General features: G+C 35.2%; 1 protein-coding gene across 1 annotated transcript; it reads left to right on the top strand.

Moving 5' to 3' along the window:
* Positions 1–24,996: 24,996 nt before the first annotated feature.
* LOC125096148 (parathymosin-like) lies at positions 24,997–126,939 on the top strand. The gene is made up of 2 exons (XM_047722884.1): positions 24,997–25,147; positions 126,263–126,939. Exons 1-2 carry the CDS (start codon positions 24,997–24,999, stop codon positions 126,574–126,576), a joined length of 465 nt encoding a protein of 154 aa, XP_047578840.1. The 3' UTR covers positions 126,577–126,939.
* The last annotated feature ends 17,240 nt before the right edge of the window (positions 126,940–144,179 follow it).

Genomic DNA, 144,179 nt, shown 5'->3' with positions numbered 1-144,179 from the left:
TTTATTTGAAAGACAGAGATCACAAGTAGGCAGAGAGAGAGGAGGAAGCAGGCTCACTGCTGAGCAGAGAGCCCGATATGGGGCTCGATCCCAGGACCCTGGGATCATGACCTGAGCCGAAGGCAGAGGCTTTAACCCACTGAGCCACCCAGGTGCCCTAGCATAGAATTTTTTGATAGTTTAAGTTTAACATAATCAAATGGATAAAGACTGTATTATGTATATGTATATGTACAAATTCAGGATTATATATTAAAAAAAATCAACTGCCCCAATTAGTTTGGTAAAGGAAATATAGTCTTAAGTTATAAAAATCTAGGCAACCAAACTAATTGTGGTATATAACTTTTAGTAGAAAATACAAAACTGAAGATGGCAGAGAAGTAGCAGGCTGAGATTACATCAGGAAGCAGGAGATCAGCTAGATAGCTTATCAGACCATTGCAAACACCTACAAGTCCAGCGGGAGATCGAAGAGAGGAAGAACAGAAATTCTAGAAACAGAAAATTGACCACTTTCTGAAAGGTAGGACCGGTGGAGAAGTGAATCCAAAGCACTGGGAAGATAGACCGCGGCGGGGAGGGGCTGGCTCCCGGCAAATGGCGGAGCAATGGAGCACAAAATCAGGACTTTTAAAAGTCTGCTCCAATGAGGGACATAGCTCCAGAGGCTAAACTGGGGTGAAACCCACGCGGGGCCAGCGTGGCTCTAGGTCCCGCAGGGTCACAGAAGGATCGGGGGTGTCTGAGTGTCACAGAGCTCACAGGTATTAGACTGGGGAAGCCAGCTACAGAGACAGAGCTGGAGAGTGAGCTCTCAGCTCGAGGTTACCTTGAACCAATTGCAGGCTGGGTGAGCTCAAAGCATGGCCAGAGGCCAGGAAAATGGGAGTAATTGGCCTCTATTCTCTGAGGGCGCACTGAGGAGTGGGGCCCCAAGCTATCGGCTCCTCTGGGCCGGAGAATGTGAGGCCACCATTTTCATTCCAGTCCTCCGGAACTCTACGGAAAGCATTCAGGGAACAAAAGCTCCCAAAGGCGAACCTGAGCAGATTACTTAGCCTGGCCCCTACTACGTAGACCGGCCCCTGGTAAGGGCAGTGCAATTCTGCCTCAGGCAAAGACACTTGAGAATAACTACAACAGGCCCCTCCCCCAGAAGATCAACAAGAAATCCAGCCAAGACAAAGTTCACCTACCAAGGAGAGCAGCATATTTCCAGTGGAGGAGAAAGCAAAGCATGGAACTCATGGCTTTCTCCCCATGATTCTTTAGTCTTGCGGTTAATTTAATTTTTTTTTAATTTTATTTATTTTTTTCTTCTACTAATTTTTTTTGAACTTTTACCCTTACTCTTTTAACGTTTTTTAACTAGCTTATCTAATATATATATATTTTTTTTCTTTTTTATATTTTTTCTTTATTTGTTTTCTTTTTAAAATTTTTTTTTTCTTAACTTATTTTATCCCCTTTCTCCTCCCACAATTTGGGGTCTCTTTTGATTCGATAAAAGCGCATTTTCCTGGGGTCTTTGCCACCCTTTCAGTATTTTATTTGCTCCTTCATATACTCTTATCTGGACAAAATAACAAAGCAGAAAAACTCACCACAAAAAAAAGAACAAGAGGCAGTACTGAAGGCTAGGGACCTAATTAATACAGACATTGGTAATATGTCAGATACAGAGTTCAGAATGCCGATTCTCAAAGTTCTAGCCGGGCTCAAAAAAGGTATGGAAGTTATTAGAGAAACCCTCTCTGGAGAGATAAAAGCCCTTTCTGGAGAAATAAAAGAACTAAGATCTAATGAAGTTGAAATCAAAAAAGCTATTAATGAGGTGCAATCAAAAATGGAGGCTCTTATTGCTAGGATAAATGAGGCAAAAGAAAGAATTAGCGATAGAGAAGACCAAATGACAGAGAATAAAGAAGTTGAGCAAAAGAGGGACAAACAGCTACTGGAACACAAGGGGAGAATTTGAGAGATAAGTGACACCATAAGATGAAACAACATTAGAATAATTGGAATTTCAGAAAAAGAAGAAAGAGAGAGTGGAGAAGAAGGAATATTGGAGAGAATTATTGTAGAGAACTTCCCTAATATGGCAAAGGGAACAAGGATCAAAATCCAGGAAGTGCAGAGAACCCCCCTCAAAATCAACAAGAATAGATGCACACCCTGTCACCTAATAGTGAAATATACAAGTCTTAATGACAAAGAGAAAATCCTGAAAGCAGCCCGGGAAAAGAAGTCTGTAACATACAATGGTAAAAATATTAGATTGGCAACAAACTTATCCACAGAGACCTGGCAAGCCAGAAAGAACTATCATGAAATATTCAGAGCACTAAATGAGAGAAACATGCAGCCAAGGATACTATATCCAGCTAGGCTATCATTGAAAATAGAAGGAGAGATAAAAAGCTTTCAGGACAAACAAAAACTGAAAGAATTTGCAAACAGCAACCAGCTCTACAGGAAATATTGAAAGGGGTCCTCTAAGCAAACAGAGAGCCTAAAAGTAGTAGATCAGAAAGGAACAGAGACAATATACAGTAACAGTCACCTTACAGGCAATACAATGGCACTAAATTCATATCTCTTAATAGTTACCCTGAATGTTAATGGGCTAAATGCCCCAATAAAAAGACACAGGGTATTAGAATGGATAAAAAAACAAAACCCATCAATATGCTGCCTACAAGAAACTCATTTTAGACCCGAAGACACCTCCAGATTTAAAGTGAGGGGGGTGGAAAACAATTTACCATGCTAATGGACATCAGAAGAAAGGTGGGGTTGCAATCCTTATATCAGATCAATTAGATTTTAAGCCAAAGACTATAATAAGAGATGAGGAAGGACACTATATCATACTCAAAGGATCTGTCCAACAAGAAGATCTAACAATTTTAAATATCGATGCCCCTAACATGGGAGCAACCAACTATATAAACCAATTAATAACAAAATCAAAGAAACACATCAACAATAATAAAATAATAGTAAGGGACTTTAACACTCCCCTCACTGAAAAGGACAGATCATCCAAGCAAAAGAGCAACAAGGAAACAAAGGCCTTAAATGACACACTGGACCAGATGGACATCACAGATACATTCAGAACATCTCATCCCAAAGCAACAGAATACACATTCTTCTCTAGTGCACATGGAAATATTCTCCAGAACAGATCACATCCTCGGTCCTAAATCAGGTCTCAACTGGTATCAAAAGATGGGGATCATTCCCTGCATATTTTCAGACCACAATGCTCTGAAGCTAGAACTCAATACAAGAGGAAATTTGGAAAGAACCCAAATACATGGAGACTAAACAGCATCCTTCTAAAGAATGAATGGGTCAACCAGGAAATTAAAGAAGAATTGAAAAAATTCATGGAAACAAATGATAATGAAAACACAATGGTTCAAAATCTGTGGGACACAGCAAAGGCAGTCCTAAGAGGAAAATATATAGCAGTACAAGCCTTTCTCAAGAAACAAGAAAGGTCTCAAATACGCAACCTAACCCTACACCTAAAGGATCTGGAGAAAGGACAAGAAAGAAAGCCTAAAACCAGCAGGAGAAGAGAAATCATAAAGATCGGAGCAGAAATCAATGAAATAGAAACCAAAATAACAATAGAACAAATCAACGAAACTAGGAGTTGGTTCTTTGAAAGAATTAATAAGATTGATAAACCCCTGGCCAGACTTATCAAAAAGAAAAGAGAAAGGACCCAAATAAATAAAATCATGAATGAAAAAGGAGAGATCACAACCAACACCAAAGAAATACAAACAATTATAAAAAATACTATGAGCAACTCTACGCCAACAAATTTGATAATTTGGAAGAAATGGATGCATTCCTAGAGACATATAAACTACCACAACCAGTTGGTTGAGAGTGTGGGTTTCCTCTGAGTCACTGGGGGCAGGGAGGTGTGTGTGGTGTCCTGACCTCGCCCTGGAGAAAGGACCAACATACTCGTGCCCCTGGGAGTAGGTCAAAGGGGGCTGTGAACAGCAGAGATTGGACCAGAACCCTGTGACAGAGCGCCACCTCCCTGTCACCCTTCACATGGCACGAGAGCCATACACAGGCAGTGTGGAAGGGTGTCTCTGAGATCAACGCCTTGAAACAATGCCCTGAGGCTGAGATCCCACATACGGCACTGCCAAGAGCAACAACAGGCCAGGGTACCCAAGTGTTTAGATCACGAGGATGTCAGGTACGTCTTCAGCTGGTGACCCCTGGAGGCCTCAGAGTGGGACAAGACCAGAAATGGAGGTCCTTTGAATTTCTCTCGTGTTCTTGGCTTTGTGTTTGGTCAGCTGCACACTAATCCATCATAGCCAGAAGCAAAAATAGAAAACCTGAACAGACCCATAACCAGTAAGGAGATTGAAACAGTCATCAAAAATCTCCAAACAAAAGCCCAGGGCCAGATGGCTTCCCAGGGGAATTCTACCAAACATTGAAAGAAGAATTAATTCCTATTCTCCTGAAACTGTTCCAAAAAATAGAAATGGAAGGAAAATTTCCAAACTCATTTTATGAGGCCAGCATCACCTTGATCCCAAAACCAGACAAGGATCTCATCAAAAAAGAGAACTACAGACCAATAGTCTTAATGAACACAGGTGCGAAAATTCTCACCAAAATACTAGCCAATAGGATTCAACAGTACATTAAAAGGATTATTCACCACGACCAAGTGGGATTTATTCTAGGGCTGCAAGGTTGGTTCAACATCTGCAAATCAATCAATGTGATACAACACATTAATTAAAGAAAGAACAAGAACCATATGATCCTCTCAATAGATGCTGAAAAAGCATTTGACAAAGTACAGCATCCCTTCCTGATTAAAACTCTTCAAGGTGTAGGGATAGAGAGCACATACCTCAATATTATCAAAGCCATCTATGAAAAACCCACCGCAAATATCATTCTCAATGGAGAAAAACTGAAAGCTTTTCCTCTAAGGTCAGGAACATGGCAGGGATGTCCATTATCACCACTGCTATTCAACATAGTACTAGAAGTCCTAGCCTCAGCAATCAGACAACAAAAGGAAATTAAAGGCATCCAAATCCACACACACAAAAAAAGTCAAACTTTCACTCTTCGCAGATGATATGATACTATATGTGGAAAACCCAAAAGACTCCACTCCAAATCTGCTAGAACTTGTACAGGAAGTTAGTAAAGTGTCAGGATATAAAGTCAATACACAGAAATCTGTTGCATTTCTCTACACCAACAAGACAGGAGAAAGAGAAATTAAGGAGTCAATCCCATTTACAATTGTACCCAGAACTATAAGATACCTAGGAAAAAACCTAACCAAAGAGGCTAAGTATCTATACTCAGAAAACTATAAAGTACTCATGAAAGAAATTGAGGAAGACACAAAGAAATGGAAAAATGTTCCATGCTCCTGGATTGGAAGAACAAATATTGCAAAAATGTCTATGCTACCTAAAGCAATCTACACATTTAATGCAATTCCTATCAAAATCCCACCCATTTTTTTCAAAGAAATGAAAAAAATAATTCTAAAATTTATATGGAACCAGAAAAGACCTCGAATAGCCAGAGGAATATTGAAAAAGAAAACCAAAGTTGGTGGCATCACAATTCCAGACTTCAAGCTCTATTACAAAGCTGTTATCATCAAGACAGCATGGTACTGACACAAAAACAGACACATGATCAATGGAACAGAGTAGAGAGCCCAGAAATAGACCCTCAAATCTATGGTCAACTAATCTTCGACAAAGCAGGAAAGAATGTCCAATGGAAAAAAGACAGCCTCTTCAATAAATGGTGTTGGGAAAATTGGACGGCCACATGCAGGAAAATGAAATTGGACCATTTCCTTACACCACACACAAAAATAGACTCAAAATGGATGGAGGACCTCAATGTGAGAAAGGAATCCATCAAAATCCTTGAGGAGAACACAGGCAGCAACCTCTTCAACCTCAGCTGCAGCAACGTCTTCCTAGGAACATCGCCAAAGACAAGGGAAGCAAGGGCAAAAATGAACTATGGGGACTTCATCAAGATCAAAAGCTTTTGCACAGCAAAGGAAACAGTTAACAAAACCAAAAGACAACTGACAGAATGGGAGAAGATATTTGCAAACGACATATCAGATCAAGGGCTAGTGTCCAAAATCTATAAAGAACTTAGCAAACTTAACACCCAAAGAACAAATAATCCAATCAAGAAATGGGCAGAGGACATGAACAGACATTTCTGCAAAGAAGACATCCAGATGGCCAACAGACACATGAAAAAGTGCTCCACATCACTCAGCATCAGGGAAATACAAATCAAAACCACAATGAGAGACCACCTCACACCAGTCAGAATGGCTAAAATTAACAAGTCAGGAAATGACAAATGCTGGTGAGGATGGGGAGAAAGGGGAACCCTCCTACACTGTTGGTAGGAATGCAAGGTGGTGCAACCACTCTGGAAAACAGCATGGAGGCCCTCAATATTTGAAAATAGAGCTACCCTAAGACCCAGCAATTGCACTGCTGGGTATTTACCCTAAAAATACAAACGTAGTGATCCGAAGGGGCATGTGCACCTGAATGTTTATAGCAGCAATGTCCACAATAGCCAAACTATGGAAAGAACCTAGATGTCCATCAACAGACGAATGGATAAAGAAGAGGTGGTATATATACACAATGGAATACTATGCAGCCATCAAAAGAAATGAAATCTTGCCATTTGTGATGACGTGTATGGAACTAGAGGGTATCATGCTTAGTGAAATAAGTCAATCAGAGAAAGACAACTATCATATGATCTCCCTGGTATGAGGAAGTGGAGATGCAATGTGGGGGGTTAGAGGGGTAGGAGAAGAATAAATGAAACAAGATGGGATGGCGAGGGAAACAAACCATAAGTGATTCAATCTCACAAAACAAACTGAGGGTTGCTGGGGGGAGGGGGGTCGGGAGAGGGGCATGGGATTATGGACATTGTGGAGGGTACGTGCTATGGTGAGTGCTATGAAGTGTGTAAACCTGGTGATTCACAGACCTGTACCCCTGCGGATAAAAATATATTATATGTTTATAAGAAAATAAAAAATAAAAAAATACAGATGAAAAAAAAAAAAGTCTTACCCCCCCCCCCCAAAAAAAGTTAAAAGTAGAACTATCCTACCATGCAGCAATTGAACTACTAGGTATTTACCCAAGGAATACAAAAACACCAATTCAAAGAAATGTATGCACCCCTATGTTTACAGCAACAGTATTTACAATAGTCAAGATATGAATGCAGCCCAAGTATCCACTGATAGATGAATAAGAAGTGATATATAATGGAATATTATTCAGCCACAAAAAGGAATGAAATCTTGCTGTTTGCAACAACATGGATGGAGTCAGAGAGTATTATGCTAAGTAAGTCAGAGAAAGACAATTATCATGATTTCACTCCCATGTAGAATTTAAGAAACAAAAGGAGCAAAAGAGAAAAAGAGCAACAGAGACACGAACCAAAAAACAGACTCTTAATTATAAAGAAAAAATGATGGTTATCAGAGGGGAGGGGGTGGGGGATGGGTTAAATAGGTGATGGGAATTAAAGAGTACACTTGTGATGAGCCCTAGGTGATATATGGAATTATTGAATCATTATACTGTACACCTGAAACTAGTATAGCACTGTAAAGAAAATAAAGTTACACTTACACCAAAGGAAAAAAAAAAATGGTGCGTCAATTCCTTAATATTCAACATGTAATCTAGTTCTTTAGAAAAAAATTACCAAAAATGTCTTTGTTTTGCAAATCTCAGCAAAACCAGAATTGTAACTCTGAAAACAAATCTAAGCCTACGTATCTTCACTAATCTCAAAAACTCCCATTTTCTTCTTAAAATGCTTACAGATATTACAAAAAGATCAGGATATTAGAACAAAATTATCTTGTACTTAAGGGGGATATTTTTAATAGCAATTATATCAAATCTCTTAAAAAATAACTTGCATTTTTTTCTATTACATACAGCTTATACATTCTCTTTCATGTTTTTGAAATATAAACAGTCTACAATCATCCATGACTGAAGGAAAAAAGGGGACAAAGGAAGAGACCTCTTTAAAATACAAACTGCTAGACATGTTCTTATTCTCAGGCTCTAGCACCTCTGATTAGAAGGCATTATGTCCCAAAATGTTCCCCTGGGATAAAAAGCTCATAAATGGTCCTTATGCCTTTATAATGCAAATTTTCTACCTCTACCTTCTCTGGAAACTAAGAGCCATTCTTTGAAATATGGACTTTTTTTTTAAGATTTTATTTATTTATTTGACAGACAGCGATCACAAATAAGCAGAGAGAAAGGGAGAAGCAGACTCCTCACTGAGCAGGAAGTCCGACTCGAGGCTCCATCCCAGGACCCTGGGATCATAACCTGAGCCAAAGGCAGCTGCCCAATAACTGAGCCACCCAGGTGCCCCTGGACTTTTTTTTTTAATCAGAAAAAAGAGCAGGAGGTATTTGGAAACCAGATCTATAATTCCCTCTCCACAAATAGTAAAAACAATGGGCATAAGATTTTGGTTTGTGTTTGGTCTGTGTGTTCAAATGTATGCCCATACATATGTTATAAATGTAATATTTTCTCTACCTGTGGATGGTATTAAAATTTATACAAGTGTTGTTTATAGTTGACTTAAAGGCAAGCACTAATAAGTATCAGCATTCTAAAACTCTCAGAAAGAAACTAACCCAAATGTTTTTCAAGTTCATGTGCTCTGAAAAATTATTCAATATTCAAAATAATTTAATGTTGTTTAATTAAAATGGACATGTCTTCAAAGTTAAAAAAATACAAAACTGGATAAATTTGATGTAGAATTAAAAGCGAATAAATAAGTAAAACCCAGGAAATTATAATACTTCAAAAAAAAAGAGTAACTTTGAACCATGCAAAGCAGTTAAATATAAAAATATTATATTTTAGCACTTCAGAGAAATTGCTTTTATTGTCCTCTTCCCCAAAGGGCAATATTTCCAACATATTTATTTACCAAAAAATAGCACATGTATTTTTTCCCATCCTTGATCAATCAATAACCCAAAATCATATGATCAGAAATCATATTACATGATAAAATTCCAGTTTTAAGTAATGAGACTTGATATGTTCTTAGAAGACTTTAAAATATGAAAAGTAACTCAAGATTCTTATTAGTACAATGTCAATTTCTGAAAGATCAAGCTTTGCAGATAAGCAGACTATTTAAACCAAAGCTCTCAAGTTATCAAAAAAAAAAAAAAAAAAAGACTCCAAAATTTTAAATAAACTTTGAAGGTCGTGTCGTGAAATTGTTATACTATTGTATCAGAGCTTAAACTTTCAAACCTTTAGTAGATTGATCATTTGATCATTCCATTATACAACAGTACTCTTTCTTCTAATGCCTGAGAATTTGAGGGTTTAAGAAGGCATATTTACACATATTCATGACAAACTCAGGAGGCTTTTCTCTCATAAAAGGCATTTATCATTTGAATGGTGAGAACATTAATTTAAATAGAGTAACATATGAACTTGAATGCTAACTCTATTCAAATACAATGAAATATTTCTGTACTTGATCTCCCCCAGTACCTCTTTGTTGAACATACATTGTTTCATCCCATACACTTGAATTTTAATATGTCTTTCTCTTCTATTTAAAATAAGTATCCTAATGTGTGGCTTGCTGATAATTATTTCAAAATATATAAGAATTAAACAAATTTAAAAAAAATAAATTACATTGAATATTTAATAAGGAGAATAGTCCAGCTTTTAATTATTATTTTAAGAAATATTATTATGCTTAATTTAATGAAAAATATGTATGTTGTGATGGGGAGGATTTTTTTTTTGCATAGTAGTTTTTACATCAGATTATGGGTAGCTACCAAGCCCTCTTCTAAATCCTTTTATTGTGTCGTCTTCATTGAGAGTGAAACTGGCGGTTTTGTAGATACTGGCATAACTTGCAAAAACAAATTCTATCACAAGGAATTTCCCCTTTGACCTTCAACTTCTTCTCTCACCCCTGCTGTGATATGCAGGTTTGCTTTAAAAAGTTCAAAATTGCATTTTAGCATCAATTTGAGAAATAGATTCATCAGATGTATAATAGTTGATAAAGCAGCCATCTGGTTGAAAAGACAAGTTTATTTCCTAATGCAGATGATTAAAGAAAAGTCATTTTTCTCATGTCCAAAGTGTCATGCTACTTACAAATCTTTGGCTAAATTTCTTCTTAATATTATAATGTTTATTTTCTTTTGTTCTATTTTATTTATATTATATTCTCCTTCCTCCCTCTTCTTTTGCTTCTCTTTGGTTGGCTGGAGTTTTTTTTCTCATAAGCTCTAAATATTAATCATCACGGTAACAAAATTTTGTAAGTTTCTTGCTCTTTTTATTTTTAACAATTAGAAACAAAGAAAAAGTGAAAGATAACTAAGTAGGTTTTAAAAGTATGAACAAAAAGAAAATCTTGGTCATCTATACTAAATATATTTTAATATCCTTCTGGCTAAACATGCCTATTTACCTTTTCAGGTCATACATACACAAATCTGATCTTAGAATTGAAACTTCACCATGTCAACTACATGAAAACTTCATGAAATTCAGAAGAAATCAAGGGATAAATTTAGGTGATGGCACCACTAAATGAGTTTGCTAGAATTGTTCTGGAAAGGTAAATGGTTTATTTTCAAGGTATGAAAAAAAAAATTCCATCAAAAGTAATACCAAGGGGCGCCTGGGTGGCTCAGTGGGTTGGGCCGCTGCCTTCGGCTCAGGTCATGATCCCAGGTCCTGGGTTCGAGCCCCACATCGGGCTTTCTGCTCAGCGGGGAGCCTGCTTCCTCCTCTTTCTCTGCCTGCCTCTCTGCCTACTTGTGATTTCTCTGTCAAATAAATAAATAAATAAATAAAATCTTAAAAAAAAAAAAAAAAAGTAATACCAAAATGAAATCACTGGTCAAAATATGGTGATTTCTGCAGATAAGAAACATTAATAGGGACTGCACAGATAATGAATATACAAAGGATATTTTTTATTAAAAAGCATCTTGAATAAATATACACATTATATATTAGATATCAGGAGAGTTGAGGTAAATTTATCCATAGATTCAACCTTTTAAAATTTAGTTTTAGCTTTATTTATTTCATCTTTACTATGCATTTTAATATTTAATACATTTATGTCTGTGTATGGTAGGGATGGAAGAGAGATTGCTGATTCAACTTCTTAATTCTAACTGGAATCTAAAAGAAAAATAATAAAAAAAGGATTGTTTTCCTACATTATCTAAAACTCTTTCAGCAATTATTTTACAACAAAAAACCTGAAAGTGCTTAGGGACTTTGCCCTACACTGTCAATTTTCCAGTAGATAGAATTGAACATAATAAATGTGTACACTGAATAATGAAATGTCTGAAATTTTGATTGATGATGGAAGCCATAGCAAATCAGAATGCAAATGAAAATATATATACATGTATGTTTATATACATGTTTAAATATGTTTATGATTGTTTTATATATATGCCTATATAAATAGATGTATATAAATATATTTCTGTTTACTTATAAAACATCTGCACTAAAGTTGGATTTTAGAAGCACAATTCATTGTCCTCAAACAGAAATATTTAGTATTATAGGCAACTTATCTTTTCTCCCTGGCAAAATCCTATGACTCTTTAAGGCTACCTAAATGTCATTATTCAGTGATAACATTCTGATGATTTTCTCCTATCTTTACTCTCATAAATTGTCTTTCCTTTACCTGCACCTTTTTCTATTAAAATATAAAGGCACATTTTAATTATTTATTTGTGAGTCCATACCCTCCAAGACACTATGGATTGGCATTCCAGAAAATATAAGTAAGTATGCTTTTCATGTAGAGTGGAAAAAGAAATATTAGCTAATTAATAATTAAGAAAATAAAAAGATGATTATATTACAAATGAATGTGCTGGTGAGGAGGTTGTGCTCAGCCTCCACAATCCCTAATTCCCACTTCAGTGAGCTTTTCCTCTGCATTCAGATGATTGAAATGACTGGGTAATAAAGATTCACTGGTATGAAGAAAAATTTGGACCATGAAAAATTATCTGGCTTTTAAAAAATCACTATTTCACACTTATGAAATTTTGTAAATAAAAAATTTCAACTATATTTATATAGTGAGAGAGAACTTAATTTCCACACTTTTTGTTGATATTTTAATTTATATTAAAATATCTATTACATATTTTAATATGTCCTAGTTTCTCACTTTTAATCTTATCAATTTTTCATTATCCTGACATTCTCATTTCTGTAATTAGCACTTTCAAATTCATTTTACATATCATGAACTTTTAAAAAATAGAAATATTTAGGTGGGCAAAATAATATATAGTATGTATATGATAAATGACAGAACAAGTGTAACGTTACAATTTTATCCATAAATTGACTTCTGGAATACAACATTACATTTCCAATAAATGCCTAGAAAGCTTTCTCAGATTACATTTCTCTCATGCACTCACAAAATAATCATGAGTCTAGGTTCTGAGGGAAAATTTTTGCCTAAGATTTACACTTATATGTAAGCAAATTTGCTTTAGCAGAGTCTTAAATTCTATAGATTTAAAACATACATGTCTAAGTAACTTTAACCAAATTTATTTATAATTTGTTTCAATCATCACCCTGCTTTCTGATTTCTCTTCTAATTCCCCTTTATAAACTTTCATACTTACTGACAGACCCTTTGAAATTAAATGTATCTGGATATTATTTTTTATTAGTTCACTGAGACATTTTACTAAAAAATTGTAACTTGATGTCAATTAACAGTATTTTTCTCTCCCTTCGATCAATCATGATCTCACATTACTGTTCACTTAATTTCCTAAGCAATCCCATATACTATTATATATTTTTCTCATATTATCATCAAAATCATGTATTCATTTCTGTGAAAGTTTTACTACTAGAACTTTTTCTGAGATTATCTCTATTTTCTATATTTCTCCATATTTCCATAACATATAAACATAAAAGAAATTGATTTAACAGAATGAAAAATCCAGATGTTAACAAAGAATTTCACATGTGTAAAATATGGATTATATATCACATATGTTCATCTCATATATCCTACTAGGAAAGTCACTGCCTAGGGAATTCACAAGTATAGAAAAAAAAATGTTGTGAGGATTCAGAAACTTTTGAAACCTCTAAAATTTTACCAGAGAGCTGTGACAAATCTTATCAGCACCTAGGGATACCCCAACTGTGAGCAAATAGAAAATTTAGGATTTGAGTTTCAATAACAGTCCCCTTAACATCACAAGTACAAAATACACAACATCTCCAAAGAAAACCACCCCATATGGTCTTCATTTAATTTGTGCATCAGAACATCCAAGGTCAACATATTAACATCAGCAGTCATTGAATTTCATTAAAAGGTGTACTTTCAGAAGCAATAGAAATTTTTAAAAAGGAATGTTTTGGCTCTACCCAATAAGAGATAAAGCAAAACTTGATTTAATGTTCCCATTTAATTAAACACCCTCCATTTGATTTCCTAGGATCAAATGAGAAGAATAATTTGGCTTAAACTAGAAGATAACTGAAATTAATTGGAGTATAAGTACTTTCACCTTATATTTAGGGGATAAAATCAAAGCTCAAATCCAATGCCTTATTCTGGCTTTCAATGTTCTTAGTAATATAGCTTAATATAATGACTTCATCTTTTCTTTCCAACCTTCTCTACCATTGTTGTCCAGTATTAAACTCCCAATCCCGTCAGGCAGAATTCCACAGTCATTCTAAATTTGGGATTGGCACACTATGGTCTATTGGCTAAATCTGACTATTCATAAACAGATGACTATTTATAAACACTGACTATTATAAACTATTATAAACACTGACTATAAACTATTATAAACACTATTATAAACACTATTTATAAAGAGTTCCACAGCAAAAAAATGCGACTTCTTTCCCTTTCTTTCTTTCTTTCTTTCTCTTTCTTCTCCTTCTTTCCTTTTCCCTTCCTTCCTTCCTTCATTTTTCCTTCCTTCCTTCCTTCCTTTTTTATATTTTTGTGTGATTAAGGGTGAGAAGGAAAATATATGACAGAGGCTATATGTGGCAGCCTACAAACTTAAAATTTCTGGAACCTTACCTAACATGTATATTTCTTTACCTTCTTTATTATTCTTCCTAGGAAAATCATGGTTCTCTCCCACAACTGCCAAGCTGTAATCACAGTCATCCTTTAAGACCAATCTCCATTCTTTTCTTTAATGATGAATAAAGGGAAAACTGTATACATTTGACTCCTATTGCACTAGTTGCTAGTATTACAAAATAGCCCTTTAGTATATGTCCATCCTTTCACATATATTAGCCTTGATTCTCCAAATAAATCGTATAGTCCTCATGAGTTAAGACTGTGCCTGCCCCCAAGCAAACAGCAATAATTTCTTGAATACTTACTGATGGGTACTCACTGACTTTTAAAACCATGACTTTGCAATCATCATATAAGCTGATTTCATATATGTCTAACCCCTATCTTGTCTACTTAAGAGCTAAAAACATCCTCTCTAGCACAGGGGCCCAAAACAGGTCACCCCAAAATGAGCTACAATAGCATACTGATAACTCTGAATTGAAGCTACTTGGGAAACAGCTGGAACAGGGATATTCAGATTCTCCTCTGTCCCTCTGAAAGCAAGAAATACATCTCCCATATGGAAAGGACTCTCTCTGTCCTAAGAAGTACAGATATCCTGGGGCACCTGGGTGGCTCAGTTGGTTAAAACCTCTGCCTTTGGCTCAGGTCTTGATTCCAGGGTCCCGGGATTGAGACCCGCAGGCTCTCTGCTCAACAGGGAGCCTGGACCCTTCCTCTCTCTCTCTGCCTACTTTTGTTCTCTGTCAAATACATAAAATCTTAAAAAAAAAAATACAGATATCCTTATTACCAGAGATAAGAACTTTAAAGCTGCGAAAGCTGTAGAAACAAACCTTACTTTTTACTAATCTACTACCTCAGCCCAAATTCTGCTTAGAATTCCTTACTAATTAAAGCTTGCAAAGATCTGTTTTCTTTATCGTATCAATTCCTCACAAATTTATTATCTCTTTGTTTGAAATGTATAAAAACTGCCTACTTTCAGAGGTGGTGGGGGAATGGATTTAAATAGGTGATGAAGATTAAGGAGAGCATTTGTTGTGATGAGCACAGGGGGATGTATCCAAGTGTTAAATTACTATATCGTACACCTGAAATTAATATAACACTGTATGTTAACAAACTGGAATTAAATTAAAAACTTACAAAAAAGGACAAAACCCAACATATCTTTGTGAGAAAAAAAAATTTTTATTCTAGTGCTACGTAGTTCTTTTGTAATTATGAAACTATGCTTAAATATCTTACGTTTAAATAAAGCTATTATGTAAATGAAAAAAATGCCTTTCTTGATCATTTCTTGGTCTCGATTTCATTATTAGGTATGTGTGCACTGGTAATACTACTGGTTTGTTATCTTGTTAACCTGTCTCAGGTCAATTTAATTCCTAAACTAGATGGAAGAACCTTGTAGGGGAAAAGGAATTTTTCCCTTCTCCTGCACTAGGCTAAAGACATCCGAAAACGCTAAATATATCTCAAGAAAATGTTGAATCTATTAGGTAGAAACTACACATGAGCACTGGAAGAAATGCCTGCAGGCAGAGTCCCAAGTTCTTGAAGGGGAATGATAGAGACATGAGCTAGAAGCAAGGAAAGTGATTTTAAAAAGTTACATATGATAAGCCCAGGTGTTCAACATCTTGACCTTATAGCTTCCAAGACTTGGGATTGACAGATCAAGAGACACAGGTGCAGAACATATGCTGTCCTCCATCACCTTTGCCCCAGGGTAACCCCTAGACTAATTATAACACATTTGCATTTTAATACAGCTGGGCTAATGGAGAAAGGCTGCCTTGACCTTCTGGTACAAAACATTGTAGGGCAAAAATTCCTTCTCCCAACCTGTGGGAGGAATTTCCCAAATGATTAGAAACAGCCACCATTAGAGACCACCCCAATGTACTTCACAGCCCCTCCCAGCCCAGAGAGACCCAATAACATTCAATTTCAAAACTACCCAAGGGGTCATTCCATCTTGACTAACCTGCCCTCTCTCCCACATTGGAAGTATACTTTTGCTTCAATAAACTAATTTGTGCTTGCTGGTTTCCTTCTGGCTATCTTTATTCGAGCTCAGATCTCCACCTAAATCTTGTGGGGAATCTAAAAGACCTCCATTCACCCAATGTAAACTCACACCTATAACAAATCCATCAATTCTCCTCTCCTCAAGAAAGGTATTAAGTATAATGTAATAGTTACACAGAAAATAACAGTTCATAGTTTCAACTGAGTGTATAGTTGTTTCCTGTGTGTATTAATAGAAACAAGAGATGGCATTGATGATAGAAACAAATAATCCCTATTCAATCCCCAATAGTTTTTACTGCATTGGTATTATTATTATTATTATTTTAACTTCAAGTCATATTTTCTTAGGATCTTGTATGGATCCTTAACAAGGATTCGAGTAAAAGAAATCAGGAGTTATCAACTAGCAGAATTTCTTGTACACAGGTAGGTTGAGGGGGTTGATATTTGAGAGATTAAAGAGGGCTTTACTCTAAAAATGAAGCAGTTTAAGATATTTTTCTCCTTGGGGGCACATGGGTGGTTCAGTAGGTCGAGCATCTGACTCTCAATGCTCAGGGCTCATCAGCTCAGGTCTTGATCTCAGGATCATAAGTTCAAGACCCACATTGGGCTCCATGCTGGGCATGGAACCTACTTAAACAAACAAAACAAAGTGTTTTCCTACTTGGAAGGACTGTTAGTTTTTCCCTATACCCTTTGAGAACTGCTTCCCATTTTTGCTCTGCTTCGCATTTATGACCCAGCAGGATAAGTACTTACTTTCCATAGTGAATTGCAATTAGCCTAAAGAACATAAATCATTGCTGATGTTGAATCTCCTTCAAGACAGAAAGGGAGACTATTGACTAATTTTAAGACTTTCTAGGTTTCACCTAGGAATTGCTACAATTAACAACAATTCTTAGCCTGTACCTTCACATGTTTCTTCAACTCAAATCTGATAAAATCTTCTTTCTATAGTTCAAGAGTTCTTCAGATTTTATTTTAGCTGGCTTTCGTATCCTCAGGCCTTTTGTGTTTTCATATGTTTGCCTTTGAGTGGATAGAGAAGTAGTTTAAATTTGTGGTTGGCCATTTTGAACTGAAAATACGGATCTGAAATTTAGACCATACTGATAGAAAGTGTATAAATATGATAGAAAAGGGCTAATACCAGAAGCTAATAAATCAAAAGACTATTGTATCAATCTAATTAAGAGACAATAAGAACCTGAGGTAAGGCAAAAGTACTATGGATAAATAAAAGAACAGCTACACTTGGGAGACATCTGGGAGAAAATCACAGGGGATAAATGATTATTTTCCAAGTTACTTGCAACAGTTGCCTATAGGTGAAATACTCTAGATATAGAATATAGGCTTCGAATAGAACATGAATGAGATAATTTGTTAGTGGAGAAATGTATGAGTTAATTTCTGGAATTTCTTAGGCTATGAGTGATTTTAGATATACAGATATTGCCATCCAACAGTTGAATATGTGATAAACTCTAGTACGGTAATGGGAAAGATGAGTTTTAGCAAAAAGAAACACACAAGGTTGCTATCTAAACTAAAGAATTTGTATGGATTCTCTAACCCTTTTAAGCTCATCAATATAAGTATTAGCTATTATTAGCTAGTAGGATTATTAGGATTTTGTCTGTTTGAACTTTATGTAAACGACAACTACATTTTGTAATCTATTATGGCTTGTTTCTTTTGCTCAAAATATACTTGTAAAATTCATCTATGTGGTTGTAGGTAATTGTAATATATTCATTTCAGTATTATACAGTATATGAATACAACAATCCATTCTTTTGTTTGTACACTTTTGGGCAATTTTCAGTTTTCAAATATCATGAACAGTACCGTTGCAAAATTCTTTTATATGTTGTGGGGTAAACATCAGCACACATTTCTTTCTAGGTGTTTATATGTGGAATTTTTAATCATAGGGCAAGCACATGTTCAGCTCTAGTTGATACTTCCTATGACTTTTCCACTGTGGCTGTAATTTACTAACACCGGCAATGTATGAAATATCCAGTTGCTTCACATCATTATCAGACCAGAGCAAACACTTCCTTAAGGGTGATTATTCCCAATTACAAAGGCAAGACACTTTTGAATAATCTACTCAATGTCTTGTGAGTTATAAAGTTGTATTAGTAAACAGGCACTATCTCTGGGCTCTTGAAACTTTTCAAACACTGGTCCTACTAATCTTTTTTGGGGTTAGTTTTCCTTACTTTAGAACGTTCCCTCAGATATGTGTATGGTATGCTGTTGAATACTCCAATAGGGTCCTCTGCACATCTCCAGATTTCTCTGTGTATGCAGTTCTCTCTTCTCTGGCACTCTGTTTTGTGAAGTCTTGCCATCAAGGAGTCTTGCTATCCTTGGACAGTCAGCTCTTTTACTTCTATTTAAGGAGTTGGCCAAGCTCAGCCTAGATTCGTCCTTTTTCCTCAGAGCGTGAAAACCTCTTCAAGGCAGTGAGCTGGGGGAGTCTTAGAACATATCAGATTTGCTTTCTGTCTCTCAGAGATCATTCTGCTTCCTTGCCTGAATTGTTGTGTGGTCTCAGCTTATTGACAGCTCTGCTATTGGCTAGGAGTGCCAGAAAGCACTCACCTGGACCAGGTTCCTAGGTTCCCAGTTTGGGACCAATATTGTGGTTGGATTGACCCTTATGGTTCTTATTATAATTGTAATTCTCCTTAGTTATAACTATCAGGAAACTGAAAGAAACAAGATTTATAACTCACAAGTTCTGTAGCATACATGGCATGCATAGGACCCCAAAATGAGGCTGCTGGTTGTTGGGGAAGAGAGAGCAAGTGAGCTAGCCTGGGATTCTGCTTTTACTGGGGTTGGGATTGGAAGGCCTAGAGTTTATGGGTTCAACTCTTTATTGGTGAAATTAAAACTTAAGAGTGGAAAATGAAACATGGGAAGAAAAGGGGAGAAAAAAAGTACCTAAATGGTCAGTTATCTAAATCAACCAAAAATTGTTAAACAAAGGAGTATCAAGGGGGCACTCTGCCTGACTCTTTATATGTTATGTGGATGGCAGTGTGTTTATTTGAGATAACTGTCTTTAAAGTTGATACCTTGGCAATCGAAGCCCAAGTAAGACACTTGAAATACAAGAAAGAAAAATCAGGGCTTACACTACACCTGACGTTCAGCATCTTCAAAACTATTAAAAAAGAAAAAAAAAAAAAGAAACAGATTCTCAACAACAGAGAATAAACTGATGGTTACCAGAGGGGAAATGGGTGTGGAGATAGGTGAAATAGGTGAAGGATATTAAGAGTACACTTACCATGATGAGCACCGAGTAAAGTACAAAACTGTTAAATCACTATATTGTATATCTGAAGCTAATATAACACTGTATGTTAACTATACTAGAATTAAAACAAAAAACTTAAAAAAAAAAAACAACACAAAAACTATTGTTTCACATAGGTTGCCCAGTATCTTAGCTGTTTCCCGCAGGAGGGTAAATACAGACCCTGTTTCTCCATTTGGCCAGAAGCAAAAATTGGATATATTATATAGTTATTATCAAACATTCCAACATATGTTATAATCTCTGCTATGAGTTTTTTAAATCTATGATTACTTCAAAATAATTGCTTTCAATGTGGCATTTTCTAGTATTTTTAAATGTTATTTGTTATTTCCATTTTTTGTTTATGTGTTGTTCAGAATGTTTATATGTTTATAATTTTTAAATTTAACTCTTTTGATCAACTTTTGAGAGAGGGATATTAATGTCTCCAAAATAGTTGTCAATTAGCCTATTTTTCTTTTTAAGTTTTGCTTTATATAAATATATATATGTTTATTTATCTATTTTTTTTTTTGCTTTATATATTTTTGAAGCTATATTTTTGGGATGAATACTGACCTAGAATCCTACTGATGGATTAAGTTCACTATCATTGTAAAATAGCCCTTATATTAGTCAGGATTCTCTAATATATTACAAACATAAACATATATGTGTGTGTGTGTGTGTGTGTGTGTGTGTGTGTGTGTGTGTATTTCAGGAATTAACTTACATGACTATGGTGGCCAAGAAGTCCTATGATCTGCTGTCTACAAGCCTGGGATCCAAGAAAGCCAGTGGTATCATTCAGTCTGAGTCTAAAAGCTTGAGAACCAGGGGAGCTGATGTAAATTCTAGTTGGAGGACCTGAGACAATGAGATGAGATGTCTCAATTCAAACATGCAGGCAGGAAACAAAAACTTCCCCCATCAATTTGTTCTATGCAGGCCCCTAATAGATTTGATGGTACCTATTTATGTTGGGGAGAACAAACTGCTTTATTGAATCCACCAATTCAGATGCTAATTCTATCTAGAAATACCCTCACAGACACATCCAGAAATAATGTTTAGTTTGATATCTGGACACCCTATGATGCAGTCAAGTTGACACTTGAAATTAATGATGACATCCCTTTTTTTTCAGTAGTAATGTTCCTTGCCTTATATTTCACTTTGCCCAATGTCCTACTGGATTAATTTTCTACTTTATCTAGCTTTACTATAGCTACTATGGTTGATTCATCAAGTTACCATTTTTTTCATCTCCTTTCTTGGTCTTTCTTTTTTGAAGGATGTATTTTGCTGGTTATATAATTCTAGACTAGTGCTTTTCCTAGATAATTTTTTCTCAGTTTATTCAGATTTTCTAGTGTTTCCAGATGGAAGTCTGCCCCAAGCTACCTTACCTTACTTGTAACTGGAAAATGGACTGCATGATTTTATTTTCAATTTATATGTACAATGAAGAGAAAAGGAAGTCTCTTCTTTTTGTTTTGTTTTGTTTTAAATATTTTTATTTATTTATTTGGCAGAGATCACAAGTAGGCAGAGAGAGGAGGAAGCAGACTCCCTGCTGAGCAGAGAGCCCGATGCAGGGCTCAATCCCAGGGCCCTGAGATCATGACCTGAGCCGAAGGCAGAGGGTTTAACCCACTGAGCCACTCAGGCGCCCAATGATAGTGATTTTATAGTTTTTATTTTGTATTTGGCCAGCTTTCTAAAACACTATTAATTTTGTGAATTTCTCTTTTTATTCCTCTTAATTTTGCAATTATATATATATATATATATATATTAGTCTGTGAAATAATTATATCTTTATAATTATGACTCATCTTATATCTTTATGTTTATTCAAATGTTCTTTAGATCAAACGATATTCTTGCTAAAATTATTTTTAAGTATGTCACAATTTTTTCCCAAGGCTCTTATGGAATATTTTAATAAGTTTTCTATGTTGGTATTATTGAAAAATAAAAAGCTGCTTAAATTTGGGGTACTTATAAATTCATCCATTTCATTCATATTTTTGCTGATTGTTTTTCATTTTATAGGTATATAATTATGTCATTAGTAAATATAATTTATATTTATTTTGATATAATATGATTAAATACACAATTATTCATATATTTTATATAGTTGCCAGTGATACAAAATTTCATTTCAGAGATTCAAATATACAAAAATGAGAATTTTTTTTCTTTTAAGTTTTTGGAAACTCAATTTGTTTTATGAGTCACCATTCCTCTCAGATATCAAAACTTAATCCAAATCAATATTGGGCTCCATGAATATCGATCTTTTCCACTGTTTTCCAAGAGGACTAATAGAATGTCAAATCTTTATTAGGATGGTGAGTGAGGAACACTGGACTTTTCCTTTTTGCTAGGCAGTTTTCTACATTGCCATTACTTAGAAGGTCACTGTCATTATATCATAACAGCATACAAGCATATTGCAGCTGAGTTACCTTGGTTCATAACAGCAGTTTCTATAAATTCAAAAAGTATGCTGGTTCTTCAGTGCCATGCTTGGGCATACTGAAATCACTGGTTTTAATTCAATTGGTTTTAACTGGGGGTCAGAAAATTCTGTGGATTTAAGGGTCCTTTACATTGGAAAACTATTTCTTCCACAAAATGTTGATAAAACAACCAATCCACCCAGGAAGTGATAGAGATGCTCCTTACTCTTAGATTCCAGAAAACTGTGACAGTTCTGCCACCATTCTCACTAACATGTTCTATTTCTCAGGGACCTCAAGATTTTCTACTCCCCAGAGTGAGTAACCTCTATATATTCTTGAGACAGAGAAGTGCTGATTCATTAGAATTCTTTACAATTCAATGTCTATGCTCTAGAAAACTTCCTGTTCCATTGGGGCTTTAGGGTTTTAATGGGCAGATTGAATCACTGGCTTTTCTATCTACCTCTGTTTTCCACCATACAATTCTTTCTCTAAAGCATCAATTAATATTTAAAAAAATGCCCCTTCAGGCACCTGGGTGGCCCAGTGGGTTGGGCCACTGCCTTCAGCTCAGGTCATGATCTCAGGGTCCTGGGATCGAGCCCCACATCGGGCTCTCTGCTCAACCGGGAGCCTCCTTTACTCTCTCTCTCTCTGCCTGCCTCTCTGCCTACTTGTGATCTCCCTCTCTGTCACATAAAAAAATAAAAAAAAAATTAAAAAATGCCCCTTCACTCATTACACATCTATGCCTGCCTTATTTTTATTTTCTTTTCCATATCTATGTGCATGTGTATATATATAGTAGGTGTGCTTTTAAAAATGTTATAGGGAAATTATAATGATCAACATTGTCATCATTATTATATTTACTGAGCACTAACTTTGCTCTAGAATTTTGAGTACTATACAATTGAAGAATCTGAAAATTATTAATAATGATAAAATTTCACATATATTCATGTATGTTAACAATTAATATTCCTAATACCTTTATGTTTACCACTTCTATATTCAAACATTTTTGCTTTTGTTTTATTTTCTATTTTTTATACATTATCATTGGTTTGTTTTCTCTACTATTTGACAGGCCTGAGAGGTAAACCATGTGCTTTTAATCCATTTTTTCTGTATTAAAAAACCCTGTCTTTACCTATATTTTTTAATTAGAGTATTCTAATCCCTTTCTACATAGGAAGGAATTTAAAAGAATTTGACTTCAGTTATTTTAAACACTGGACCATTGGAATAGTTTGGTTAATATAAGACCTTGGCTAACCATTACATAGGGTGTTTTACTATATGTTCATTTTTTGGTAATTAAATTAAACCTTATGCCTCAATGTAAAATAATTCTTTAGATTATTGTTTATTCATGTCACTTCCTTGTTTAGTAAAGGTATCATTTTTTTCGCCATACTATTTCATTCCTGGATTTGTAATATAGTATAAGAGTTAGGTCAAATTCTACTTCAAAAAATATCTTGTTTTCTAAAAACAAGTTTTCATAATGTTTTCCATAATTATTTTAAAATTTTGAGTTGTAAAATTTGAAAATATTGTTGACAATGCCCTATTGTGTGTGAGTATTTACCAGTACAGGTAGGATATCTTTTGTATTTATTACCTCTTTCATAATTTTGATTACTTCATTTTTTTCCTCTCCAATATGAGCAACATGTTTATTCTTACATTCTATGTTAATTAGGATTTTCTTATCTTTAGCATGGACATATTACTCATGAAATTTGAGTTTTCTTATAGTCCTTTCTTATTTCCCTGACTTTTCTTTATATCTTCTTTATAATCCCTGAAGGGAATTATCTCTTAATTATTATTTCTTTGAGAGTCAGGTAGACTTCTAATTCCAGTATTTCTCCTTATACTGTCAGCTCTAATTTTCAAGGAAATCATCCTGTCTTTTTGTTCATTTATATTATCTATAAGGGCATCCAGCTAACTTGCCAAGACTTGAATCAGTTCACTGCTGTCACAGAGACCATCTCCCTGCTGGTGGGGTTCTCCCTTAGGGAACCAAGAAGGACACCAACAAGCTATTTAAAGAGGAATGGCTGATGGACAAGACCAAGAACACACCTGAAAGGGTTACCTGAGTCCTAGAGCCTGTCCCTAATAACCTGGCAGTGGCTACTGGGACCTGTACAACGACAGAGACCTATGCACCTGAGCCAGGTCCAGTATACAGCCTGCTGACTTGGGGCCCAGGCCTCCACGTCTACAGGGCCAAGAACAAGGGCTCTGTAACTGACCAAGGAGGCGCTGGGTGAGGGACACTGAACAAGTTCACCTGCAGCCTGCACCTAGCCTGTGTCGGCCAGAACTGCTGCCAGAGCTCCTTCCACTCTCACTTCCCGCTCCTGTGTGCACTCATAAAGAGCTACTTTGGAGGCTCGGTTTGCGTGTTCTGAAGCCTTGCGAGCTGCTATATGATAACAAGTGGCAAAGATGACCTTGTCACCACGGGACCCTCGGAGAAGGGCCCGTGGTGATCTGCACCATGGCCACTGGTCCTGAGTCAAAGCTGTGGCCTCGGTCCTTTCCTCCTTCAGGACCTAGTGGGTAGTGACGGCCACAGGTGATGAGAAGGGAGTGGACAGGAGGAGGAAGGGCCTGGAGCTATCGACCAAGGCTCAGGGGCTCTCTACTCGGCCCAAATCGACTCTTCTACTTACCCTGCCAGCTCCAGCCGGCCAGGACGGACTGGCAGGTGAGAGCTCGCTGAGGATGCGCTTTCTGCTGAGGCGCAGCCGCATGCGCAGTCCTGGGGGGCGACGCTGCCGGCACACTGCGCGTGCTCGCGGGTGCCTTCTGCCCTGGCTCCCTGCATGCTCTCTGTTCTGTTCACGAAGACCTTGAATGCAGCGGGCTGCTGAGGAGGATACTCTTTGCAGTTTTTCTGGGCAATACCAGCCTGAGCAGTGGTGGAGGCATGCACCAGGTGGACATGCCAGGAGTCCTGGTGCTCCGCAGCCCGCTGACCCCAGCCTAGGCGTGGGCACAGCACTGTGTATCCATGAGGTGCCACTGCTGGAGGCCCTGGAATTCACCAAGATAGCCTTTTCCTGAGGACTGCATTGTCACTGCCTGTCCTGAGGGCCTCATCTGCATTTGGACCAGGCTAAGGTCTTCACAGTGAGGAAAGGGAGGCCAGACAAAAGGAAGGACGCTGATCCAGGTTACCCAGCAAGTCGGAGGTAGAGGGAATCTCCTCCCAATCAGGTAACTCGCCAGGCAGCATAGTGGTGTGAGGCCATGAATGTCGGGGTCCCCCACCTCATGCTTCAGCTCCCTACCCCTGATCCTACCCGTTGACCTCAGTGATCAATGTATTAACAAAACTGACCACGCCCATGAACTGCTAGAGTACCCCCTATCTTTGTGCACAAATTTAGGGAGTGGACAGAGGATCCCCAGACAGGCCCAGACAGACACTGGGCATATGCAGTGGCATTGTGGCCTCAGCTTATCCTCATTCACTGCCAAGAAAAATGACCCCTTTCCCCCATGCATCAGTGTTACCTAGTTCCCTGTCCCCAGCATGTCAGTCTTAAGGGAAAAGAGCCCCAAGAGCCCAGCTTCTGTGTGTCCATCTTTCTGTCCATAGGTAGAGCAGGGAGTGGTCTCTTCTTTGCTACTACTGTCTGTGCTTCCAAAGACTATCAGATTATGGAAACCCCTGTGAGCCCTCCCCTTTCCCCACCCTCCACCTCTTATTTATAGTAAGTTCTCTGTTTTTGAAATTGTACTCTTGATATGAATTTCCTCTGGCTTTTCAGGATGATGTGTCCTTTCCTTATGCTTCAGTCTCTCCGACATTTCTTGCAGTTTCAGGCACTTGCTAAGAGATTAAGGGATTGATATAGCTTTAGAAGAGCTCCTAGAAGAGTTTGGCTGTTGGTAATGTCCACTTTGCAGCTATTGAGAAGTTTGATGTGAAGCGGTCTTGTGCATATTTATAATATTTAGGAGGATTCACATAAACTAGCTCCTTAGGACAGATATCCTAAAACCTTCCTCCCATTCTCTAAACCATGGATATAGGAGAAGGAGAGGGAAGGGTGGGGTGGGGAACAAATTATGGTATTCTAAGATTCTTCTTATAACTCCTTTCTCTCTTTTAACAAGTATTGCTTATGGAATACAGGTAAATATGTCCATTCTGAACCTTACTTAACTTATCCATAATCCTGACATAGGATGGTTTGCCAATCTGTCATAATATCCCTGCACCTCTCACTGCTATGCATACATAAATTTGGTCTCTGGCGTCTGCTTATGTTCTTCTCCAGTTTGTTCTCTACATCAAGGTCAGTATATATTCACCTAAAATATAAATCCATATATGTCACTTATTTGTTGAATATCCTTTATTGGCCCACCTGGTAACCCAGAAAACTAATAAAAATGGCACAGGAAATGAAAAATGACTATCAATCCAGATTCCTCTCTTCTTTCTAAGTAACTGATGTGTACCTATTTACACATAAGATTTGCTTATCTCTTAGGTAGGTACACTATTTACACTACAGTGGTAGTGCCAAGAAGTAGATGGACTTGGAGTATTAAGTTCTGTAATCTCCATTAAACCATCCATTACAATACCCCAGAATATACAATCTATGTAAATACAGAGTAATTGCTTTGCTCAACCAGCTTCAAAACAAATCTTACAATCCTTTCTTTCAAACCAGATTGCCAAACTCAGATAACTGGCAACCTGGGATAGTTAAATGTCACAAAAATTGGAACTCTTAGCCAATAACAAAGTTTATTAATATTTCAAAGTTTCAAAACTTACAGTAAATTTGAAACATAGGTGAATAATCATGGTGAAGTACAGGACTTCCCACACATTCCCCAGAATGTTTCTTGCTGTATTAGGATGTTTTCTAGTTTGGTTTTAACATTTGTGATCCCTAACTGATGTATGTAGGTCATCATTAACACAAAAGGAAACTGTTTTGTTGATGAAACATCTAAAAGTTATATCCTGCTAATTATATAGTTTATATTACATTTCTTAAGTTGTTTCATAATAGATCCTAAAATAACAAGTTTATTCTCCACAAGTAGTCTTGAACAGGTGAAGTGTACTATGGAAAAGCATTTCAAATCTAAGGATTCTCCGGGCTCCTGGGTGGCTCAGTGGGTTAAGCCTCTGCCTTCAGCTCAGGTCATGATCCCAGGGTCCTGGGATCGAGCCCCACATCGGGCTCCCTGCTCAGCAGGGAGCCTGCCTCCACCTCTCTCTCTGCCTGTCTCTCTGCCTACTTGTGATCTCTGTCTGTCAAATAAATAAATAAAATCTAAAAAAAAAAAAAAAATCTAAGGATTCTCCTATTACCGAGTACCACACATGTGTGATTATCAGAAGGGCTGTAATTTGCCTGTTTACAAAGGGATTGGACCAGGTCACTTTTCTTTTTTCTTTTTTGCACCATCCCTTCAGGTAAAGAGACAATGTACTCTTGTTTCCAACATTTTGTTTTCCATACACTATGTCCTAGTATGTAGAAATTTCATAGCATCCATGGTTGATTGTATGATTGTTTACCTGTCCATCTCACTGCCATTAATTATGATATACATGAAATTCTATGGCATATAGTTTTGTATAAGTGCTTTTTAAATGTATAATTGAATGATCATTAGGATCACAAAATTTAACTAGCTGGAGTAGCAGAGGATGAATGTAGACCCTGGCATTTCTGATTTTTATAGCACTATCTGCTCTTATTTCAAGACTACTTTGGGATTTAACACAAAATGACAATAGAAATTACTAAGTGCATGGATCATTTATTTGTCAGTTATATTCAAACATTTTAAAAGAGGAACTCCTATTTTTAGAGACAGCAGCTGACTTTAAACTGGTGTATTTATAGGGATGCCTGGGTGGCTCAGTTGGTTAAACATTTGACTCTTGATTTCAGCCGCTGTCATGATGTCAGGGTCAGGAGATTGAATGCCATGTCAGGCTCCACACTGGGCATGGAGCCTGCTTAAGATTCTCTCTCTCCCTCTCCCTCTGTCCGCCAGCCCCCACATGTATTTTCTCTCATTCTCTTTCCAAAAAAATAAATAAATAGAATAAAAAAACAACCAAAGTGGGTGAAAAAATGCTATAAAATGCTGTATTTCTAGGGAAACCCTCTACATGTTAATATGAAAAATATATATATATATATATATATATATATATATATATTTGTTTTTTTAATGCTTATCTGCCCTGTGTTCTAGGGCTGCTTTTCTGATTTATCTTGTGAATTGGGCAGGAATAACTTCTTTGTACTAACACCAATATCTATTTAGATCTTTTCCTTTTCCATCTTTTTTGTCTTTGATCAAAACAAAACTCATAATATTTGAATCCAAGTATTTTGACTGAGAGTATTTATTGTTTCAAAAAAACCCCATACTCCAGGAAAACACTACTATGAGAAAGGAAACTTCCATTGATTTGACAATTTCCTTGTTAATATAAAATAATTTGAAAAATAAATTCAAATAACTACTTTGATTTACTACCACTTTTTGAATAGTACATATGCAAAGAAGTTGTGATACTTATAAAAATAAAAATATTCTGTGTTGTTTATTAATTATTCCATCCAATTTTACATAATTACTCTGTAAACTTCTATTTTTTCTTATTACATCTTGGTTCACAACTTTTCATTAAATTAATTTGGATAGACACCTATATATGGATGTATGTATATATGTGTATATGTAATATATTAACATATATATTGAATATTGAAATATGGATTTCACACTGTGAAATTTATTTCTAATATGAACTTATAAACAAAAACAATTTTATTGAGCAGGAAAGCACCACTGGATTTTAATATTCAATCAATAATTCTGTCAAATTGAGTAGAACATTCTTTAGAAAGTGTTCATAAAGAAACATTGTTTTCAGGTAGAGATGTTATTTTGTTTCTGTGGTAGTTTAGAATATATAGTTTTACTTTTGGTTCACATTGATGCTTTGTAAATTTTTCCTAATTCTCATTTTTTTTTTTTAAGATTTTATTTATTTATTTGAGAGAGAGAGAGAGAGTGCGAGAGAGCGCAGGAGCAGAGGGGAGGGGTAGAGGGAGAGTGAGAGTGAGAAGCAGATTCCCTGCTGAGCAGGGAGCTGATCAGAGCTTGATCCCAGGGTTCTGGGACTATGACCTGAGCTGAAGGCAGACATTTAACCAACCGAGCCACCCAGGTGCTCTTTTATTCTCATTTTTAAAATGAGGGACTTTGGTTAGCTTGCAGTGAAACTTGTGTTTATTTTGATTCTCAATTTTTTTTTTCTAGTCAGTTTGATAACGTTTAGTCTGAGTGCCTCTTTATAAAGGCACAAAGAACAGTCCCTGGAAAATAACCCAAAAGATTTGTTTTGAAGGGAACCTGGGTGGCTCAGTTGGTTAAGGATCTGACTCTTGATTTTCACTCAGGTCATGATCTCAGGGTTGTGAGATAAAGCCCCAGTCAGGCTCCATGCTCAGCACAAATCCTGCTTAAGACTCATTCTCTCTCTCTCCCTCTGGCCCTCCCCCACTTGCCTGCAGGCTATCACACACTCTCTCTCTCTAATAAATAATCAATAAAATATTTAAAAATTTTGTTTTGAAGCCTTACATGTAAGTATTATGGCTTATCAAATGTTGAGATCCCAGTCTCCTTAATATTATAAATGAATGTCAACTAATAAAATAACTAATTAAGAGCTCTTTTGTTAGTTGTTAATAATAGTCAAGAGGGTGGGAAAAGAGGACAAAAAACAGAGGAAGGGTGAGAGAGGGAAAGAGGAGAGGAGACATGGGAAGAGAGGAGAAGAGAGGGAAGATAAGGAGGAAATAAGACAAATGAGCATACATGAGCAAGAACAGGAGAAAAAAGGAAACTTCCTGCATAATTAGTAAATAAAACCAAACTAAACCAAGACTAAAATCTCAGAAGAAAACAAAATTCAAGGCACAATAACAAGCAAGTTTCCTCTTGTCATGGTTAATTGTCCTTGCTAAGCTGATGCAAAGAAGAACTATATTTCCATGCAGAAGGCATAAAGTAAAAAAGGTAGGCAGTGTATCTAGGTATTACATCTAAGATTTTCAACATGGAGTATATATTTTCTGAAAAGCAGTAATATATCCCTGATGCATTCACATGGATGATGGATGAAATCCCTTAAATCAACAAAACAGATGCACTCATCCTTTTCAAAATTTTATGCAACTTAAAAAAATGCAAGAAAATCTAACTCCTGGTAATTTAGCAGCTTAACACACCTTTGAGATAAGACAAAATGAATGAGAAGGAAAAGGAAATTTTACAAATTTTTTTTCACTTAAAGATAATTTATTATATAAGTATAGTTGACATATAATGTTATCTTAGTTTCAGGTGCACAACAGTGATTCCACAATTCTACACATTAGAAAATGCTCACTTGGTAACATTGTTACCATCCATTACTATACAATGTTATTACGGTATTATTGACTATATTCCTTATGCTGTACTCTTCATCTCCATGACTTACTTATTTTAAAACTGAAGTGTGTACCTTTTAATCATCTTCACCTATTTTTCCCATCCCCCTGTCTCCCCCCACAACCTCTAGCTACCATCAGTTTTCTGTTTTTATGTGTCTGTTTCTGCTTTTTGTTTGTTAATTTGTTTTTTTTTTTCTTTAGATTCCACATGTAAGTGAAATCATATAGTATTTGTCTTTCTCTGTCTTATTTCACTTAGCATGATACATATGATAATATATTTTAGAGGGCTGGGCTCTTTGTTGCTTTTGTTTTCAACCACCTAATCCTGCATTATAGCAAAACATCAGTTTTGTTAAGATATCTACAATAAGCTTTAAAATTTTCCAGTGTCTTTCATCTAAAAGAATCAGGTGGTACTTTGCAGATGACAGGATATTTGCCTTAACCACCTCTCAAGTGAAGTTATTCTTAGGTTTTACAATGTAAATTTCTTTGTCAATTGTATTTCAGCACCTACTAGTTTGATATCACAGCAAGACTTTTACTGGATAAAATGTCATCATATATCTTAAGTACAGCCAGAACACTGAAAACTAAAATTATTTTATATACTGAAAACAGTATTGATTTATCTGGCTAATGGAGTATAATTAAATATCCACTATTTCATTACTTATCAACCAAACTAGCATATTCTAAGTAGAAGAGATAAATAGGTATATTACCCACTATTATAGGAGGTGCACCTGCATCTCTTGGTTTTCGATTGTAAACATCCTTTTTTTCTCCTTAAATATTTAAAAAAAAATTTTTTTAAGATTTTATTTATTTATTTGACAAGCCCAGATCACAAGTAGGCAGAGAGGCAGGCAGAGAGAGAGGGGGAAGCAGGCTTCCTGCTGAGCAGAGAGCCCAATGCGGGACCCTGGGATCATGACCTAAGCTGAAGGCAGAGGCTTTAACCCACTGAGCCACCCAGGTGCCCCTCTCCTTAAATATTCTTCAAACACATTTTTGTGATTATAACCTATAGATATCTTTTTTCATGGCAAGTATATAAAACTATTTGTTAATTTTTTCCTGAACCGGTACCAAAGTTGTTAGAAGTATATATTCAAATTTTGTAGCATAAAGACCATGGCAAATAATTGAGTTTGTTTGTTCAGTCTTTTTTTTTTTTTAATTAACTTATTTATTTGACACAGAGAGAGAGAGAGAGAACATAAACAGGGTGAGAGGGAGAGGGAGAAGCCGACTCCACTGAACAGGGAGCCTGATGCAGGGCTCAATCCCAGGACCCCAGGATCATGACCCCAGCTAAAGGCAGATGCTTACCTGACTAAGCCACCCAGGCGTCCCTGTTTAGTCTTTTTCAGCTTGTGCCAACAGATGAAAATTTGGTCATCTAACGTTCAGAGTTATTTCTGCCTTATAGTTTACCTTATAAATTAAGTAGAGAATAATATAAGAATGGTGTTTTTTGTTATTATGATCTCTTGTCTCTCCAAGTAACTTTTAATTGAAGTCTAAATGAGACCTGTTTTCTTTACATTTGTAGATCACTAAAACCTTAATATATAATGAGTGTGCAACATGGAAAGCCATATCTGAGAAATTGAGAGGATTAGCTAAATTAACATATGTTGAATCCAACTTCTTTTTATCTGCATTTATTAAATACCACATTTTCTTTCACTTATATTAAGCCTATTAACATTTCAGTACCAGTAATCCACTGACACATCTTTCACATTAAATTATCTATAACATCTTAACATTAAGATTACCTCCCTCCCTACCTAAGCAATTAAAATGAACATTTTTATAGTGATAAGATTTTTTACTCTTACTATGTTGGAATACAGTTTGATATTTATTATCCATGAGACAAGAGTAAGTCTTAGACTAGATAAAACATGTTCATCTCTTCTTGTTTAAAAAAATTAAAAAAGTTTTTTTTACAGTTTTCTACTTCCTGTGTTCATATTGCAGAATATATACCAAACCACATTCTGTTCAGTTATGTTATGATTACTAGATTCTTCTTATCCATTTCCATTAAGTTTATTTCCTCTTTAATATATATTATAATGTGATCACAACATGTCTTCATGGTGTTTTCAGATTATATAACTATTGTTTAATGAAATATTCTGATTCCCCAAATTTGACAGAATGCTTCCAACATCAAAACAGTAGAAAGCCACATGTATGCTGTGCCCATAGAAGCAGTGTCATTTATGCTAGTTCTTATAGAGACATCAGACATTTCTGTCCATAATGAGCTAGGAGCAGTAGTTGATGATTGCTCATTGACATGAATGAGACAGCCCTCCCGGAAGCCATTTTGGTTTCCTTGCTTCCTTTTGTGTGGACAGAAAAAATCTAATTTAAGACCTAGAAGTAAATGAGTCCTTGTCATTTTATTTCCTGATTCATCATCTTATATTAGATAGACTTGGAGTTATATTCAAAATGATATTATGTAACTCAATGAAGCACAGCATAACCTGTCATATCCTAATATAATAAGATATGATGTATTGGAAATCATTTAAAGCAATCACTTCATTTCAGGTTGGGTACCTACTATTGATTCATGTGGATTCTTATCCTGAATTAATTTTGATAAGAGTGAAACAATGCTATTAGGATAAAAACTCATCTCAAGTCTTTGTAAGTTGACTGAATGTTTTCATGTATTTGCTACAGCTTTATTATTCCCTTGAGTGGATGTAAACACCCACTTTAATAATAGATGTATCTTGTATATATCCTTCCTTGTCACCTTTTCTTCTTGTTTGCTATACATCTTTTTTTATTTTATTTTTTTCTAGAGACATTTGAATGAACATGGCAAAAATTCAGTAAAGAGAACAATGAGGGCATGCCATATATAAATATTACTTAAGGATTCTTTTTTAAAGTACTGCAGTCTTATTGGACTTATGATGATATGAGGAAGCATATTAATCTGCAGTAATGGCTAAATTATAAATAGTAAATCCTTTTTTTTTCTAGCTTAAATTTATTTTCTAGCTTAAATTTTTATGACTGCAAATCTTATTTCTTTTTTTTAATTTTATTTTTTATAAACATATAATATATTTTTATCCCCAGGGGTACAGGTCTGTGAATCACCAGGTTTACACACTTCACAGCACTCACCATAGCACATACCCTCCCCAATGTCCATAACCCCGCCCCCCCAACCCCCCTCCCCCCATCAACCTCAGTTTGTTTTGTGAGATTAAGGGTCACTTATGGTTTTTTTAAAAAAAGAGCTAGCCCAATGCAATTCTCCTGGCTTAATTTATGTAAACACATTATAAATAATTAAGTATTACTTTGCATTTCCCATGTGGACAAAAGTGCAGAAGAGTGCTTAAAGGATAATAATATTTCTCAAAGATTATTTTTTTGTTTGATTTTTGGTTTAGTTTGTTTATTTTTCTTTTTTCTTCATGAAGGGAAAAGACAGGAGACTCTTCTGCATATGACATATTTCTGTATGAAGATAGATGTTTCCAGAAATTCTAGAACTAACCATGAAAAATGTAGGTCCTCATTTATAATCTTGTAGTCTTGTTGCTACTTTTCAGTTGTTTTCTTCTGAAGTCTTTGAAGATAAACTTGTATGCTAACAAAGCATGACTCCTAAAGTAGCACTGTGTATATTTGGGAATATATACTTAGAATATAAGCTCTCTCAAGTTTCTTCAAAAATAGAAGAAATATTATAAGGTTTTTTTTTTGTTTGTTTTTTGGACAGATAAACATATTCTGTGGTCTTTATACATTGTTCTTTATCCAATGAAATGGTATCATCAAAATAGATACATGGCCTGAGGTAAATTTAACTCTTCCTAAGTGATCTCATTAGCATAAACTATCTAGGGACTCACTGTAGGCTAGCTTTTTAGCATAAACTATCAAGTATGGTCCCTGGGAACCCAGTGTGAATAACAAAGATAACTCTGGAAATTTCTGGAAATTTCATTCCATTTCCTTCTGGAAATTTCAAGGGTTTAGAAGCTTTGTCCTAGAAACAAGGGACAAAGACCAGTCAATATTTCTTTTAATTGTACAATAAATATTTACTACCTTCTATAAATTGGGAAAAATTTAACTTTTGTTCCTCAGTTTCATCACTTTCAATATGGTGATAATATTAGTACTTCTACCAAGGAGCTATTGTACTTCTGTAAAGGAGCTATTATAATTTAGATAAGTTAATACATATAAAATGTAATTAATATATATAAAACGTTTAGAATGGTGACTGGTATATATAAGCCCTATTAAAATATACCAATAATTATACTAATCATTGTATTTATTTAATAATAATGAGTATTATTGTCATTTCCTAGAATGAAGTGATTTTTCTCCATAGTCAAATGCCTTGCAAATAACATGAAAACATCAAGACTTCTCTTTTAAAGCAAGTGAATTTGGATTAATGAAATATCCTGCTGGGACTCAATTAGTTAAGCATGGGACTCTTGATTTCTGCCCAGGTCATGATCTTGGGGTCCTAGGATAGAGCCCTGCCTCAGGTTCCTGCTCAGTGGGGAGTCCGCTTGGAATTCTTTCTCTCCCACTCTGTCTCCTCACCCCACACTTTCTCTCTAAATAAATAAATAAAATCTTAAAAAAAAAAAAACCCTTAAAAAAAAATATCCTGTAAAGAACTTATAATTTGTATTCATTAGAAAAAGTAATCACCATAAGCCCTTTAAATAGTGAGTTAATACATATATTTGTATTAACATATACATTAATATTATCCATCTTTATGGATGCATATATTAACATGCACATCCATGCTATCTATGTGAGTATAAAAATCCCATCCCAGATGCACAATATCCTTATAAATTGTACCATAGAGAAAAGGTCTTACATCTAGATCAGATTACTGGTTTTGAAGAACTGTTTAAAGCTATCATTTTATGCTATTCTTTTGTGGCTTTGTTTAGAGGTAAATGGTAAGGATATTGTCAGTTGTTGCATTTTTAACTGAAGTAAGTATTTAATTGTTGTCAAATTAACAGTTACAGTTCATTCAAAAGGTACTATTTTTATGATCTTTATTTTATAAAGCAATATTTTATTTTTCTCTCATTTTAAACATTTTCTTTTTTGTTTGAGCATTTTTAAAAGGATATGGCAGCTTCCAATATATGTTATAATAACTGATTTCTGATATCCATACCATCTTGTTAAAATACTCATGAAAACACATAGTTTTGAGAGATTTAACTGCCCAGAAGTATAGGTATATCAGTCAATTTTATGTTGGAAACCATGAGAAAAACTTTATACAGGGAATAGGAAGCTGTGGGCTCTGGCAGAAAAGTGATGGAATCCAAGCAATATTCTGTAGAAAATTTTACGTCTTCCCACTTTCATTTATCATCATTATATCAAAGAGATGGTGCTTTTCCTACTGAAAAAAGGTGTGGCTTTTCACTAATGTTCACAGTTAGATTTCCAGGTAATTAGGGCTTATTCACCCTGCACCATAATCCATTATTACCTCTCTTTTACAACAAATATGTAAGTGTAAATTTTAGACATGTTATCTAAGCAATTATGGAAGTGAATAATGAGTGAAGTTGCACAAGGGGAGAAGTTAGCAAAAATACTAATCTTTAAAGAGCCATTAGATTATCAGAGGGGCGTATTTTGCCCTACATTCGTTCTCTAACATATTGAAATGCTGGGCACAAGCTACTTCAAATTATAGGCCTTATAATATCATGCAAATGGAAAGTAAGTATCTGCTTAAGTCATCACATTTCTGGGACCTAAGTGATTTAAAACAAAACAAACAAACAAAAAAAAACCCAAGAAACTTGGCTAGGGAATGTGCGTAAAATTGAGCATTCTCATGGAAGACGTGAGAGGATGATTCTAATGATAAAAAAGTAAACAAGAAAGAAAGACTAAAGAAAATCCACTTTGCTCTTTAGCAATAAATTGCAGACCTGATTAAGTATACTCTCATTCCAGGACCAGTAACATTCATGCAATATTCCTAACTTAAAAAGTAGAACACAGTACCACTTCCAACCAGAGATAGCTTCCTTTTCACAAATGTATCATCCAGAAATTAGCAGCAATGTGGGTAATTTGTAGGCTAAATAACAGAAAAGCATATTGCAGCACATATTTTAGTTAAAAACATCTGTAATGGATGTTATAGAGCACTACCAGATTGCCCCTTCAGGAGGGAGGCACTCATTACCCCCACCTTCCAGGAATGTTGTCTACAGATAGTCCACAGCTATGTCTCTCTCTAGAACATAGCTCAAAGAATCTGCATCTCCCTAAGATGCACCACCTGCAGGGAGGCAGCCCACATTTAGTGACTGATCCATGTAAGAATAAGAGATTCCTCCCGTTTGCCTTGGTTGCAACAATCCTGAAGGGACCTCTTAGCTTCAGAAATCTCTGTAGGATCAAATGAGGTCTTTATGCAATTCCTCCCTTGCCTTTTCTGCTTCTCTGACTTCATTACAGATATTGTTTCTGAATTCCTTCATCATTAAACTTCATGGACACGAATCTCCTTCTCACAGTCTGGCTCCTGGGGAACCAGACCTATGATAGCTGGTGCCAGCAGTGGTCTGAGGAAGCACACTGTAAAATGGGGTTTTGAAGCTGAATTACCTCCTGGTTGCATGGCAAAATAGCAATGCAGTTGTTAGAAGTTTTAAAGGTGTTAGGTTGAGATGGCATACTAGTAAAGGTGAATGTGCCTTGGAGGTGAAATGTATCAGAATCCAGAATTATGGGGGAAAGTTACTATAGGGATTGTAGAATTAGGTGATTATTGTTCAGGGCAATTGATGCTTTAGCAAAAGAAAACAAAAGTCTGAGGGTGATTATTAACCAGCTAAGAGCTAAGTGTGAAGTTGCTTTAATGAGACTCAGTAAATGCAACAAAAAGAGACAGAAGCTCCCTCTGATACACAGGAAAAATATTTTTGAAGATCTGTTTTGAGGGTTTTGTGAATAAGTAAATTGGACATATTTGTAGGCTAACAGTTTCATTTACAATATGCTTGATTTATATTCATGAATAATTTACATATTTTTAACTGAAGATATGACATCTTTGAACACAACTGCATTTAGAAAAATTTTCCTAAAATACTAAATATGAATTTATTGAAAAATGGTTAATGTATTTAATAATTTTGCTTGAATTTGCAGTTATTTTAATTATCCTAATAACCATGTTCTAAATTCTTCAAATGCTGGCTTATAGGGAAAAGGTGATTAATTCATCTGTATACTGCTTTTGCTGAGGCAAATTCTTCTGCCACATTCTATTCACCACAGTTATCTGAGATGTGAGAGGGTGTTGCTCCTACTGCATATAGTTGTAAGAATTACTGTAATGAACCTATGTAGTATAATGTTGTGGCAATTTTTGTTTCAAATACCCTGATAAAAATGTCACACTTGCTTTGTTGTCTCCTATTCTTTGCAATTGTTTTGAGAACATACGTGGTGATATCAAACTAAAGTATGCTATTAAATAATGTGGAAATAATGTCTGCTCATCATCCCTGAATATTATTGAATTTGGTAAATGGTAGAACCTCTTTTTCATAAAACATTGATAGTTTTGCAAATGATTCTGGCCATAAAAATAAGTGCAATTATGTGCAAATCCAAATACAGCAGTGAATTTTAAGACTTGAAAAAAGCAGTCCAGTCATTATCCAAGTTTTTTCTTTTGAAAATGTCTCTGCTCAAAAGCCAAATAAAGAACTTATTTTACATGGGGAAAAGATAAAGCAGTCTACTATAAAAAAAAAAAAAATCTGGGAAGAAGACTAACTAGATGTGTGATTTATCAAACAAATTGATCACCAGGACTGATAGGGATGAATGTAACTTTAGGAGAGATACAAATTATATGAAAACATAATTATTGTGGAGGGTATTTGAAAGAAGCAGAAGCTGAGGACGTTAATCCAAACATATGAAGAAATCTGAAAAATAAAGGATTTAGTCAATGACATTAAATATCTCTCCTGAATGATAATAATGAATAATGAATAATATCTCTACTTGAATGATATAAAGCACATACACTGAAAACCAGAGCTACAGGGATATACTGACAATAAAAGACAGCCCAAAGAGAGATATGGGCTTTTGGATATATATTTCTGGGTTTATATCTAACATTTTGGAAATAACATGTACAATAGCGTAGTGGAAAGGGATCATTTCACTATTATAATCTTTTGTTCCCCAGAGCATTGTTTGTAGTTTTTAAAGAAACAAGATTATTTTTCCAAGTTAAATCAGTGATTATATGCTGGTAACGAAATGTTTTTCCCAGGAAAGTAATATAAGTCTTATTTGATGGGACAGCATAATGTGTCAAAAGTCATGGGGCTCTTTAAGGTATTAATTAGTTTACTGCTTCTATAAATATATTTTTGCTGGCAGGTGTTCTGTGAGCCATATGTTATGTTGACTGCTCCAATGCAATTGCAAAGCCACCTACAAAGGAAGTGTAATTATTTATTTTATTGAGAATAAAAGATAATCTTCACTGTTTCCATTTTAAGTTGACCTGTCAAGAATGTAGTTTGACATTTTAATTATTTGAAGTTTATTTACTCCAACAAATAAATTACTTAAAGTAATATATTAAATTTACTCTTATAATAAATATAAGAAAATATTCTCACTTAAAGTTGGTAATGCTATAATTTCTTAATCTACATTATATAAATCTAAAGTTAAATTTAGATGTTTTTTCAGAGTTTTGATTTACATAAATATGAGCACAGCTTTTATTTATCTTTTTAAGTTTTTATTTAAATTCCAGTTAGTTAACATACAGTGTAATATTAGTTTCAGGTGTATAATATAGTGAACATAGCTTTTAAATATCTATAACATTAAGATCATTAATATGGTTTTTAAGATATGGTATGAACATCAAATTTGGGGTCTTTAAATACATGTTACATTGGATTTGCCTTATACTTACATTTTTAAAAATATTTTATTTATTTATTTGACAGACAGAGATCACAAGTAGGCAGAGAGGCAGGCAGAGAGAGAGGAGGAAGCAGGCTCCCCCTGAGCAGAGAGCCCGATGTGGGGCTCGATCCCAGGACTCTAAGTTCATGACCTGAGCCGAAGACAGAGACTTTAACCCACTATACTTACATTTATATGAATCAAATTTAACAATATTTTTTTTTGCTGCCAAAATACATAAGAAGATGGAAAGATAGGAGGGAAGACTTAAAAAATACTGTCAAGTCTATTTTAGTGAGTTTATGCCTATAGTAATAGATTAACCCAGGTTAGTATAATCAGTATAGGAAGCTAAAACTTGATTGACTTGATTAAAGCTTTGTGAAGTATTGACTAAGAAGAGAAATGCATTGTTCAGATTGCCAAGCAAATATGAAGTGATAGCACCCTTGACTTTGGTGAGAAAAAAATAAATATTGATTGAAAGCCAATGAAAAACAATAACAAGGAATTGAGAGGTTGATAAAATATGTCCACAGACTTGAATGCAAAATTTACCTGGATCTAAAATGTGTTTGTTCCACAAGTAATAAACTAATGTCCTATTTATAATGTCAGCTTTCCACTTTAAACAACTAGACACCAGGGTGTTGCCTGGTGTCTAAGGTATGGTACTATAAAAAGGATTCATGCTTTTTTGCTGCTGCTCTCAAGATGGAACAGAAGTATAACTTAAATCCTTGCCACCATTGTTACATAAAGAAAATTCAGCTGAGTAAATTTTAAAGACCTGATTGGTTTCATTAAAGATTCATGAATTGAGCAGCATCCCATCTAACAAATTGAAAGGAGCTCCACTGAGGTGCAGAAAAGGAAATGTTTTTACAGCAGAGATGGAGTGGGAGAAAAGGAAATTATTAGCAGTGAATGAATTGTTTTAGGCATCAGCCTCCTAAGGGGAATGGAAAGGGTCTTTCGGAAAGCACATACTTTCTAGTGCTATCTGGGAAATTCCAGTTTGACTGGTTAGGGGTCACATATATGAGAGAAGCTGAAGCTGCAGTTGGTTACTTATTAAGTCTTGGTGAGGTTTAGCCTAAGGGACTCCATTTTGGGCTTGCTTTTTCCTTTTAAACACTGAGAACAGTTTATCTGTTTGCTCCATGAGGATGAAACAGGCTTATTGTGAAAGAGGATGATTGATGTTTCAAGTATACAATATTATCTGCTGGATTGGTTTTCAGTTATATGCAGATAGAAGGAAGAATAGCATACTGCCATGAACCCAAGTCTCTAATGATCAATATTTTGACAGTCATATTTCATCTAGGCCTTTGAACAAAAATATTATGTGTATATACATATATATAGTTTTGCTTAGAACTTTTAAAAAAAGATTTTATTTATTTATTTGTCAGAGAGAGGTCACAAGCAGGGGGAGCAGCAGACAGAGGGAGAAGGAGAAGCAGACTCCCTGCCAAGCAAGGAGTACAATGTGGAACTCAGTCCCAGGACCCTGGGATCATGACCTGAGCCAAAGGCAGATGCTTGACTGACTGAACCACCCAGGCATCCCTAGAACTATTTGAGGCAAAACAGAACATGTTGGTGTAATATTTGAAAATCAGTCTATATAATTCAGCACACTAACAGAATAAAAGAAAAAAAAAAAGTAATAAGATCATTTCAATGGCTACAGAAAAATGTGTTTGCAAAATTTAATGCCTATTGGATCTAGGCAAAGGAAATAACCATGGAAGCCCAAAGAACAAATGAGATGAAATGATAACAAAAGATGTGGAATCAATGAGTAGATAAAGGAAGAAAGAAAAAAAAAGCTGGTATAATTAGGTGCTGAAAAAATAAGATAAAATAGTCTGAAAAGACTAATCAGAAATAAAATGGTGAGGGAAATAACACAATAAACAAAACATAGAAAAGAGAAAAAAATCATCATTAATGTATTGAAATTATTTAACAAATACAATCCTATTATATTTAAAAATCCAAATTCTGATAAAGTAGAAAAATATATTACAAAATTGGTCCAAGATGAAATGTAAGTCATAAATAGAAAAAAAAACCATAAATAACTGACATGGCAATTTTTTAAACTACCCATGAGAAACCCATGTCCAGGCAGTTTAGTCAAATTGTACCAAACATTTAAGAATAGATAATTCTATTCCACACTTCCTGGAAATAAAAACAGAAAGAGAAGTGCTGACAAAATTATATGAAGTAAGTATAATCTTGATAACAAAACCTGAAAAGTAGAATACAAGAAAATGAATTTACAATTTCAAATATAGACATAAATGTAAAAACGTCTAAATAAAATAATTAAGGTCACTTGCATGTAAAAAATGACAATATATCATATGAAGTAGTGTTTATCACAGTATAACATGAGAAAAATATTTCATTTCAATTTATTACAACTTTGGTCCTAATGAAATGTGATGCCTGAACATTTATAAACTCCCAACTCTGACACCCATTTAAAACAAAAGCTCCAAAAAGTGCTTTAAAGAAAAAACAGAGCATCTTCATGAACCCAGGACAAGCAAAGATATACTAAATAGGGCAGAAAAGGTAATAATAAAAGGGAAAAAATTACACATTGGGTTAAGAGTAAGAACTAAATAAACATCATAAGACTTTACTAAGAGAGTGAAAAGCAAGAGAAGCACAAAGCAAGAGATTTAATTGCAGATAAGCATCCAAAAAAGAACATTATATGTAGAGACTTACAAATCAACAAGGGAAAACAAAACAAACAAACAAACAAAAAAAAACAGACAATAAAACAAAATGGTTAAACAACCTAAAATGATAGCTTTAAAGAGGATATCTATATGGCTGGAAAACGTATGAAAAGGATTTCAACTATTTAGGAAATACGAATTAAAACCACAACATGAAATTACTGTTCTATTAGCAAAAGAGCTTAAATGAAAAATATATAAAACTATTAGAACTATAAAACAACCAATTTGACAAATACAAGACAAACATGAAAAAACTCAGCATCTATTATTAGAAAAATAAATGCTAGAAAATATAAGAAATGGTATTCTCAAGAGCAATAAAAATTACGTAACAGGGATGCCTGGGTGTCCCAGTAGGTTGAGCTGCTGACTCTTGATGCCAACCTAGGTCCTGATCTCACAGCTGTGAAAGCAAACCCTTCCCTCGCTGGGTCCACACTCAGCGGGGAGTCTACTTGAAATTCTCTCCCTGCTCCTCCTCCAGCTTGCATGTTCATAATAAATAAATAAATAAATAAATAAAGCATAATTTTTTAAAAAAATTATATAACAAATATAATCTATAAGACCATTATTGAAAAGTAAGGTAAAGTCTATTAAAACAATTAAAAGACATGGACAGAGAAATACATCTTTAGTATCAATACATTCTAATTTTAAAAATTCAGCAAAAGTTCACCTAACGATTCTAAAATACAGGTGAGCATATGTAGTCTATGGGTACATAAGACATTTTTATAGAAGAATAACAAGACGTATTACTTAGACATATTAATTAAAGTACTGGATTATCAGCAGACCTGGCACTTGTTAAAATAGTTATACACATATCTCAATTCTGTAATGATTCTCAATATGTAGTTTCCAGGGCAGCAGTATCTCTGGAGAATTTGTTGTGTAAGTAAAGACTTGTGATCTCACCCCGATCTGGCCAATCAGAAAGTTTGAACTTCACTCGGTTGAAGTAATTTCCCAGAATATTATTTTCTATATGTATGTGATTAGGGAGCGCCGAAACAGAGATTTTTGTCTGAGATATATGTAGGGTGGAATTGGAGCAGCAGCCGTTTTGCAGCTCATACCTCTCATGAGGTAAGAGCATACCTCTTACCTGCTGGCTCACCTCACTGGCCTGAAGCAGTATGTGTGTCTGCAACAGCTCTCCCTCTCCCTTCCCTGGATTATCCTTCCACTTCAACTCCAGCCAAGGTGTGTGTGTAATTTTAGTACCCACTCCCATCACGGTGAAAGGCAACAAGACTTGTTACGGTTTCACTTCCTCCCTGTGATCTCCAGTTTGTGCTTGGGGGATCTAGTTTGTTCTCAGTCTCTTTTACTTTACATAGAACTTTATTTCTGATCACCTGTTCTGTGGACTTCAAGCTTCAACATCAGACACAGAGACACTAGGCTTCCAAGCTGCTTAACCAGCTTCTACAACTATGTAAGGTCAAGTTCCTGTGACAAATCCCCACTTTTCTGACTGAACCCTAGCTGGTGATTCTGACGCATGCTAAGATTGAGAACCACTACTACAGTAATATTACAAAGTATGAGAGATTATTTAATAAAATGTGTTCAAGTGAATTGGCTTATGTTTAGGGTGAAAAGCGACTGCAATGTCACACCATAAGCAAAACACTTTGGGTAGTTTAAAGTCTTAATGTAAAAAGGAAACTAATACCAGTGTGCATAATATAAAACCATTTCCTCGTAACAATGGACTGATAAATAGATTTTGAAGAAGAATCTAAAAGCACAAATTTCAAAGGAATAAATGGTATATTTGACTTCATAAAACTTAAAAATTCTGTTCAGTGATGGGCACAATAGAAGATTAGCAGATAGGTGAAAGACTATTTTTAGTATTTCTAGTTGCTGAAAAATATACAAAAATAAAGACATAAGAAAGTCTTACAAATGTGTATGATAAAGGAGGAAACCCCAATTGGTGACATTTATGAATCAGTCATTTATGGAGGTGAAACATGAATGTGTAATTATTTGAATATATTTACAACCTCAGAAACAGACTACAAATTAAAAGTAATAACTGGGTGGCTCAGTTGGTTAAGCGACTGCCTTTGGCTCAGGTCATGATCATGGAGTCCCGGGATCAAGTCCCACATCGGGCTACCTGCTCAGCAGGGAGTCTGTTTCTCCCACTGACCTCTCTCCTCTCATGCTCTCTCTCTCATTGTCTCTCTTTCTCTCTTAAATAAATAAATAAAATCTTTTTAAAAAAAAAGTAATAATGGGATATTACTTGGATTGGCATTTTGTTGCTCTCATAATAAAGTACCACAACCTTCATAGTTTAAAGCAACATATACCATCTCACAGTTACGTCAGTCAAAACTTGGGGTTGGCTTAACTGGCTTTTCTGCTCTGGGTTTCACAGGCCAAAAAATCAAGGTGTTGGCAGGTTGGGATTTTATGGGGATGCGGTGGTAGACATATGCCTTCAAGCTCATTCAGGTTATGGCTGAGGTCAGTTATTCGTGAATGAGCAACTGAAGTCCCTCTTTCCTTGCTGGCTATCAACCAGGGGGCTGCTTTTAGCTTCAAAAGGCCACATGGATTCCTTGGCTCCTGATTTCCTTCTTCTATCTTCAAAGCCAACAAAAACAGGTGGAGGCCTTCTTCTACTCTGAATCTCTTATGACTTCACTTTTGCCTCCTCTTTCCTCTACCTCCTACCTCTCAGTCTCAAATTTTTCCTTCTGCTGCTATTGAGAGTTCATATGATTACATTAGCCTTGTACAGAAAATCCAGGATAATTTTCCTTCTTTAAAGCCAACTATAAGCAACCTTAATTTTATCTGAAAAGTCACATCACAGCAGTACCTAGATTAGTGTTTGAATGCCATGGGGACCTTAGGGGAGGGGACGTCTTTATAACATGAGAATTTACATGAAAAAGTGTTTCTGCTGGGAATGTGAATTGTTGTATTCATAATATTTTTTTAAAAAGAAAGGAAGAGAATCTTAAGTAGGTTCCACACCCCTTGTGGAGCTTATGGTAGTCTCAATCTCACAACCCTGGGATGATAACCTAAACTGAAATCAAGAGGCAGATGCTTAACTGACTAAGCCACCCAGGTGCCCCAATCTTGCATCTCTTTTTAAAAATATTTCAATATCTTGGGGCACCTGGGTGGCTCAGTGGGTTAAGCCGCTGCCTTCGGCTCAGGTCATGATCTCAGGTCCTGGGTTCGAGCCCCACATCGGGCTTTCTGCTCAGCAGGGAGCGTGCTTCCCTCTCTCTCTCTGCTGCCTCTCTGTCAAATAAATAAATAAATAAAAATCTTAAAAAAATAAATTTAGGAAAAAAAGTGTGCCTTAAACTGAGAACTATAGTCAAAATGATCCTGTGCACATAAAGGAAGCAAAGAATCACATAAAGAAACATTAACAAACTTTTCTGAGAACACAAGATAGCTAGGAAAAAATGTGGCAAAATACCAAAAAATCATTCTTTAAATTTTTACCTCTATTTCTTGTTCTTCCTTTTTCTTTTCCCCAATTCAAACATATATTTAATGCTATGCTCTCAAGTATGAAACAGATGGAAATCAGAAATTTATAGCAAACATTCTGTCTTTTGTCTTTTAAATGCCAGAACATTTTTTTGGAAGAAATGAATGAAAGTGGGACCAGGTACCAAACGGGGTCAGAGTTGGGGATCTATGGGCATAGACTGAATTCCTTGAAAAAATAGGAGGTGCTATTTTCCATTAATCTTCAACTTTTCCCCCCATAGGTTTGCAAGAGTTAAAAAGGGAAAGGAAAATAGAAATAATTGGAGAAGAGAGTTCCCAAGATCTTTCATAGCAGTATCAAAGGATCCCTGGTACATATTGCACATGAAGTCATGTGAGAGCTTCAACAGCCTTACAACTGAGATAGAAAAATCAGAGAGACACTAGACTTGAGAGAGCCCTGTGAACATGGACTGAGTCCATCACAGAAACAACCCATGTGGGTTGTTATTAAGGAATAGTTGGGGCATCAAATCCCCCAAGTGCCTTGTGATTACATGAGAGCACACATTCACAATTCAAGTGTATAAAAACCCTCATAAAGGATAACAGTGGTTACATTGTTCACTGGTATGCTGAAATGAGGTCCAGAAATCAACTAAAGATGCCATTAATAGAAAACAAGGTTACATAATTATGCATATAGATTTTTGAATTGGTATTCATCATCACCACAGACATTTTAAGAACAACAGTGTGACCAAAAGTGTCAAACTCAATATTCATTGAATTTTACAATGTGGCCACTGGTTATTTTGGTGACAGCTAAAATAGAATACACTGTTAAGTAAGAAGGAGGTGAGAAAATGAAATTCAGGATAACTATCTCTCTAAACAATATTGTGTCCAAAGCACAGAAGAGAAATTAGACAATGGCTGGAAAATGATTGAGGACTGAAGTATCAAATCTCATCTACAACTAATGTATGTCAGTGTTAAATCCTAAATCTCTTTCACACCTGTTTGCTTTTCTCACTTGCTTTCATATCAATGAAAGCCTTATAAAATCTACAGTATTCTGTCATCTAGAGTATAAGCAGTATCTTCTTTGTCTAAAAGTTCATTAAAAATATAAAACAAGAAAAGATAAAGATGGGAGACTCAGACTCTGAATGCAATTTATAGCATAGGAAGTAGTGCACAGAATTCTACTCTTCCCAAAATATTACCCACACTTAAATACCTAATAGAATCACATTATGTCCTATTATACAAATATGAAGAACATATATATAGGGCTCTCAAGAACTTCCAGCTTTGCAATGACTGTGAAACAAATGCCTAATGCTAGGTGAATTAGCAGTGAAAAGAAAAGGGGGAATTTGAAGTAAAGGAATTCTTTAATAAAGGGGAAGCAAGAAGCCTAGAAAATGAGTGCAGCATTCAGAAAACAACAATATACTGGACAAGGGTAAAACAAATACAAGAGAATATAATAAGGATAGTTACACATGGGGTTTCATCATAAATTTTGGAGAAACTTGCAATAGGTAGAGAAATCTGTACTTAATTTAGTTAGAAGTAAGGGGGTTTCAAAGATTATTACAGGGAAAAGCCATAAAAGTATTACACATTGGCAAGATTATTCTGGCATTACTCTGTATGATTACTCTGTTGGATGATCACTGGAAGGTTATAGCCAAAGCCCAGCTGTACCTTAATTACATATAAATTAGGGTGGAAGGACTTAAAGGAAGAATAGGAGTCAAGAAAACAAAAAATGTTGAAAAATAAGTGATGCAATCCAGAGAAAAAGGATTCAAACAGTTAAGTAAAATAGTAAGTAGTATGCAAAGTTAAAATTCTTTCTGTTAACAAATTTTATTTGACCAAGAACTGTAATGAATAATATCTAAATAAAATAGATATTTTATATATACATACATATATGTATATATCAGTTATGTTTTACCATATTAATGATATCATTTATGTCTTACAAGATGTTAGGGTTTTATTTGTTTTACCATTGGATTAGCTGAGAAAGATAAATTTGTCTCCATAGTATGTTTTCCACAGTTCTCCTTACGTCTCATTCAATTTCTGATTTATGATTGTTGCTGCTAGGATAATTTGTGCATGAATATTCACAACTGTTATATCTTCATTTTATGAATTAAACCCTTTAACATTCTGAAATGGCCTTCTTTGTTTTATTCAATGCTTTTTGTTTGATTTTGGTTTCTACTTTGCTGGTATAATTTTGTTGTACAAATTTTACTTTTGTCTTTAATTTCACACTTCTATATACTTTTGAATTAGATTTACTTCCTATAAGCAAACTACAGTTAGATCTTGCTTTGTGGTTTAATGTAAGATGAAAATCATTTTCTGTTTAGTTATTTATGTTTTAAATTACATATACTTGGTTTAGTTCTCTTACAATGTATTTTGTCTCTTCGTAGTACTTTAAATGTCCGGTTTCTTTGCTATTTGCAAAAATTATTTCAATATTTGGAAGAGCATCCATTTTTGTTGTACTAATTGCTCTTCTAAGGGTCTTTAATCCTATATTTTCTTAATTCACTGTGAGAGTCAGTGGCAAAATTAGCACATTTTTTTCTCCCCTAACCCCACCTTCTTTTTGTAATATATAACATTAACCAATAACGTGATCATTTTGTGATAAACTCTGTGCTGCTAAATATGCTTATTCTTCCACTGCTTTCATACTCATTTAAAGTTGTGGTTTGACACTCAAGTATTACAATGCAATCAGAAAATGTACTCTACCAATACCATCTTTTTGCTTCCCTTCACAATTTTTATTAATTGAACCAATACCATGCTCTTATCCTATTATAAAATTCCCTCATTTTTTAAGAATCCATACTTTCATTTATCACTTAGTGTTCACCACCCATCATTTTGCCCTGTTTCCTTAGAAAAATTCTGTTTACTTGGGGTTAATTCCTTCATAGTTTCAATCATTTTCCCCCCCATGGTTCTTGTTATAACATTTTATTATAGAAATTCAGTATATAAATATACATTTGATATATAAATTGTTCACAAAAATAATATCCATTTGAATCCTATCTTTAAATTAAATTAGTTTCATTGTCAAATAATAGTTTCAAGTAAGTTTTTATTTTCTAGAGATTACTATTTGTGGGTATTGGATATCCTTTGCCTGCTTTCTCTATAATTTTCTCAATATTTTATTTTCAGTTCCTACTTCATTTAATTTACTCTTCTGATGTCTTTAATGGATTTATCTCTATTTGACTTTTCCATGTTTGTTATTTGTCTTTATTTCTGTGTTTTTGGAATGTTTCTTCTTGCTCAAATTTGGATGACTCGAGTTTTCCCTAGCTATCTTGTTGTCTAGCTATCTTAGGAGTTCTTACATTTCTTATTTGTGGCTTTACTTTATAAAAGTACATATGTCATATTTTTGGTTTTTAATTCATGATAAAATATTCAGTCTTTGACTCTCTAAAGGCAGCATTTTTTGACTTTTTTTTTTTTTAAGATTTTTATTTATTTATTTGAGAGAGACAGAGAGAGCATGAGCGAGGAGAAGGTCAGAGAGAGAAGCAGACTCCCTGTGGAGCTGGGAGCCCAATGCGGGACTCGATTCCGGGACTCCAGGATCATGACCTGAGCCGAAGGCAGTCGTCCAACCAACTGAGCCACCCAGTCATCCCCATTTTTTGACTTTTTAAAAATTTAAATTCCATTAACATATAACGTATTATTGGTTTCAGAGGTAGAATTCAGTGATTCATCAGTGTTATGTAAGACTGAGAGTCAGTGCTCATTACATCACATGCCCTCCTTAATGTCCATCACCCAGTTATCCCATCCCTCCACCCTTCTCCCCTCCAGCAGCATCTTTTTAATGGTTATCTTTCACTGTAAGCAAGTTGGGCTGAGTTCCCATGTTGCTTTTCCATATAGCACCTTTATATCAATATTTTATGTGTTTTTGTTGTTGTTATTAACCATTTAATAATTTGCACTTCTTCTGGCCAGCAGACTGTGGGAGTGGGAGTGCAAAGGTTTTGGAGAAAGTCACACCAGTGAAAGAAGAGGGGAAGAAGCTGAATTGGGCAGGGAACATTCAAATCCAAATGCAGACTTAATTCTGCCTGCCCATCAGGGTGCTCCAGAGCAAAGACCATCTTTTAGAGGAGTTCTGTGTTTTTATGTGTGTGTGTGTGGCAGGGTAAAGGGTAGTAGGTGGGATAGCTAGACCTTTATACAACTCCTTTGCTGAAGCATTGATTAAAGGCTGTTAACACTTAGTGTAGTTGAATAATGAGCTCTTTATTGCAGGGGCCCTGGGAATATCTATCTTGTTGAACCAGAACCAGATGTTTATTTGTAAAAACTCCCTGGCATGCATGCAATGTACTCTTCCTAACTCAGAAACTAAAATACTTTCTTCTTGATGTTCCAGAGACAATGATGCTCAATATAGCAATATAGTCCCTGTCTGCCCAATGCTGGGTTCTAGCAAATATTGTTGCAAAATGATACATTTTATACTTCAAAATTAACTGTTCCTTTTTTTTTTTTTCTTTCCCCTTCCTGGTGTTTTCTAAAAATTCTCACCATGATCCCTTTTGGCATTTGTCTACTTCTTTACTTTGTCCAGTGTGGGTTCTTAAGACTTCAGTCATTTTGGGTAACCTTCATATGTACCGCAGTCTAACGATCATGTTTATCTTCCAAAAGTGATTTTTAAAAAAGGAATTTGATTCTTTTTTCTTCCTGCTATATTTTTTTCTTATGGCACAAGAGGAGAAGAGACCAATACAAAACATTAAAAAAAAAATGCCAGCTGATGTATCTGTATTTTAAAATAATTTCTTGAATATTGTTTTGGAGTATTTTCTATTATTTTTCATTACAGTCCTTCCTTTAAATAAAACAGAAACAAAGCATGGAGATTTTGGAAGCAAGAATATAGATAACTTGTTACTACCAGTTAAATGTAGAAAAAGAGAAAGGAGTTAAGAATGAGATTGCTAAAGAAATAAAGCATGAGAGGGTATCATTTTGATATTGAGAAAGTTTTCTCATCAAACAGGATAAATCCAACAGTGGCATGGATCAGATCTCACATAAATCAATATATAATCTAAAGAGTAGGGGGGCGCCTGGGTGGCTCAGTGGGTTAAAACCTCTGCCTTCGGCTCGGGTCATGATCTCAGAGTCCTGGGATCGAGCCCCGCATCGGGCTCTCTGCTCCGCAGGGAGCCTGCTTCCTCCTCCCTCTCTCTCTGCCTGCCTCTCTGCCTACTTGTGATCTCTGTCTGTCAAATAAATAGATGAAATCTTAAAAAAAAAAAAAAAAAGAGTAGGAGTAGCACAATGTAACTAATCAGATATTTAACACAAGCATCTTTGGTAAATGGCAGTTACATAAACAAGTTTGTCATTGTCAAGATGCTTGACTAAGATTTCCTAAGCAGAAAAAACAGGAATTGTGGTTAGAAGTGCTTAGGTACTTGAATTATGTTTATAAGTTAACCATTGTTATTAGAGTATTGTGTCTCTTTGAATGGATAGCAGCAATTGTGATGCCCACCATTGAAAAAAGTACAAATGAAAGTTTAGTTAAGTAGTGCATTACCCAAAGATGCACTACCAAAAGGAGTGATATTTAAAGTTTCATAAGCCACTTTTAGCAATATATTTTTACATTTCTAAGAAGTTAAGCCAAATTATTAGTTCTTTGTGTTCTCAAATATCAGATAGGAAAAAAAATAAAGCCAACTTATTTTAAATTGAATCTGAGTATTGTTCATGTAAATTTGAACACTCATACTTTTTGTGCCCTATTCAACTTAATCATTACTAACAATTATTCATGATTTTGGAAACTTTTTCAGCTTAACCTTGAGACTCTTTATTCTACTTTTTAAGAATTATGTGTTTTACTGTTTTCTATCTAGAATAATGGCTTAGTTTTTCCTAAAATACATAGATACTTTATTGAGCAGCCATTAGCCTGCAACACTAGAGTTAATTTATAATTTTTTTTAAATATCAAATTTTATAATGTAATTTTAGTAAAGGTTGCTATATCTATATAGCTGTCACTGTTTCTCCTCCCTGGTCAAATTTTTCATTATTCCTTATTGCTCTCATTGTAATTTGTTAAATTGTCAATTCTGTTTTTTCATATTAATGCATTGCTTTGATGAGAGGAAGATACATATGATATCATATATGTTATGTATGTTATGTGATATCATATGTGTGTATCTCTGTGTGTATGTGTATATGTATATGTATAAAAATACATAAACATAAAAGTAAATGCTGTGGTAGTTGTTTTGTATGACTGTGGCTCCAGCCCTATAAGTTGTGTCTTAGGCTGCTTTAAGCCAACCCTATAGGGGACAGAATAAAGGTTAAGAGTTTCGTCCATTGTAATCTCATAAATACAAAAGAGAAGAGAATTGAGATACTAAGTTGAATCAATAGGAGTTGTTGATTTTTTTTCTTCTTTCCTCCAGTTACTTTGAATTCCATTTTCTTTTTGTAGTTATATTCTTACCTTCTTTCAATGGCTTATTAAGAAAAGTCTGAACATACATTTCTAACTGACACAGGTTAGGAAGTCTCTTTTTGTTCTGACACTTAACAGATTTGCTGAGGTTTCATACCTAATTAGATTTTTGTCACCATCTCCAATGGCCTTCTTCAAAAATGTGACATCTTTCATCAAGGTATTATTTTTGCCTCTTCACCTAATGTGTGGAAGCTCATGTGGTATAGAACTGTAGTTATTTCAAGCGCTTCCTAGTTTATGAATCATACATATGATCCTTGCTATTACTCCCTATCCATCAAGCAATGAAGTAAAGAAAGTGGGTGTGTCTTCTAGTGACATTATTGAGATTTATATGGCTAAGTAGTTCTCTAGTTAATAAGATGGGCACAGCAGAGCTGCCAAATGAAATCAAGTTGAAATAATACAGTGTACCTCACCTATTTTCCAATCACTGGCTGGGCCTGGCAATGGAATTAAATCATGTTAAAAGAATCTGTATCCTACAAGTTGAGACCAGAACTCAGACAGTCTGACTTTGGCTCTAGTTATCTGTTGACCCATTGATTCATTTCTTTTACCTTGACCCAGGTGAAAATCAAGAATGACCACAAAGAAACCAAAACAAAAAACGAAACAAAAAAATAGTTTTGAATGACAAAGAGACAAAAGCTTTTAAATAAATGTTTGTTTAAATTCACTCACTTTAAATTTATACATTTGCAACTAAAATACTTATTTCTGTTCAATTATAGCTGTTATCATCTTACATTGTACTGGTGAGAAGGGAGAATTATATTTTTTCTTTTATAGGAGGACACACAAAACATTCTAAGTTCCATTCTGCTTTTATTTTTCCCTTTACAATGGAGAAAACTATGTTACTCTGTAGGAAAATGTCAAATAAAAAGAAGGCACAAAATTGGTTTTTGAAGCCTTAGCACCAATACCTTTAGTCATTCTCTAAAAACATTTCAATGTTGGGGCGCCTGGGTGGCTCAGTGGGTTAAGCCGCTGCCTTCGGCTCAGGTCATGATCCCAGGTCCTGGGTTCGAGCCCCACATCGGGCTTACTGCTCAGCGGGGAGCCTGCTTCCTCCTCTCTCTCTGCTTGCCTCTCTGCTTACTTGTGATTTCTCTCTGTCAAATAAATAAAATCTTAAAAAAAATAAAAATAAAAACATTTCAATGTTATTAGGAGAGAAGTCTTGAACCTTGTCAATCTAACTTAAAAATTTTAAATAGCAAGTTATAAATATTTAATTATTTGAGAAGTAATGCCCATGTCTTTTTTAAACTTTCTGACAAGATCCATGTAGACATTTTAGGTTACATAAAACAGTATTGTTTATGCATTTAAAGATAAAGAGCATAGAACAGGAGACAGAGAAGTCTAGTAATTTAAATTACATCAGATCTCCAAAACATTTTATCTCCTTTTCACTCCTACATGATGATATTGCTTCTGGTTTTATTGAGAAAATAGAAGCAACTGGAAAAGAAGGTCTACTTGTCCCTCCAAGCACATCTACCACTCACTATTTATTCCCATATATTTTACCTTCTAGCTTCATATATTTTCTTGGGATTTTTTAATTCTTTTTTTTTTTATTAACATACAATGTATTATTTGCCCCAGGGGTACAGGTCTGTGGATCATCAGGCTTACACATTTCACAGCACTCACCATCGCACACATACCCTCCCCAATGTCCATAACCCAGCCACCCTATCCTTCCCCCTCCAACCCCCAGCAATCCTCAATTTGTTTCATGAGATTAAGTGTCTCCTATGGTTTGTCTCCCTCCTAATCCCATTTTGTTTCATTTTTTCCCTCCCTACCTCCATGACCCCGCCGCCCTGCCTCTCCTATCAGAAAGATTATATGACAATTGTCTTTCTCTGATCAACTTATTTCATTCAGCATAATACCCTCTAGTTCCATCCATGTCATTGCAAATGGCAAGATTTTGTGTGTTTTTTGTTGTTGTTGTTTGTTTGTTTTTAGTGGTTTTGTTTTTGTTTTTGTTTTTGTTTTGATGGCTGGATTATATTCCATTGTATATGTAGACCACATCTTCTCTATCCAGTCATCTGTTGATGGACATCTAGGTTCTTCCCATAGTTTGGCTATTGTGCACATCACTGCTATAAACATTCAGGTGCACATGACCCTTCAGATCACTACATTTGTATCTTTAGGGTAAATCCCAGTAGTGCAATTGCTGGGTTGTAGGGTAGCGCTATTTGCAACTTTTTGAGGAACCTCATACTGTTTTCCGAGTGGCTGCAGCAGCTTGCATTCCCACCAACAGTGTAGGAGGGTTCCCTTTACTCCACATCCTTGCCAACATCTGTCATTTCCTGACTTGTTCATTTTAACCATTCTGACTGGTGTGAGGTGGTATCTCGTTGTGGTTTTGATTTGTATTTCCTTGATGCCGAGTGATGCTGAGCACTTTTTCATGTGTCTGTTGGCCATCTGGATGTCTTCTTTGCAGAAATGTCTGTTCATGTCCTCTGCCCATTTCTTGATTGGGTTATTTATTCTTTGAGTATTGAGTTTGATAAGTTCTTTATAGATTTTGAATACTAGCCCTTCATCTGATATGACATTTGCAAATATCTTCTCCCATTCTGTCAGTTGTTTTTTGGTTTTGTTAACTATTTCCTTTGCTGTGCAAAACTTTTGATCTTGATGAAGTCCCAATAGTTCATTTTTACCTTTGCTTCCCTTGCCTTTGGAGATGTTTCTAGGAAGAAGTTGCTGCAGCTGAGGTCAAAGAGGTTGCTGCCTGTGTTCTTCTCAAGGATTTTGATGGATTCCTTTCTCACATTGAGGTCCTTCATCCATTTTGAGTCTATTTTCGTGTGTGGTGTAAGGAAATGGACCAGTTTCATTCTTCTGCATATGGCTGTCCAATTTTCTCAAAACCATTTGTTGAAGAGAGTGTTTTTTCCCCCCATTGGACATTCTTTCTTGCTTTGTTGAAGATTAGTTGACCAGAGAGTTGAGGGCCCATTTCTGGGGTCTCTATTCTGTTCCATTGATCTATGTGTCTGTTTTTGTGCCAGTACCATACTGTCTTGATGATGACAGCTTTGTAATAGAGCTTGAAGTCTGGAATTGTGATGCCACCAACTTTGGCTTTCTTCTCAACATTAATCTGGCTATTTGGGGTCTTTTCTGGTTCCATAAAAATTTTAGGATTATTTGTTCCATTTATTTGAAAAAAAATTAATGGTATTTTGATAGGGATTGCATTAAATTTGTAGATTGCTTTAGGTAGCGTAGACATTTTCACAATATTTGTTCTTTTTTTAAAAAAAGATTTTATTTATTTATTTGACAGACAGAGATCACAATTAGATAGACAGGCAGGCAGAGAGAGAGGAAGGGAAGCAGGCTCTCTGCCAAGCAGAGAGCCCAATGTAGGGCTCGATCCCAAGACCCTGAGATCATGACCTGAGCTGAAGGCAGAGGCTTAACCCACTGAGCTACCCAGGTGCCCCACAATATTTGTTCTTCCAATCCATGAGTATGGAACGTTTTTCCATTTCTTTGCATCTTCCTCAATTTCTTTCATGATACTTTATAGTTTTCTGTGTACAGATTCTTTGCCTCTTTGGTTAGGTTTATTTCTAGGTATCTTATGGTTTTGGGTGCAATTGTAAATGGGATTGACTCCTTAGTTTCTCTTTCTTCTATCTTATTGTATAGAAGTGCAACGATTTCTGCGCATTGATTTATATCCTGATACTTTACTGAATTTCTCTATGAGTTCTAGCAGTTTTGGAGTGGAGTCTTTTGGGTTTTCCACATGTATTTTTTTTGCAATTTTATGACTGACCTCTTTAATTTTGTGCTGCAACTCATTCACTCTTTTTTCCCCTAGGTTTTCATCTCCAGAATCATCAAAATTTTCCTCTCCTTTTCATTAGCATATACATAATGTCTCACATTTTTTAGAGCACCTTCAATGTAATAAGTCCCTTCACCTAGCGAACAATTTCACTGCTTTATTCTGCAGCGTAAATCCCAAAGTAGTTTCCTGTACTTCCTCTCCTACCCCTTTCTTTTAAAACTGTTCATCATGACCATTGTTTTGAAAACAAACTCAATTACCAGTAGTCTCCTTATTATTTAACACAATGGAGAATTTTCAGTCCTCATATTAGACCACCAACAGTATTTCACACACTTGATTACACATTTCATTTAGATCAAAATATTTAAAATTTTTTTGAGATTTCTTCTTTGACTCATGTGTTATTTAGAAGAATTTGTTTACTCTCCAAGTACTGGGGGTTTTCTAGTTATCTTTCTGTTATCAATTTCTAGCTAAATTCTGTGGTAGACTGACACCAGACATTCTGTGACTTTTATTCATTTAAATTTGATAATGTGTGTTTTGTGGCCCAGAATTTGGTACATTTTAATGAATGTTCCATGTGAGCTTGAGAAAAATGTGCATTCTGCTGTTGTTGATTAAAGTAGTTTATAGGTGTCTGTTATATCTAGCTGATTGATGGTGGAGTTCATTTTAACTCTATGCATACTGGTATTCTGCCTTTTGCATCTGTTCATTTCTGATGGAAAGGTATAGAAGTCTCCAACTAGGATAGTGGATTTCCCCTTGAAGTTCTTTCAGTTTGTGTCTCACATATTTTGACATTCTGTGTCTAGGACATAAAGATTAAGGATTGTTATGTCATCTTGGAGTATTGAACCATTTATTATTATGCAATGCCCTCTCTCTTTATCCTTCATAACTTAAATTCTGAAACTGACTCTATTTGAACTTAATATAGCAACTTTTGCCTTTTTTTGATTAGTGATAAGATAGACTATATCTTTCCATCCAATTACTTTTTTTTATTTTTTAAAGATTTTATTTATTTATTTGACAGAGATCACAAGTAGACAGAGAGTCAGTCAGAGAGAGAAGCAGGCTCCCTGCTGAGCAGAGAGCCTGATGTGAGGCTCGATCCCAGGACTCTGGGATCATGACCTGAGCTGAAGGCAGAGGCTTTAACCCACTGAGCCACACAAGCACCCCCATCCAATTACTTTTTAAATATGTTTTCTTTTTTCAAAGTGAGTTTCTTCTAGACAGTATCCAGTTGGATCTCATTCTTTCATCCACTCTGACAATCTCTGTATTTTAATTAATATATTCAGACCACTGATGTTTAAAGTGAGATCAATATAGTTGGATCAATACTTAACATATTGGTAACTTTTTTTCATTCATTGTCTTTGTTCTTATATACTATTTTGTCTTTCACTCTTTTTTTTTGGCCTTTTTTTATTTCAAAACTATGCATTTTATATGATCTGATTTTCTTTATTAGCATATTGATTATACAGTTATACTTTTTATGTTTCATACTGGTTTCCTAGAGTTTGCAATATACAGTTACAACTAATTCAATTCTGCTTTCAAATAACACTTTACTACTTCATAGGTGGTGTAATACCTTATGATAAAAAATATTCCTTATTCTTCCCTCCTGTTTCTTATAACATTGCTGTAATTCATTTCACTATATATAAGTATATGTAAGCATGTGTATACATATGAGTGTGTGTGGCATATAAAATAGAAGACATTGTTGCTATTATTTTGAATAAAGTTCTCTTTTGGATCAATTAAGAATAAGAAAAAATAAAATTTTTAATTTTGCCTCACTTAATTTCTTCTCCAGTGTGTGTGTGTTCTTTATGTCGATCTGGCTTTCTAAACCTATATTATTTTACTTCTCTTTGAAGAACAACTTTCAACATTTCTTGCAAGGAAATCTACTGGTAACAAATTTCCTCATTTATTTTTGAGAAAGTCTTTATTTTTCCTTTGCTTTTGAAAGATAATTTCATAGGTGCAGAATTCCAGGTTGATGTTTTGTTTCATTTCTCTCTACATTTTGTGTGTTTTAGTACATTTTCTCCATGGTTCTGAGAAGTGGAACATATTTCTTATGTTAGTCCTCTGTAGGTGAATTGTTGTTTTCCCTTGATTTCTTTCAAGATTTTTTTCTGTACCTTTGAGTTTTTGCAGTTTGACTATAATATGCCTAGGCATAGTATCTTGCTATCCTCTGAGTTTCCTGGATCTCTGGTTTGGTATCTGAGATTAATTTGCAAAAATTCTTATTCATGATTACTTCAAATATTTTTTCTATTCCTTTCTCTTTCTTACCCCTTCTGATATTCCCATTATGGATATATTATAATGTTTATAGCTGTCCCACAGTTTTGGATATTCTATTCTTTATTTTTTAGTCTCTTTCTCTTTGTGTCTTAGTTTTATAGTGTCTATTGGCATATTCTTTAACTCAGAGAATCTTCCCTTAATTTTATCAGTATACTAATGAATCCATCAAAGACCTTCATTTTTGTTACAGTGTTTTGATATCTAGAATTTTTTCCCTTAGAATTTCCAACTTTCTGTTTACCTTACATATCTGTTCCTGTATATTGTCCCTTTTTTTCCAATTAGAAGCTAGAGCAGATTATTCCCAGTTTTAAAAATTTCCCTGTCTGGTAATTCCAACATTCTTGCCACATCTGAGTCTGATTGTAGTGTTTGCTCAATTATTTCAAACTGTAACTCTTTTAATTTTTGCTTTGTTTTTGATTTTGCTTTGTTTTGCCTTTTAATATGCTTTATAATTTTTACTCAATAGCTAAACATAATCTGCCTGGCAAAAAAAGGACAATAAATAGGTCCCATTACTAATGTGTTGGTAAGGTATTGGGGGAGGGGAAGTGTTATATAGTTCTTTGAATAGGTCTCCATCTTTTAGTGATACTGGGCCCCTAGACTGTTAACTTCACAAGTGAATGTCAATTTCCCTCCCTCCCCCCACTTTAGGCAGGACAGGATGTCTGCAGCATGAATGGGGAGGTAGATAGTGTGTTTCTTCCTTTACATAGAAAGTTAGAGGAAGTTGGAGTTGAGTATTTTCTTTTCCCCCATGTCATTAAGGCTCTTATAAAACCTCATAAGGTTCATTTCTGATAAAATAATTTCTCTTGAGGGTAGGCCTTATAAAGAACAAAATGCTCTAGTGTATTTCAGAATGTTTTCTTTTCCTCTCCTCCTTCTGGAAGACAGAGGGGATGAAATTTTTCTCTGATCTTCAATATGGGGACTTGATTGAGCTTCTGGGAATAAAACTCAAAAAACTGTGTGGACCTCCTATAATTAGGCTCCTCTAGAGTTTCTAAATCTTAGATTTGTCCACACTGAGCCTCCAGGAATTCATCAGTTACAGTTCAGGTTTCCCTACCCCTGTACTGGTTCCCATGGAGGGTTCGGCTTCAGTTAAGTTGTGTTTCTCTAAATCTGCCTGGCTATCTCTTCAGTTTTGGGGGACAGTGGTTTGCCCTGTGACATCACTGCTCTGACAAATTAAGAAACCTTTTTGATTTTTTAGTTTCTTTAGTTTTTTACTTATTGTTAGGATGGAGTAACAATTTCCAAGCTCTGTATATGACAGACTGGAAACTGGAAGTTCTACCTTAAATTTTTAAAGCATATTTTGACATTTGAAAGTAATTGTTCCTTGACTAATATGAAGAACATGTCTGTCTGCTTTTCACTATCTAGTAGCTTACAATATACATGACATGAATACTTAAAAAACAATCTTGTATTTGGGAACAATGTATTTAAAGGATTCTTCATAAAAAAACTGTTTACATCTTCTTTTAAAAGACTACTTTTCACAGTAGAATATATAGGCAACTTCAGAAAGACTAACACTAGAAGCTAGTTAACTGGGCAAGAGATTGCTGCCAAACTACAAATTAAATTGAAACACTGGGAGATAAAATACTTTTTTTTTTTAAAGATTTTATTTATTTGACAGAGAGAGATCACAAGTAGGCAGAGAGGCAGGCAGAGAGAGAGAGAGAGAGAGGAAGCAGGCTCCCTGCTTTAGCAGAGAGCCCGATGTGGGGCTCGATCCCAAGACCCGGGATCATGACCCCGGAGCTGAAGGCAGAGGCTTTAACCCACTGAGCCACCCAGGTGCCCACCCCCTTTTTTTTTTTTTAATATGTTTTCTCTCATACCAGCTCAGCACCTTCCTTACCATGTTACCAATAGGGGCCTCTATTACTGAACATTGAGTAATGACTTGGTGACACTTATTATATAAATTAACTGCTATCCTTCTGTAATCTCTTATAAAACAGTTAGAACACACACACACAGCCTATTAACTCAATTGATGGTCAGTTTCAAAGCTTACCTTTCAGAATCCAGTTGTGACTAATAGTTTCATTGGGTTAAGTTCACTTTCTCAGGAGCCATCAGTTTCTTTCAGAGTTGATATTAGAGATTAAGAATGTACATTTAGGGAGCCTGGGTGGCTCAGTGGGTTAAGCCGCTGCCTTCGGCTCAGGTCATGATCTCGGAGTCCTGGGATCGAGTCCCGCATCGGGCTCTCTGCTCAGCAGGGAGCCTGCTTCCTCCTGTCTCTCTGCCTGCCTCTCTGCCTGCTTGTGATCTCTCTCTGTCAAATAAATAAATAAAATCTTTAAAAAAAAAAAAAAGAATGTACATTTAGGGGCACTTGGGTGGCTTAGTCAATTAAGCATCTGACTTGATTTTGGCTCAGGTCGTGATCTCAGGTTTGTGAGATGGAGTCCTGAATTGGGACTCCATGCTCGGCATGGGGCCTGCTTATGATTCCCTCTCTGTCCCTCCCTTTTCCCCCTTCCTTCTTTTCTCTCTCTCCCCCTCTCAAACAAACAAATAAACAAAAAAGAATGTGCATTTAGGATTTCATGTATTTCCTAAGTTCTTCATTCTTTTCAAGGAAAACTCATTTCTCTATATAATTATTGAAAGTAAAACACATTTCAAAATCCTTGTCCCCTCTAGTGGACATTAGTTGATTTGTTCTTTAAAAAGAATATGTACCAGGACCCATGGGTGCCTCAGTCATTAAGCATCTGCCTTCGGCTCAGGTCATAATCCCAGGGTCCTGCAATTGAGCCCAGGTTGGGCACCCTGCTCTTTGGGGAGCCTGCTTCTCCCTATCCCACTCCCTCTGCTGTGTTCCCTCTCTCGCTGTGTCTCTCTCTGTCAAATAAATAAAATCTTAAAAAAAAAAAAAGAACACGTACCTTTAGCAAAAAAAAAAAAAAAAAATAAGAGAGAGAGATTTCTTTTCACAAAGTGAACTCAAATATCCCTGAAACTTAAGTAATATTTTTGTCCTCTACAAGAAGAAAAGAGTGAACCAAAAGGGGAGCTTTTATTAAGGCAAGAAAGCATATACTAAATGAGAAACATGTATCTTGATTTACAGTGTTAAGATGTTTATATTACTGATATTCATTTTCAGATTTGTTCATTTATGGGAAAGGTGACTTAAAATATATGCCGTCTAGGTGGTTGTGGAAAATAAAATGTATTTAGTATTTTTTTTTGCCAGAATTATCAGCTAATTCTAGTATATGCAAATTATAAACAAACCACATTTGAATATCATAACAATGCTCTTTCTTATACTTACCAATTCAAGGTGGCTTAACTTTATAAAATCTAGCGACTGCCACAAAAGCTTAACAAGTTTGAAGCAAATCTAATTTCATTCTTTTCATTCTTAATATTGATTTGTGTTAGTCTATGCTAGAATTTTCACTGTCAATAAGATGTGATGATTCTCTATGATTCTCTGAGAGAGACAAAACTCTGATTGCTTCTTGATTAAAACCAAACCAAAACAAAACAGATTTTGGCACCAAATTGTACAGAATTTATGTGAATGCCAGAAATGATGTTTTGTTGGGTTTGGGGAAGTTGCAATGTCAAAATTCAGTCTAACTCTTCTCTTCCTTATATGCCAATACCATTAGGAGTAGCTCAAGTGCAACTAAACCCTACCAAAGGATTTCAGAATAATGTTTTGACTTCTTGCCATGCTGGTCTTCACATGTGGTTAGGACAAACATGATATTTTGACTTTCCATAAATAATCTGAAATTGTTCATAGAATTATGAATAGTCAGATACATGAAGAAATTTAGGAAAATATTGTAAGAAACATGTTTCTCATAGCCAACTACTTCCAGAAATTTCCTAATAGGAATATCATCCTGCCAACCTACAGAAAAACAAAACAAAACAAAACAAAAAAACCGACCCCCCAAAAAACCCTCTTGTTGTTTATTGAATAGATTGGAATCATTGAAAGAATGGCAGTTTAAAGGGGTGTATAATGAAAGAAAACATTTCTGTATTTGTTTGCTTGTTTCATTGCTATAAAAGCTCATAGATATAGAACTCCTTTGCTCATAAAAGAGTTGAGTGTGGATCCAAACTCAAATTGAACACTAATACCAAGAGTTTACCACAATGTAAACTCTGTGATATTGAAAGCTATACTTAAAAAAAATTCTGTATACAAACTCATGGTGTGGATTTTCCATGGTTACTTTCTAAAAAGGATTCATGGATAAAATTACTGGGGAGACTGATTATATGATTTTCTTATCAGTCATTTAACTGGCATGAAAGGAATAATGTACTGTTTCACACTATTATATATGTATAATATTACCTTATATTTTAGTTATAAATATATGTTATATAATCTGGACCAAATACAAGACTTCAAAGTACATTAACACTACCATTTACAAAGAAAATTGTTCAACTCTGTACAGCAAACAGATGGGAGCAAATTTTGGGAGATACTGATGGGTGCTTAGAGGATTAATTTAAAACTGACAGATCTTGGCATTGGCAGTTTTCCTTCAATTTTTTTTCTTTTTTTAAATTTTTTTAAAATTTTTTATAAACATATAATGTATTTTTATCCCCAGGGGTACAGGTCTGTGAATCGCCAGGTTTACACACTTCACAGCACTCACCATAGCATATACCCTCCCCAATGTCCATAACCCATGCTCCTCTCCCGAACTCCCTCCCTCCAGCAACCCTCAGTTTGTTTTGTGAGATTAAGAGTCACTTATGGTTTGTATCCCTCCCGATCCCATCTTTTCTTTTCCTACCCCTCAAATCCCCCATATTGGATCTCCACTTCCTCATATCAGGGAGATCATATGATAGTTGTCTTTCTCTGATTGACTTATTCTGCTAAGCATAATACCCTCTACTTCCATTCACATCATTGCAAATGGCAAGATTTCATTTCTTTTGATGGCTGCATAGTATTCCATAGTATATATATACCACCTCTTCTTTATCCAATCATCTGTTGATAGGTATCTAGGTTCTTTCTATAGTTCGGCTATTGTAAACATTGCTGCTATAAACATTCGGGTGCACGTGCCCCTTCAGATCACTACGTTTGTATCTTTAGGGTAAATACCCAGTAGTGCAATTGCTGGGTTGTAGGGTAGCACTATTGTCAACTTTTTGAGGAACCTCCATGCTGTTTTCCAGAGTGGTTGCACCAGCTTGCATTCCCACCAACAGTGTAGGGGAGTTCCCCTTTCTCCGCATCCTCACCAGCATCTGTCATTTCCTGACTTGTTAATTTTAGCCATTCTGACTGGTGTGAGGTGATATCTCATTGTGGTTTTGATTTGTATTTCCCTGATGCTGAGTGATGTGGAGCTTTTTTTCATGTGTCTGTTGGCCATCTGGATGTCTTCTTTGCAGAAATGTCTGTTCATGTCCTCTCCCCATTTCTTGATTGGATTATTTGTTCTTTGGGTGTTGAGTTTGCTAAGTTTTTTATAGATTTTGGACACTGGCCCTTGATCTGATATGTCATTTGCAAATATCTTCTCCCATTCTGTCAGTTGTCTTTTGGTTTTGTTAACTGTTTCCTTTGCTGTGCAAAAGCTTTTGATCTTGATGAAGTCCCCATAGTTCATTTTTGCCCTTGTTTCCCTTGCCTTTGGCAATGTTCCTAGGAAGAAATTGCTGTAGCTGAGGTCGAAAAGGTTGCTGCCTATGTTCTCCTCAAGGATTTTGATGGGATTTCTTTCTCACATTGAGGTCCTCCATCCATTTTGAGTCTATTTTTGTGTGTGGTGTAAGGAAATGGTCCAATTTCATTTTCCTGCATGTGGCCGTCCAATTTTCCCAACATCATTTATTGAAGAAGCTGTCCTTTTCCCGTTAGACATTCTTTCCTGCTTTGTGGAAGATTAGTTGACCATAGAGTTGAGGGTTTATTTCTGGGCTTTCTATTCTGTTCCATTAATCTATGTGTCTGTTTTTGTGCCAGTACCATGCTGTCTTGATGATGACAGCTTTGTTATAGAGCTTGAAGTCCGGAATTGTGATGCCACCAACTTTGGCTTTCTTTTTCAATATTCCTTTGGCTATTCAAGGTCTTTTCTGGTACCATAAAAATTTTAGGATTATTTGTTCCATTTCTTTGAAAAAGAGGATAGGATTTTGATAGGGATTGCATTAAATGTGTAGATTGCTTTCGGTATCCTAGACATTTTTGCAATATTTGTTCTTCTAATCCAGGAGCATGGAACATTTTTCTATTTTCCTCAATTTCTTTCATCAGTACTTTATAGTTTTCTGAGTATAGATTCTTTGCCTCTTTGGTTAGGTTATTTCCTAGGTATCTTATGGTTTTGGGTGCAATTGTAAATGGGATTGACTCCTTAATTTCTCTTTCTTCTGTCTTGTTGTTGGTGTAGAGAAGTGCAACTGATTTCTGTGCATTGACTTTATATCCTGACACTTTACTGAATTCCTGTACAAGTTCTAGTGGTTTTGGAGTAGAGTCTGTAGGGTGTTCCAGATATAGTATCATATCATCTGCAAAGAGTGAAAATTTGACTTCTTCTTTGCAGATTTGGATGCCTTTAAATTTTGTTGTTGTTGTCTGATTGGTGAGGCTAGGACTTCTAGTACTATGTGGAATAGCAGTGGTAATAATGGACATCCCTACCGTGTTCCTGACCTTAGCGGAAAAGCTTTCAGTTTTTCTCCATTGAGAATGATATTTGCTTTGGGTTATTCATAGATGGCTTTGATAATATTGAGGTATGTGCTCTCTATCCCTACACCTTGAAGAGTTTTGATCAGGAAGGGATGCTGTACTTTGTCAAATGCTTTTTCAGCATCTATTGAGAGTATCATATGGTTCTCGTTCTTTCTTTTACTAATGTGTTGTGTCACATTGATTGATTTGCGGATGTTGAACCAACCTTGAGCCGTGGAATAAATCCCACTTGGCCATGGTGAATAATCCTTGTAATGAACTGTTGGATCCTATTGGCTGCTATTTTGGTGAGAATTTTAACATCTGTGTTCATCAAGGATATTGGTCTGAATTCTCTTTTTTGATGGGATCTTTGTCTGCTTTTGGGATCAAGGTGATGCTGGCCTCATAAAATGAGTTTGGAAGTTTTCCTTCCATTTTTTTTTTTTTTGGAACAGTTTCAGGAGAATAGGAATTAGTTCTTCTTTAAATGTTTGGTAGAATTCCCCTGGGAAGCCATCTGGCCCTGGGCTTTTCGTTGTTTGGAGATTTTTGATGACTGTTTCAATCTCCTTACTGGTTATGGGTCTGTTCAGGTTTTCTATTTCTTCCTGGTTCAGTTGTGGTAGTTTATATGTCTCTAGGAATGCCTCCATTTCTTCCAGATTGTCAAATTTGTTGGCGTAGAGTTGCTCATACTATGTTCTAATTGTATGTATTTCTTTGGTTTTGGTTGTGATCTCTCCGTTTTCATTCATGATTTTATTTATTTGGGTCCTTTCTCTTTTCTTTTTGATAAGTCTGGCCAGGGGTTTATCAATCTTATTAATTCTTTCAAAGAACCAGCTCCTAGTTTTGTTGATTTGTTCTGTTGTTTTTTTGGTTTCTATTTCATTGATTTCTGCTCTGATCTTTATGATTTCTCTTCTCCTGCTGGATTTAGGCTTCCTTTGTTATTCTTTCTCCAGCTCCTCTGGGTGTAGGATTAGTTTGTGTATTTGAGACCTTTCTTGTTTCTTGAGAAAGGCTTGTACTGCCATATATTTTCCTCTCAGGACTGCCTTTGCTGTGTCCCACAGATTTTGAACCATTGTGTTTTCATTATCATTTGTTTCTGTGAATTTTTTCAATTCTTCTTTAATTTCCTGGTTGACCCATTCATTCTTTAGAAGGATGCTGTTTAGTCTCCATGTATTTGGGCTCTTTCCAAATTTCCTCTTGTGATTGAGTTCTAACTTCAGAGCATTGTGTTCTGAAAATAGGCAGGGAATGATCCCAATCTTTTGATACCAGTTGAGACCTGATTTATGACCCAGGATGTTATCTATTCTGGAGAATGTTCCATGTGCACTAGAGAAGAATGTGTTTTCTGTTGCTTTGGGATGAAATGTTCTGAATATATCTGTGATGTCCATCTGGTCCAGTGTGTCATTTAAGGCATTTATTTCCTTGTTGCTCTTTTGCTTGGATGATCTGTCCATTTCAGTGAGGGGAGTTTTAAAGTCCCCTACTATTATTGTATTATTGTTGATGTGTTTCTTTAATTTTGTTATTAATTGGTTTATATAGTTGGCTGCTCCCATGTTAGGGGCATCAATATTTAAAATTGTTAGATCTTCTTGTTGGACAGACCCTTTGAGTATGATATAGTGACCTTCCTCATATCTTATTATAGTCTTTGGCTTAAAATCTAATTGATCTGATATAAGGATCACCACCCCAGCTTTCTTCTGATGTCCATTAGCATGGTAAATTGTTTTCCACCCCCCTCACTTTAAATCTGGGGGTGTCTTCGGGTCTAAAATGAGTTTCTTATAGGCAGCATATTGATGGGTTTTGTTTTTTTATCCATTCTGATACCCTGTTACTTTTAATTGGGGCATTTAGCCCATTAACATTCAGGGTAACTATTGAGAGATATGAATTTCATGCCATTGTATTGCTTGTAAGGTGACTGTTACTGTATATTGTCTCTGTTCCTTTCTGATCTACTGCTTTTAGGGTGTGTCTTTGCTAGAGGACCCCTTTCAATATTTTCTGTAGAACTGGTTTGGTGTTTGCAAGTTCTTTCAGTTTTTGTTTGTCCTGAAAGCTTTTTATCTCTCCTTCTATTTTCAATGATAGCCTAGCTGGATATAGTATTCTTGGCTGCATGTTTCTCTCATTTAGTGCTCTGAATATTTCATGCCAGTTCTTTCTGGCTTGCCAGGTCTCTGTGGATAAGTTTGTTGCCAATCTAATATTTTTACCATTGTATGTTACAGACTTCTTTTCCCGGGCTGCTTTCAGGATTTTCTCTTTGTCATTAAGACTTGTATATTTCACTATTAGGTGACAGGGTGTGCATCTATTCTTGTTGATTTTGAGGGGGGGTTCTCTGCACTTCCTGGATTTTGATCCTTGTTCCCTTTGCCATATTAGGGAAGTTCTCTACAATAATTCTCTCCAATATTCCTTCTGCTCCACTCTCTCTTTCTTCTTTTTCTGAAATCCCAATTATTCTAATGTTGTTTCATCTTATGGTGTCACTTATCTCTCAAATTCTCCCCTCATGGTCCAGTAGCTGTTTGTCTTTCTTTTGCTCAGCTTCTTTATTCTCCATCACTTGGTCTTCTATATCACTAATTCTTTCTTCTGCCTCATTTATTCTAGCACTAAGAGCCTCCATTTTTTATTATACCTCATTAATAGCTTTTTTATTTCAACTTGGTTAGATTTTAGTTCTTTTATTTCTCCAGAAAGGGTTTTTATCTCTCCAGAGAGGGTTTCTCCAATATCTTCCATGCCTTTTTCGAGCCCGGCTAGAACCTTGATAATCGTCATTCTGAACTCTAGATCTTACCTACTACTCATGTCTGTATTGATTAGGTCCCTAGCCTTCGGTACTGCCTCTTGTTCTTTTTTTTTTTTTGTGGTGATTTTTTCTGCCCTGTTATTTTTTCCAGATAAGAATATATGAAGGAGCAAATAAAATACTAAATGGGTGGCAAAGACCCCAGGAAAGTGCACTTTAACCAAATCAGGAGAGACCCCAAGTCGTTGGGGGAAGAAAGGGAATAAAAAGAAGTTCAGGGAAAAAAAATAAAAAAAGAAAAGAAAGAAAAAATAAAAAACAGAAAAAAATATATATTATATATTAGACTGGTGAGTAGAACAGGGTCACCCACTTAATTTTGGGAGTATTTTGGTCTCTTAAATGGAATATGCCTATAAAAATGAAAAAAAAATTAATTTCTGAAAAAGGAGTTGATAAAGTAAGTTGGTTGGGTGAATAAAGAAAAAGAAAGTGGAGAGAATTTGCTCAGGCTAGAGACTAGAACAAACCCGGAGATAGATTTAGGGTATTAGGGTATATTTTGATCTATTTGAAGAAGTTGTACCCCAATTTTTTTAGAAGAAAAATCCCTATGTGTATACAAAAAATAAAGTTAGATACAATGAAGGATAAAATATGAACATAATAAAGAAGGTTCAGAAAAGATTATTTATATCTGTTTTTTTAATGAAAGGTATTGTTAAGATAAACTAGTTAAAAAAACTTTAAAAAAGAAAAGGGTAAACGTTAAAAAAATTAGCAGAATGAAAAAAAAATTAAATTAAAAAAATTAAATTAACTGTAAGTCTAAAGAATCTTGGGGAAAAAGCCTTGAATTCCATGCTTTGCTTTCTCCTCCTCTGGAATTCTGCTGTTTTCCTTGGTAAGTGAACTTGGTCTTGGCTGGCTTTCTTGTTGATCTTCTGGGGGAGGGGCCTGTTGTAGGGATTCTCAACTGTCTTTGCCCGAGGTGGAATTGCACCACCTTTACCAGGGGCCAGGATAAGCTATCTGGTTGGGTTCTCTCTCAGGAGCTTTTGTTTCCTGAACACTTTTGGTAGAGTTCTGGGAGACAGGAATGAAAATGTCAGCCTCCCAATCTCCAGCCCGGGGAGCCAAGAGCTCGGGGCTCCACTCCTCAGTGTGCCCTCAGAGAAAAGCGCTCAATCACTCCCGTCTCCCTGGCCTCCAGCTGTGCTCCGACCTCACCCAGCCTGTGACAGGTTCAATGTAACCCCCAGCTGGGAACTCACTCCTGGCTCTGTGTCTGTAGCTGGCTTCCCTGCTCTAATACCTGCAAGCTCTGTGATACTCAGACACTCCCGATCCTTCTGTGACCCTGCGGGACCTGGGGGCCATGCTGACCCTGCATGGGCTTCACCCCGTTTTAGCCTCTGGAGCAATGTCCCTCATTGGAGCAGACTTTTAAAAGTCCTGATTTAGTGCTCCGTTGTTCCGCTGCTTGCCGGCAGCCAGCCCCTCCCCCTGAGGTCTATCTTCTCCTCGCTTTGGATTCACTTCTCAGCCAGTCCTACCTTTCAGAAAGTGGTCGATTTTCTGATTCTAGAATTGCTCTTCTTCTTCTCTTCGATCTCCTGTTGGATTTGTAGGTGTTTGCAATGGTTTGTAAGCTATCTAGCTGATCTCCTGCTACCTGATGTAGTCTCAGCCTGCTACTTCTCCGCCATCTTGACTCCTCCCCCCTCCTTCAAATTTTTTAGTATTTTTGAAACAAAGATCTTTGAAGAGGACATTAAGTCTGTCAAAACTTTATAAAAGTCTCAGATATTAGATGAATATTTACAGATTACACACAGCACATATATATGCAAATTTCTGTTTCATGTGACACTTGATCACATGCTTGTAAAGTAAGTTTTCGTTATATGATAAACTAAAGTGAGAATTAATGTTTGGATTGACTGATTATCCCAACTCCCAGTTTGTTGGGAAGGACTTGGCACATGTTTCCTCTCTAAATAAAAACATAACTGAGGGAGGGAGGATAAGACTCCAAAACAGATAAGCAAAGTTTCAGCTAAAATTATAGTATTAGTAGGATGCTTCGGATTGCAGTCAAAAGAAACTAACCAATGTGGCAGAAAAATAAAGGTATTAGCTAAGAGAGGTAAACAAGGACCAAACTTCAAAGATTGGTTCCTTCACCACAGGTTCCATCAGAGCATCAAGAAGCCACATACTTTACTTATCTCTTCTTGGCCTTCCTAGATGAAAAGCTTGGTTTCCGTGTGCAGTGAACAGAATCAATACTGCATGCCTCTGTTATCATATTCAATGGAAAGACAGAGTCTGACTTCATCATGTCCCTTTGAAAAGCAAAATGATAACTTTTTCAGAAGCTATAGCATCTGTTTTCTCATATCTTATTGGTCATCTGTATCATGTGGATATTTTTTAACCGATACCTGGCTAGTTGCGTGAGACTACCTTCAGTCCAATACATCCTACTCCATAAACTAAGGTTGGTTCTTCAGGTTGCATTGGAGCTATTCAATAGGTGAAAAATTGAATGAATAATAGGAAATCGATGCTGTTGTTACCTGCAAGTTCATTCCTCCACCATTACTATTTGCAGAAGTTTTCCCTCTAATTAAAAATATCATTGCAGCCATCCCACAAGGAGAATCCTCTTATGTTATTTATTTGTCAGAGTAATTGCAGATAGAATGACAGTCTGAAGGGATGCAACAGACCCACTTTCTCAAAGTCACCCCATCACCTGTATAATATCCACGAAAATATTGAATTTATGAAGGAAAAGTAGCTTCATGACAGATTTCCTAGCCTTTATCCAAACAAATACTTTCCCATATGTATCTTCAATTTAGAAATAGTGTAGCTACTCTTATTTTAAAATTGTCACTTTGGTTAGAGTCTTGTAGTTCTGGAAACCCCTATTGCAAAAGACCGCAATTCTGGTTTTCTGCTTCAAGTCTTATACCCTTATACCTTACTCCTTACTTATCTCAGTCTGCATTGTTTTTCTAAAAAAAAGAAAAAAAAAGTCTTAAAGAGTCAAGCTTCTCCCTTTCTTGAAGTTCATTGAGGCCCTCCATTTGTTTTCAAGCAATGTTGAAGACCATCCCCCCCACCCCCATGGTATGGGATACTGTAGTATCATGTCAAGTGGACACTGGGTTACCTGAATCTTACTACTTGATAGGAAAAGAGAAAGAACACTGATATTGTCAATGCTGTTCTTCAATACAATGAGGTGAAATGGAGCTTCAAAATATAAATTGTTAGGTTTAAATAATTAATGTGTATCATCAAAATCTATACCTATGTGTTTATGGACATTAATGAAGAAAATTTCATGTTCAGGTAATCAAACAACTATATGATGATGACTTCTTTAACAGTTTTGAGAGAAATAACTGAAGAATTAACTTACAAGCTTTGAAAACTTCGAAGTGTAGATTTGTCTACATAAGCCAATATAAGTACAAAAGAGGAAAAAACAGCCATTTAGAATCTTCAGTAGTTTGTTGAAATATTCCAAGGGAAAAGCACTTGAAATACTTAAATTCAATGTACCCTTCCATGAAATCATATCATCTAAATTACTGGATTCATTATACAGGGATACTCACATGTTCCTAAGTTGGACTACCTAAAACAAAGACGATGTATTTTACGGTTCATTGCAGAGATTTTTAGAAGGATGTTTGGACTATCTTTTATTTTCTCTTTATCTGTTAGCTTTAAGAACAATTTACCCATAAAAGAAGAAAACTCAATATTCAGTCTTTTCAGAACCAGACTTTCCTTGCCTCTTCTTTCTTAAATACTGGGTCTGCTGGCCTTATTTTGCATATTTTTTAAAAGACTGAAACTCCCAATGCCTAAAAAAAATTAAGTGTAATTTTTCCTTGAAAATGTTGTGGGACTTCTGGGACTAGGACTAGACTAAGTAAACATATTTGAAACCCATTTCTCTCCAATTCTTACTGAATGAACAGTAAAAAAAAAAAGTAAAGCAAAAAAAAAAAGAATGACTCCATAACAATGTGGAGAACCTAGGAAAAAGAACAACAAAGCAATAATGCTAATAAAACTTGTTAGAATAGTGATATATTGGTATTTTTCATTGGAAAAAAAAAAAAAAACAAACTCTAAGCTCAGAGTAAAGAGTGTGAACCTGAATCAGTATAGCAGTTGCTTTCTAGAAATTTATTGTTAAACACTATTTTTTTATTTGTGCTTTCTGAAAAAACTATAATGTGTAACATAAAAGTATTTTTAAAAAATGATGTTAAAACTATATAATCTGATACTTTTTCTAAACTCTAATCATTTACTGCTAACCACAGGATTATGAGACTTATTTTGTAGATCATAAGATTACAGAGAACAGTGAGAAATAGTTAATTCAAGGACTAAACTTTGGTGTTTAGTTTATTTCTCTGCTTGCTAGCTGCAAAGCTGGGGTTGCCAATCGGTGTGATCTCGTCATGCTTACAGAACTTCATTCCTAAGGGAAGAGCTTTTTGGAAAGAAAGCTACACAATAACAGAGGAATCCCAGGCCTGTATTTACAAACCTAGTTAAACTCCCATTTACACATGTAGTTGGATTGGTAGGTACACTGAACATTTGAGGAAAATCAACAGAAAGTGCTAGATGAAAACACATAATAGATATCAGAATAATGAAATAGAAATCAAAGAAGAGAAGATAATCTTTTAAAATTACATCACTGGGGGGGGGGGGCACCTGGGTAGTTCAGTCAGTTAAGCGTCTACCTTTGGCTCAGATCATGATCCCAGGGTCCTGAAATTGAACCCTGCATTAGGCTCCCTGCTCAGCAACAAGTCTGCTTTCCCTCTGTCCTTCATGCCACTCATTCTCACTCTCTGACTCTCTATCAAATAAGGAAATAGAATCTTTAAGAAAATTTTTTTAAAAATTAGATCACTGGAATTTGAAGAAGAAAAAAAAAAAAACAGCTAAGTCATTCACACTTGATCTTAGCCAAAAGGCCGAGAAGTGATTTAGCTAAGTCATTCAAAATGCAAGAAAAGTTTGATATAAATATGAGACACCATATAATGGAGAGTTGTTAGCAATAAAAATATAATTGCTGTAATGAAAAAATAAAAGACTAAAAAATGAAGTTGAACTAAAAAAGAAGACTAAAAAATGAAGTAAGATGTGATTTTTACAATGATACGCTGAAAGCATACCATTTTCTCTCAAAGAGAAGAAAAAAATTAGAAACCAGTAAAGGACCAAATATAAAGAAAATTAAGTAAGTTCTAATTTAGAGCAACTGTTGAATTTTTCATGAGAATTCCATTTACTTCAATACTTGGAACATTTTCCTTAACACAATAGTTTAAGGATTTCTCTTATTCTTATACACATTACTTGTTTTTGGTCTTAAAAAATTAATCACATTGTTTCTGGTTTTACAATTATAGTTAAAACGTGGTGGTTTGTTTAAACAAACTGATTATGTATGTGCATGTGAATGTCTCAGCTATGAGAATGTTCTAATATAATGGACAGCAAATGGATTCAGAACCAGAGAAAACTGGGTGAGAGTAGCATGATTGACATGTTTGTTCTACTATGGATAATCAAGATTTAGAGTAATACATTAGTAATTAAAGGATAAAATGGAGATTGACTATATATTTTAGAATTATAAAGACAAAAGATCTGAAAAGTAGGTATAATTTTAAAATATTGACAGAAGACTAAGAAATAGATGTGAGGTATAAGATTAATTAGGTAAATTCTCAAACTTCAGATAGGAGAGCTCATAAATAATATATAAAATTAGTAAATCAATAAAGGGAAGTATCTACTTGAAAACCCCAAACCAAAAAATATTGAAAGTGTTTAATTTGTGGATTAGGACTGAGAGTCCGAGATGACATGGTTGGTAGTAGAATTGGCTACTTTTATGCTTTTATTTTTTTTTCTCTTTTAAAACACTGAATTTTTTGAAATCTGCATTCTTGTATTAACTTTAGAATAATTTTTAAATTAAAATTTGTGTGACCCCTGACTTAAGAACATTGTGGAGGGGCATGAGAGTGGGAGAAAGGATAGTTTTCCGTTCCATATTGTTTGTACTGTTTTAATTAAGGGGAAAAAGGGGGATATCATAAAGTAATATTTTTAGCATTTAAAATATAAGATTCTATATCAATATATTTAAGATTGCCCCCCCCATTTCACAATTTATCTGTTTCTACTCTCATTTCCAATGTCAAAATTCTCCTGTATGCCTTCAAATACCAGCATACTTGGCATTTCATTTCCAGGACAAATAGTTACCCAATAGCTCTTTAAAGAAGACAGTGCACAAGAGAAAGACAATAATGTTACAGGAGTGAGACAAGCAGGAAATGTTCTATGTTTAAATCCTACTGTGTGGGATTTCCTAGGAGATGGTTAGTAACAATTTCAGAAATAGTGCTGCCCTCTTCCTTGCCTCTTTATTTATTTATTTTTTTCTTTCAGAATAAATGCTACACTCAAGATACGCCCTTTTGGGAAACTGTACATAAAGTTTGATCAAAAGTCATTATCAGGAAAACCACTTTCCATTTTATTAGCTGAGCCAGTGTACCTCAGGTAAATAGCTCTCACTTTTACCGAGAATTGCTTTTGCTGCCCCAATTATACTCCCATAGATGCTTCTCATGTTTGAAACCAAAACTATTATTATTTAAACATTTGAAAAAGTAGTAATACTTTTAGCCTAAAATGATTGATATAAACACAGAGAAGAGGAAAACCAAAAGCTTGGGAATTAAATTAGGATGATCATTTGATAGGAAGAAAGAAAAGAAAGCCCAAGAATTTTTTTTATCTTTTTTATATAGAAGTTATTTGAAACTTGGAGTATGACTTATATAATATACACAAATTTGGGATTGCAAACCATGGGACCATATTCAAGTCCCATGTATGTCATCATCATGTAAACAACCTTACACTCTTCACTTCTTTATGTTCCTTTTTTTACTTTTCTGAAAAAAAAAAAAAAAAACTAAAACATGTGTGTGATTTTAGAAAAAGAATTATATAAAATGCTATGACTTCTTTTCTGTGCAAATAATTCCCGGGGCCATTCTAACTTCCCTTAAACTATTTTAAGGTGAAATAATGCATTTATATTTCTATTAATAGATACACCAACTATAAAGATGCTGATAGTCCAGACAAAAAGCACAGAACAGTATGCATGTACATTACCTCCTGTTTTTTTCCCATATACCCAACTCTTGATTTTATTATATATTTTAGTTCTCTTAAGGTTCTTTACATTATTACAATTCACTTTTCCTTCCTCTTTATACCTTTTGATTTTCCTTAGTTATATTTTCACACTGTCATGGTTTATAATAGTGTATTACCTTTTTATATTATGGGTAATGTGGCCCTCCTTTTAATTGTGTAACATGTGTTGCCATTTTTCCCAGCCCTGTGCAAATCCCTTCTGTTCATCTGGAAGTTCACCTGTTGCTGCAGTGAAAATTTTCTATGTATACTGAAGGAATGTGCATCTTTCTCCTCTTCTTCCTGAGAGCTTTCTCGTGAGCCATGGAGCCTTAGTCAGCCCATAGAGAAGATAGCACTGAAGTGCTGGGATTTAACATCCCCAGGAACAACCCTCTGTCAATAAAATTGGGAGTTGGTAGATAAATTATTCAAGGAACTTATCCTTAAAGAAACAAGTCTGAAATGTGTTCTACACCATTCCTTTGAGGGTTTCTAGAGGGGTTACACTTCCAGGTGGTCAGAGTAGTGACCTTTACAATAAGCCTCCTTGAGTATCTTTTCTCCTTTCACTGTCTCACTTTTCCAACTCTTTCATTTACTCTCCTTGGGATCATGTCCTGCATAAACTACCTTCAACCAGTTTTTTGCCAGGGTCTATTTTCCAAGATAGTTAAACAAGAAAGAATGTTTTTAATAAAAGTTTTGCCTCTAAATTAACTCCAAATTTTGAAAACAAAATGCATATTCAACCAGAAATTAACAGTTAGTAAGGACCAAATATTACTTATTATTTATTATTGAAGCTTTAAGTTAGGAAATAAAATCTATTGATTAAAATAAATTTGATAATTTTTAATACCTAAAGTGCAATGAATCCCTTTGAACTATCTCTTATTTCCTTCAAGTTGCAATATTCTATTAATCTTTTATATGATATATTTAAAATAAGGAGAATCTAATCTATTAAATACTTTGCCTAAGGTCATCTAAAAGGTAACTAATGAAACCAAGAAGTAGATTACACCAAGTCTCTGACTGCTTGTCCAGAGTTTATGTTTTCTTTTCCTTTCCTTTTCTTCCTTTCTTTCCTCCTTTTTTTTTTTAATTTTTGTTTTTGGTTTTCATTTAACTTATTTTGAGACACAAAGTTATAGTAACTTCTAATTCTGGATTTTAACTAATTTATGGTTCTGTGGAAGGGTATATGTAGTCAGTTATAAATTCTTTAAATTCTTTCTTTCTTTCTTTCTATTAACATATAATGTATAATTTGTTTCAGGGACATGGGTCTGTGATTCAACAGTCTTCCATAATTCACAGCAGTCATCATAGCATATACCTTCCCCAATGTCCATCACCCAGCCACCCCATCCCTCCCATCCCCTCCACTCCAGCAACCCTCAGTCCATTTCCTATGATTGAAGGTCTCTTGTGGTTTGTCTCTGTTTTTTTGTCAACCTCTCTGGTTTTTTCCTTCTTTCATTTTTCCTTCTCTTCCCCTATGAGCCTCTGTCTTGTTTTTCAAATTCCTCATATCAGTGAGACCATATAATCGTTGTCTTTCTCTGACTGACTTACTTCACTTAGCATAATACCCTATATTTCCATCCATGTCATTGCATATGTCAAGATTTCATTTTTTTAAATGGCTGGATAATATTCCATTGTATTTATGTACCACATCTTCTTTATCCATTCATCTGTTGATGGAAATCTAGGCTCTTTCCATAGTTTGACAATTATGGACTCTGCTGCTATAAACATTGGGATGCATAGGTCCCATCCAATCACAACATTTGTATCTTTGGGGCAAATATCCAGTAGAGCAATTGCTGGCTTATAGGGTAGCTCTATTTTCATCTTTTTGAGGAACTTCCTTACTATTTTCCAGAGTAGCTGCACCAGCTTGCATTCCCACCAACAGTGTTGGAGGGTTCCCCTTTCTCCCCATCCTTGCCAACATCTGTCATTTCGTGATTTGTTAATTTTAGCAATCCTGACTCATGTGAGGTGGTATCTAATTGAGTTTTAGATTTGTATTTCCCTGGTGTGGATTGATGTTGAGCATTTTTTCGTCTGTCTGCTGGCCATTGGATGTCTTCTTTGCAGGGATGTCTGTTCATGTCTTCTGCCCATTTCTTGATTGGATTATTTGTTCTTTGGGTGTTGAGTTTGATAAGTTCTTTATAGATTTTGGATACTAGCCCTTGATCTGATATGTCATTTGCAAATATCTTTTCCCATTCTGATGGTTGTCTTTTGGTTTTGCTGACTGTTTCTTTTGCTCTGCAAAAGCTTTTGATCTTGATGAAGTCCCAGTAGTTCATTTTTGCCCTTGCTTCCCTTGCTTTTGTTCCTGTTTCTAAGAAGAAATTGCTGTGGCTGAGGACAAAGATATTGCTGCCTGTGTTCTCCTCAAGGATTTTGATGGATTCCTGTCTTACATTGAGGTCCTTTATCCATTTTGAGTCTTTTTTTGTGTGTGGTGTAAGGAAATGGTCCTGTTTCATTTTTCTGCATGTGGCTGTCCAATTTTCCCAACACCATTTGTTGAAGAGACTGTCTTTTTTCCAATGGATATTCTTTTCTGCTTTGTCAAAGATTAGTTGACCCTAGAGTTGAGGGCCCATATCTGGGCTCTCTAGTCTGTCCCATTGATCCATATGTCTTTTTTGTGTGTGTCAGTATCATACTGTATTGATAATTGTACCAGCTTTGGCTTTCTTTTTCAACATTCCTCTGGCTATTTGGGATCTTTTCTGGTTCCATGAAAATTTTAGGATTATTTGTTCCATTTCTTTGAAAAAAGTTGATGATATTTTCATAGGGATTGCATTAAATGTGTAGATTGCTTTAGGTAGCATAGAGATTTTCACAGTATTTGTTCCTCCAATCCATGGGCATGGAACCTTTTTCCGTTTCTTTGTGTCTTCCTTAATTTCTTTCATGAGTGCGCTATAGTTTTCTGAGTACAGATTCTTTGCCTGTTTGGTTAGGTTTATTCCTAGGTGTCTTATGGTTTGGGGTTCAATTATAAGTGGAATCAATTTCTTAATTTCTAATTTCTTCTGTCTTTGTGTTGGTGTATAGAAATGCAACTGATTTCTGTGCATTGATTTCATATCCTGACAATTTACTGAATTCCTCTATGAGTTCTAGCAGTTTTGGAGTGGGGTTTTTTGGGGTTTTCCACATAAATTATCATATCATCTGCGAAGAGTGAGAGTTTGACTTCTTCTTTGCTGATTTGGATACATTTTAATTCTTTTTGTTGTCTGATTGCTGAGGTTAGGACTTCAAGTACTATGTTGAGTAGCAGTGGTGATAGTGGACATCCCTGCTGTGTCCCTGTGTCCCTGACCTTAGGGGAAAAGAACTCAGTTTTTCCCCATTGAGAAAGATATTCACTGGGTTTTTCATCGATGGCTTTTATGATATTGAAGTATGTACCTTGTATCCCTACACTGTGAAGAGTTTTGATCAAGAAAGGATGCTGTACTTTGTCAAATGCTTTTTCTGCGTCTCTTGAGAGGTTCATATAGTTCTTGCTCTTTCTTTTACTAATGTATTACATTGATTGATTTGCAGATGTTTGAACCAATCTTGCAGGAATAAAACCCACGTGGTTGTGGTGAATATTCCTTTTAATGTGCTGTTGGATCTTACTGGCTATTATTTTTGTGATAATTTTTGCATCCATGTTCATCAGGGATATTTGTCTATAATTCTCCTTTTTGATGGTGTCTTTGTCTGGTTTTGGGGATCAAGGGAATGCTGGTCTCATAAAAAGAGTTTGGAAATTTTCTTTCCATTTCTATTTTTTTGGAGCAGTTTCAGAAGAATAGGTATTAATTCTTCTTTAATTTTTGATAGAATTCCTCTGAGAATCTGTCTGACCCTGGGCTCTTGTTTTTTGGGAGATTTTTGATTATTGCTTCGTTTTCCTTACTGGTTATGAGTCTGTTCAGGTTTTCTACTTCTTTTTGGTTAAGTTTTGGTAGTTTATATGTCTGTAGGAGTGCATCCATTTCTTCCAGTATGTCTAATTTGCTGGTGTATAATTGCTCATAATATGTTCTTATAATTGTATTTCTTTGGTGTTGGTTGTGATCTCTTCTCTTTCATTCATGATTTTATTAATTTGGGTCCTTTCTCTTTTCTTTTTGATAAGTCTGGCCAGGGATTTATCAGTCTTATTAATTCTTTCAAATAACCAGCTCCTGGTTTCATTGATCTGTTCTACTGTTCTTTTGGTTTCTATTTCATTGATTTCTGCTTGATCTTATTATTTCTCTTTTCCTGCTGGGTTTGAGTATTATTTACTGTTTTATCTCCAGCTCCTTTAGGTGTAGAGTTAGGTTGTACATTTGAGACCTTTCTTGTCTCCCGAGAAAGGCTTGTATTGCTATGTACTTTCCTCTTACGACCACCTTTGCTGCATCCCAATGATTTTGAATAGTTGTGTTTTCATTTTCATTTGTTTCCATTAATTTTTTAAAATTGTTCTTTAATTTCCTGGTTGACCCATTCATTCTTCAGTGAGATGCTCTTTAGCCTCCATGTTTTTGAATTCTTTCCAACTTTCCCCTTTTAAGATTGAATTCTAGTTTCAAAGCATTGCAGTCTGAAAATATGCAGAGAATGATTCCAATCTTTTGGTACTAGTTGAGACCTAATTTGTGACCCAGGATGTGATCTCTTCTGGAGAATGCTCCATGTGCACTAGAGAAGAATGTGTATTTAGATGCTTTGAGATGGACTGTTCTGAATATATCTTTGAAGTCTGTCTGGTCCAGAGTGTCATTTAAAGCCTTTATTTCCTTGTTGATCTTTTGCTTAGATGATCTGTCCATTTCAGTGAGGGGGTGTTAAAGTCCCCTACTAATACTGTATTATTACCAATGTGTTTTTTTGGTTTTGTTATTAATTGGCTTATATAATTGACTGCTCCCATGTTAAGGGCTTAGATATTTAAAATTGTTAGATCTTCATGTTGGACAGAACTTTAAGTATGATATAGTGTCCTTCCTCATCTTTTTGTATAGTCTTTGTTCTAAAATCTAATTTGTCTGATATAAGGATTGCCACTCTAGCTTTCTTTTGATATCCATTAGAATGGTAAATGGTTTTCCACCCCCCCTCACTTTAAATATGGAGGTGTCTTTGGATCTAAAATGAGTCTCTTGCAGACAGCATATTGATGGGTCTTGTTTTGTTTTTTGTTTGTTTGTTTGCTTGTTTGTTTTATTCCAGTCTGATACCTGTGTCTTTTGATTGGGGCATTTAGCCCATTTACATTCAAGGTAACTATTGAAAGATATGAATTTATTGCCATTGTATTGCCTGTAAGGTGACTGTTACTGTATATTGTCTCTGTTTCTTTTTGGTCTATGTTACTTTTAGGCTTTCTCTTTGCTTAGAGGACCCCTTTCAATATTTCCTGTAGGGCTGGTTTGGTGTTTGCAAATTCTTTTAGTTTTTGTTTGTGCTGGAAGTTAGTTTTTTTTATCTCTTCTTTTTCAATGAAGCCTAGCTGAATGTAGTATTCTTGGCTACATATTCTTGTTTAGAGACTATGCCAGTCCTTTTTGGCCTGCTAGGTCTCTGTGGATAGGTCTGCTGCCAATCTAATGTTACTACTGTTGTAGGTTACAGACCTCTTTTTCTGAGCTGCTTTCAGGATTTTCTCTTTGTCTCTGATACTTCTAAGTTTTACTATTAGATAATGGGGTGTTGACATATATCTATTGATTCTGAGGGGGGTTCTCTGTGTCTCCTTGATTTTGATGCCTGTTTACTTCCCGAAATTAGGGAAGTTCTCTGATATAATTTGCTCCAGTATACCTTCTGCCCCTCTCTCTCTCTCTTCTTCTTCTAGGATCCCAAATATTCTAATATTGTTTTGTCTTATGGTATCACTTATCCCTCGAATTCTCCCCTCATGATTCTGTAGTTGTTTTTCCCTCTTTTTCTCAACTTCTTTATTCTCCATCATTTGGTCTTCTATAGCACTAATTCTCTCTTCTGCCTCATTTATCCCAGCAGCTAGAGCCTCCATTTTTTTTTAGCTTACCTCATAATAGCCTTTTTGATTATGACTTGGTTAGATTTTAGTTCTTTTATTTCTCTAGAAAGGGATTCTCTAGAATCTTCTATCCTTTTTTCAAACCCAGCTAGTATCTTTATAATCATCATTCTGAACTCTAGTTCTGACATCTTACTAATGTCTATATTGATTAGGTACCTGACAGTTGGTACTACCTCTTGTTCTTTTTTTTTGAGATGATTTTTTCTGTTTTGCCATTTTGCCCAGAGAAGAATAGATGAATGAGTGAAATAAATGCTAAAAGGGTAACAACAACCCCTAGAAAAATATACACTAAATAAATTTTAAAGAACAAAAAACTTATTCATATACCAAAAGAAGGGTAAATAAAATGAAGGATAGAATATGACTATAAAAAGGAAAATTTAAAAACCGATATTAAAAAAGAAATTGATATGACAAGATGTTGGTTGAAAAAAGAAAGAAGAAATTTTAAAAAATAGAAAAAAAGAGTAAAGAAAAGTAAAAAGAAAATTAACTTTGAAAGACTAAAGAATCATGGGAATAAAGCCATGAATTCTATGTGCTGTATTCCCCTAGTGCTGGAGTTTTGCAGTTCTCCTTGATTGGTAAACTTTGTCTTTCCTGGATGTTCTTGCTGATCTTCTGGGGGAGGGGCCCATTGCAGTGATTCTTAAATGTTGTTGTCTGAGATGGAATGGCACCATCATTGCCAGGGGCCAGTCTAAGTAATCTGCTTGGGTTTGCTCTTGGTAGCTTTTGTTCCCTGAAAGCTTCCCATACAGCTTTGGAAGATGAGAATGAAAAGAGCAGCTTCCCAGTCTCTAGCCCAGGTAGAGTCAAGAACTGCGGTCCCACTCCTCAGTGAGCCCTTAGAGAAAAGCAGTCAATCACTCCTGTCTCCCTGGTCTCTGGCTACACTCCATGCTAGACCTGTGACCCAGCATTTCTATCTCTGGCACATGACCCCATTTGGATTTTCCAAACCCAGCAGATTCCTTCAGCATGCTCCCACACCACTCCTCCTGGTGGATAAAGTGGGGGGGTCTCCTTGGATCAGCCACTTATGGGGTTCCTGCTCATGGAGTAGTGGCTCAGCTGAGCCACAGGTCATGGTTTATGGCAACCTGAGCTGAGACCCCCCTCCTTGGCTCCGTCTTTGCAGCCTGCTTCCTCTCTCTGATACCTGGAGCTCTGGAGCACTCAGGTACCCTCCATCTTTCTGTGACTCTCAGGGTCCTGAGACCACACTATCCTAGGGAGGGCTCCACCTCCCACTTAGCCACTGGAGCGACATCCCTCAGGGGAGCAGACTTCTAATAGTTCTGTTTTTGTGTTCCACTGTTTTATCACTTGCTAGTAGCTGGCTGACAGAGATTCCCCCCCCCCCATGGTCTGTCTTCCCAAATGTAACCTTGGATTCACTCCTCTGCCTGGCCTACCTTCCAGAAAGCAGTCACTTTTCTGTTCATAGAATTGCTGCTATTCTTTTCTTTGATCTCTTGTTGAGTTTGTAGGTGTTCAGAATGATTTGATAATTATCTAACATAATTCCTGGGACCAGACAAAATTTACATCTCCTACTCCTCCAGCATCTTGCTTCCACCCTAACTCATGATTTAAATGAGTTAAATTTAAATTTAAATTTAGCTTTTGATGTAGTGTTCAGCAATTCATTAGTTGTGTATAAGAAGACAGGGAGCAATTAATGAGTGTAATTCTTACTCTTTATTTGGAAAACCCCAAGATATCTTCCTGACCTAAGGAGAAGGGGAAAAGAAATTTAGATGTAAAACATGACAGACAGCTATAGACATAGTTCTGCTCTTACCGTATACATGGCTATTATCATGATTCTGTTATAGTTAGAGAATGAAGAATCTGAAAAAATAAAGCATAAATCTAATGACTGTAACAGTGAATATAAGCTGTTTTAAATTTCTGGGTTCCATGGGGCATGTGGTTGGCTCAGTTATTACATGTCTGCCTTTGGCTCAGGTCATGATCCCAGGGTCCTGGGATCAAGTCCTGGATTGGGCTCCTGGGCTCCCTGCTCAGTGGGAAGCCTGCTTCTCCATCTCCCATACCCCCTGCTTCTGTTTCCTCTCTTGCTGTTTCTCTCTCTGTCAAGTAAATAAATAAAATCTTAAAAAAAACATTCTGGGTTCCTCTAGACAAATGTGTAATTATTGAGTTATTTTAGTTCTTTATTAGAAAAGCAGAAATATTGCTTTAGCTGGTGATATATGGCTTATAGACATTCTAAACAAACTAAAAACCAAACCGAACAAAACAAAACTGTATTTTTCTAGTCCTAAGGCTTTTCTATAATGTTGACACTTTGTTGAAATCAAAAGCAAAATTATTTTTAAATATTGAAACTGAAATTATATCAGAGGAAAGCCCTAATCCTAACTTTAATCCTATCTTTGTGGTAGGATAATGTGTTGGGGTTAGATGGGGAAGGAGTATAAAAGCTTGTGTGATGAGTCTCATCTGCAGAATGGAGATCTACATACTGCACCCATGATTCTAAGTGAGAAATAGTATCCCAAGTCATTAGAGTCTCAGTTGGCAAGGGAAAACAGCTGTGTCTTATTTAAGAAATAAGATTACAAATGTTAAAAATAACAACACTGTGGTAGTTGCCAGCATTGGATTCGGTCACATTATTTTTCTGATCTCTTTGTCAGATTAGCCAGAAGGCTACCTCCAGCATCAGGAGGCAAAATGATATTGTACATACATCAAAAAAGAGACAGTGGAGACAAGGAAGCCTCTGTGGTATTTGGCTAAGTAGCATTCACGTAATTGAATCTGGGGACTGAGAACACTAATGCACTCAATGACAGGAGGTTATGGAGGCCCATCTGTGCTGGCCTACTGAGTTGATCAGATCAAGGAAACTGCTGGTCAGTTTTCTGAGAGTGACTCAGACCCAAAAATTAGGTTGCTGAAAATTTCCATCCATCTAATATGAAGACAGAAGGAAATCTGCTGCTGTATGAATGAAAATAAGTGTATTAAGTGTATTGAGTCTGTCTTAAATTACATGTAATTTTCAACTTATTGTTTTGTCAAAGATATATTCTCTACCTAAAATTTTTGAAATGTACTTATTTATTCACTTTTGGATGAATTCTTTTCATATTCTGACTCTATAGTCTTTTGTCTTTTTAATGAGACACCACAGCAAAGTTACAGTTTAAGCTACAGTTTAAGCCCATAACCAGACAGCCTAGACTTAACGTCACTTATAGTGGCCCCTATGTCCTTTTGAAATATGTTTAACTTCACTGTGCGACAGTATCGTCCTTGAAACAGGGATCATATTTTTTTTGCATTAAAAACTGTATGTGTATGTCCTATTAAACACTTTGTAGCATTTCAGGCCCATATTAGAATTTTCATTCACACAAATGCAAACATTGTTATTAGTTTACCAGTGTTAGGAAAAAAAAAAATTGTCAGACCTGATTTTGTCCCTTCTAGCTTATATGATCTTTCTGATGGAGTTAGGTAAAGAAATAGGGATGAATACTCACGATCCCCTTCATACAAATAGATGAGTCCAGTGACATTCTCTGAGCTAGTGAGCTCATCAGGAATAATTTTAGTATATGTGCTGCTGAAACGAGCACAGGAATAATTATCATTAGCTAAGGAACAGTGTTAGTTCTTCATACTCTCTTCTATGTGTAATTTTTGTTTGTCCTGTTATTGTTATACACCTTTATACACCTTTATATTTTCTTAAGTTCTCATGCTGTCTTTCTTCCTTATCTTTCCTTGAAACCTACTCTCAGAACTTGAAATTACCCTAAATTAGATATGACCAATGACAGTTTAAATTTCACAAAGTTACTGGCCCTTTAAGACTATATAAATGGTCAAACTGAAAGGATGCAATTGAGAGGACAGAGTCAGGTGTCTATTATAGGATGTGACAAATTCTTCAGGGTATAAGACTGCTCTCCCTCCATGGCTTGCCTCTAACATACCACTAGGACTGCACCTACTAGTTAGGCAGCATTGTGTGAACAGATTAGAAGATTCTCCTTGCTATAGGGTGTAGAGTTGGCTAATTCTTAAGAAGAATGAAGGTTTAAGAGAGATTGTTTCTTTACTCCTTTTATAGTGATATGCCTTGCTAACTCCTTCAGAGATCTGAGGGGATATTTATAATCATATACCATGTTGCTTATTTAATTTTAACCCTTTATCATCCTTTTGTATAATAGCTGCTTTTGAGAGGTAAAGCTTATTATTTTCCATAGTTTATTTTCACTCTGTCATTCCTGGCCACAATTTGATAAAGCTACCTTAGTTCAGAACATCTGTTTTCTTACCAGTGAATACAAATATTTCAATAGATGGGAACAGATATTTGTGGATCTTCTTCCATCTGCCCATCAACTTTCCCCTGAAAAACTATCATTATAAGCTCAGGCCAGTGTGGAAATTTTTTCATGCTCAAGCTACCTGGGTGGAAATTTAACCCCATTGATTATTTTATGTTGCTCAGAGCACTCCATTATATACTTAGCAGATATTAAGATATCTTGATGTTGCCATACCCCCAGAAATCATCTATTTGAATTAGTATGGATTTTGTTAGCCAACTAGAAAAGTACAAAATCAAGAAGTGTCTTGCATCTAGTTACCATGTTAAATAAATGACATATAGTGCAAAAAATGCCAAAGAAAAAAGGATTTATTGATCAGTTCACCTAATCACCTTATCATATGAGCAAATCAAAGTGCAGACTCCTTAAAATAAAATTAAGGACTTTTTTTTTTTTTAACTTACAAGAGACTAGTCTGAAAAAATAAGTAAATGAGTAGAATAATGAATGAATATGAGTAATAATGCACTATTATATTCCTTTAGGAGTTTGAATTAGGTCTTCTCCCTCTTTTTGATTATTTTGTCTTAATCAGTACATTCCTCTTTTCCAAACGAGTTTCCTTAGGAATAAATTATCCATGGAACTCATGTGTATATAGTAGCTAAATCTCTATTCAGTTAATTCAGATGACTTCTTCCCAGACATCAGATGTCAAATTAGGTCAGGTGAGTAATAATTGGATCTAATTAGCTTTCCCACAAGCTGTTAATTCCTTTACCTGGAGCCAAATAGAAGATTGGTGATAGTTTAACTGCCTGTGTGAATGCATAGTGTCAACATGAGAAACAACAATCTTCTTTACAACTGAAACATGAAAATATAAAATTTGTTTTTTATTATTGCCAAATAACATTGAAACAACCAACCTGGGTTTGATTCCTTTGTACTAGTAACAAAAATATGTGTAACAGTTTCTGTACTAAGTTCCCCCTTTAAAGGACAGACAGTATATAAAAATAAAATCTAGAGTATTTTATAATCAAGGATTATTTTTCCTGGACATAGTGGGTTTTTGCAATGTAAAAAGCAATAGGGTTTATAAGTGATATAAATGAGACAAAAACCATTCAGAGAATAATCAGTGTAAGGAACTAATCCCAGTTGCACTTGTCAGAAAAAAAAAATTACCTTTTGACAAAACTTGCTGTTTTACTTTGCACATATTATCAACTGTTCCCAACTGGATTTAAAAAAAAAAAAAAGATAGAAAAAGGTAGAGGGTATGGAATTTTAGAAAGATGAAGAGAATATTGATTATTGAAATAGAAGAAAGGCTTACCAGCGAACGTTACATTATTTCATCTACTGCTAGTTCCTTAGCTTTTTATCCCAAATTTTAAATTTCAGCTTTATTTAGGTCAAATATATATTCCTAAAAATCAGCTAGGAAAAAAAAATTCAGACTTATGATCATTGGGATCCTACCTATCACTATGAAGTCTATTCCCAGACAAGGAAGGTTGTTTTGATATAGATAGCTAGCCCTGAGGGAAGTCTATCTCAGCTGCCCTGGTTATATTTAATTGTGGTAGGGAGGGCAACATCTGGAAATGAAATGTAGGCTGGGATAATTAGGAGTCATTGCAAAACTAGTTTTGATCTCACTATGTTTTCCCTCGGATTAAATCTGAAACCAAATCTGGACAGCCTTTTATTAAATTTTAATGATGTAGTTTTTATACTAAAAATATGATGCCAATCTTTTCTCTGATGTGTATAATTGGGTGTAAGATTCTGTGTTTGATAACTCTATTAGGTAGTTCTGGGATTATACCAAAGAACAAACAGTTCTTATATTTTAAGTGCTTACAAATGTATACATTTCACTCATGGGTTTGAGAGTTTGGTTGGGCTTGGGACCAGATCATTTGCACAGTTAGTGACTCACGGTAAAAGAGAAGGAGAAAGAGATTTATAATTTAACACAATAGAAAAAATAAACTGATTGCAAAGCAGTTTTCTGTATTACTGGACACCATAATTTTAATGGATGCTACTCAAAGGTATAAAATTTTCAGCTGAAAGACACAATTAATTATGGATAATTGGTTAAAAAATGTATGGCATTTAGCTATATCAAATAATATAAAATGAGCCTCTAGTAAGCAAAGCTAGCAAAATCTTGGGTAACTACAGTTTTTCTTATTAGTCTTCATACAAATATATTTACTAATTTGTGTTTTTATAGAACATTATTGATTTAAATTTAGAGACATTTTAAGACCCATTGTTTTCTGCTATAAGAAATGTATTTAAGATTTATTGCAAATTCTTCATTATGAGGGTGTTTGGAGAAATTTACTTCTGTCATAACATCATTAATTTTTATTCTTTCCTTGAGTAATTTTTGTGATTTTTATCCTTCACACTCTAAAATTATTTTACTGATGTGGTCTTCCTGTTTAGATTCCTCCTCAAAATTCAGAGACTAATTAATGTCCCACATCTAGAAAATGTATAAGATTTCACTGTATTTATTTCTATTTTAGATGAATCCCCATCTCTTTTCTATTACTGTTCATCTTGTTTGCCTATTTTCTTTTTCAGTTAGTTTTCATTAAACACTCTTGCTTTGTTTTAAGCCTCATTATAAGCTGCCCTAAATCTTTTCTAGATCATGACAGGATATACATAAACAAATACAAAACATGACACACCTTTGGACAACTTGATTGATCTCCTTGGACCAGCTCTCTTATTTTCACAGCAAGGAGTTCAAACTACATTGATTTGTCTAGCTCATTTGAGGTTTAATAAGTTATTAGGGATAGAGTCCAACAACAATGATGGGGGCCAACACAAAACTATCGAGATAAGAGAACCATTTAGTTAGTGCCTATTTTAATCAACACATTGGAGCTGGTAAAAAAAAAAAAAAAAAAATCAATCAGTAGTGCCTGCTCAGGAAAAGAAATCACACAAGCAGGAAACTTACAACCCAATTATGATATCTTGCTAGATATCATAAATTGAACAATTAAGAGGCAGAACTACTCAAAATAACATTTTTACTGTTATACTGAAATGCTATGTGTGTGAAGCTGTGCCCAGTCAAAATTCTCTTAGAAGAGTTGAGATCCAACCACCCTTTGACATTCTGTTTAACAGGGAGATCAACCCTTATGCACGACTCAGAACAATTCAAAACTCCTTTTTAAGAAACCTTATAAGCATCAAGCCTTCTGCATCAGTGAGTAGGTTAAATGGCTGCTCTCAGAAGGAAGATTGGGAGCCAGGACCCTTATATTTCTTAACAGTCAGTTCTGCTCTCTATTAGATGTCTTTTTCAATCTATTGAAGAGGCAGTCTGCATAACAGGCACACTTCACAGATCTCAAACTTAGAAAAGTTGTCATCTTCCTCAGTCTATGTCAATTTCCATCAGGAAAAGCTGACAGGATGCTACTCATTATATAACTGGGTACAGTCATTCACTGCTATTAAATGCCCATCTCTGAGCACCTGCCATCTAAACTATTTTTTTTAGATTTAGGCAAAGAAACATTTTTCCCCTTATATTTGAAAATACAGTAAATCAGCTTTTAATCAAATGACTGTATTGAGGCTGATGGCCTAGAACTTTCTGCACACCTACTAATTTGTATTATTTTAATTCTTTTAGTTTCCCATTTTCACTAATTTTTAAACTAATAGGACTACAACGTTTTAACAGGGTCAAAGAGTTGTCCTGTAACATATATTTCTGTACACCTAGAAAATATGTGTAAGCTGAACTCCTGGAGAATAAGAACCATTGTCTTTCAGAAGCCTACTGATGTAGTTACTTATAGAAGTAACTTAGAGGTGACACTGTGGAATGTGAAAGTGTGAACATGTCTGTGGTTAAGGCCAGCCTTCACTTGAGCACATGAACATTTGAGTTAACCTTTTGAACTTTTCTTAACCAGAATAGATTTGGAAGACCTGGGGTCCCAGGTTGGAGATAAAGCTAGACTGTTGTGTGTGCATTTTTTTTTTCTGTTGTGAACCTAAAGAGATTTTATAATGTATTATTACATTTTGGATGTATCATTAACACCAAGATTTTTAACCATAACAATAACTATTAATACATTTACTATTTTGTATAATGAATGTAAAAACTCTGGTGAACAACCCTTCTCCTAATTGGTCACATAACTACTTTACAATATAATGTAGAGTTTGGGAGTACAAATCTGGGAGTGATGCTTCTCTTGTTCCAATCTAAATTTTGTCATTTATTGGCTGTGTGACATTAAGGAAATTACATAACCTCACTGTTTCTCAATTTTCACATTGGCAAATGACATCAATGATAGTAATGATACTACTGACTGGATAGGTGCAGAGATTAAGTAAGTTAATGCATGTTTTATCAAAAGAAAAATGGTCTAAATATCAAAATCAGAGTATCTCTTATTCAAAATTTTGGAACTAAAATTTGTGACTACGGGCAAAATTTGTACAAAGTTCAGCTGAGAGTTTCTCAAAATATATGTCAAAGATGGTCTGGGAAGATGGTGGAGTAAATAACCCTAGGAAAACTGGCTCTCCACCTAGCCAAAAACTTCACTAGCAAAACCTGTCTGTGTGACTATTTTTGGAACTCTGGGGTCTGTTGAAGGCTTGAAACCTCCAGGAGAAGACTTGGAAAGTAAATTGTGATTAATTTTAGTCACCTTTACCTCTTATCACAGTAGCACCTACCCATCCACCATCCCCAACTATCTGGTAAGCAGCTGTGCCCATGTTCTTAGAACAGCTTTCACATAGTCTGTGGGAATGAGAATGGGGATAAAGGACCTTGCCCTCTAAATTTGATTACTGATTGTTGTTCCAATTACAGAGGTATAGACAGAGCTGGACCTCCTTTCATTGTTGTAAGCCCTACCCTTACTGTCTCTGGCTGAAGAGACTTCAGGGGATCTGAAGGGTCTCTTCATTTTCTGTCTGCCCCTGTTTTAGGAACTAGACATTACATACAAGAACATTAAAAAACAGCTGCATATACAGGGAAAATTGGAAAGTAACTGTGCATACCTAGGGGAAGGCTCAGTAAAAACCCAGAAGACCTTTCTTTTATACACTATGGCTGATCTTCAGCACAGAGACGCCTCAACAATTAAAAACAAAATAACATACAAAAAGAGAGGAAAAAAAGGCATATAAATAAACAGGAAAAAAATGGTCCATCAAGAGGAAAACAATAAATAAATAAAAATTCTTGAAAAAGACCTAATGGGATATGTACTAGACAAAAATTTTTAACAGCTATTTTAAAAAAGAAAGAACTAAAGGTACATGGTGGAGGAAAGTCAAGAAAGCAATGCCTGGACAAAATGCAATATCAATAAGGAAATAGAAAACATAAAAAAGAAAACAAAAAGAATTTCTGGAGCTTAAAATTATCATAATGAAAAAATAACTAGAGGGACTCATTCAAAAGGCAGATTGAGCAGGCAGATGAATCCGTGAACTTAAAGATATTATAATGGATGTTATCAGGTCTGAGGAAAGAAGAAAGAAAAAGAAAGAAAGAAGAAAGAAAAGAAAGAAGAAAGAAAGAAAGAAAGAAAGAGGAAAGAAGAAAGAAAGATTAAAGAAACATGAGCAGAGTCTAAGGGACTTGTGTGTCACCTTCAAACAGACCAACATATGCAACATATGCAAGAGAACAGAGAGAGACAGGAGCAAAGATCATAGTGAAGAAATAATGGCTGAAAACTTTCCAAATTTGATTAAAGGTATGGATATGAACTAGGATTGAGGAAGACCCATTAATTCTATGTAAGATGAACTCAAATAGACCCACACGGAGACACATTATAATCAAATGCTCAAAAGGGAAAGACAGATTCTTTAAAGCAGGAAGAGAGAAATGGTTATTGTCATATGTAAGGAATATTCAATAAGATTATCAGTAGATTTCTCATCAGAAACTGGAAGCCAGAAGACTGTGGGCTGATACATTCAATGTACTAATGAAAAGGCTTTCAAACAAGAATCTATAGCCAGCAAAACTGTCTTTCAAGAGTGAGGGAAAAATTAAGATATTTCTAGGTAAACACAAGCTAAAGGAGTTTGTGATCACTAGAACTGACCTGCAAGAGAATGTTAAGGGAGTCCTAAAAGGTGAAATGAAAGAATTCTGGACCTAATTTAAAACCATATGGAGAAATAAAAATCTGAACAAAGGTAAATACACAGGCAATTATTTTTTTTTATTTTTTATAAACATATAATATATTTTTATCCCCAGGGGTACAGGTCTGTGAATCGCCAGGTTTACACACTTCACAGCACTAACCATAGCACATACCCTCCCCAATGTCCATAATCCCACCCCCCCCAACTCCCATCCCGCCATCAACCCTCAGTTTGTTTTGTGAGATTAAGAGTCACTTATGGTTTGTCTCCCTCCCAATCCCATCTTGTTTCATTTACTCTTCTCCTACCCCCTTAACCCCCCATGTTGCATCTCCTCTCCCTCATATCAGGGAGATCATATGATAGTTGTCTTTCTCCGATTGACTTATTTCGCTAAGCATGATACCCTCTAGTTCCATCCACGTTGTCGCAAATGGCAAGATTTCACTTCTTTTGATGGCTGCATAGTATTCCATTGTGTAATATACCACTTCTTCTTTATCCATTCGTCTGTTGATGGACATCTAGGTTCTTTCCAGTTTGGCTATTGTAGACATTGCTGCTATAAACATTCGGGTGCATGTGCCCCTTCGGATCACTACGTTTGTATCTTTAGGGTAAATACCCAGCAGTGCAATTGCTGGGTCATAGGGTAGTTCTATTTTCAACTTTTTGAGGAACCTCCCATGCTGTTTTCCAGAGTGGTTGCACCAGCTTGCATTCCCACCAACAGTGTAGGAGGGTTCCCCTTTCTCTGCATCCTCGCCAGCATCTGTCATTTCCTGACTTGTTAATTTTAGCCATTCTGACTGGTGTGAGGTGATATTTCATTGTGGTTTTTATTTGTATTTCCCTGATGCCGAGTGATGTGGAGCACTTTTTCATGTGTCTGTTGGACATCTGGATGTCTTTGCAGAAATGTCTGTTCATGTCCTCTGCCCATTTCATGATTGGATTATTTGTTCTTTGGGTGTTGAGTTTGCTAAGTTCTTTATAGATTTTGGACATTAGCCCTTTATCTGTTATGTCATTTGCAAATATCTTCTCCCATTCTGTCAGTTGTCTTTTGGTTTTGTTAACTGTTTCCTTTGCTGTGCAAAAGCTTTTGATCTTGATAAAATCCCAATAGTTCATTTTTGCCCTTGCTTCCCTTGCCTTTGGTGATGTTCCTAGGAAGATGTTGCTGTGGCTGAGGTCGAAGAGGTTGCTGCCTGTGTTCTCCTCAAGGATTTTGATGGATTCCTTTCTCACATTGAGATCCTTCATCCATTTTGAGTCTATTTTCATGTGTGGTGTAAGGAAATGATCCAATTTCATTTTTCTGCATGTGGCTGTCCAATTTTCCCACACCATTTATTGAAGAGGGCTGTCTTTTTTCCATTGGACATTTTTTCCTGCTTTGTCAAAGATTAGTTGAGCATAGAGTTGAGGGTCTATTTCTGGGCTCTCTATTCTGTTCCATTGATCTATGTGTCTGTTTTTGTGCCAGTACCATGCTGTCTTGATGATGACAGCTTTGTAATAGAGCTTGAAGTCCGGAATTGTGATGCCACCAACTTTGGCTTTCTTTTTCAATATTCCTTTGGCTATTCGAGGTCTTTTCTGGTTCCATATAAATTTTAGGATTATTTGTTCCATTTCTTTGAAAAAAATGGATGGTACTTTGATAGGCAATTGCATTAAATGTGTAGATTGCTTTAGGTAGCATAGACATTTCACAATATTTGTTCTTCCAATCCAGGAGCATGGAACATTTTTCCATTTCTTTGTGTCTTCCTCAATTTCTTTCATGAGTACTTTATAGTTTTCTGTGTATAGATTCTTAGTCTCTTGGTTAGGTTTATTCCCAAGTATCTTATAGTTTTGGGGTGCAATTGTAAATGGGATGGACTCCTTAATTTCTCTTTCTTCTGTCTTGTTGTTGGTGTAGAGAAATGCAACTGATTTCTGTGCATTGATTTTATATCCTGACACTTTACTGAATTCCAGTACAAGTTCTAGCAGTTTGGAGGGGAGTCTTTGGGTTTTCCACATATAGTATCATATCATCTGTGAAGAGTGATAGTTTGACTTCTTCTTGGCCGATTTGGATGCCTTTAATTTCCTTTTGTTGTCTGATTGCTGAGGCTAGGACTTCTAGTACTATGTTGAATAGCAGTGGTGATAATGGACATCCCTGCCGAATACACAGGCAATTATAAACCTATTTGTAACAATGGTTTGTAACTGTTACTTTCTTATTTCTGTATGGACCTAAAAACTTATACTTTTAGCAAAAAAAAAATTAGTGCAAAAGCTGGTGTTACTGGTTTATAACTGGTTTATAATTCCAAATTTGGTTTTCTATATAATTTAAGAAACTAGCATATTTTTTTAAATATTTCAGTAATCTCTACACCCAACATGGGGCTCAAACTCTGACATTGAGATCTTCTGATTGAACCAGACAGACAGCCCAGAAACAAGCACATTTTAAAAAATTATTAGTTTATGTTTTGGGGCACACAATATATAAAGATGAAATTTTATGACATCGACAACTAAAAGGGGTGGGGACAGAGCTGTAAAGGAATACTTTTTTTTGTAATTGAAGTTAAGCTGCTATAAATTCAAATTAGACTGTTACAACTTTAAGATATTAAATATAACATCCATAGCAACCACAATGGATATAGCTGCAGAATATCATAAAAGGGAAAGAGAAAGGAATCTGACTATTGTATTACAAGTACTCAAATAAACACAAAAGAATATAGTACTGCAGGAAATGAGGGACAAAAAAAGCTGTAAGGCATATAGGAAAAAAATAGCACAGTGACAGAAATAAATCCATAATAAAAGTTTAAATGGATTAAACTCTCCACTCAAAAGACAAAGATTGGCAGAATGGATAAAAACACATGAGGCAACCTTTTACTGTCTACCAGAGACTCATTTGCAATACAAAGACAAAAAGGTTGAAAGTGAAAAGATGAAAAAAAGACACTCCATGAAAATGGTAACCAAAAGAGAGCAGAGGTGGCTATATTACTGTTAGACAAAATAGTCTTTAAATAAAAAATGGTTACAAGAAACAAGAACATTATGTATTAGTAAAAGGATGTTAACAGTTATAAACTTTTATGTCCTAATGACAGTCCATCAAATTTATATCACGGCCAGCTTGACAAATCAACCAGGGTAGAGAGGGTAAGAGGATGGTGAAAAGAAATTAAGAGACAAAGAGATGGGGGCAGGAGGAGCACCAAGGAGGATATCCAATAGTGCCAATTTTATTCAAGGCAGCAAGGCATTATATAGCTAACAGAAACAATCATAAGAAAGTATCTATTTTTAGCTAATGACTAAAGAGTTTGCAACATGCACAGAAAATCCTTCAAGCTTTCCCATTATCTATTTCCCAAGCACCAATAGCAGACCTTCTAGCACCAGATGTACTGACTTCAAGGCCACTCAAGACATAGTTTATGTAAGCACAGCACAGTCTTGCAATGGTGTAGTCTATAGCCCGTGCAAGGACAGCAAGGACCAGCCAAGAATTTCTGACCCCGGCCAAATCGTCTCTATCTGACTAGCAAATGTGTGGGAAGTCATGTAGGTGAGTGCATAACACATAGCACAGACCCTTTCTCAGTGCTACTCAACTTTATTGCCCTAAGCCTTTTGTTCGGCTATTCAGCCTTTAAAGGAGGCACAAGTCAGGGCCTGGTTTGGTTCTCGTCTCAAGCCTTATCGTGGCCTCCCACAATTTACATGAACCAAAAACTGAGAGAATTGAGGGAGAAACAGTACTACAATAATAGTTGGAGACTTCAGCACCCCACTCACAATGATGAATAGAATAACAAAACAGATGATAAGCAAGGAAACAGAGGACCTAAACATCATGATAAGCCAACTAGATATAACAGATATAAACAAAACACTCTACCCAGCAACAAAAGAATATGCATTCTTCTCAAAAACACATGAGGCATTTTCCAGGATAGACCATATATTTAGCCACAAAATAAGTCTCAGTATAATTTAAAAGATAGATACCATAGTATCTTCTTTGAGCATAATAGGATGAAGATAGGAATCAACAAGAATGACAAAATCATGGAAAACAACATACTTTTAAACAATCAATGAATCAAAGAAGAAATCACAAGAAAAATTAGAAAGAACTTACAGATGAATAAAAATGGAAATAGCATATCAAAACTTAGAGGACACAGTAAATGTGATGCACAAGGGGACATTTATAGCTATAAATGCATACATTAAAAAATAAGATCTTAAATCAACAGCTTAACTTTACAACAAAAGGAACTAGAAAAAGAACAAACTAAACTTAAAGCTAGTAGGGGGACAGAAATAATAAAGAGGATAGCAGAGATTAATTTTTCTGTAACAGAAAAGCAAAAAAAAAAAATAGAGAAAACCAATAAAATCAAATATTGGTCCTTTAAGAAGATCAACAGAATTGACAAAATTTTAGCTAGATAGGCTAAGAAAAAAAGAAGAGAGATCCAATTTACTAAAATCAGAAGTGAAAGAGGGGACACTACTACTGATAATACAGATATAAAAACGATCATAAGAGAACTCTGAACAATTACATACTAACAAGTTCAATAACCTAGATGAAGCAAATTCCTAGAAACTCAAAATCTACAAAGACTGAATCACAAAGAGATAGAATATCTAAATAAACTTATAATGAGTAAGGATAATGAATCAGTAATCAAAAATATCCCAACATGGGAAAGCCCTTAACTTAAGGGCTTCACTGGTGAATTCTACCAAACATTTTTTAAAAAGTAATATCAGTGTTTCTTAAACATTTCCAAAAAATTGAAGAGGGGAGAACACTTCCAAAATCACTCTATGAGGCCAGCATAACTCTGATACCAAAGCCAGATGAAAACACTGCAAGAAAAGAAAATTACAGACCAATATCTCTTATGAACATTGATACAAAAATCCTCAATAAAATACTAGTGAGCAGAATTCATCCCAGAAGCTTTCTGAACCCTGTCCTTTTGGATTTTTATGAGGGATTCATTAATAGACATGATTGATTAATCATTGGCCACTGGCAATTGATTCAACCTCTAGTCTCTTTCTACTCTCCAGAGGTCCAGGGGGTGGGACAGAAAGTTCCAACCTTCTAACCAGACGGTTGATTCCCCTGGCAACCAACCCCATCCGTGGGTGCTTTCCCAATGTCACCTCATTAATATAAACTTAGCTGTGATGGAAAGGAGCTTGCTGTGAATAACAAAAGACACGTATTTCACCTTTTTGGCTCTGAAGGGATTTCTGGAACCAAGAATAACAGACCAAATATTATTATAGAAGATACTCTTATTGCTCAGGAAATTCCAAGGATTTGTGGACCTATGAGCTAGGAACTATGGATGAAAACAAATATATGTAAGAAACATATATTTGGTCATTTGGGTCTTCATATATATTATATATATGTAGGTACATATATATGTAAGAAATACATATTTCTTATAAATAACAGTATCACAGACCACCCCCTGGTCTTTGAGCATAGATCCATTACAATAAAGTAATCATAAAAGTCAAAACATACTGGCACATTAGTAGAATATCATTCAGTCATTAATATCTAGTCCATTATCACATTTTATGAAAATATTTCCTAGGGTGAGCCCACCCAAGTTTTCAGGCTTCTATTTGATTTGGTCAGGTTCCAAAAGCAGGAATGGTCTTAGCAACACATGGCTTCATTCTTTCAGGCATCTGGTATAATCAAGCTAAGTAAGAGACAATATCATCTCCTGATCTGAGCTTCTTTTGAGGTGCTAATGTAATAAATTTCCTCATTATATGATATATTTATTAATTCCTTTACCCATAGTTACTGTTTTCCTTCTCTTCATTTATATTTAAACTTTCTCATCTTTGGAAGAGACTGTTCCCTTCCCCACCTTTATGCCATCTAGTGGAATTTCCATTATTTAAATCCCAAAGAATAGGGGATGTAAACATTTTAGTTTTAAACAATTTTTGACCACTAAAACTAATGTACTATTTTGGGTCAACTATACTCAAAAAATAAAATAAAATAAAATAAAATAGCAAAATGAAATAAAATATTTACCAATAATATATTTTGAGAATATGGAATAGTATATTTCCTCAGGTTTTACTCATAAGCTCCTACTTAATAACTGGAAGTATGTAATCTTTGCATCTTAGAGAATAAAAAGAAATCAAAATCTATAAAGTAAAGCTATATTTTTTTAACTTAACTTTTAGATTTATGTTATAGAGTTAACCCCTCTTCTCATGGGCAGGTTAGAGATTATACAATCAGGTAGTATTGGTTATGTTTCAGAACTAGTACCCCTTTCCAAAAAAATCACTACCTCACTAAAATCACCAATAACCCATGCATATATTTATCTGGCAAACAGCTAAGAAATGACTAACCACCATCAAGGGCATGGTATAGTAAAGCAGCTAACACAATATCAAGAGACAGGGTGATATGACTTTTGTGTTTCAAGGATAAATGATGGAAAAGAATCACAAGACTTGTTTGCAATATTAGGTAGAAGATTAGGGTAAATGTATGAGTTATACTAAGAATTTATTATATTTATTCATTGGCAACTCTGACAAAGCCTACACAGGTTAAATTGTTTCCTTTTCAAATTTTATTTGAAGTTAAGAAGTCCTAGCTAAACCCTTTTACTTATATGTTCTTACTCTTTATGTAAGATTGATTGATTGATTGATGATACTTTTATTTCTAACTCATATTCAAATTTTGAACAATGGCTCTCAGACATTGTGAGAATACCAACATTCCCCTTCAGGTTACAGGTCATTTGTCTATAATACAAATTACCAAACTTTTGAAAGACTAAAGCAAAAATCAGTGACCGAATCACGTAACATTTGGCATCTTCATGTTAAGAAAGCATTGAGAGATCTCCTCTTCCCCTGTGTAAATGTTCTAACACGTGGTATGTATTAAGTAAGTCTTTAATTAGGTAGATAATGTCAAGTGGGTAAAATAGGTCACAGACTAGACTGTGACTACAGACTAGACTAGACTGTAAATTTTAAATGAGATGCTGAATATAAAACTCTAAGAAAAGTATGTATGATCAAAACTTTTAATGAATATTACCAATTTTTAGTACTACCTGGGATTATAATGACCGTGAGTTTGGGAGGAGGGAACTTAGTCATATCATTTCTCAAACTTAGAGAAAATGCATGAGAGTCAGAGGCATAAAGAGTAACAGAGTGGGTAGATATTTCATCTCTGGGTGTTTTTGAGGCTTCTTTATTCTCTATCAGTTGATTTGCACATAGATCTCTTCTGGAACAAGCTGGTAATAATACTCTAGAGAAGACAACTAAAGATAATTCTGAGATCAGAACTCCAACACAGTTTGAGGGGTAAATAAATGAGTTAGAGAGCTATGCACCTTCCTACAACAATTTAGAAGGTCTGATTCATACTGCTTTCTTTTCAGCTATTTTTTTGCTTTGTGAATCATTTTGAAGCTTATCTTCAAGCAATTTGCCACGTGCCTATTTGGTCAGTGCCAGAAGTATTTTTATGTTTTTGGTTGGTTCGTTGGTTGGTTTTGGTGGAAACAGGTATTTGCCTATTGGGAGTGATCAGATGACAAAAGGGAGGAAAGTAAAAATGGTATTAAGTTAAAAAAATGCATTTTTTAGGAAAGGGAATGCCTGGAGTGCATATTGAATCCACCATGCTTTCCAAGAAAAAGTAGTAATGACAAGCCAATTTACTTGAACTTCAAATTTCAACCCTAAGGAAGACAGAATTGTTTGTTTTTTCTTTCTGATTTCTATCAAGCATTATATTCAAAGAAATGTGTAGGACATAGAAGCAAGGACTTATGACTCAAAAGAAAAGGCTACTTTTGAAAGGTAGTAGTTCCTAAGTAGGTTTGAAAAATGTGCATGTGAATTGACAAAAAAAAGCGCCTTTTCCTTTAGATGCTTTGCCATTTAGAAAGAAGGTGTGCACATATTTACTGTGTAGTGTCAAAAACCTAAAGGAGTTTTTCCCATTTTTTAATTCAGTTATTTAAATTGCAAACACTGACCATGAGGTAGACATCATAAGGTACACAAATATGATTTTAGACACTGGTTTTAATTTCCTTGTGACCTGTGATAGATTAATTATTTGGTATGCTTGTTCTACACTTGTAAAATGGGGATCACATTTTAGACCTAACTAGTCTAATGTTTAGTTACTGTATGAAGTTTGATATATATTAGAAATATTTGAAGTTGGCCAATTAATAATGGTTGAGCACACACACTCTCTCTCACACACACACACACACACACACACACACACACACACACACACTTCATAATCAAGAAGCTTAAGTTGGTGAAATGATGATTGATATATTGATAATAATTAAGGAGCACTTAAATTTTAGAAAGCTCTATGATTGAGACACCAAGTACTGATAACATTACTATAGCTCCATTGACAAAGGTTGAACTCATCCTTGATTGTTTTACATACATGAGCCAACACATCTCACACATCCTATTTTCTTAAGCTAGTTTGAAATGTTTCTATTATGTATCAGAATTTTTAGAAGGCAACAAAATAAAACAAAATTTATAAATAAAAATTCCTCATGAGACATCAGTTATACCAATGGCTCAGAGACTAAAAATAGTTGAAAGAAACTGATAGTACATCAAGCCCCAATTAACTCCATGTTTCTGTTTTCCATCATTTGTTGTATCTATGCTTAAGTATTTTCCACTAGATGTGGTGACTCTCAGAACAGTATCTTCCATCTTTGACCAGCTCTTATAATTTAACTTTTCTTCCTTATCTCCCTCCTAATCTATTCTTAAAAAATTTTATTGAGAAATATTAGGTAAATCCTGTGTATTAGGTATCATGGTATGGTAGTCTCTAGAAATATGTTGACAAACATCACGAATTCAGGCTCTATCTCACCCAAATGGAGTGTCTACTGAAGTAGACACACTGACACCCTATCATATGTATGCTGAGTGTTGGAAGACAAGTATGTATATAACTCCTGTTGATCAGATGTGACAGAAAATTGAAAGTCATCAAATAATTGAATACATTTTTCAGTGTTCCCTGAAATGTATGGATTCAAGTGTTAAATATAGTAAATAGCAAATTGCTATTATTCTTATTTGTTTATGGTAATAATATAGATAAGACAATGTGCCTTAGCTTTAAGTTTATATTCAGAGTCTTCATTTTAATGGTTATAGATATACCCACATAGGACAGTATATAGACAATGTTATACTATTCCACCCATACTGATCTCATGATCACATTATTGTTTCATAGTAGCTAAAAGAAAAAAACAATATGCAAACATATCACAATCATCTTCATTTCCTATCAGTATGTTCAATGTGTTCTGATTGTGCCAATAAAAAGATAAAATACTTTAGTCATTGATTTGTGACTGTTTTAATGTTTTTCACTCTAACTTCACATACCACCAATGAGCTTACTGACAACACAACATTCATCAAAAGAAAATCTCTAGATATAAAGCAGAGCTTTGAATCCAGATAAGTTCTATCCAATTGTATACTTGAGTCTGATTTCAAATATGAGTAGTAAAGCCTGCATAGCAACAACAGGTTTTGTTTTTGTGGGGTTTTTTGTTTGTTTGTTGGTTGGTTGGTTTGTTTTACAAAATGGCACTCTTTGAACCTCCTTAATTTAACAAAGAGGCAATCTATCACCTTCTCTTGAGACTATATTTATAGGTGGGATTTAACTTACATAACTCGTGGGCAATAATAGTAATTGCCTTCTCTTACCCAGATGGGTTGTTTCTGAGATGTCTGTATACTGTTTTAAACCTCAGTGTATAGTCAATCCAGCACTCAAGTGGCATATGCTAACATAAATAATATGTCAAGTACATGGATATAAACACATAAATATAAGCTCAGTATGAACTGCCTCCAAATAACAATTTCAAGGTGAGTTTGTATGTACATATTTTCTTTGCAGATTTAAGGTCACAATGCACAGTTGAGCTAGCGAGTGTTGAAATTGTTTTAGATCCAATTCAAATAGGGCTTCATTAAAGGGTAACATCATTTGTACAAAAAATCAAATATACAGCTCTGACCAGTATCTCACTGATTTGTAAGAAGATGGCTTTTATAGCCCCTTCTTTCCTGGATTAAATCCAGGAAATTCAGATGATTCTGAAAGGATAATCACAAAGAGATGGACACAATCAGATATGAAAATGAACCTTACACTGGAGAGTACTGCTTCTTACCTCTTAGTGCTATAGTGTGTGTTTCCTTAAAAACAAGGACAAGGGCAATTTTGTCAGTTGTTCAGTAATGTTCTTCAGGTTTTATTATTTCCCTGGTGCGAGTTGCAATAGAGGATTATTCATTGCATTTAATTGCTATATCTTTTTAGTACATTTATTTTGTACATTTAGTACATTTATTTTGGAATAATTTCTCAGACTTTTTTTTTTAATCTTGCTTGACCTGGACATTTCTGCACAGTAGAATGTCCTCCATTTTATGTTTGTGGGATGGTTCCTCAGCATTTGATTCAACTTATGCACTTTATGGAGGAATACCACAGTCATGGTATTTTATAATGCTTCGTGTCTTTGATGTCAAGTGTGATAACTTCTTTAAGATAATGTTCCTTGGTTTTCTACACTGCAAATTTGCTCTTTTCCTCTTGAAACTGTTAAGTGTTTTGGGCTTATGGAAACCCTTTTCTTCATCAAATTATCATTAAATTTAGTATTAATGGATGATTTCTAACTCTATCACTTCATCTATACTTTTAACTTGTCATTTAAATGTAAAGAAGGGTGAGATGCCTGGGTGGCTCAGTCGGTTGAGCATCCAACTCTCAATTTTGGCTTCAGTCATGATCTTAGGCTCCCAGGATCAAACCCTGCCTTGGGCTTCCCACTCAGGCCCCGTGGGCTTGTGTCCCTCTCCTTCTGTCCTTACTGCCACCTCCACCTCCCATGCATGTGCGCACTCGCTATCTCTCAAATGAATAAATCTTAAATAAATAAATAAATAAATGTATAGAAGGGCTTTTCTGTCTACACATTTATTTTTTCTTTAATTTATTAACACTAATGTGAATTCATATTGCTCTATATTATTTGGTGCGTTGTAATCCATTATTACCTTTATTTTGATACTCAAATTATTCCAGATTGCACCTATGAGAGACCCTTCATGACATCATCTCTGTCCTTTTGATGTGTTCCTATTATTCTTTGAGCACTTTTAGGCACAATAAGATTCAGATATTCCAGTATTATTTTGTACTTTCCCTGCTTCAGGGTTGGATTTTGCTTTTACTCTAAGAAGCATTGGTTTCTTTGAATGAGAAATGTGATTTGATAGTAATAAAGTGGTCTTTGGTATTGTAGTATTATTGCTTCAGGTTACTCTCTGGACAGAACTAAAGAAGGTAGATATTGTAACTATTCTTATTGTTTGTATTTGGAGATTCAGTCTCTTTCCTATCCTTCTTTTCCCCTTCCCTCATCCTAATATATAAACAAAACAAAACAAACAACAAAAAACACAAGTTGCATGCTATCTTCTCCCTTTCAATTTTTTTGACTCAGTTTCCCAAAGTGAGAGACCTGGCTCTCAGATCATCAATACATTCATTCATTGATTCAAGCCTCAAATATCACTATAGTAGTGATAACTAATAGCACTAATAGAATTGCTAACTAACAGCACTGAGAAAAGCAGACCTACTAACTGGAGTTCAACATTTGTTTACAGTTATTTTTAAAATACAATTTGCATAAAGAAAATGCTTAAATCTTAAAGTAGATAATTTGATGAGTATTTAATAATTATACTAATAAAATGAGTTTTTAATAAATTGTATTCATATAACCTATATCACTATCAAAGTACAAAAGATTTCCATCACCCCAGAAATTGCTCTTTTACCCTTATTTTACAAATACCATAATTCTCAAAGTTTAAACTGTATTTTAGATACAGTTGGCTGTCAATTCTAGGAGATCCTCTTACTTATATTTTGTGTTGGTTTGTTTTTTGAATCCTAAGCCATACTTTCTTATATATTTTTTTAAATAAACAGAAATTTCTTTTCAAAATATTCATTTTATAAAAGTATAACAAATGTAAAAATGAAAAATAATTTTAGAGTTTACATAGTTACCTAAGAAAATGATTAAAAATAAATGCATAGAATCTAAGTATATAGTGACAGGTTTTACAAACTAAACTCACCTCATGTAATCAACACACAAAAAAGCATATTAACATAACTCCGGAAACCTTCTTTCTGTTTCCTACTCAGTGTTATTCCTATAAAGTAATCCATATCTTCATTTTGAACCATTTGCGCATGCCCTATTACTATATAACAATGGACTCCTACAGTATAAATTATTTTGTGGCATTATGTTTCGATATTTATCTATGATGTTGCATATAGCAAGTTCGTCTGTACCCTCAACTGTATAGTGTTACATTATATGAATATATCACAGTATACTATGTTTGATAAGCATTTCAAAATTGGGGCTATCATGTAAAGTGCTGCTAAAAACACCCTGACACATGTCTTTGGTGAATAATGTACACCTTTCTCTTGGATAAATATCTAGGAAGAGAACTGCTGTGTCATTGGATGTGTTCATCTTTAGCAGTAGAAGACAATACGAAACAATTGGTTGGATGATTTCTTTTAAACTGACATCAGAGATGTATGAGATTTCCACTTGCACCATATATTTGCTGACATTTGGTATTGTCTATGTTTTATTTTAGTCATTCTTTTGGATGCACAGTTGTATTACATTATAATTTTAAATCACATTTCCTGATGATTAATAATGATATTAAACCTATTCTCATGAATTTATTGATCTTTTTGGATTTTTATAATGTATAAATTAAAATAATTTGACCTTATTATCTATTGTATAGTCAGAGATTTTTCTTTAATTGCAAAAGTTCTCGATGTATTCTAAATATAAGTCATTCATCAAATAAGGTATAAAATATATTTTATGATAATTTGTGGCTTCACTTTTGGCTCTCAATGGTATAATTCTTAATTCTAATGTAGTGCAACTTACCTTTTTATGGCTTTTTCTTATCTTGCTAAGGTATCTTTTATTGTTTTGTATTTTACATTTAGTTCTATAATACAATTAAAATTGATTTTTGTGTCATATGAGGTAAGGTAGAATAATGGTCCCACATAGACATCCAGTTGACTCAATGGTATTTATTGGAAGATATCTTTTTTTTTTTTCTTTTTTTAATGTAGGCTTCATACCCAGCATGGAACACAACTTGGGGCTTGAACTTGCAACCCTGAGATCAAGACCTGAGCTGAAATCAACAGTTGGACAATTACCCAGCTGAGCCCCCCAGGGACCCTGATCATCTTTTCTTATAAAGCTGTCATGCCATTCATGTCATAAATCAATTAACAATATATATTTAGGTCTAGTTCTAGAAAGCATTGTAACCTATTAATCTGATATATTTTTTCTTTATCCTCACATTTATATTGACAATGTTAACATAGCTTTATAAAAGCTTAATATGTGCTAATGGAAGTCTTTCTACTTCGTTCTTCTTCAGTTCTTGCTTATTCATAACATTACATTTGAATGGAAATTTTAGAGTCTGTCTTTTTCAAAACTCTTGCTGGGATTATTATTTTGCTTGCATTTTTTTTAGGTCATTTTGGATATAACACAGCTTTAGAATATGAAGTGTTCTTTTTCGCAAATATGGCATATTCTTCTAGTGACTTGGCTTGTCTTTAATTTCTCCTGATAATATTTAATGATTTTCAGAATAGAAATTTGTATTTTCTTGTTAAATTTATTTCTAGATATTAGAATGTTTTAGGTTTGGGTGCCTGGGTGGCTTAGTTGGTTGAGCATCCAACTTTTGATTTCTGCTTGAGTCTGTTCTCAGGGTCATGAGATTGAGCTCCACACTGAGCTCCACATTCAATATGGAATCTGATTAAGAGTTTCTTCTTCTCTGCTGCCCTTCTGTGCCCCACTCACACACTCTCTCTAAAAAAATTTTAAAAAAGAATGTTTTATGTTTGTATAAATAGTATTTTTATTTCATATTTTGTTTCTTGCTGGTTAATACAAAAATAATTTAATTCTGTAGGTTAAGCTTTTCCAGAAAAAAATAAGGTATTTTTCTAATAGTTTGTCTATAGGCTCTTTTGAATGTTCCACATATTTCATTATCAATTTTAGGCAATTTTATTTTATGCAATATTTTTATTTCTTCCTTTCCAATTTATTTACATGTACTTATCACTGTGGGTGGAAACTCCAGTACAATGTTGAATAACAATGGTGATAATATTTTTCCCAGTTCTGATCTAATAGGGAGAAATTTTGAATATCTCAACATTAGGTTTGATGCTTGGTGTATTTTTTTTTGTAGCCATTAAAGTCATTTTTCTACTTTCCTAAAATTTTAAAATACATATTTTGAATTATGTATTATGAATTATGTATTTTGTTTTGCTTTGCTGCATAACAAATCACCATAATAGAGGCTTCACACAACAATCATTATTAGCACACATTTCTGTAGGCCAAAAGTCCAGCACAGAGTATTTGGGTTTTCTTCCCAGGAAACTGTAACCAGTGCCCAGGGTGCAAGATCAGCTGGTTCCAGGGGTCTGTCCCAAATAGACCAGATTCAGCCACTCACAGGTGACAAAATACAAAGACAAAGAAACAAGTGGTGATGAAAAGGAGTTTATTTCCATGAAGCCCGCATAGGGAAGACAGTGGATTAATGTCTCCAAAGTGCTGAAAATGCTTCTAGATGTATATGAGGGGAATGTGGTACAAAGGTCAGTGGGTGTTGCAGATGGGCAGCAAAGGTCAGCAAATGTCTTGGGGCCATTCATGTAGGGTCTTGCTGCATCATGGCAGTCCTTATTGCTTGAGGGGGTAGTTTTTGTCCCCATCATAGGATAATTTACCTGCTGGGTCTTTCACCTGAGTTAAAGCTGGAAAGAAGAACTTAATAAGTTAGAAAATACAGTCTGAGGTCAAAATGGAGGCAGTTTAAAACACAACTGGGTCTTCTTTCGGTATAATAAAGCTGAAATTTAAAAAAAAGATGATCCAGGGGCATCTGGGTGGCTCAGTGGGATAAAGCCTCTGCCTTCAGCTCAGGTCATGATCCTGGGGTCCTGGGATCGAGACCCGCATCGGGCTCTCTGCTCAGTGGGGAGCCTGCTTCCCTATCTCTCTCTGCCCACTGCTCTGCCTAGTTGTGATCTCTGTCTGTCAAATAAATAAATAAAATCTTTAAAAAAAAAAAAAAAGATGATCCACCATGACCAAGTGGGATTTATACCTGGGATACAAGGGTGGTTCAACATTCACAACTCAATCAATAGAACATATCAATAAGAGAAGAGAGAAGAACCACATGTTCTTCTCAATTGAAGCTGAAAAATCATTTGACAAGATAGAGCATCCATTCCTGATTAAAACATTTCAAAATATAGGGATAGAAGGAACATTCATCAACTTCATAAAATCTATCTATGAAAAACACACAGCAAATATCATTCTCAATGGGGAAAAACTGACATTCTTCCCTTTGAGATCAGGAACACGGAAAGGATGTCCACTCTCGCCACTCTTATTCAATATAGTACTAGAATCCTAGCAACAGCAATCAGACAACAAAAAGAAATAAAAGGTATGCAAGTTGGCAAAGAAGAAGTCACTCTCTCTTCACAGATGACATGATACTTTATATAGAAAAGCCAGAAGACTCCACTCCAATCTACCAGAACTCATATAGCAATTCAATAATGTGGCAGGATACAAAATCCATGTACAGAAATCGGTTACATTCTTATACACTAACAATGAAAAAATAGAAAGGGAAATTAGAGAATTGATTCCATTTACTGTAGCACCAAGAACCATAAGATACCTAGGAATCAACCTTTTTTTTTTTTTTTTTTACTATTCTGCCCTTTTCTGTGCCTAGTCATTTTTCCTTAAATACTTGCCAATTCATTTGAGAAAATTATGAAGTATATGAATGGTCTCTTCCTACAAGGATAATTCACACTTTATAAAGAAAAAAAAGGAATATGGGTTGCTTAATCAATTTAATTAGAGGATAATCTGATAGGATAGTTTTATCTGGATCCCTAGGGTGTTTCATGAAGCCAGTCAGCCACTTATCCACACATAGGTCCTGGACTCCAATCATTATTTTTAATCATTATCTCCCCAGCACTGCAAGACTGTCAAAATACCTGCTCTTATTTTTGTAGGCATTTTGATTGACTTCTTGGCCTTATGCTTTGTGTAGTTTTACAGTTTAACAAATATCCGGGCAGAGAGGTACATTAGGCAGTTTGACCTAGAGTTCTCTTTTCTTATTGGACAGCTGAAACTGAAAACATTTTCCCCCCACAGGATCATTGCATCTCTTCTAGTTGATCTGCCTCTTGGTAGAGGCCTTCTTCTCTTGTACAAAGCACCTTTAGTCACTGGACTCAGAATTTTAGCCCAGTGGCCCAGTAGAGAAAACAGTTGTCAACTATCCCCTAATATATTAATATGTTTACATTTCTTCTTGAATTATTTTCTTCTTCATGTTATTTTGACTTGACAATTCTCAAATATCTTTAAAGTTACTTTTAGTTATTTTAAAAAAATTTATCTGGATTTTTAAAGCATTCTGTGTGAAAGCATTGTTCTACTGCAAGCTACTTTTTTTGTATTGAAATTTGGGTGCCTGAAGGTCTAATGTTGCATGGAATATACATGAAAATGAATAAATCTATTCATCATATATTTCAATGAGTAGTTTGGATATGTAGTCATAAATGGGAGAGTGAGAAGAATAATCTAGCTTTGACTAGTTGGTTAAGGGAGCGGTGAGATAATGGATCTCTTGCAAAGTCAGCTTGATATCCATCAGGAAATGAAACTTATTACTAGATCTTTGCTCATGCAGGAGAGATTTTGAAGTCTGAGAAGCCATACTCTAAATTTCACACACAGTTGGCACTAGAGGTTTGCAAATCAAAGATGAGGAAAGGTGTGGGAGAGGGCAGGGAGGATGAGATGACATCTATTCCTCTAAGCGGAGATTTGAGAGGAAGAAGAGGAAGAATGTAGAATGTGAAATGAGAAAAATGAAGGTCAAATTCCTATTTCATTTTTTTCCAATAAAAAAAAAGTCTCTTTTATGACATTAAGTCACTGGTTAGATAGAAAACTATTTTCAGTAGACCAGAGGAAGGAGCTTCTTATGAATCTTTGATATGTAACCAAATTACTGATTCACGTGTTTGCATAAACTGTGCTTACTTATAGCAGTTTATTTATTGTGTAGCTTTACCAGTTACAAGTCAATGACTTAAAATTTTTCACTCACATGACTTTCTGTTGAAGAATAATGTATACTCCTTTGCCTAGGATCACACAGTAAGCCCATGAAATAAAACATGCAACATCATTGATATGTTCTTTCTTCTCTTTACTGACAGGAAATCACTCACTGGTCTTAAAGGCCACTATAGCAACATGTAGATGTTTCTTCTGAAGCATAAAGGTTAAGAAAAATATATTTCCCAGCAAGTAATGGATATAAACAAGATTTGGACCCTATAAGTAAGTTCTAGCAATCATGTTTCTGCTGAAAACCCATAAAGCTAAGTGTCTTTTAAGCCATGTAATATCCTTTCTAAATCTTCTAGAGCACACATATCATTATACCATTTGGCAATCTTTAAACCAGATGGGGATCAATATTTTCTGTGTGGTGCATTATACCTTGCTGTTATAGGAGCTCAAGGTAATAAATGTTTCTGCAACAAATTTAAAGAGAATCCATTATGCAAATATAATAATACCTGCATAAAATCCTTGATGTTATAGTTTATTATCATGTATCAGGCTGACTTAATGATTTCCTAAAAATAAGTTTGTTCATGAAGGAAAAAATAAAATACAGTTAATATGTGTAGCTATTATAATACTAGTGAATAGTGCACTTAAATTTCTAGAATTTCTCTTTGAAAACTATTTTTATTCTGAATATGAGTAAGGCAGTCTTCTAGTTTTTGACAAAAAGACATTTCTTTCCACATGGCTTTGTGGCATCTTTATTTTTCCCCTAAAATACCTGCTCACATATCACATGAACACGTATAAAAATGATATTAGTATGTATATGCATATAGATACATAGAGACACACGTGAGGAAATATTTCTTACATTCTTCTTTTCCTCTGGCTAATTGAAATGATCGACTCTTTATTGGCATAGTCCAGGATGGATATACTAAGCTATATGTTATTTTTTTTTAAGTGACATTATACTATCAGTTAATAGATTCAAAACTTTCAAAGTGAAAATATGGAATAAAGTAGAGAAATATCATTTTCAGTTTCTAGAATAAGCACTAAAAAAATTATCCAATGTCCAATAAAGGAGTCTCTGTTACTGGGTCTGACTCACCTCTGCAAGTGTCATTTGGTAGCCCCAGAGGCCACCCCCTTGCTGACTTTCATGCTTCCCATAGTGCAAATCCAGGAGCTCCAAATTCTGTAGTATTCTGGAAAGACCTCAGTATTCTCCTAACATTCACAACCTCACAACCATTATCAGCACAGATACTGTTGTGCTCCCTGTCTCTGTTTTTGAGCAATCTCTCATCATCACATAAAAATACAACACTCCCAGGCCTTTCCTTACTCTTGGAATCTAATGTCCTTTCCACGTTGCTTTTTCTGTCCAATCTTTCACTCTTCTTGGACTCTTGAAACTCTCTTATATGCCTTTAGAACCATTAAATTCCCTTTAATTTCTTTTGTGAAAGATCCCCTGCACTCTTCCTCTAAATAAAACTTGACTGTCCAATCCAGTCTGAAAAAATGATGATCTTTTTTCAGCCATACTTTGGGGACCACTGAGCCTGAAAATGAATATTATATTATCAAATCACTACCTTATTTTGTGAAGAATCTAAGAATCCTTAATCACTTCCTGATAATACTGAGTCTTTAGGCTCCTAGCTGACTGTCCTTCTCCATTAGTACTGATATCTTTCTTAGTGATTTCGGCGTCCATGTAGATGATCTAGCTAATGCCGTACAATCAGAACGGTGGCTTTCTCTTTTTCCATGACTTCCTTCTCCTACTCTCTTCCAACTTACTCCATTTCAGCCCCTCTGGCCTCCATTTTGTTCCTGGGACACACTAGGAATGCTTGCTTCTCAAGGATGTGGACATACTGCTCTTTTGCCTGCAGTACTCTCCTGCAGATTTTCACATGGCCAGTTGCCTCATCCTCCACAAGTCTTAATTTATTTGTCACCATCTCAGTGAGTTGTTTTTATGTTAATTTAAAACTGAAAACTCACTTGTCCCTGCATTCCTTATCTTTCTTCCTTGATTTATGTTCTCCCTATAGCACTTTTCACCATCTGATATACTATGTATTTTACTTATTTTATCCATTTATCCATTTATATCATTCATAGTCTGACACTCACTTTACAAACAACTTCCACAAAGGTCATTTTTTTTTCTATTTCCTTCACTGTTATACCTTCAAACTCTAGAAGAGTTCTGGCACATGCAGATGTACAAATAAGAATTACAAATAATTCTTATTTATAGATAGTAACCACTCCATTTAACAAGTGACTTTAAAAAGACTGTTAGCTTACTCACTGGTTGACTTATAAATTAATGAATCTATCTATTAAATATGCACATTTATCTTATTTTCTGAATAGCACATTTATCAAAATAAATCTTCGGAAAATTGTTTAACCCAGACAACTTGAATGATAAACCTAAATCTGTTACTGTCTTTTCAGTCCAACCATGAAAGAGATTAAGGTTTATAATCAGACTAGACTGAGTAAATGATACTCAACAGAACCAAATAGTACTGTTTTCCAAGACATTAACTGAAATGACAAGAAAATGATAAAAAAATATATAATTTCTTAAAGCATATTTCATTTTCTAACAAATTGTAAAAATATCCAAATGAAATCCAACCAAACTATGAAGTTTCTAGATAGTGCTGAAATAACTTAGTCCCTAAAAACTATAGTTTAACATTAAAGAAGTCTTTCTATAATGGATACAAGTACTTACAGGCAGCTAAAGAGGACTATAAATTTACTAATGCTTACTATATATAATTCTAGATGTAAAATTCCTAATCAGGAATGCACCTAACTGATATTTCAGTCAGCCAGTAATATCGAGATTTTATAAAACCCCTAATTGTGTATCCTTTTACCCTAGACTAACCCAACACAAATTTGAGAGATTGTTTGCTGTAACCTCTACACCCATAACTTTTAAGCATGGCTCCTTCCCCCCAACTGCAACAATTGATGGCCTCATGTTGGGCCCTTGGTGCCCTAGGCCTGGGGATGCAGAATTTAGCAAAAAATGCAGGAATCCCAGTTACACTTAAATTTAGATGAACAACATGTGTATTTTTAAGTATAGTTGTGTCTCATGCATTGTTTAGAACACACATACTGAAAATGATTTATTCATATGAAACTTAAACTTAAGTAAATTTATTTTATTCTTCATATGAAACATTTAAACTTAAGTTTAAACATAAACTTAATTTAATGGGTATCTTTAATTTGGCAGCCCTATTTGGGTGCTTTATAGAATTATCCCCAAGTACTCCATATATGTAAATTTTTACCTCTAACCCCCCAAACTTAATTATCTGTGCCACATTTTCTTAGAAGCCTATGGGCTATTATGTGACGTGTGTTTCAGTTTAGTATAAATCAGAATGGAGGTTAATAAATGAAGTAGATCATTTAAGCCTGCGAATAGATTAAGCAATTAATTGCCCATACTTCTGACATTGTATACCCTCCTCCCAAATCAGATGGGTCATAAAACACATAAATGAATTAACTCTTCATTTCTCTTTAAGGAGGGACATTAAGAATTTTTTTTAAATGTAATTTTACATATGTTTGTAGCCAATTAATACAGATATTTTTGGTTTAATGTAAGGATGAGATTGGAATTAGGTGAACATTTTTGGTGTTTGTTAAAAATTGGTTGAAGGCAGTTGCCTTCTAAGTGTCCACCATGGCAGAATGACATTTAAAACATGAGTATGATAGCCTTATCTTGAAAACACTGGAAAATTATCCTTAAACTAATTTTAAAAAGCAAACAAAATTTGACAAATGACAAAATATTTAAACTGGTCAATTCCCAGTAATTATTTTTGACATCTGTGAGAAAAGCCATAAAAAGAACCAAATTTAGTAGACCTTTAAATTCTGGAGAAGGTTGCAATTGATTAGTGTAAATTAAATTAGCAAGCACAACAAAACTATATATGAATAAATTTAGCAGAAACATAGGTCTGCTAAAATGATCTACCAACAGATTAACCAAAGTGTCTTCAATAGCTTAATTTCTAACATCTTTGAAAAAACAGTGCCGCTGGGGCATCTGAGTGGCTCAGTCATTAAGCGTCTGCCTTTGGCTGAGGTTTTGATCCCAGGGTCAAGCCCCGCATCCTGCTCCATGCTCCACGGGAAGACTGCTTCTCCCTCTCCCACTCTCCCTGCCTGTGTTCCCTCTCTCACTGTGTCTCTCTCTGTCAAATAAATAAATAAAATCTTCAAAACAAAACAGTGCCATTAAAATGCAGTTCCCTGTTGAAGGAACTCCTTTAAAGAGGTATTTACAGATACGTATACATATACATTCACACACATATTCATACACACACACATGTACATGCATGCATGTTCTGAAAATTTATAGTTAGAATTATCCCTATAAAAAACCTAGGAAGGTATATTTAACTGGACTTTGGAGAGTTTGCCCCAGGGCTTCTCCTTTCCTTCACTTCTAATTATCCAATATGTGTGACAGTTGTGATTTTTGTAGGCATATATCATTAAGAATGACTATGTCAACACATAATCTATCAACACTCTATTCTTTGGCCTCTCCTACTCATGCACACAAGCAGATACACATGTATGCATGTACACACACACGCACACACACACACACACACACAGTACACAATGGCATTCTTTCCTATGGATAGAGAAACTAAAACAGACAAATTTCAGGATTCCTTGAACAAAATGTTAATGAAAATCAAAAGAAAGAAATATACGTGATTTTATTCCTTCCTGCTTTTGGCTGAACTCAGATTTGAGACATCATTTCAGTAATCATATATCTTTCTCATGTTTAGTGACATCTTTCCCATGTTACGTTCTCAGAAATCTCAAGAAACTGTGAAATCAGAACCTGATAAAACCTGGCTAATGATATTTGGTTCCCTTCAAGTTAAAACAGCAACAACAAACAACAAAATAACATTGAGTTTTGTTTATTTTTTCTGATATATATTCCAGGACCAGTGCTTCTCACAGCGCAGCCTCAGAGAAGTCCTCAACCCAAACCTCTTAGTGCAGGCTTTCCATCCTGTAGGCAAAAGGACCCCAGAGGAAACTGAGGTAAGTGCTGGGCTTAAGGTATGACAGAAATCATGGAGATTTTAAAGCAGCTGTCACTCCTCCAGCAATACTGCTGTTCGCATAACTCACATAATTCTTTGAATCGATCAGTTTAACCAAAGACAATATTTCTCCCAACAGAAGGAGTCAAGTTACACTTTCTGCAGTTGTCAGTTCCTCATCCTTTTAGAGGTATCTTTCTACTGGCAGCTTGGGAGATATTATCACTTAGATAGTCTGATATGCCTGCTCTATGGTTGCATTTCATACAGCCAGTCTTACATGATCATCCTTAGGAGCCTCCATTTATAACAGAATGATACATGTACCTCCCACCATCAACTGAACAGTATGTTGTATTTGTGGGTAACTCAGGATTTTCAACTATTGCTTCAAACAAACTTTCAAAACGTTTAACTTATGTCATTTAAGGATTTTCAGTTCCAAAAGTGCCTGGATGTCTCAGTTAAGTGGCCAACTCTTGATTTTAGCTAGGATCATGATCATTGCTCATGCCTCTAAGTAAAATAAATAAAATCTTTAAAAAAAAAAATTTTTTTCAGTTCCAACTTAGAAAACTCACCAATTAAATTAAATTATTTTGAAATATTAAATTATTTTGAAAAGTATTAAAGTATTTATTATGCATGATATAAATTATATATAATATATAAATTATTATATTAATGTATTATTTAATCAAGTATTAAATAATTTTGAAATAAAATATTATAGACAAACAAGTACAATTGAATTAAGCCAATGACATTAAGGTGATCATTTTCTGTAGTTCCAAATATATTCAGTATTTTTTAAAATGCTAGTCCATTCTCCACTTTGTGTTCAGTGAAGTGCTTATGTACATATACCCTCAATCAATTAAAACTAATATTTCTTTTCCTTTTTCTTTTTTTTTTTTTTGGCAGGGGGTTAGGCTCCATGCCCAACACGGGGCTTGAACTCACAAACCTCAAGATTATGAGCTGTGTGCTATACCAACTGAGCCAGCCAGGCACCCCTAAAATAAATATTTCATTGTGGCTTTAACTTGAATTTCTCTGATGATTAGTGATATTGGGTATTTTTTATGTACCTATTGGTCATTTGTATGTCTTTTTTGTAGAATTGTCCACTAAAGTCCATAGCCTATTTTAAAATCAGATTATTAGGGATCTTGCTATTGAGTGTAAGAGTTTCTTACATATTTTAGAAAATAACCCCTTATCAGATATATGGTTGACAAATATTTTTTCCTATTCTGTAGATTCCTTTTCACTCTGCTGATTTTTACCTTTGCTGCAGAAGGATTTTAGTTTGATGTAGCTGGTAAAAATGCAAAATGGTATAGATGCTATGGAAAATAGTATGTCAGTTCCTCAAAAAATTAAATATAATACTACTACCGGATCCAACAATCCCACTTCTGGGAATTTATAAAAAAAAAAAAAAAAAAGAAAGAAATCAGGGTCTTGAAGAGATATTAATACCACCATGTTCACTGAAACACTATCCACAATAGCCAAGATATGGAATGCTGTGCACCACTGTAACTATTGTTAATAATAATGCATTCTACATTTAAAGATTTGTTAAGAGGATATAAATCATGTCAGTTATTCTTTCCACAATGAAATAAAAGTTTAAGAATATATATTGATCACTTTGTGTTTAACACTTAGAATAGCTACTATGTTAATATAGAGGTAAGATAAAATATTGATTACTGTTGTAGATTTTAGGTCACTACATTTCTCTTCTGGTTGATAAGAGAAAGTTATTAACTGTGTTACTGGAAGTTTATATTTTACCTACATGATAAAAACTATTTGCAAATTAAAAAAATATATCATTTATAACATACATTTCTCCTCTTTATTCTAGAAGCATAATTAGTATAAGAAGTATTTGAGACCATTAAGGTTTTCTTTTTTTTAAATTTAAGATAAATTTGACATAGAAATCTTATTTGTCACAATCACATTTGGCATACAAAGTGAAAACCTACTGTATTTCACTTCTGTACTAAGATCTAATATATAATTTAGTGGAAAAAGCAGTGGAAATAACCAGTCAAATAACATAATATATACTGGTGATAACTAAAAGGAAAAGAACCAAGCAGCTGATAGTGAATGATGGGGGGGGGAGTATGGATGAAGAAATGCAAGGTAAATTAAGACAGACTTCCTTAAGTGACTAGGCAGATTCTCAAAGGTTAAGAAGGCCAAGTTAAGATTAGGAGGGGAGGGGGCATCCCAAAAGCAAGAAATAAAAGAAGGTTGTGTAGGCTAACATTTAGAAAGTTGCACTGTATCAAATGAGAGAGATTTATAGACCATGTTGGACATCTCAGGTCATGAAAAAGAGACCAGATTTTCTTCATGTTACTGTGGTTTAACAATGATGCAAGAGAGTGACAGTATCAGGATGTGTGAATAGTTGGAGATTTTACCCACACTTGCAAGCTTATAAATTAACCTGTCCGAGTCAAATAGATTACTGGTAGAGGACTTGAGACTCCTCAGTTAGAGACAAAAGACCTTACTATTCATGGCACAGCAAGCAGTGCAAGGATCAAGATAATTTGTGCCAGTTTCCCTTGCCTCCAGTTCCCATCACAGCAATGCAGATGGACTCAGATGGGTGCTGGAACAGACAATGGATTGTGTTGCAGGAGAGGGACCCTGCACTTACAGAATATTAATCTTTTGTAATGGATAGTAAGAAAATCTGTCCTTTTCTCCAGGAAAAGACATGATTTTTATTATATTGAATAGTAAACATGCCTGATCTTTTCTCCAGTAGGATACACTTTCTCTCTTTGCTATACAAACATCCTTGAAAAGATAATCCAGAACAAAGGGAGATCAGTGTCTCTGCTCACAGGACATGTAGAAATGCAAGAAACCCGTAGGTAATTGCCTTCCAACAGTCAGGATCTGATTTATTATCTAAGTACAATGCTATGAGTAAGGAGTAGATAAAAGAATTGAGGGGAAGCAACTGTTTATGTAGAATGATTACAGGGATGTCACTACTTTATGACAGGATGGGGAGGATCCCCATCCTTTATGACAGGATAGAGGAGATAATTCTGGTGTGCATTAGGCAAATGCCTAGGAAGATGAAAAAAATGGAATAAGTTAATATAGATTTTGGATAAATGGACAAAAATGGAATAAGCAAATGCCTAGGAAGTTAGACAAAAATCGAATGTTAGTATATGTTTAGTATATATTTTGGATATAAAAATATATTTGGATATATAAAATTGGCAAAATTTGTTGATTTGTGTTTAATTTGATGTGTGTGGCCATTCAGAAGGAAAGAATTTATTGGAATAGGAATGACTATGTAATAGAAAGTGAGTGACACAGCCATTTTTATTTAATCAATCAAGAGTTTAGTTTGGGATATGAAAGGGTTAAGATAAATGTGAAGTGATGAAATGAATGTGTAGAATGGGGCTCAGAGGACAGGTCTAGGTGGAGAAATTTTGGAGTCAGTAACTAGATGATGTATAAATCCTCGAGATTGGATAAAATGACCTAAGGAGAAATTTATAAGAGAAGACAAGAGAATACTCAACTGAATATTGAGAAAAACTGATTCTAAGATATGGGATATAAGAGGGAGTACCAGCAAATTTAGCAAATAGAGGTAATAGGAAGGTTATTGTACCAAAAAACCAACTAAGCAAAGTATACAGGCATCTGGTTCAAATGGTCCTGTTTAACAACTCTCTTTATCATAAATTTAGAAAGTTTAATGGAGTGAGCTTTTCTAACTGGGACCAAAAAAATGTATTTTTTTTCTTCAAAAAACAACTTATAACTATAACAAATATTGGCCAAGAAATTCAAAACTATAGTTGGAGTTGTTACAAATTTTAAAATTAAAATTGCTCATCCAGCATCTTTCTATGACCACCAAAAGAAAATAAGAAACAAATGATTTAATTATGAGTACAGCATATTATAAACCATGTCGATGTAAAAGCAATAGTATAGAAGGTAGTAGTGAAGGAAACTGATGAAGTGGAAAAACAGGTGCTGGAATAAGGGCATTACATTCTTATTCTTACATAATAAGGAATTAAGAAACATGGATTGAAGTTCATGAAACAGTAAAGAAAGGTCAATTTATTCTACTTAAATTTTTGGAAAAAACAAATAGACAAACTACAAAATATAATTAACCAAATAAAAGATAGCATAGTTTAGGTAACAGTATTCTACTGATGTTACCTTTTTAGTTTTGGTAATTGTACTGTGGTTTTGGAAGTTATTAATGTTAGAGAAAAACAGATAGAGAGTGTATGGGAACTCCCTGTACAATTTCTGCAATCCTTTTTCTCTAAACTTACCTCAGAGTAAAATGTTTTAAAAATTAAATGTATCAGTTGGAGGAGAGAAAGCATAAGTACACTATTCTCTGCTTTTATTTTGGAATCTGTAATAATGCTGATTACCAACACTGCCCATTGCCATTTTTTTTGCTTCCCAATCAGGTTTCAGTACTGTTCAGGTATTCACATTGTCCTTGAAGCCATGCACCTCAGAAGAAGTTAACTCCACTGTCACATCCAGGAAAGTGTGGGTTAGTCAAAGTGTAAACCAATTATTCTTCACAGTAATCAGTTTAAGAACAATCATGTCACTTAATTCCAACCAATGAGTAGAAAAAGGAAAACTATTCAGGGTTTTGTGAGAATAATTTCACTCTTAAAAGAGGTGATAAGAAAAGATGTTCTTTCTTCTTCCTCTGGATTTTATGTGAACTATTTGAGGACTACAACCTCAGTAATCAATTTGCTTTGTCTAAAAATGAAATAAACTCAGTGGTTAGCTAACTAGATTAGAAAAACCTGATTTCTTGATAATATGACTGAGCTTCTAAAATAATTAATCCTGAGGCCTTTGAAACCATGAAATCATGAATTATGTGAAATAAAATAATAATACACATGTTTTAAGCCAGATTGAGTTACATACATGAAATTGAAAACATTATAACTAAGAAAATTCATCATTAGAAAACATGCAATGGTGGTATTCAAGAAATTAATATAGACTTAATTATTTAGAATTATCTTGGTAACCACTGAATAACTAAAAAACAGAATTATGTAAAGAAGGCAAACTCTAGTAGGCGGGGATAGAAGAAGAGGATTTATTTTTTAATTTTCATTTAATGTCATTCAGTGTTGTTTGTTTTTTCCCTTGTAAACCACCTGTTCTCCTGTATGTGTGTCACTTATATATTTCCATCTATTCAGAAGCAAAAAAAATATGTATATATGTGTAACAGGTAAACTGTGTATGTGTGTGTGTGTGTGTGTGTTTGTATAAAGTTAAAGAACTAAACTGGAGGAGTTTGTACCATAATTCGTGGTAATTGGGTTTATATACATATGTGTCTGTGTGTGTGTGTATACACAAATATATATTTAGGGAAAAACAAGACAACTAAATATAAAAATGGGAAACGAATGATAATTAGCAACTCACCAAAGAATAAATATAAATGCCCAATACATTTATTAAATGATATTCAAAATCATCAAGAACAATAAAATTAAAACATTATTGAAAATTTTTTTGTATTATTGATATTTGATGGATGAAAGACTAAGACATACTTTCTTGACCAGAATAGAACAAAATAAATACACAAAAATTAATTTGACTGTAGGGTTGCTTGGTTACATCAATTCTAAAAGCCTTACTAATCCCTCTCAGTGCTTTCTGGAATAACTTTTGATTTTTCCTCATACTAGATAAAGAGGAAACAAAAACGTGGACATGTAAATAAATGTTCTCAAGTTTATATAGGTTACAGGAAATGAAGCTGTGTGAATATTTTCTTTTTTCTTTTCTTTGCTATATATTTATTTTTATTTTTTTTATTTTTAAATTAACATATAATGTATTATTAGCCTCAGGTGTACGGGTATGTGAATTGCCAGGTTTACACACTTCACAGCACTCACCATAGCACATACCTTTCCCAGTGTCCATAACCCCCCAACACTCTCCCTAGCCCTTCCCCCGGCAACCCTCAGTTTGTTTTGCGAGATTAAGTCCCATGGTTTGTCTCCCACTTGATCCTATTTTGTTTCATTTTTTCCTTCCCTACCCTCCAACCCCCCTACTTTTCCTCTCAACTTCCTCACATAAGGGAGATCATATGATAATTGTCTTTCTCTGATTGAATTACTTCACTCAGCATAATACCCTCTAGTTCCATCCACATCATCACAAATGGCAAGAGCTCATTTCTTTTGATGGCTGCATAGTGTTCCATTGTGTATATATACCACATCTTCTTTATCCATTCATCTGTTCATGGACATCTAGGTTCTTTCCATAGTTTGGCTGTTGCGGACATTACTGCTATAAACATTCAGGAGCATGTGCCCCTTCGGATCACTACATTTGTATCTTTAGGATAAATACCCAGTAGTATGATTGCTGGGTCATAGGGTAGCTTTATTTTCAACTTTTTAGAACCTCCATGCTGTTTGCCAGAGTGGCGGCACCAGCTTGCATTCCCACCAACAGTGTAGGAGAGTTCCCCTTTCTCTGCATCCTCACCAGCATCTGTCATTCCTGACTTGTTAATTTTAGTCATTCTGACTGGTATTAGGTGGTATCTCACTGTAGTTTTGATTTATATTTCTCTGATGTGGAGTTATGTTGAGCACTTTTTCATATGTCTGCTGGCCATTTGGATATCTTCTTTGCAGAAATGTCTGTTCATGTCCTCTGCCCATTTCTTGATTGGATTATTTGTTCTTTGGGTGTTGAGTTTGATAAGTTCTTTATATTTTTGGATACTAGCCCTTTATCTGATATGTCATTTGCAAATATTTTCTCCCATTCTGTCAGTTGTCTTTTGGTTTTGTCAGCTGTTTCTTTTGCTCTGCAAAAACTTTTGATCTTGATGAAGTCCCAGTAGTTCATTTTTGCCCTTGCTTCCCTTGCCTTTGGTGATGTTTCTAGGAAGAAGTTGCTGCTGCTGAAGTCAGAGAGGTTGCTGCCTGTGTTCTGCTCAAGGATTTTGATGGATTCCTTTCTCACATTGAGGACTTTCCTCCATTTTCAGTCTTTTTTTGTGTGTGTGTGGTGTAAGGAAATGGCCCAGTTTCATTCTTTTGCATGTGGCTGTCCAGTTTCATTCTTCTGCATGTGGCTGTCCAATTTTCCCAACATCTTTTGTTGAAGAGACTGTCTTTTTTCCACTGGACATTCTTTCCTGCTTGTCAAAGATTAGTTGGCCATAGAGTAGAGGGTCTATTTCTGGGTTCTCTATTCTGTTCCATTGATCTATGTGTTTGTTTTTGTGCCAGTACCATACTGTCTTGATGATGACAGCTTTGTAATAGAGCTTGAAGTCTGGAATTGTGATGTCACCAACTTTGGCTTTCTTTTTCAACATTCCTCTGGCTATTTGGGGTCTTTCCATATAAATTTTAGGATTATTTGTTCAATTTCTGTGAAAAACAATGAATGGTATTTTGATAGGGATTGCATTAAATGTGTAGATTACTATAGATAGCATAGACATTTTCACAATATTTGTTCTTCCAATCCATGAGCATGGAACATTTTTCCATTACTTTGTGTGTTCCTCAATTTCTTTCATGAGTACTTTATAGTTTTCTGAGAACAGATTCTTTGCCTCTTTGGTTAGGTTTATTCCTAGGTATCTTATGGTTTTGGGTGCAATTGTAAATGGGATTGACTCCTTATTTTCTCTTTCTTCTGTCTTGTTGTTGGTGTAGAGAAATGCAACTGATTTCTGTGTGTTAATATTATATCCTGACACTTTACTGAATTCCTGTACAAGTTCTAGCAGATTTGGAGTGGAGTCTTTTGGGTTTTCCACATAAAGTATCATATCATCTGCAAAGAGTGATAGTTTGACTTCTTCTTTGCCGATTTGGATGCCTTTAATTTCCTTTTGTTGTCTGATTGGTGAGGCTAGGACTTCTGGTAATATGTTGAAAAGCAGTGGCAATAACAGACATCCCTGCCGTGTTCCTGACCTTAGTGGAAAATCTCTCAGTTTTTCTCCATTGAGAATGATATTTGTGATGGGTTTTTCATAGATGGCTTTGAAAATATTGAGGTATGTGCCCTCTATCCCTACACTTTGAAGAGTTTTGATGAAGAAAGGATGCTGTACTTTGTCAAATGCTTTTTCAGCATCTATTGAGAGAATCATATGGTTCTTGTTCTTTCTTTTATTATTTTTTAAAGATTTTATTTACTTATGTGACAGAGATCACAAGTAAGCAGAGAGGCAGGCAGAGAGAGAGAGGGGGGAAGCAGGCTCCCTGCTGAGCAGAGAGCCCGATGTAGGGCTTGATCCCAGGATCCTGAGATCATGACTTGAGCTGAAGGCAGAGGTTTAACCCACTGAGCCACCCAGGTGGCCCTGTTCTTTCTTTTATTAATGTATTGTATCACATTGATTGATTTGTGGATGTTGAACCAACCTTGCAGTCCTGGAATAAATCTACTTTCGTGGTGGTGAATAATCCTTTTAATGTACTGTTGGATCCTATTGGCTAGTATTTTGGTGAGAATTTCCCCATCTGTGTTCATCAAGGATGTTGGTCTGTAATTCTCTTATTTGATGGGGTCTTTGTCTGGTTTTGGGATCAAGGTAATGCTGGCCTCATAAAATGAGTTTGGAAGTGTTTTGTTTTTTGTTGTTTTTTTTTTTTTTTTCCATTTCTATTTTTTGGAATAGTTTCAGGAGAATAGTAGTTAATTCTTTAAATGCTTGGTAGAATTCCCCTGGGAGCCCGTCTGGCCCTGGCTCTTGTTTGTTGGGAGATTTTTGATGACTCTTTCAATCTCCTTACTGGTTATGGGTCTGTTCAGGTTTTCTATTTCATCCTGGTTCAGTTGTGGTAGTTTATATGTCTCTAGGAATACATCTGTTTCTTCCAGATTGTCAAATTTGCTGGCGTATAGTTGCTCATAATATGTTCTTATAATTGTTTGTATTTCATTGGTATTGGTTGTGATCTCTCCTCTTTCATTTGTGATTTTATTTATTTGGGTCCTTTCTCTTTTCTTTTTGATACGTTCGGCCAGGGGTTTATCAATCTTATTAGTTCTTTCAAAGAACCAGCTCCTTGTTGATTTGTTCTATTGTTTTTTGTTTTGTTTTGTTTTTGTTTTTGTTTTTTGGTTTCTATTTCATTGATTTCTGCTCTGACCTTTATTATTTCTCTTCTCCTGCTGGGTTTAGGCTTTCTTTGTTGTTCTTTCTCCAGCCCCTTTAGTTGAGAGTTAGGTTGTGTATTTGAGACCTTTCTTGTTTCTTGAGAAAGGCTTGTACAGCTATATATTTTCCTCTCAGGACTGCCTTTGCTGTGTCCCACAGATTTTGAACACCTGTGTTTTCATTATCATTTGTTTCTATGAATTTTTTTTTCAATTCTTCTTTAATTTCCTGCTTAACCCATTCATTATTTAGTAGGATGCTCTTTAGCCTCCATGTATTTGGATTCTTTCCAAATGTCCTCTTGTGATTGAGTTCTAGCTTCAGAGCATTGTGGTCTGAAAGTATGCAGAGAATGATCCCAATCTTTAGGTACCAGTTGAGACCTGATTTGTGACCCAGGATGTGGTCTATTCTGGAGAATGTTCCATGTGCACTAGAGAAGAATGTGTATTCTGTTGCTTTGGGATGAAATGTTCTGAATATATCTGTGATGCCCATCTGGTCCAGTGTGTCATTTAAGGCCTTGTTGATCTTTTGCTTGGATGATCTGTCCATTTCAGTGAGGGGGGCGTTAAAGCCCCCTACTATTATTGTATTATTGTCAATGTGTTTCTTTGATTTTGTTATTAATTGGTTTATATAGTTGGCTGCTCCCATGTTAGGGGAATAGATATTTAAAATTGTTAGATCTTCTTGTTGGACAGACACTTTGAGTATGATATAGTGTCCTTCCTCTTCTCTTATTATAGTCTTTGGCTTAAAATCTAATTGATCTGATATAAGGATTGCCACCCCACCTTTCTTTTGATGTCCATTAGCATGGTAAATTATTTTCCACCCCCTCACTTTAAATCTGGAGGTGACTTTGGGTCTAAAATGAGATTCTTGTAGACAGCATATTGATGGGTTTTGGTTTTTTATCCATTCTGATACTCTGTGTCTTTTGATTAGGGCATTTAGCCCTTTACATTCAGGGTAACTTTTGAGAGATATGAATTTATTGCCATTGCATTGCCTGTAAAGTGACTGTTAATGTATATTGTCTCTGTTTCTTTCTGATCTAGTACTTGTAGGCTCTCTCTTTGCTTAGAGGACTGCTTTCAATATTTTCTGTAGAGCTGGTTTGGTGTTTACAAACTCTTTTAATTTTTGTTTGTCCTGGAAGATTTTTATCTTTCCTTCTATTTTCAATGATAACCTAGGTAGATGTAGTATCCCTGGCTGCGTGTTTTTTCTCATTTAGTGCTCTGAATATATCATGCCAGTTCTTTCTGGCCTGCCAGGTTTCTGTGGATAAGTCTGCTGTCAATCTAATATTTTTACTATTGTATGTTACAGACTTCTTGTCCCGGGCTGCTTTCAGGATTTTCTCTTTGTCACTAAGACTTGTAAATTTTACTATTAGATGATGGGGTGTGGACATATTCTTATTGATTTTGAGGGGGGTTCTCTGCACCACCTGGATTTTGATGCTTGTTCCCTTTGTCATATTAGGGAAATTATCTACAATAATTCACTCCAATATACCTTCTGCTCCTCTCTCTCTTTCTTCTTCTTCTGGAATCCCAATTATTCTAATATTGTTTCATCTTATGGTATCACTTATCTCTTGAATTCTCCCCTCATGGTCCAGTAGTTGTTCATCTCTCTTTTGCTCAGTTTCTTTATTCTCCATCATTTGGTCTTCTATATCACTAATTCTCTCTTCTGCTTCATTTATCTTAGCACCTCATTTATTGCACCTCATTAATAACTTTTTTGATTTCAACTTGGTTAGATTTTAGTTCTTTCATTTCCCCAGAAAGGGCTTTTATTTTTCCAGACAGGGTTTCTCTAATATCTTCCATGCCTTTTTTGAGTCCAGCTAGCACCTTGAGAATCGTCATTCTGAACTCTAGATCTGACATATTACCAATGTCTGTATTGATTAGGTCCCTAGCCTTTGGTACTGCCTCTTATTCTTTTTTTTTTTTGTGGTCAGTTTTTCCACCTTGTCATTTTATCAGGATAAGAATATATGAAGGATTTCAAAACTTTTCAAAGTTTTGAAAAGCTATTAGCCAGGATCATGGTGTAATAAGACATAACATTTTTCCTTTAAAAAAATTTAAGTGCGTGTGTAGATTTAAGAAGCTGTTGTACATTTATGATTTAATAAAATAATTCTAAAGGAAAAAAAAAAAAAAAAAACTCTTCAGCCGGTCAGATTTTGGAGAACTTGATGGGAGTGAAGAGCAGTTACCTCGGCCATCCATTCCTCTGTTTTCATCACTCTCCCTCCTCCCTTGAGTCTTTGGGCAGGTGTCTGGTCCCAGCCCCCTCGTGGCCTTGAGGACCCTGGGACCTCTGTTTTGCCTGACCTGAAGGAGAAGAAAGAGAAGGCGGAGGAGAAAGCCAGCCGAAAAGAGCGAAAGAAAGAAGTGGTGGAGAAGGAGGAGAACGGAGCTGAGGAGGAAGAAGAAACTGCTGAGTATGGAAAGGAGGAGGATGAAGGGGAAGAAGATGAGGAAGAAGAAGAAGATGACGATGAAGGGCCCACGCTGAAGAGAGTTGCTGAAGAGGAGAATGAAGAGGATCCCAAGCAGCAGAAGACAGAAAATGGGGCGTCGGCATGAGCCCCCTGCCAATGGGCTGGGGGTGGGAGGCCCCTCAGGGCCTGGAGGTGGGGGTGGGAACAGACGAGTGCAGCCACTGTCCACCTGGCTCCTGGCTCTGGACCCTGCACCAGAGCTGCCACCCTTTTTGTCCCCAGCCTTGCTCATGTCCGCCTCTCCAGACACTGCCCCTTCTATCCTCACTCTGCCATTGTTTCACCTCTTGAACTGCTCCATCTGAGCTCCCCAGCTGGTCCCAATTGCTCTTCTTCCTGTCCTTGCTCTCTTCCTCCCTTCCCTCACTCCTCCTGTAGCCTCTCCTTCCTCACCTCTGCATCCCAGCCTCATGTCCTGTCCATCCCTACCCTGCCTGATCCCTGGGTCTCCCAGTAGACTAAAATACTACAAGAGTGGCTAGGACCCCAGAAAAATGCACATTAACAAAATCAGAAGAGGCCCCAAATCATGGGGTGAAGACAGGGTTAAAAAGAAGGTTAAAAAAAAAAATTAAAAAAAAAATAAAAAGAAAAAAGAAAATATATATATTAGACTGGTGAATAGAACAGGGCCACCCACTTTGTTTTGGGAGTATTTTGGTCTCATAGAAGAAACTACCTCCCAAATTTTTAAAGATATATATATATAGATATAGCTATAGATATGTCTATAGATATATGTATGTATATACACATACACACATATACACACACACAAATGAGGGTAAACATTATGAAGGGATGGAATATGAATGTAAATATGAAAATGTAAAAAAAAATTCTAAAAAAAGGAGTTGATAATATAAGTTGGTTGGGAAAAGAAAGAAAAAGAAAGTGGAGAGAATTAACTCAGGCTGGAGCTAGAACAAACCTTGTGCTAGGGTTAGGGTATATTTTGATCTATTACAAGAAGTTCTATCCCAATTTTTTAGAAGCAGAAATCCTTTCAGAAAGTGGTTGGTTTTCTGTTTCTAGAATTGCTGCTCTTCTCTTTGATTTCCTGTTGGATTTGTAGCTGTTCAGAATGGTTTGATAACTAATTATCTAGCTGAACTCCTGCTACCTGATGTCATCTCAGTCTGCTACCCCTCCACCATCTTGACCTGAATATTTTCTTTTTAAAAACCTCTTGATTTTAACTATTGGACTCAACCTTAAGCCTTTGCCTAATATTTACATAAGAATACTTGTATAAGAGGAAGACTCTAGGCTGATGGATGAGATAAGCATACTTTTTGCAGACCGTCTAGACTCTCTTTATAAGTCCACTGTTCACAGACAGGAAAATTTAGTCTTCTAATCCAAATTTCACAATTTTAAAGTTGATATTTATTTCCATCTGCTTTACTTTTATTTTTGTCTCCCAAAAAGAATCCAGAAAAAAAAATATGTGTAATATAATTGTCCCTGAAAACTGCAACATTAATCACTAAACATTTCTCCCTATGGCTTTCTTTTTTCTCTGAAAGGAAAATAATTGAGCTGATAAGTATGAATGATCAGAATAGCAGTTGGATGGACATGCAAATAGTGTTTTGAAATTTTAGTATTAAAGCAGTCTCCTTTTTACAAAGCTTTTGTATTAATATAAAATCAAATGTTTTAATTACTATAGGAAAATTAAAAGATCTATGTTTATTTTTATTTTTGACTTAAGACACTATTGTCTTTAATTAAACTTCTTCAGTTTTGTTAATTTTCCCATACTGGCATATAAAGGTAATGTTTGATTTTGCTCTTCCTTCTTCTCCTCCTTACTTTTCTTTCTTAAATTTATGGGGGAGGACAATAGGTCCATTTTCTGTTCTGCTTTATAATTTTAAATATTTATAAAATCTTCTCCTGCAAAATATTTATCCTTGGATTGTTCCATTCAATGAAATGCCAGACAATAAACAAGTACAAAATATTGCCACCTTGCAGTATTTTTAAAACAGCTGTCATTACATTTTTGTTTTCCACTTAGGAATTCATATAGTACTTTAATTAAATAATTCATATTTTCTTACTCATCTTAGTTTTTGAGTGTTAGACCAAAACCTAGAAACTATGTAATTTGAAATGTATATTACTGTGAGGTAAGCTTGAGGATTTTGGAATTGATCAAGGAAGAGACAAAACCAGGAGAGGTAGTAATACATAGCAAGACTCATTGGTCAGTCCTTGGACAGAGATGTACGAGAGGTGAATTTTCTCCTAGGAAAAGGCTTTCCAGAGACAGTGGCAAGAGGAACCACTTGGAAGGAGAAGTAGGGAAGAAAGTAGACCTCCCCAGAAAAGGAAAGATCACAGAGGGGGCAAATGTGTCTCAATGTCACTCAACAGCAAGTTGGAGAGTTTCCAGGTCATTGCTCTAGAGGTGATCGGTAGTTTGGGGTTTTCATAACCAAAGGATTTGTCTTATCTATGATTATCAGATATTAAGCACAGTTTTGTAGTGTATACAAAGTTGATAGACTCTAAATAGCTAAAGATATGTTTATTTAGACTATATTTAAACTGATTTGATATGTAGGAATTTGATTTTGGCACCAATAAGCTTTGGCCTAATAGTCCTGTCTGCCAGGAAGACATAAGCATCATGCATCCATGTAGGTCAATACACAAGGGCCCTCTTTGGCCCATTTATTTAACAACCTCTAACTGTAAAACAGGAATATATGTACAATTTATTTTGTTTCCTTTTTATTTATTGAATGAGTTAACCTGTACTGAATAATAGGCACATTTTTTTAGAAGGCACATCATATAATTTTGTCATTGATAAATTCATTGGCAGGTATCATACACTCCTTATTATACATTGTTACAGCCTGAACTATTTTGCAGCTTTAGCACGAAGTAAATTGTTTGAATATCAGTAAAATAGAAAACCATTCCCTGAAGCCAAATATTCTGGCCAAAAGTTTAGAAAAGGTTTTTGCTTACTTAGTTATTGATAAATTAAGCATCAATATTTAAAGGGGAAAAAAGAAAAGCCCAAAATGAAATCATATTTACAAAATGCCCAAGGTACTAAGGAAGAATATATGATATTATTCTGAAGTGTTCTCTGAAAATATCTGAATTTTACAAAGATAAATGTAAGTTGTGGTACAAAGGGAATGGTGAAACTGGATAAAGCAATGGCCTTTTCTAAAGTAAAATTTTATGTTACTATCTGTAATAAAAATTTTGACATATTCGTTAGAAGAATTGGTGTATATAAATGACTATTATTCTATTATGCTCTAGGAATGAAATTTTAAATTATTATCAGGGTAAAATTCTAGTAGGTAGCACCTTGTTGAAACTACAGATTTTAATAAACTACTTATTTTAGGGCAAATACTATCTCCTGTACACAGGGGAATTTAGTACATCTCTTTCCAAAGCAAATATTCCCTATAATGTAATAATGATGCTAAACTGTAACTACTAACATTCAATAAAATAAACCTCCTTTTCTGTTTCACTTACCAAAGTAGAGTGAGATACAATTTTATCTTGTCCAGTATCACTTTAAGAAACCATTCTTTTCCCATTACTGATTTAAGTGGTTTGAATGGGTTGCAGAAGTAATCTGTGTTACTGGATTTTTTTTTAATTCAACATATTATTAAATAAAACTAGTATTGTCATTTAAGGAGCAATTTGGTTCTTTATGAAAGGGATGGATGAGGAATTAAAGTGTGCAGATAGAGTAATACTGTTTTTTCTTTTTTGACTGGGAAGCTGCCATATTGAAGGGGGGTAATGTTTGGAACAACACAGTTATAAACTATTGAATATTGGACTAGAATGGGTCTTGGGAATACACTAACCAAATATCTTCAACTTACAGATAAAGGAACTAAGGCCCATAAATATGAAGAGGTAGGTAACTATGAGCCATACTTGTCATCTAACAGTGTTCTAAACATTACTGAACAAATAAGTCATTATGAGAATTTCATCTTTAACAACACCAAAAGAGTAAAATTCAGGAGAAGGGAGGAATGGGAAAACTTTTTTGGTGTTATAAAGTTTAGTGGAATATAAAATTTCTTATACAATATACACTAAATTTGAGGTTTGAAGATAATAAAATGTACCCATGACATTACAATATAATGAAATATGACTGGCATTGAGAATAAAATCAAGATACCAAAGATAACCAGGTGTCACAGATGCACCTGGTAAGCCCTCAATAATTATTAATTTCTTTCATCACTGTCTTTTTCACAACAAACAGACAATTTTTTGTGAAATACATGAGTTCTTTTTGTATGTCCTCTTGGTAGCTGCTTCATTTTTCTGACACTCTGTCTTGTCCCTTTTGATAATGGGGATAATTACACAGTGCTTGCTACTTATGTAGCATATTGAGTTCCTGTTGCTAAATGATATAGATCCATGAGTTTAAGATATGTCCATGCACAAAGTATTACCATTGACAATTTAATGTTTTTTATAGTTTCACAAAGAGTATCTTTGTGATCACTTTGAAAGATTTATAAGGTTTATTATCATTTGGAAATTCTTGTCTGTGAATTAGCATGAATGGTGCAGGCAAGCCTAGGGGCTGTTAGACATTTTAAGGACAGCACTATAAATGGTAATTACTAGCTTAAACATGTATTTGTTCCAGTGAAATATAACCCTCCATTTCCATCCCATTTCTAGCTGTGAAACACGACTTTTCTATAAGCAGGGAGTAGGATTTTTCAACACCTGCCAGAAATGTATATAAGATACATTAAATTCATGAAGAATACAGTGTGAGTTCTAAAGGGAAATGAGGTAGTATTCTATGTGGTGCACATGGAAGAATAATATTTCTTTATTATTTCATCTCACTATGAGCCTAGTGATAGAAACCAGTGAAGGGAGGAGGCTAAGGAATGGAGATGGTTGAGGAATTGAATTAAATAAAACCTTTGGTTAATTCTTACTTACAAGATTATTAGTAATAATATTTTAGAACAGTTTTCAGGAGAATAGTTGTTTGAACCCCATGATCACAGCTTTAAAAAGAGATAAACTTTTTTAGAATTTAGTAAGAAAATTTAAAAAATACAATTACTTTGAAGGAGCTAAACCATTTCATATGGTGAAATCAACTTTGAGTTTCTGTATGAGATTGCATGGGGGAAAATAATGTACATGTTGTACTTCCTTATATGGCAGATTACCTAATATGTTAATAGATGCCTTTCAAATATTAGACACTATTAAATCATACCCTTTTAAAAAAGATTTTATCTATTTATTTTAGAGAGAGAGTGATTGGAGGAAGGGACAGAGGGAGAGAGAGAATCTCAAGCAGACTCCAAACTGAGCACAGAGCACAGCAAGGGGGGCCCAATTTCTCTCTCTCTCTCTCTCAAAAAAAAATCAACAAATTTTAGAAAAATAGAGGAACAAAAATATGTGCACCCATTATAACAGAGCCTGCAAGCAACAGGTATTTCCCCTGAATAAATATATTCCTATCATAGCAAAAACAGCTCTCTGTAGAAGAGTTCCTAAATCAAGGATAAAATCTCAGCTAAATGAGAAAATTTTAGTCCCCTCCAAATTGGCTAATAAAATAACAAATAAAATTGACTGTATATGGACATGATGGATAACTAGACCAGAGGTCAAGTCAAATAGAAACGAGTGTAATATATCTTTTTTCAAAAACTATACATGAAGCCAATGACATTTGAAGTTTCTTCTCCCATAAAGTATTAGGTTCATGTATATTTTTCAACATTATAATCTCAGAAATGGGTTGGAGTGGAGGCAATTCAAACATTCTTCTGTGAAGTATAGATTCAGCTAATGAAGCCCAGGAATACTGAAAGCCCATTAGAAAAATCCTTGTATTTATCATGGGACTAGAGTAATGTACCTCTCACTTGGTGGTTTAGAAATGGAGGGGGCTAGGGGCACCTGGATGGCTCAGTGGGTTAAGCCTCTGCCTTTGGCTCAGGTCATGATCTCAGTGTCCTGGAATCAAGTCCTGCATTGTGCTCTCTGCTCAGCAGAAGACTGCTTCCCTCTCTCTCTCTCTGCCTGCTGCTCTGCCTACTTGTGATCTCTCTCTCTCTGTCAAATAAATAAATAAAATCTTAAAAAAAAAGAAAGAAATGGATGGGGATAAATATATAGTCGCTAAGTCAAAGATTTCCATCAAATATGGATTTCTTAGCTCTTATGAACACTCATCTGACTCTTAGTGTTCTGTACACTATCCTGGGTGAATTAGAAAAGTTACTGAAAAGAGATAGAAACCTGGAAAGAGCCATTCTGTCCAAAGATGGGATATTCTATAGCAAGTTATGAAATGACCATAATTAGCCATAGACTGGATGGAAGAAGAGGTGTTTGCCTTGCTGAAAAAGCCAAACTCCAGTAGCCAAACTCCAAAAGCCAGTACCAGGATGTGAGAAACTTGGAGGTCACTGTTACATCCTACCAAGAAGTAAAAAAAAAACTGAATAGACTGAAAAATAACAATTCTTCTTAGGTGACTAAGAGAAGTAAAGTCACAGGGCAAACTGCTCTTCCTAAGTTGGAGAGACAGACAGGCATATACAAAGAATTACAGCTTGGCTGAGCTGAGGGAAAAGTTCCATGGGAACCAGTGCCAGGCTAGAAAACTTGAAATGTAATTGACAAATTGCTGTTGGCTCAGTGAGGCGTAAATACTCCATGAGAACCTGGTCATCTGATGGTTCCAATACTTTTGTGATTTATATCCTGAAGTTCTACTTGGTTCACAGTGAACACTGGAGAAAAACTTCATGCTTCCAGCAGGGAGAGGAAAAAAAATGAACAGTTTTGAAAAAAAAAAAAAAAAAAGCCAGAGCATCCTATTCTTAGCAGAGGCTGCCCTCAGGAGAAACTATTTAACAGGAACCTAACCTGCTATGGTTTTATCAGAGTGCAACTGACTTGGGAGGAGTGAAATAATCAACTCCAGCCAGCCTCAATAACCTTCCATTTGGGATGAGAGATAGATCTAACTCCAGCCAAATCTAGACTTTCTGCCCCACCTACAGACAAGAGAGAAAAGCACTTGTAAAGTTCACAGTCCAATGGCATAGGCTCACTAACAGACTAAGACTTAATCAATGGACTATAGAACATTTTCCTTCCCATTATACTTCACCATAAAGGTCTATTTATAGCAGTTCCTTTTAACAAGGGTGTCATGCTCAGTGATACCAAAAAAAAAAAAATAAAGAGGATAATAAAGGATAAAGAACACAGTTTGAAGACACCAAGTAAGCATCAGAAAAAGACTCAGACATGGCAGAGATAATAGACTTATTAAATTAGGAATTAAAAAAGCAAAAGCAACAATTACTATGCTGAGGGCTCTAATGGATAAAATATACATTATGCAAGAACAGGTGGGAAATGTGAAGAGAGACATGGAAATCCCAAGAACCAAAAAGGAGTCCTAGAGATTAAAAAAACACTGTAGCAGATCTGTAGAATGCCTTAGATGGGCTTATTAGTAGATTGGACATGGCTGAGAAAAGAATCTCTGAACATGAAGATATATTAGCGAAACCTTCCAAAACTGAAAAGCAAAGAGAAAAAAAAAAATACTGAGAAAGAAATAACAGAAAGTTCAAGACCTGTGGGGCAGCTACAAAATGTGTAATGTACATGTAACAGGAATACCAGAAGGAAAATAAACAAAAAGGAAAAAAAAAAAAAGAAGTATTTGAAACAATATCAACTAAGAATCTCCCCAAACTAATGTCAGATATCACACCACAGCCTGAGAAAGCTCAGAGGACATCAAGCTGGATAAATGACAAAAATCTACACCTGGCCATAACTTAAAACTACAAAAAGCCAAAGATAAAGAAAAAAAAAAAATCTTTAAAGAAGCCAGAGGGGAAAACACATTTCATCTTTAGTTGAACAAATATAAGAATTATATCCAGCTTCTCTTTAGAAACCATATAAGCAAGAAGAAAGGGAGTGAAATTTTAAACAGTTGAGAGAAGTGCACGCACGCGCACACACACACACACCACACACACACACACACACACACACACCCATCCAAAACAAGACTTCTGTATTCTGTGAAATTATCCTATAAAAAAAATGAAGGAAAAGAAAAAAGATTTCTACTATTAAATTTGTTTCTCAATCTTTCTTTTTAAAGATTGAGAAAAAAAATTAGTAGTAGATCTGCATTACAGGGGGTGCCTGGGTGGCTCAGGCCTTAAGCCTCTGCCTTGCGCTCAGGTCATGATTCCAGGATCCTGGAATCAAGCCCCACATTGGGCTCCCTGCTCTGCAGGAGGCCTGCTTTCTCTCTCCTACTGGCCTTGCTTGTGTTCCTGCTCTCTCTCTGTCAAATAAGTAAATAAATAAAAATCTAAAAAAACCCCAAAAGATCTGCATTACAAGAAATGTTAAAAGAAGTATGACATAGATTAGAAACAGATCTATGTAAAGAAAGGAAGAGCATCAGATAAGTGATAAGTGAAGGGAAAATTAAAAAAAATATTTTTCTTATTCTTAATTGATCTAATATTAACAACTTGCTCAAAACAATAATAACTTATTCAATTTTATATACTTATGTATGTACTTATGTATGCATATATGCTTTGTATGCTTATGTGTAAGTAAAATGAATGATAATAATGACACAAGGGACAGTAGAGAGAAATTAGGATTATTTTTTCATAAGGTACCCTCGCTACCCAGGAAGCAAGATAGTGTTATTTAAAAATGGATTTGTATTAATTGTAAATGTATATTGCATACTCTAGGGAAATCACTAAAAAAAGTGTTCTTTAAAAAAGGAAATATACCTGATATGCTAAGAAGGGAGATAGGATGGATTTATATAAAATGCTCACTTAAGACCACAAAAGACAGGGGAAAAGTGGTAGATAAAATAGAAAGAAAGAACAAAGCCAACAAATAAAAACAGTAACAAATATAGTAAATATTGATCCAACTTTATCAATAGTCATTTAGAATATTACTATTCTAAAAGCATTGATTAAAAGAAATTGTCAAAGTGAATCAAAAATAAAGCTATATACTGTCTACAAAAAATCCACTTTAAATGTAAAAACACATATAGATTAAAGTAAATGGATGGAGAAAAACACACCATCCTGATATTAATAAAAAAGGCTACCTACATTAAATTCTGATGGAGCAAGGAATATTATAAGGAATAAAGAGAGAGGGATACTACATAATGATAAAAGAGTCAATTCTCCAAGAAGATATAATTAATACTTAACATGTCAAAATGATTGAGGCAAAGACTGATAGAAATAGATGAATTCACTATTATATTTGGAAACTACAACACTCCTATGTAAGAAATGGATAGATCCAATGGGCAGAAAATCAGTGAGGACATAGTTGAGATCAATAGAATCATCAATCAACAGGGCATAATGGACATCTATAGGCTTCTTTATCCAACAACGATACCTATTCTTTGAAAGCTCACATGTAATATTCACCAAGGTAGAACCCATTCTGAGCCATAAAAATGCATTAAGAAATTTAAAAGAATAGAAACGTATAATGTCAGTTCTCCAACTGACATTGACTCCAATAGAATTCAACTAGAAATCAGTAATGGAAAGACAGATGGAAAACCCAAAATATTTGGAGATTAAGCCACACATTTCTAAATAACACAAGTCAAAATAGAAATCTGAAGAAAAATTTAAAATTTTTTGAACTAAATGGAGAAAAAAACACAGTTTATCAAAATTTGAGGAATGTAGCAAAAATAGTACTTAGAGGGAGATTCTTAGCATAAAATGAATATATTTGGAGAGAAGAAAGATCTAAAAGTAAATGTTCTAAGTGTCTACCTTAGGCAACTGGAGAAATAAGAGCAAATTAAATTTGAAGGAAGCAGAGGAAAATAAATTATAAAAGTTACAGCAGAAATCAGTGAAATTGAAATCAGAAAATGAATAGAGAACATAAATGAAATCAAAAGTTGGTTCTTTGAAGAGATTAATAAAATCAATAATCCTATAGACAGACTAATGGGGAAGAAAAAGGAAGAGAACTCAAACTACTATTTTCAGAAACCAGAGAGGACCTATAGTTACAGTTCCCATGGATATTAAATGGATAAAAAAGGACATTTTAAACAACACTTATCCCCACAGATTTGATAACCTACATGGAATGGACCAGTTCCTTGAAAGACACAATTTGCCATAACTCACACAAGAAGGAGTAGACTATCTGAATAGACTTATAGGTACTAAAGAAATTGAATAAATAATAACCTTCCAAAACAGGAAGACCAGGTTCAGATAGATTCACTGGAGACTTCCACAAAACAATTGAGAAATAAATTATATTGGGGCACCTAGGTGGCACAGTTGGTTAAGTGTGAGACTCTTGGTTTGGGTTTGGTAGTGATCTCAGGGTCATGAGATAGAGCGCTGCATAGAGCTCTGCACTCCAGTGTGGAGTCTGCTTGAGATTCTTGCTCCCTCTGCTCCTCCCCCCAGCACATAGGCTCTCTTTCTCTCTGTAAGAAATAAATCTTTAAAAAAATAATAAATTATATCAATTATCTACCATCTTCTTCAGAGGAAAGCAACAGAGGGAATATTTCCTAACTCATTCTATGAGGCCAGCACTACTCTATTACCAAACTAGTCAGACATTACAAGAAAAGAAAATATAGATCTGTATCTCCCAGGAATATAGATACAAAAATCTTCAACAAAGTATTAGCAAATCACATCCAACAATGTATCAAAATAATCCTGGGCCACAACCAATTCAGATTTATCTATTTGTACTATAGATTCAAGATAATCCCAAACAAAATTCAGACAAGTGATATTATCAAACTGATTCTAAAGTTAATGGAGAGGCAAAAGACAGTATAGCCAACAGAATACTGAAGAAGAACAAAGTTGGACTATGGACTTCAGGATTTAGTATAAAACTACAGTAATCAAGATAGTATGATATTGGTGAAAGAACAGACAAATTAGTTAACAGAACTAAATAGAGAAACCAGAAATAGACCCACATAAATATATTCAACTGTTATTGGACAAAAGGGTAAAGCAATACAATGGAGAAAGGATATCCATATGCAAAAAGATGATTCTAGACACAGACCTTACAGCTTTCACAAATTAACTCAAAATAAATGGTAGGACATGTAAATTCAAAGATATAAAACACGTAGAAGATAATTTAGGAAAATATCTAGATGACTTTGGGTGTAATGACTTTTTAGAATTACTGTTAAAGGTACAATCCATGTAAAAATAATTGATAAGCTGGACTTGATTAAAATTTTAAAAATTCTGCTTTTCAAGAGACACTGTCGATAGAATGAAAAAGCAAGCCACATACCAGGAGAAAAGATTTTCAAAAGTGACAGCTGATAAAGCACTATTACCTATAATATACAAAATACTCAAATTACTCTATAATATATAATATACTCTTATAAGAAAACAACCCAATTAAAAATGGCCAAAGACCTTAGCAGATTAGCAGATATCTGGCTACAGAAGAAGTACAGATGGCAAACAAAACAAAATAAAACATATTTAAAAATATGCTCCACATTATGTATCATTAGGGAAATGGAAATTAAAACAATGATCAGAAAGTACTCTACAACTATTCAAATGACCATAATCCAACACACTGACAACACTAAATTCTGGTGAGGATGGTAGAACAACAGAAACTTTAACTGCTTGTGGGAATGCAAAGATACAACCACTTTGGAGTACAGTTGGTGGTTTCTTATAAAACTAAACATACTCTTACCATATGATCCAATAATCACTTGGCATTTTGCCTTCCCAAAGGGGTAAAAAAAACTCATTCCCACACCAAAACCTATACACAGATGTTTATAGAAGCTTTAGTTATAATCGCAAAACCTGGAACAACCAAGAAGTCCTTCACTAGGTGAATGGATAAATAACCTCATACATCCAGACAATGAAATATTTTTCAGAACTACAAGAAATGTGCTATCAGGCTCTGACGAGACCATAGTCATATGCATTTAAGTTTCCTCTAAGTGAAAGATGCCAGTTTGAAAGAGCTACATACTATAGGATTCCAACTACAGGAAAATCTGCAAAACAGGAAAATGATCTGTGGTTGCCAGGGCCTAAAAGGGATGGAGGGATGATCAGAAACAGTACAGAGGATTTTTAAGGCAGTGAGATTACTCTGCACAAAATTATAATGGTTGATACATGCCATTATATATTTGTCCATGCCATAATATATTTGTCCAAATCCTTAGGTTGTGACTTCGTTAAATTAACATTTGTTAAGTAGAACCCTGAGACCTTGAGTGGTGAGCCATTGTTCAACGAAAGACCATAAGGAGAAGTGAAAAAGAGTATTTTGTTACTCACAGGTACTGGAGGAGGTACACAGCATACCTTGAAGGGCCACCTGAGGTTAGGGCGGGTGCAGGCAGAGACGCTGGGGCAGGATCTTGCGGACATGCCTTTATTATGGTCTGTGGTTAAGGTGCTTTGGGATTCCTGGGCTGAGGCCAGATTGGTCAGTTCATATTTAAAAAGAGCCCGCTTTGGGGAAGCTTTGCAGGGATCTTATTTAAGGAAGGCCCTAGGAGGCAAGGGAAAGTGCTTAATACAAGGGCAGTTTGAGAGTCATATCAGAACCTGTAACTCTGTGGCAGTTATCTAGGGCATGTGCTCATCAGAAGGTCTGGTGGCAGTTCAAGGCCCCTACAGGCCACTTGGCCACACAAAAATGGATGTCGAAGCAGCAGTGCTATGGAGTAGCTTAATTAAACCTTCAACACCTTAGAATGTACAATACCGAGAGTGAACCCTGACATAAACTGTGGACTTTGGGTAATGAAGATGTGTCAGTGTAGGTTCATCGATTGTTATAAATGTACCAGTCTGGTGAGGGATGTTGATCACATGGGAAGTCATGCATGTGCGAAGGCAGAGGTTATATAGGAAATCTCGGTATTTTTCCCCTCAATTTTGGTGTGAAACTAAAACTGCTATAAAAAATTCTATTTTAAAAAAATGGAGGGTTAGATCTGGGTTGGTGCTGCCAGTACTTTCCACTCTGGTTACAGACCAGATCCCAAATTTTATCAGTTAAAGAGCTGAGTAACAGATTATAGCAATGTAAGCTGTTACCAGATGCATCAAATAATCATTCCACTAAGGAATTGAGAATTCAAAGGTCAGCACAATAGTGGTGACATCCTTTCCACTTCACCATAGGAATATTTGATAATTACCCTATTCTGAGACTTGGTTTTGGAGAAAAAATAATTTATCTGTAACAGTCAGGGACTGAGCAGATAAAGATTACACTTTCAAATTGGGTAATTAAAGGACAGTTTAAAAAGAACTATGTAAAGAAATATTGAATAATTGTGTGGTATACCTGAAACTAATATAAAGGTATATATATATGTCAGTTATACCTCCATATAAGTAAATACATATGTAAATGCATTAATCAATAAATAAATAGAACTGTATGCCAAGACATTGGCTGGATGTAGTAAAAACAGAGGGAATAGTGCAGAATTTTAGAGCTGGCAATAGTTTTATTATTCCTCAGACCTGAAGGAGCATGAGAATGAAGCTGTTACCACAGTCTGGAAGATGATCTTTTGTAGAGGGCTGCTATTGGAGATGTAATGGGGCAAGGTGATCTAGCAGGGAGGGATCAGAGGAATAAATATCCTCAAATTCATTCTTCTTTCTCCCTTAATCTTTCTAGACTTCCAGTAGCAACCCAAATAGAAACAGAAGGTTGTGATTCCTTTCTGATAATCCATATAGGCAAACCGTCAAAATAGTAATGTGTAGGCAAAAGAGACACTAGATCAGAGGAGGTTGTATGGTATAAATAAAGAGAGAGCACTTGAAAAAAGAGCCTCAGATCCTGTGAAACTGTCTCAAACCTGAAAAACAACTCAGATGTCTTTTTCAACTGAAAGAATTTAGTGTTTGTTGTTAACTTTTGACTTTGTTTTATACTACCATCAACAGAAATATAATTTCTGAGATTGCAAAGATGCTGTTAGAAAAAAAAATTGCTTATTTTCCACATTAGTGGATAGAATGTAAAAATTTAACCTATGTTATACTAGATTTGGAAAGATCATTCCTGGGGCAATGAGAGAGAAAAATCAGGCAAAAGAGGGCCCCCTAATGAAAATGTTTGGCACGAATTTATTTCCTACATTACCTGAAAGATTAAACAAAAGGTAGATAATAGATAAATGGATACATAGATAGGTAGATATAAATTTAAAATATGTACACAATATATATGTATATGTGTATATATGGGTGTATATATACACATATATATATGATGTATCATCTTAAGATCATAGGAGGACTTTATGAACATTAAAATGAACAGTGAAAGAAAGAATAGACACTGAAAGAATTCATTCATGCCATTTGGTCAGGCCTGGGAATACTTGATCTCATTTAAGAATCAGTAAATAAGGGGCGCCTGGGTGGCTCAGTGGGTTAAGCCACTGCCTTCGGCTCAGGTCATGATCTCAGGGTACTGGGATCGAGTCCCGCATCGGGCTCTCTGCTCGGCAGGGAGCCTGCTTCCCTCTCTCTCTCTCTGCCTGCCTCTCTGTCTACTTGTGATCTCTCTCTGTCAAATCAATAAATTAAAAAAAAAAAAATCTTAAAAAAAAAATAAAAAAAAAAAAGAATCAGTAAATAAAAAGGTAAGACAACATGGAACCCATGACAAAGTTGAATAAATAAAGATAATAATTCTATGGAAAACATGAAGAAGAGCAATAATGAGAAATGATTATATTCTCAGAAAAAAAAGATATATTTTTGACAATATCATTTTAGTCCTCTTAAGGAAATGAAAGAGATGAAAGAGGAAATAAGAATTCAAAGACAGAAATTAGAAGATTGACAGAGTTAGGAAAATAATGCCCAAAAAATAGATTATTAGAGGATTGAGTTTTAGAAATTGACAAAAAACAAAATCTATAGTGAAGCCAAATGAAAAAGAAGTATGAGGGATACAAAGAAAGAACTTTTGTAGTAAAGGGGGAAAAGTATGGTGATAAAATAATTCACATATTTCTCGAACACCTATTTTTGGAATTGTATTAACTAATAAGGATATGGATAGTTGGTGGAGGGGGGGGAGGGAAAATGGAGAAAGAAAGAAGGGGAAAAATCCAGTCCTCACAATGCCTTCATTCTTGGAGAAAAAAATTCCAAATTTTAAATGTTACCAAATAAGAAACTAAAAGACTAAGACATACATCAACAGGAGGTGGCTCCCATTAGATAGAATGGTTAGTATATGTTTCTCTGTAAAGAAGACATATACATAATCCTTAAAATTGAACTAACATTATCTGCACACACACATACACACACACACGTGAGGGACAATGGGACAATATGGACACTGATGTTGAGAACATTAACTGATTTGACCAAAGCAATGGAGTTATTAGATGGTTGATTTAAAATCAGGTCATCCTAACCCTAAATCCCATAGAGAACAAGTTCTGAAGAGCAGTATTTTTGGCTAATTATTATGTCTGAACAGTATATTACAATTAGTTGAACATAAGAATGTGAAAGGAAGGGGGAAAATAGAAAAACTGAGGAAAGGCTTTAATCTGAAATAACAAAGAGGTCACCATGTACTAGATAAAATTATTGAAAAGCATAAAACATTGAGCCATATTCCACACAAATGATAATTTTCAGCTATGAAGAAAACAGGGCTGGGCGCATGGGTGGCTCAGTGGGTTAAAGCCTCTGCCTTCAGCTCGAGTCATGATCCCAAGGTCCTGGGATCAAGCCCCACATCAGGCTCTCTGCTCATCAGGGAGCCTGCTTCCTCCTCTCTCTCTCTCCCTGTCTCTCACTGTGCCTGCTTCTCTGCCTACTTGTGATCTCTATCTGTCAAATAAATAAATAAAATCTTAAAAAAAAAAGAAAGAAAGAAGGGCTTTTTAATTATTTTTTTTAAAGATTTTATTATTTATTTGAGGGATAGAGCACACAGAGAGAGAGATGGAGAGGGAGAAGCAGGCTCCCTGCTGAATGGGAGCATGTTGCAGGGCTGAATCGCAGGGTCCTTGGATCATGATCCTAGCCTAAGACAGACACTTAACTGAGCCATCCAGGCACCCTGAAAGCAGGATTTAAATAATACTTAAAAATTCAGAGAAAAACAATTACGCTAAATCAATGCTTTTGCTGGGAGACTGGGGAGACCCTGGGCCTTGAAGCCTTGAACCAACACATTCCAAAGATACTGTGGAAGGGTCTTGGTCTCTTCATGAGAAAGAATTCAATGGTAGATACAACACAGCTGATCAGGGGCCCAAGTGTGAAAGTTTATTACAGTGAAAATATACTCTGGGGATGTGAGTGAAGGTAAGCTCAAGAAAGAGTGAGAACTGCTCCTCCTCCCCACACAGTGCTTCAAGCTTCTTTCTTTTTTTGACATTTGTAAACAAGGAAGAAGAATATTTATTTCTGGAGGTAGGGATTTTTGGGGAAACAGGATTTCCCACATTTTCTTCCTTATTTGGCCAGGGGATTCTCGTCCATTTCGTCAGCCATCTTGAGCCTGTCTAGTTTGATCTGGTTTCTAGTTTTGGAGTGCTGCCATGACAAGCCTCTGACTTTCCCAGTAGCTGGCCATGACTTTCTTTTTTCTGCCTCCAAGCATCCTGTCATCTTGTTAGAACCTAACTAACTGCCTCCAACATTTCCAGGTACCACTCTTCTCTAGGATACCGTGACATCCTCTACATTCAGCCACCAGATGGAGAAACCTTTAAGGATTACATTGCCAGCTGTTCACAAGCCTGATCTAGAAGAAACACATGCTGTATCTTCTGTGTCACTGGCTATTTCCCAGTCATAATATAGCCTAATATCTAGTAAGTCTTGGAAAGTCATGTTCATATGTACTCAGCATGGAAAACAGGTTTCAGACCAGTTAACAGTGTTTGTTACAGGAAAACAGAGAAATGGGGTAATGTTCTATGTGCTTTGGTGAAAAGTAGAATTTATTATCTAGTATCTTCTATTTTAGTTTGTTTCTTATAGATAAGTGGACAAACATAGGGAGCCAAAACTTGGCTTCATTTAGCACAACACTCAAGAACACTAGTTCTTAGGGGATTAAATATTTAGATGTAAAAAATAAAATAATACTATAGAAAATTAGGTAACAATTCATATAAGCATTTAGTGGTGAAGAACTCTGCAATCACAATATCAAATGTAGAAAACAAAGAAATAATAGACTTGTGAAAATAATTTTTTTAAATTTTTTAAAGATTTTATTTATTTATTTGACAGACAGAGATCACAAGTAAGCAGAGAGGCAGACAGAGAGAGAAGGGGAAGCAGGCTCCCTGCTGAGCAGAGAGCCCGATGCAGGGCTCGATCCCAGGACCCTGGGATCATGACCTGAGCCTAAGGCAGAGGCTTTCACCCACTGAGCCACCCAGGTGCCCCTGAAAATAAAATTTAATAACATAGCTACTGGAGTGCCTGGGTGGTTCAATCAGTTAAGCATCTGACTCTTGATTTTGGCTCAGGTCAGGATCTCAGGGTCCTGCCTCTCAGGGTCCTG

This window comes from Lutra lutra, chromosome 1 (genome assembly GCF_902655055.1).
Source record: "Lutra lutra chromosome 1, mLutLut1.2, whole genome shotgun sequence".
NCBI lineage: Eukaryota > Metazoa > Chordata > Mammalia > Carnivora > Mustelidae > Lutra > Lutra lutra.
This window is presented reverse-complemented; position numbering and strand designations above follow the sequence as displayed.

Coding starts and splice junctions, on each gene's coding strand:
- LOC125096148 (XM_047722884.1), top strand. CDS start 24,997: ATGCAGCGGGCTGCTGAGGAGGATACTCTTTGCAGTTTTTCTGGGCAA. Junction 25,148..126,262: donor AGGCGTGGGCACAGCACTGT/GTATCCATGAGG, acceptor GTCTTTGGGCAG/GTGTCTGGTCCCAGCCCCCT.